The 144,179-nt window shown below is 39.5% G+C and overlaps 1 protein-coding gene across 1 annotated transcript; it reads right to left on the reverse strand.

The window, feature by feature from the left end:
- Positions 1-5,513: 5,513 nt before the first annotated feature.
- LOC128686691 (acid sphingomyelinase-like phosphodiesterase 3b) lies at positions 5,514-80,809 on the reverse strand. The gene is made up of 8 exons (XM_070084347.1): positions 80,586-80,809; positions 53,749-53,836; positions 11,810-11,950; positions 10,707-10,857; positions 8,068-8,158; positions 7,420-7,607; positions 5,887-5,991; positions 5,514-5,601 (listed from the first exon to the last, which is right to left on the reverse strand). The coding sequence occupies exons 1-8, from the start codon at positions 80,641-80,643 to the stop codon at positions 5,530-5,532; spliced, it is 894 nt and encodes a 297-aa protein (XP_069940448.1). The 5' UTR covers positions 80,644-80,809; the 3' UTR covers positions 5,514-5,529.
- Positions 80,810-144,179: the final 63,370 nt, after the last annotated feature.

Genomic DNA, 144,179 nt, shown 5'->3' on the forward strand with positions numbered 1-144,179 from the left:
ATAAGTGAACAGTAATTAGATAAGGCTAAAGAGGTTTTTGTGGCATTTATGGATTTGGAAAAGACGTATGACAGGGTGGATAGGGGGGCAATGTGGCAGATGTTGCAGGTGTATGGTATAGGAGGTAGGTTACTGAAAGCAGTGAAGAGTTTTTACGAGGATAGTGAGGCTCAAGTTAGAGTATGTAAGAAAGAGGGTGATTATTTCCCAGTAAAAGTAGGCCTTTGACAAAGATGTGTGATGTCACCGTGGTTGTTTAATATATTGATTTATAGATGGGGTTGTAATAGGTAATACACAGATTAATGAAAAATAGGATAAATAAGTACACGAGATATGATTCTAGTTGTCCATGTTTTCAGAGGGGCAACAGATTTATCAGGACATTATTTACTTATAGTTACGATGAGAGTAAGACGTAGATGGGTGTTACACTCTTCCAGTCTTTGACACAGACTCTCCCACAGTGGCACAGTAGACCTGTGATAATGTGAGGTGCAGTAACCATTATTTTCTGAACTCCTGTTTCATCAATACAGCCTAATGAGCTAGGCCCGTGTACCTTGTACTTGTACTTGTAAAATAAAGGTTATTATTATTTTATAACTATATATTACTAATCTTTTTATATTTACTGTTGTATTAGCCTAGGGTTATTTTTTCACAGGTATTAAGTCTTAAGTAATAAGTGAAAATCTTACCTCCTCTGACCACACACAATACAATTGTAATTCTAGGGTATAAAATAATATTCAGGAGAAGATTTCTTGCTAAAATACGGCACTCGAACCACAAGCTGATTATAAAACATATATTTAAATTTTAATACTATATAGAATATAGACATAAACTCATTAATAGGTAAACCACGTTATTTCTTATCAGTCTGCAATAACATTTCACCCACTTCTGCATCACCAGCCTCAACTTGCAAGGTAAAAGAGTGTTCACGAAGAGGATTTTTTAAATAAGGGCACTCCTAAGAGTTTCATGTTCTCAAATGCATTTTGGCACTTGTCTCAGTGTGAAATTATATTACCTGGAATAGGCTGGAACAAAAGTACCTATAATAGCCAACCATGCCCAAAAACCTCATCACCTCTTTTCCGTTTTGTGGCACAAGGAAATTAACAATAGCGTTCACAATGGCATTAACTGGGGCTACTTGCTTGGCCCACAACAGGTGCTAAAAATTGTATAGTGGACTGGCCAATCTCGCTTTAACTTATATTTACTGTTAAGTAAGCTTGAGTCAGCTATTCCAATAGCTTACACAGTCTTTCCAAATGTGAACCCCAATGGTCAATAAAAATTACACTATCATTTAAATATGCTCTCACACTGTCTAACCCCGTAATAAAGCATTTACATGGCGCTGGAAACTTCTGGAGAATTTGCCCCTTCCACAGCATCAATCATAACATCCATGCGTGGAAAAGAATATCCGTCAGTTTTGTCACTACACTGACTCAACAATAGTCAGAGCACATACACAGGGATCCACCTGGTTTAGGAACCACCAACCAAGAGGATGCCCTCTGATTCTTACCAGGCACTATAAAGTTGTGTTGCAGGAGGAGGTTCACCTCCAGGTAAAATTTCTTATGGTTCATACAATAGGAGGTTCACTGTCCAATGTCCACATCATGAGGTCGTAAATTATTTACTTTAGGCACATCTCCAAATAAATCGGGAAAACTCTGATGCAGCTGAACCAAGTCATAACCCTCTGTACAATAAAACCATTCACAAACATTGTAGGTCTTTAAAATAAATGACTTACAGAGTCGCACCTCCGTTGCTACAGGAGATCCTACAGCATCTAACACTCTGTCATCACCATATATAGCAGTAACATTTGCTCTCTTATGAATTTTTTTTCAGCAGGTTGATGTGCACGATTTTCTCGGATTTGTAACTTCCAAGCATCTTAATAACATAGTTGACGTCAGACACATTCTGCTTGATTATAAAAGATCCACAAAATCGTAATTTTAATGTATGTTCTGGTATTGGCTCTAATGCTAACACGTAATAAAGTATAAGTGTAACAATCATCTCTTGAAAACAGTACATTCTCAGCCCTGCTCATATCCTGATCCTGATGTTAAGCAACAGTGGACATACTAGAACAGTGGTTCTTAACCTGGGTTTGATCGAACCACAGGGGCTTGGTGAGTCAGTCTCAGGTGTTCAGCGGAGGTCTGGACGACTGTGTCAGATCGAAAACGTGTCTGGAATTGGAGACATTTCTGTACCCGGAGAACTGAAGCAACCAGTTGCCATGCACTTAGATGTGCTTGCAAAGTCTCTCGACGGATACTTCCCCACCAGAGTCATATCCAGCATGGGTGAGACAGCGACTCACGTTCAGTGTTGCGACAGCAGATGTCAATGATGAATACCTCGACGAAATCATCGAACTTCAGCAGAGCCAGGTTCAACAGAAACTCTTCAGAACAACAACGCTCTCAAAGTTTGATGTCACAAAATCGTAGCGTAGCCTCTTATTCCTAAGAAACCCCTTGAGATACTCAGGCGGCGTTTGTTACAACGTATCTTTGCGAGCAATCCTTGTCCAGAATGGTAGACATCAACACGAAGAAAAGGAACAGACTTTGTTGTGAAAATGATATGTGAGTGGCATGTGCCAAGGTGAAGCCGGGCATTTCTCAACTTGTCTCTGAAAGGCAACAGCAACAGTCACATTGATTTGCAGTTTTGAATCATATTTTGAAGAAATCATATTTCATTTTTCTAATTACGAAGGTTCGGTGAATACACGGATGAGACTTGTTGGGTTCAGTACCTTCATCAAGGCTAAGAACCACTTTAATAGAACATGCTCTCAATGTTTGGTCAAACTGTACAAAGACTCCTCACTGTTATGTGAAGACTTAACACTGGTCACTGAGTGTATCTCAGTAACAATAGTTACCTGGGTGAGTTTTCTTGCTGTCTTATCCAGCAATTTGTTCCAGTAAACATTTTGAACATGGTAATTACTTTTGTAATAAAAACAAGTGTAAATTTTAGAATTGTCCTTACCTTTAAACCTAAAACTGGTGTTAACCTACATGTATATGGAAATTTATCTTGGTTTAAATTAGTCGAGGCTTGAGCTCCTTTAAATTTACTATTGATTTTGCGCTTTGCTTATCTGACTTATTTTCCTTCTGACCATAAAATTTAGAATTAGGTTTATAATGAGTAGGAGAAAATTCAAAATGAGAATGATTAAATATTCTTACTTTTTCTTAGCTAGGAATTTCTCACCTAATTAAAAATATTTTGATCCTCTTTCCACCAAATAACTTCTGAGGTCAACGGATAGTGTTATATTTAGTTCTTTTAAAAGGAGAGAGTCTACTAATTTCTTCAAGGTCTCATTTACACTTTTGAAATGTCCATTCTGAAATTTCAAATTACTGAATCTTTGCCAGTTTTCCTCCGGAAGCATTTGGCATGCAAGTAATACCACTTCTTCTTCTTATTATTATTATTATAATTATAATTATTATTATTATTATCAAAATAAGCGCTAAACACAATAGGGTTATACAGTGCTGTAGGATATGGGGTGTTGCCAGATTATACAGTAGCAAGGTTGGAAAGGATAACAGAAGTAGAAATATAAAGGGCTGTGAGGAGTGCAAAAAGAAGTATTATCAGAGTTTCTGTAATGAATTAGTTGCTGTCAAAAAGTCAAAGATGGAGTCTGAGTGGAAGGTGCGGCCGACAGCGAGGAGAGAAGATACAGTAAGAGTGTTAGATTGGTGAAGACGTCGGAGGTAAATTCACTATGCTCGTGGAAAGATAGGACAGTCCAATAGAATATGGCAAACCGAAATTAGAACCTGACAGTTCTCACAGAGTGAGACAGCGGGCGTCTCCATGAGATACTTATGAGTAAGACGGGTGTGTCCGATGCGAAGGTGGGAGAGCATAGTCTTCCAGCCTCGGCATCGATGGTAAGAAAACCAGAAACCTTAACTTGGTTTGATAGAATGTAATTTGTTATGAATCACATTGGACCAACGTTGTTGCCACCGGTTGTGAAGATGGTTAGAGATTACAGTAAAATAATGTGAGAATGGAAGACTTCTATTTGAAACTGGGAGGCCATATACTGCTGACCGCGCAGCAGAGTCTGCTTGTTCATTCCCCTAATCAGGTACCCAACAGAAAACAATATCTTTGTTTTTGCTAGAAATGCGGCGTAACCGTACTTTTATACGAAGATCCAGGGGAAGAGGTGAATCAAATTTTGCAAAGCACTAAGAGAGTCTGAGACCATTATAAATGTCGAGGTAAAATTATCAAAAAAATTATTTCCCTCGAGAGTATTCAGTATTTGTAAGCCTTTACCAGAAAGCTGCGTACGAGAGTAGTCCACTCTTGTGGACACTTTTGTGTTTCAGTTACTTTCTCAAATAGTAAAAATAACCTGTCAAGGTCTCCTGTAAAATTGGAAAAAAATTACCAACCTTAACTAAGTTTAAAACTGCTGAGGTCTCTGCCCTGAACCTTGTAGAAGTTGGACTTGTCTTTCCTTCTCTCTTGCTGAAATTTAGTATCTAATTCTCTTTCTTGCTGAATATTAGATTCTTCAGCATAAATTCTAGATTTTTCAGCTTGCACCAAGGCTAGCTTAAGTCTCATCACCCGTTTCATGGTCACCTAAAGCTGTTGATGCTGAACGACTACCATCAGCAGTAAGTTAGTTTAATATGTTTATTATGCACCCCAAACCCATCCTGTGGGTGGTAGTCAAAAGACTGCAGAGGTACATAATGGGTCCAGGGACTGGACCCCAAAGTTATGATAGCTGAACTAGTTACAAAAGTAATGAACTTCAGGTAGATCTGGTCACAATCATGGCAAGTTACAAAGGTAATGAACCATCTACACTCCTACATGGTTACAATCATGAACAAATTACAAAGTAATGAGCCACTGACACGTCGACATCAGCAGACATCTTCACTGGTGAATTTCTGTTAACAGCTATAAAACACGAGAGGTTTATACTTTCATCTTCTGACACAACGGTAGTTATTTATTAATTACAAATATCACTGACTGCAAATTAATTAACAGGCTATAAACGGCAACACAAATTAAATGCCAAAACATGCACATAGCATTTACCAGAAAAATAACAAATAAAATGTGTGACCCAAAAATGCTCTGACACAGGGAAAAAATAACGTGTTAAAAATTTATTACATTAACAATATTACATCCACTGAAATTCTGTATATATTAATAACTCTCACATATTATAACATCAATACACTAAATCAAGAGTTATCTTAACATAGATAACTCTCCCAACACAGTTGTCCCTAAGTTACGTACTTTCAGTCTTTTACACAGTCAGGTGCTCACATTAAACATCTTTAGCCAACAGTAGCATCATAGATGTGTCATAAAGTCAGGAAGCAGGAACCACCCCTTTGTGAGCTCCTTAGGTTCATCAATTATGTATTACTGGTCATTGTACATGAAGAGTAAGGCGTATATCACTTACCTGAAGGAGTCTGTGTGGTGGTGGGCGAAGAACTGCGCTTCTATAACGTCGGAGTGGTTTTGTATCATCTGTAGAGAAGTAAGTCAAATGTAGATTAAACTGCATTTTTTACTATTAGACTGTTTGTCGACCAAAAGTTTTAACTTTGATAAACTTAAGAGACACTTTCAGGGCTACGTGAAAGAGGGTCAGATACCTGGATAGACTTCAGATACGTGGAGTGGCGGTCAGGTACGAAAATAGAAATCAGGTAACTAAATGAAAGTCACATACCTGGATGGATATTAGGCATCTGGATAAAGGGTTAGGAGGTACCTGTATAGAAATCATGAGTACAGACAAAAGAAAATTACCTGTATAAAACGATCGTTGTAGCGGGGCTGGAACCAGTGGAATCCCTCCTTAGTTTGCTGGTATCTCTCGAACTTCCCGGGTGGGATATGACCGATGATGTACACCTGAAACAAATATGCAATTCTTAGTTACGAATCACCAGATATATCTTCCTTTGGTTTAATAGTATGTAGTTGTTGTTTTTAAGAAAATTAAATTTCAAGCTTTTTATGAGCTACGACACAAGGACAACTGAGAGATTGTATTAACATGTAACAAATTGGCTCTTACAATCTAATAACAATTCAAAATTTTCTATTAGTTGAAATCGGGTTATGCTTTCAAAAATTGTCTCATTTAAAATTCAAAAATTGTCCCATTTTACTCAGTTTTTTATAAAACAGGTATATTGGCAACTACACAGTCTGATTTCAATCCAAAAATGTATCGAATCTAGATTCACTAGCATTTAGGGTTTGAAACAAGCCAGAAAAAACATTCTCCAGTTACTGCATCGAAACATATTTTTTAAATTGATAAATTTCAACATACACAACCCAGAGTCGAAACCAACACTTTTTTTTTTTTGCAGAAATTCCACCATCACTGAAAGTTTTAAGCCACTTAGAAAAAAATCAGTTATTGATCGGAATAAAATGATTCCAAGATTATTAACTACTCGAGAAAACTAGCAAATTTCCATTTAAGTCTAGACTAGTTAACCTTATTGTCTAAAAGGCATATTAATTTTATTTATTTTAATAAGGGAAAGCTAAAAACCTAAGGGTCACGTAGCACTTGAGGAATGGGAGGAATTCAGACTTGATCCAAGGAAGGGGAAGTTAAATTAAGATCCTTGGATCAAGAACCCCTCACCGGCATCAAAGCACTTTCCAGGAGGGGATAAAACTTGAAGAATTAATTAAAGAAGCCGCTCTAAACAGGATAAGAGTTTTATTGTTTTCCTGTGTAGGAATAACCAATGTTTAAAGTTTGAAGCCGATCAGAAGAGGAGTTTTGAAGTTATTGCATGACAATGGAAGCTGATAATGGTCTATTTACTAAGCAGAAAGCACAAGCTAAAAGTAGCATGAACCTTTTCTCTGGTTACAAAACATGAGCCTTGAGAGTTTGAAGTCGATCAGAAGAGGCATTCTCAAACTGAAAATTAATTAAACTGAGAGAAATATAAGAATTCAGGCATCCATTTAAAGGTGGCACTTTAGAGATACTTAACTACCTAGATATTTTTTTTTGCCACCAATCTGATTTTCTCTCCTCCACACTTATTCGTTTACAAGAGTACTTATTGTGTAAATATATATTTGATGTGTAAATACATTCTCCATCACAAGCGTCGAGAGTTTCACTATCTATGTGCTCCTTAATATGACTACAGAATACATTTTACTTACAGTTTTGCAGAAAAGTCTGTGGATAATGTATCAACTTTTGCTCTGGTGTTTGCAGGCAGTCTAAAACTTGTCTGACATTTCTACAGACAGCAGTATAATAGTTGCACCTACCACCGCTCCTTAGGATCATGAACCTACCCTGCGTTTTCTGGCAGAAAGTTTTCTGAGGACTTCGTCAGCCCAGGCGAAGTGTTTGCCAGGGTCGGCGCCATTGGGGTCAGAGTCAGGGAGGAAAGCAGTGTTGTCGTTGCTCTTGTACCAGAGGAGCGTGTTGAGTGCCACTATGGTGACGTTGGTGCCTTGTACATCAGCCCAGTACCGACCATCTGCAACACAGTCGCCTCATTTAGTACCTGGGGGTATCTCTTACCTGTGGTAGGTAACTTGTAAGGCATTTCCCACCTCGAAAATTTCAAGCAGTTTTCACCAGGGGAATTTCTCAGCTAGGGTATCTCTTGCTAGGATGTATTTCTCAATCTGGGTTATCTCTTGCCTGAGTATCTCTTAAATAGGATGCAGTTTTCTTTTTTGGAGAGAGGTATTTCTCATTAAAGAATTCTCTAATTGAGAGATAAACGAGAGCAGGGGTATTTATCTCGCCTAAGAGTATCACTCACACGGGAAGTAGCTCTCCCTGGAGGGAGATATTTTTCACTTAATGCGTATGTTACTGCGAATAATATTTAAATGAAACAGGAAAAATATGACCTGGTGTGATTCGTATCTGTTATTATCTGTCACTTGAGAGATTTCTCACCTGAAGTATCTCTTAACATAGTCTCTTACCGGTCTGGAAGGACGTGTAGGGAATCTTGGTAAGCCAACTCCTCCATAAGTCAGCCACCTGCGTCTGTAGGTCGCTTTTTCCCAGAGGAAACTGTCGAGAAGTAATTATAGGTAATTATGGAAGAAATCAGAATAAAGATTAGATTTTGTCACCGAAATGGCTAGTTAATTGTACATCCCATATCCATCCTGTGAACGGTAGCGCAAGGGTATATGGATACACAAGAATAAACGTGTGACTGCAAATATATAAAACTACCACAGTAAAAAATAGGAAAAACACCTAAGTGCTTTCGTGGCCTTACACACATATCTTCACAGGGATTGGAAGGAGAGGCAAGAGAAGCACATTTTATATGTTAAACACGGAAATAATACCTCACTTAGAGCAGGTGACAACTCACTCAGTGAGGTGCTACCTAACTCTGAAGCAATACCTCATAAAGTAAGGTAATACCTCAAAATACTCTGTGGGAGACCTACTGGTCAACGATAATAGTAAAGCCTAACGCTGCAGGAGGCCCACTGATCCACAATTTCAATTATATATAGTAGCAAAGTGCCTCCAGTAAAAGAGTAAATTGCAAATGAGTCAAACCCTCAAATACATCAAAATTATATCCAACCAATAAGAAGGAAAAAAGTTGTACAGCTAATACAAATTAAACATTTCAGTACATAAGCTCAAAAACAGGTTCACCGGCTGTGTCCATGAATGTGACTCCAAAATCCTACCACCCACATATATACATTTGTCCAACATAGGTATAAAATTCAAGACAAATTGTTCGTTTGACAAAGAACACTGTATATTTGAGAGAAATGCTTTTGCCTTTAAGATTATGAATAATATTGTGGCCGGTATAACTGTCAAGTTTATATATTCCAGAACTCATATTTGAAATATGTTGTGCTTCGTGCTTCATAAGGGATGATACCACAATATTTTGTTGAACTGTAGAATACAGGGAAATATTTCTTTGGCAATGGTCTGTATCTCTCATATCAATGAACAAAACTCACGAGAACCACAAGGATGTCTGCGAGAAGTTAAATAAATTATTTAAAGAAGTTTTTTTTCAGCAGAAACATATAAAACACCAGAGATCCAAAAGGAAAAAAAAAAAGAGTCCAAAAAAATAACGATGGAGCTGGATGCATCATAGGCAATGGTACCTGAAAAGGTGTTACCAAGGATTCTGCGAGAGGAAGCAGAAGCAGTCTTAACGTATAGCTAAAATGTACAACAAATCAGATATATGGCAGTTGCCAAAGATCTTAACGGCAGCAAATGAGAAGAATGACTAAAATGATTTACTGTATAAGGAATCTCCCGTATGAAGATAGACTTAGAGCCTTGAATCTCCACTCTCTGGAGAGACGTAGAATTAGAGGAGATATCATTGAAGTGTATAAGTGGATGACGGGCATAAACAAAGCTGATATTAATAAAGTACTGAGGGTGTCGAACCAGGTAAGAACCAGAAATAATGGATTTAAGTTGGATAAATTTAGATTTAGAAAGGACGTAAGTAAGTACTGGTTTTCAAACAGAGTTGTGGATGTGTGGAACAATCTTCCGAGTAGGGTGATGGTGGCTAGGACCTTGCTCAGCTTTAGAAAGAGATTGGACAAATATGAGTGGGAGGGGCTGGGTTTGATTGGTGTCGTAAGTACGGGAGTAAATTCTTGGGTAGTTTAGGGTAGGGGTGGTTTTGATAAGGACCTGCCTTGTACCGGCCAGTAGACCTTCTGCAGTGTTCCTCCATTCTTATGTTCTTATGTTAAATATTTAAGAGAAGTCGCAAACAGGAGGCGTTAAACTAGATACCAATATCTAGGAGAGTTGTGGATTACCTGGAGGAAAGTGGTTTTATAAATTATGACCAACATGGGTTCAGATTGGACAAACCCTCTCACAAACCTGCTGGAGTTCTATGAAAAGCTGGAGAAAGAGGGATTGATTTGTCCAACATATAGTCTGCTACTGGACATATCTCCCGCCTCTCCTCACTTCTCCTTTAGGTCACCTGCACTCTCCACTATACATTAACCTGTGTATTAGGACTGATGAATCCACTCGTGGTGAAACGTTTCCTTTAATAAACATCCTGAACTGTACGCAAGTGTCCTTTACCACAATTTCTCGGTATCAACATACCATTTACTACACTATTTCACTTTTATTAGAAGTACTTACTATAAGTAGTAAAACAAATTTTGCTGGCAAATCACCTCTTCTCTTTTATTTTCTTAAGATATTGACATAACGTTTTCCATGAACCATCTCCATCCTCTTCTCCTTTCTACACTTCCGGGGACTCTCTGTTTCCTCTTTATGCTACCTCTGCTATAGTTTTCACCCATTACTTTGTTGTTGTCTTCATATTTCTGTCTTGGTATCCAGTTATTTGGTGGTGGGTTGTTGATCACTGTTGTTGCTACCTTGGGTCCTACAGTCTTCAGTGCCCTACTATGTAGGCATTTGACTCATGAAAACTACATTGATTTCTGATTAGCAATAAAACTCCTCCTGTCCAGTTTTCTCTTTTTTTTTCAAATTACTATTTTCTAGCTGGTAACAAGGCATCTATTCTCATATTGTCACTCTCTCTCTCTCCAGTCTCGCTTGAACTTACTTGGTTTTTGGGGTAGTAGTCATGGTTGCCAAGGATTGGGAAGAATGGCGTCGTGGGGAAGGATTGATTGAGGATGGACGTCAGGGTACCAACGATGTCCACCACTTTGTTCGTGTTAAAGTAAGAGTCTGCGACGTGAGCTGTGTCATCCCTGGCGGGGAAAATTGTACTTGCTAGGTACAGTATTATTACTGAGAATCAGAAATCCCTCGTACATCTTCCTCCACCTGAGAAATAAGAAGCAATCAGGTTGGATCCGAAGAAGGAAACTCCACTTCCTAGGAAAATAAGCTCTTCAGCAGCATCAGGACAGACATACAGAATTATATACTTTTTGGGACACAGGAAAAATTTAACATAAATCAGTAAAGTGTTATACGGTATTCATAGTATATTATGACAGGATTTAAACCACAAGTTACATAAATTCAGGTAAAATATTGTTAGGCTGTTAAGTTAATTTAATGATATCTCTACAAATCTGTAAATCCCGTATATTCAACATTAAAGTTAAGTAAAAATATCAGATCGGTACAGAGAGAGAGAGAGAGAGAGAGAGAGAGAGAGAGAGAGAGAGAAGGGATAAGTGCGGCCTTATTGTTATGCACAAGACTAATATTGTCAAAGTATCACACTTTGCTCCACTCCGAGGATAGCGAGAAGTGAGCTTCTACACAACAAGACGGACAGTAAGCAGAAGCGTCACTCTTCTCCAGAACATCACTTCATCTGACATTATTTACTCCCAGGATGACTATTGTCTGGAACATGCTCGTGCAACATTATTATGTCAACGAAATAAAGTCAGTTGATCAAATGAAATTACTGGCCCACAGATGGCTCCAACTTCATCCTGTTCCCTATTTGTATGTTACATAACAATAATTTTTTTTTCAATAACAGCTCTTAGCTTATAAATAAAGCTAGGAATCCTTAACCTAACCTTGTAAAACCCTGTAAAAGGAAGAGAAAGAGAGAGAGAAAGAGAGGAGTTAAAAAAAAATCACACAAAACCTATTTTCAACATCGGTTATCACATCATACATCGTATCTAGTCAACTGAATCTAGCAATGGCTTGGCTTGGAGGGCCAAGTGGACTAACCCGGTCCAGAGGACGAAATCTGGCTTGGGGTGGAGTTTGGCCATGGCTTGAACAGCACTCATCACTAGACTAAGCGGAGCGTCACACTCGTAGTCCCCGAACTGACCAGGTGAGCTGCTACCTGCCCCATCCTCTGACCTCCTGGAATGGGGTAAAGTTAGTAAGCTTTATAAAGGTTTAATTTACATATATTTTTTTTTATAAATTGATAACACAATCTCAGTTTATGAAAGTATAATAGAAGTTATGACGAGGATATATTTCTATGTATCACTTGATGAGGGTCCTCAGTGGTGGTCCGAAATATACAGTATGAATTTAATCGTCTCATTTATTTGGATGTGGGGCTCGTTTATGCCAGTGGCATAAACTGTATGAATATTTAACCTAGATATTCCAAAGTCAAATAGTATGACTTATTGATATTGCTGTTCAGTTTTTTGATAATGCAACCAGCACTCGGTCAGTATCTTGCCAGTAATGTACAGACATAATAATTCAAATAACCTTGTGAGGAGAAAGTTCATTTGTTAAGGGAGTGGATGTATGAATGATTGGCGGTAGTTGCGTAACCGGGAGAATGATTGTTGGATATTTGATGGGCAACGTTACCTCTCATTCTTAACCTCCCCTTCCCCCATCATACCCCGGTGTGAGTTGACAAGGAACTCTTCAAGTGAGTTTCTAGTCACTTGACCTCTCGAGGGAGGTTCCTTAACGCTGGTGAGGGGCTCTTGATCTAGGGAATTGGATCTGTGCTTCGGTTCCCTGAATAAAGCCTGAATACCTTCCATCTCCCCCCCCCACCAACATGCGCTGTATAATCCTACTGTCGTGGGGGTTTGGAAGGAGATATGATGGTTGAAGGTAAACACACTTGTTGGATGGTAACGCTATATATTGTCAGACTGTGGTAAGGGAGGCCCAGCCTTCCTTGTTACTGCCTGCTGTATGTCTAAGCATGGAGTGAGGGCGAGGTATCGGGTCCCACTAACTCATGCGCATCCCGTGACGTCACACAGTCACTAGGCCTAATAAGGATCTTCTATATAAACACATGGATGGTACTATAATGCTCAGCTAAGCTATATACAACACATGTAAGGGGATCAGCATCTATGCTGACAGCTCGGTCATGTTACGTATGTCGTCTCGACATACACTACTATGCTATAAGATGAACAGGCAGTTGGTTCTGGGCTGATTCTATACAATAACAAAGACATATAACTTAGAACTAATGGATGGTATCATAATGGATGTTAACATAATGAGTTTTAACGTAATGGGTGTTAACGTAATGAGCTTTAACGTAATGCATTACAAATTATAAGAACAAATCATGGTATAATATAGGATGGAATTGATCGATCGATCTGTATTCATGCACTCTACGGATTCTGAGGAAGAATAAATATATATACAAGGTGAAATTAACAGCAAAGGCAATCTGGTGCACACAGAACATTACTGTCAAATTATCAGAATACGGAGGGAACGTGAACACGAAAAAAAAAAAATTCTGAAAAAACTGATCAATTAATAACAAAGCACACAGTTGACAATTTCCTTCATCTCGGACATCTAGTTATGCAGACTATGTACATTTAAACCCAATTCTGCGAGGGTGAGGTTTACATATGCAGAATGGTTATCATCTCTGGGAGGATCGAATTCCTCTGCAATGGCTAACACATGCCTTGACTGAGGGAGATCTGAACGAGTATCTACAAAAGATACTTGTGGGTTTCTCATTACTTGTCGAGTACGCAAGGAGTAACGACATTCAGGTTGATTATCTGACTGAGTATTTGAGGTAGAGGGTACAGAGTCAAGAGGATTTTCAGCATCTGTCACATTAGTCTGGGTAGAAATATCATCAACATCGCATACTAATTTCATATGATCTAAATGCGATTCTTTGTACTTACCAGTACTAATTTTTCTAACCTTATACTGATTGCCAGAGATATGTTCAACAACTCGATAAGGGCCAACAAACTTTTGATCGAGCTTAGGCATTGCGGATGTTTTGTTGAAATTTGTCGGCATTACTCTTGAACCTACTTTAACTTTTGACGGCTTACCACGGCTATTAGTTACTCTAGTAAATTCTGCTGTTGATTTATGAAGTTTCACGGATTCTTCTAAAAACACTCTGAGCTATGCTGGTACGAGTTGCTACGAAATCATCAGGGTTGTAATTGGGTTTTGGAGTGGAATATAACAACTCATAGGGTAAGCGCTTGTCTACACCATACAATGCATAATGTGGAGTATCACCTATGGAAGCATTGTAAGCAGAATTTATGGCACATTGAACATCTGGTATAACTTCATCCCAAGTTTCACTATTGGGGTTGATAGTGGCTCTCAAGACATCAAGTACTTTCTTATTGATTCGTTCAGCTAACCCATTGCTGGCAGGATGATGAGGAACAATGGTGGATTTAGAGATCTTGTACAAGGTACACAAATTTTCAAGAATCTCATTACAGAATTCACCTCCATTATCTGTTACTAGGGACTTAGGGGTGGTATGCCTGCAGATAATGCGTTCTTCAAACGCTTTAGCTACTGTCTCCGCAGTCTTATCTGCAATAGGGACTAACTCACAATATCTGGTGAAATGGTCTACCATAACACACAGATGCTTGTTGCCTTGGAGGGAACATTTAAAATTGGTTAACAAATCTAGCGCAACTCTTTCCCATGGTTCGCTAGTGGTTGGATACACCTGGATTGGATTAGGACCATTGACATTTCCTTTATGCTGCATGCAAACACTACATTTCTAAACATACTCTGAAATGTCAGTTGCCATACGTGGCCAAAAGTACTTCATTCTGGCTTGTTTCACAGAACGATCCATACCAGGGTGTGCAACACCTGGTGCATCATGAACTAGCTGTAGAGCTACGTTCACTAGTGACTGTGGAATTACTAACTGGTAAACTCTTCTACTTGTAGTACCCAACTCGGCTGTTCGATACAGTAATTCTTGGCTCATTACAAAGTCACTAATGGGCGCTGGTGGCTTCACAGTAAGAATAAGATCTTCCTGGAGCAGGAATCGAATCACCAGAACACAAGGGATCGGTTCTTTCTTACTGGAGGAATGAACAAACTCGGTGGAGTGGATGACTCTCCCTGGTTGAAAAAAATTAAAGCTATAACACGCAATATGAGCAAGGGAGAACGAATCTACTATCTCAAACTGCAAGCACAGGAGAAAATAAATGAACACGGTCAACAATACAGATATTCAATCTGAGTCACACACAGTGACATGATGTATCAACTATAAAGAAACTTCACTTACAAACGTTAACAACATGTGAAAGTTACTCGAGAAATAACTTCTTACATTGCACTGATTACTGTCAACGAGGATGGGATCACCATCTGGAACACAAGGGACAACAACAACACTCAAGTGAGTACACTAGCCACAGAAACGTCTTTCTGCAACGGCTTGTGGCATCAGCAAGAGATGGCATAACTCGTTACAAGTAAAGTTCTTCTCAAAGCGTCCCCTGGGAAGGAACGAGTACTTGAACAAGTCGCCATCGCAAGGATAGTAGTCTCAGCACTATCCTGCGTGCACGATATTGTGGCTGGAGTCCAGACAGGAGTGACAGAGTTACTAGTGCCTGACCGCTCGGCTACGTTAATAAGTAATAAACGAATCTATAGGAGCTTAATCTGAACTTCACATTTCGCAGCAATTTAACAAATCTCAGATACAAGCTGTGAGAACAAACACATTGCTCAAGGGCTACGTATTGTCTTTCAGTCAGTAAGGGAATATTGGTACTGTGGACTGATTCATATTGACTTTGACTGGCATGATACACTAAGTGAACATTCAAAAGTGACTGGGCCATCTTTTCAGTGAACTTACTCAAGGACATAAGGCAAGAAAATAAAGAGAATATATGACACAGTAAGCTTAAACGGGAAGAAATTACTTAACTATTCTGCATAAGTAAATAAAAATTGACAAGTCACACTCACAAAAGAAAATACTCAACTGAATAAGCAACACTTTGAAAATCAAGAGAAATGGTACTTTACTCAAATCAAGTTTGCTGAACTTTACTTTAAAATGAGTTAATGGCACAGTGAGTTGTCTTTACTCTCAATGCAATAGGGAAATTCAACAATAAAATGATGAATCAATCAAAAATGTGAAAATGGACTCAATAAAGCTTGTGCAAAATTAAAATAAACTGGGAAAGCAATTCACTAAAAATAAAATAAAATGGCACACAAAGAATAAAATATTATGCACAGAACAGAGCATATGAAACTGCACTGAAATAAACTGTAGCAATATTGCAAATGACAATTACTAATCAAAAGTACTGCACAATACTACACAAAATTTCTGCAAGAAAAATTTTAATGGCAACACAATGTTTGACAAGAAATATTGCAAAATGAGTCAATGTAGCAATGATAAAAAAATTACACACACAAGAAAATACAGTTTACAAGAATAAAAAAAATATATCATCAAGGAATGAACTGATTGAGCACTTAAACTCTTAATTGCAGCTTAAGCAACACTTACTGAACAAACAAAGAGTGATTTACTTTAAAAGAAGAACTTAAAAAATTGCACTAAGAGTGAATTTATTCAATGAAATATAAAAAATAATAGGTGCAAAAACACAGTACAAAAAGGTTTGAACACTTACAGTGATGCAGAACACAACACATCAATATAAACACAATACTAGAATTTTCTTGCAATGAAACTTGAGGAACGAAAATTTGGAAAATAATTGTCTTGCTTGCACAAAATAATGGCACTATTGTCTGTAGAGATAAGACAAATTAGACACTTGTTAAATGAAAAGAATTAACACAAGAATGTTCAACATGCAGAGAAAAATAAAATAGCAAATGAATGAAAACAAAAACAGTAAGAATACACAAATGCTGGGAGAAAAAATTATAACAGACAACACTGAGTTGTGATGCAGAATACAAGGTAATAAATTGCTGAATTACTTCACTGTAATACTGTGAACACAAGGTAATTGTGAAGTGTAACACAAATTCTATACTGCTTGTATGTTGCACACAACAAGGAAAAACACTAAGGTACTTACTTCAAGTATATAAAAAAAAGAACACAACACAACAGACATAAATTAATGCACGAAAATTAACACTGAATTAAGAAGAGAAAAAAAAATATTGCAAACAGTATATAATAAACACTGAGTCTAATCAAGAGTCACTGAATGTCACTAAGAAATCACTGGAAACACAAAAAATGTCTCAACACTCGCAAATGTCTCTGTGAAAAAATATTATCACTGTAGCGACGTTGGTGAAGAATTAGGTAGATGGTAGTGAAGGGTAGAGGTGGTGACTGGTGGCTGACTGCGTTCGCTGCTACTCCACACATGATCGGAGAATTTGCGCTTAAATCGACGATGGACCCACACAGGAGGCTTTTAACGATGGTGCAAACTGACGAAAAAACACACTCTGGCTCTTGACCCCCTATGTGGTCCTTAAAATATGGTGCTAGAAGCCATAATAAGGGTAAAAAATAGTGGTAGTGGTTGGGTGAGGCGGCTGAGGCAGGGCGGTGGCGAGACACCGCGTGGTGACTGGGCCTATAGGATGAACGGCGTAAGCCTCACTGGGGACACCCACACTAGGCGCAAAAATATTCTAAGCCGGGCTTGCTTAAAACAAACCCACGAAATACCACAACACCACAGGGATGATAAAGCACACAGAATGGCTAGAACATGAAGCACAAAGCGATGAAGAAGACTGTACCCACGTGGCTTGCTTGAGTACTGGTTTAGTCACCTGGGTTAGTTGCTGGTTGGCTTGGCTTAACCCTTCACACAGAATGGCTTGATAACTTCTAACGATGAGCACAGCAGGGGTGGAAAGCTGGCTTGGCAGGCAAGGCTGGATGGTGTAAGGCTAGGCTGGACTGGACTTGGTCTGACTCCCCCACCACAGACTGTCATGCTGGCTTGGCTTACTTTGCAAACTCGGGTCAACCCCTCGGGAGTGATGCAAATAAGCAGATAAACACTAATACAAAGAGACTGACCAGTGAATAATGCAGAGGCTGGTAGACGCTTGAGGTAGCTGGCTGGCTAGGTCGGCCTGCTGACCACATAAACGTCCGTCAGCTGAGAGATCTCTGTGCATCTCTGTGCATCGGCGTAATTATCAATTTTATGCCCACACCGCTGTCACCAATTTGTCGTGGGGGTTCGGAAGGAGATATAATGGTTGAAGGTAAACACACTTGTTGGATGGTAACGCTATATATTGTCAGACTGTGGTAAGGGAGGCCCAGCCTTCCTTGTTACTGCCTGCTGTATGTCTAAGCGTGGAGTGAGGGCGAGGTAGCGGGTCCCACTAACTCATGCGCATCCCGTGACGTCACACAGTCACTAGGCCTAATAAGGATCTTCTATATAAACACATGGATGGTACTATAATACTCAGCTAAGCTATATACAACACATGTAAGGGGATCAGCAACTATGCTGACACTACGGGTTTAGCGCTCCCCATGATTATAATAATAATAATAATGAAAAAAATAATAATAATAATCACTTGACTTTCTGCTCCCATTAAGTCTGTATGTAGAGTTCTCTACTCTCATATTATTTGTTATACTATTCTTGGTGTTAGGTTTTTACATTTTTGTTTTCCAGACGCAACTTGATTTATGTTTACTAACATAATTCTTCTTGGTCCTCACCATTTCTTTTAAAGGCTTTCTGCCTAGCTGTTGAATGACTGCTTGTCCGGCTTTCAGCTTTTGTTTTCTGTTTGATAGCTCTGTGACTCGACTTGTCTTATCCAACACACACCAGACAAGGTGGGCTTCTTGAGTTATGACAATAGCTCAATGACACAGTATTGTCTACCATACCTCTTTTGTTACCATAGCCAACAAAAGAGAAACTGGAGTGAAGATATACCCACAGTGCTGTCTGTCCTTTTACAAAACATCTTCACTACCTAGATTAAATAAAGCCAGAGTTTGAATGCACTGTTAGTAACTATATTTTGTGTATGAGGCGCTGCTTATATACAAAAAAGATGAGGTAATTCAGTCCCTCAAGGCTGAGGGACTGATTACCTCATCTACTGTGTATAGTTCTTCTGTCTTCCATTTTAATTTTTCATCTTGTCAGTATTGTATATCAGTCATATACAGCTTGGTGACAGTCGTTCTCTCCCATTATCTTCAGTGACTAGTTATTTAAGATTTAATGACCTTTTTGACTTCTGGTGTGGGAGTCATTTCCATCTTCGACTCCACATTATTATTATAATCAAGGGGGAAGCGCTAAACTCGTAGGATTATACAGTGCCTGGGGGGGGGGATGTGGAAGGCATTCAGGCATAATTCGGGGAACTGGAGCATAGATCCAATTCCCTAAATCAAGAGCCCCTCACCAACATCAAGGAATCTTCCTTGAGGGGTTCGACTCCACAGAAAACACTGTACTTTATATCTGCTACGATCAAGCTACCGTCAAACCTGCTAACGATGCATTAAACTCCATCAACACCCAGTAATTCCATCTGTCCCAGCCTTATACATACTAGCTGAGATTCACGCAATTACTTTTTTGTACCATATTGCCTTCATTTTTATTTTCAGATAGTAAATTTTCATGTTTATTTGTTTTTTGTATACTTTTTTATACTTATTTTTTGTATACTTTTTGTAATGCTGATTTCTTTCCGGTTATTATTTTTTCTAATTTTTCATATGCAGGAATTGTTGTTTAATAGTCTGAGAGAGCAAATATACTTTCACAGATCTTTACACCTGAACATCCTGCCTGTACTCTTAAGTGTGTAGTCAATGTACTTAACACCTCTATGACTCGAATTCCATTAACGCTTTTATTGAATCTTTTCAATAATTTCCCGTGGTAAACTCCAACAGCAAATGAAATACCCCTAAAATCACTTGCCTCCACTCTGACTTACCTTCCTCACACAAAACCTCCATCAGACTTTTCCTTGGACATCCGCTACATCCTCTTTCTTCTACCTTGACCATATCCTGCGACATCCTTTCGAACTGAATACACCATCTTAACAACCCCTTTATCAACTGTCTTTACTACATATTTTGTACCATCACACCATTTTCCAATTTTATACTTCTTATTTTCTGTATAATATTCCCCTTACCAACCTGTCGTATATATCTTCACTACTACCAGCCACACACGCACAGATATTCATTTACAAGTTTCTTTCCACAGACGCTCCAACAACCTACCTATAACTTTCACTATGTTTTTCTTACACATCTTTGCTGATACACTTCCAAATATCTGAATACATTTACTTCTAGAATACTCTTTCTCTTTAATGTGATATCTAGTATTTCACTGTCTAGATTTGTTTAAACACTCGCTTAATATATTCTATGTTTATTTTATTTCCATTACATACCCTGCCAAATTCCTACACAAATCTTTGCAACTTCTCTTTTCAAATTCTCGAAAATACTGTTATCAGCAATGAACAACTGCGGCGTCTTCCTCTTCTTAACAGATTCGATATTCTTTTAGCCTCCAACTTTCCCCATTATGTTAGGATTCATTTCTTTTACAACCTCGTCTATCAATACATTAAACAACCATTGTGACATTATACTTCCGTCTCTTTTACTAACAAATAATCTCTCCTTTCTTCATACTCTAATCTCAGTTTTACTCTTCTCATAAGCAATAAATTTACTAATCTCTCTCCACAACCATTATTTAGCAAAATTTGTTAAGAAGAAGTAAGTTATCATATTTCCTCTCCTTTCACATTTTTTCACCACTCGTTCAGAGTTTTTTCTTTCCATATAAATTTTACAGATTTACCAGTTAGGCTTCTTGGTCTTATTTAAGTGTTCGTTAAATTCCTCTTATAAACCTTATCAGGACCATAGCAATTTTACCGAGATTGTAACCTTAGACTAACAAAATCCATGAAACTCAATAATTAAATATTATAAAATTCCAACCTATTGGTACAGATTCCGTAGATTTGTTAATCTTTCCTAAATAACACTAACAAGTTATTACAACTATAACTTAATTAGTACCTATACAGAGATCCGATAATTCTTCGCAAGACAGTATCTTTGGTTCTTATTTCTATTGTTATATAAATTATTGTTATAGTTAATCAAACAATTGCAATATGCCAGTACAGTATTATCTTAGGCATGGCTTAATGTGTTGCTAAATGTTATGATTTTAACTGGAATCATTATCACACTAATAAACAATAAAATCTCTTAAACCCACGTGAAACACACACACACACACACACACACACACACACACACACACACACACACACACACACACACACACACACACACACACACAGTAGCGACCAGTGAAGAGGCGGGGCCAGGAGCTATGGCTCGACCCCTGCAACCACAACTAGGTGAGTACAACTAGGTGAGTACACACACACACACACACATATACCAATGTCCATCGACAAACGTCTTTGACGACTCGTAACTGTCTAACATCAATCAGCTGAATTTATCCTATGTGGGTTAATTTTAATGTGCCACAATATATGACGAGGAAGGTATCACAGAAGTGCCTGTATAGCAATAACTTAATAGCAGTAAATTATTAAAAATAATACTGTAGGACTTTTCTGAACATGTTTGCAGAGGAACTTGCATGTCTTGGCAACTACAACGTGTTTAGTAAAATAGCTGAAATTAAACAATGTCTATAAAGTTACTAACAAATTGCGTCCAGACTGTTCAACCACAAATTCTGTTTTAATATGGTTTTAATATGGAGAGAGAACATAATTTTGCAGTACCCAGTGTACGCAGTTAGGCATCAAATACCTTCACCACTGCTGTAACATAGTGGAACGGGATACCTAATCATGGCAACGCTAATGATAGCATAAATTAACTTAAAACTAAATTATGGAGGACAGTAACATTATATTATGTAACAAAATTTCATATTTTCGTGTTCCTGGGAAATAAGCATCATTTCCCAATTCTTTATATCTAAAAAAAATAAAAAAGCCGTTTTGATGCCAGAACTTTGCTTTTGTGGTCAGGACACTTCTGGAACACTTTCAAGGTTGATGTAAAACTATTATGTTCTAGGGTTTTGTTTGGCAAATATAAAAACAAGGACTCACAAACCATCATTCAGTTCAGCTCTGGCTGCCTGAGAAGACACATCAGAAGAAGTGAAATGGCATCAAGAGGCTGCAATCATTCTCCAGATACATTCTGCTACATATGTGGTCAGTTCATTAAGACAAGAGTAAAGAAGTTCTCTGTAACAGCATCTAAAGAAATGTGTGAAGCTTACAAAGCATATTTTGTCATGTCAGTTGTGGACCAAGACAAGACCTGGGCGCCTCATGTTGCTTGTCAACATTGTAAGATAACATTGGAAGGTAAGAAAGTCATTAGTTACATGAAGGGTAAAATTTTGACTTGGAACATTTTTTAAATGAATTGTGCGTAACAGAAACTAATTCTTTTGTTCTTTTACAGGATGATATAGAGGAGGAAAAAAAAAACATGAAGTTCGGTGTTTCTAGAATATGTTGTGAACCCACTGATCACACAACCAACTGCTACTTCTATCTGGTGGTGGATCCTTCCAAACACCGAACTGGGAAAAATGAACCTACCTGCTATTTCTTATCCAGGTCTTCTCTCTTCTATTGCACCAGTACCACACAGTGCTGATCTTCATGTACCTACACCTCCAGAAAGAAGTCAACCGTCAGAAGAAGAAAGCAGCAAATCAGAAAATGAAGAGCACAGTGAACAAGACTATGATCTCACAGATGCAGCTGTTGGAAGGAATAATTACTACCTAAACCAAACTAACCTTGATGACTTTATCAGAGATCTTGGTTTGACAAAGTCAAATGCTGAGCTTTTGATTTCAAGGCTCAAGGAGTGGGACTTGGTGGATGAAAGTGTGCAAGTAACAAGCCAAAGAAAACGTCATCAACATTTCTGAAGCTTCTTCACTAATGAAGACAGGTTGTGCTACTGTAATTGTGTATCAGGCTTGTTGGATGGAATTGGAATTGCATACAATCCAGATGAGTGGAGGCTCTTCATTGACAGCTCCTCCAGAAGCCTAAAAGTTGTACTTCTGCACAATGGGAACAAGTATCCATCTCTTTGGTTCATTCAGTGCATCTTAAGGAGGACTACAACACAGTGTCAAACTTCTACTGGAAGCTTTGAACTATGATAAGTACGCCTAGGAGGTTATTGGAGACTTCAAAATGGTGGATTTTTTGATGGGACTCCAAGGAGATTTTTACCAAGTTTCCCTGTTATCTCTGTCATTGGGATAGTAGAGTCAGAGCAGCACATTACCAGAGGAAGCACCGAGTTCTCAGTAGGAAGACATAATATCAAATATAAACCATTGGTGGATCTTTAAAAGGTTCTGTTCCCTCCATTACACATCAAACTACGGATAATGAAACAGTTTGTTACAGTTCTTGACAAAGAGTCTGCAGCCTTCAAGTATCTTCAAGACTTCTTTCTCTAGCTATAAGAGACAAAGGTGAAGGCTGGCATCTTCACTGTGCCATAAGTCAGGAAAGTAATGGAGTGCTCAGAATTTCCAAAGAAGCTCACAGAGAAGGAAAAGGAAGCATGTGAGAGTTTTGTCGCTGTATCACAGGGCTTTCTGGGCAACAACAAGGCTGACAATTATGTGCAACTTGTTAAAACCTTGGTAAAAAGCTATGGTCAGATGGGCTGTAGGATGTCCCTTAAGGTCCATATCCTTGATGCTCATCTTGACAATTTCAAGGAGAATATGGGAGCATACTCAGAATAACAAGGGGAGCGCTTCCACCAAGATATAATGGACTTTGAACACAGATATCTGGTATTTTATAATGAAAACATGATGGGAGGCTACATTTGGGGGCTTAAACGGGAAAGTGATTTGTTGCTGTTCGCAATTCTAGAATAACTGCTCATTTTTAACTTTGAAAATATGTTTCAGGAAATTTAAAATAAAATTTGTGTAAATTTTATTTTATTTATGCAAATTTCATTATATGTTTTTATTTTACATCCAAACCTAGCAAAAAAAAAAATTTAGGCATTTTTTGTCAAAAATTCATCCTGTAAGCCACAAAAGCAAAGTTTAAAAGGAAAAATGGGCATTAACTATTGGTTTGCAATAAAAGGAGTTGGAAAATAACACTTATTTGCCAGGAACAAAAACTGTGTTGCAAAGTTTTATATATTTCTGACAATGCTGAAAAAAGTACTAAAAGTGAAGCCAGAAATATATATATATATATATATATATATATATATATATATATATATATATATATATATATATATATATATATATATAACAATACCAACACTGTTACTAGCCAGGGGATCGAACCAATGTTGTTTTAGCCCGTCTCATGGTGAGCGAAAATTCATGATGCTCTAACCCACTGGACCATCCAATCCTACAAAGATCATGCCCCCAGCAGAACTAGGTGTTTGTATCATGATCGGAGGACATACGATGGTGTGCCTCAGAACTAATTTCATTCTACTCCACATCTGGTGTACCAGCCTTCACAGGCAGTATATATGGTATTGTAACCATGAACACTTAAATACCACTCGTTCATGGTTACAGGGAGTAGAATGAAAATAGCTGAAGCACCCACACCATCGTATGTCTTCGGATCACGATACAACACCTAGCTCTGCTGGGTGCATGATCTTTGTAGGATTGGATGGTCCAGTGGGTAAGGGTATCGTGAATTTTCGGTCACCATGAGGTGGGCTAAAACAACACGTGTTCGATTCCCCAACTAGTCACGGTGTTTTTATTGATATATATTATTGTGCTTAGTTCCAGGTTGCCTAGGGTTGATAAACCAACCACTTATTAAATTTGTTTCAAGGTAACTTTTCACTAACAACTTTTTATTTACATTACCAAATAAACTCTCTCTCCTTCTTTTAGTGATGAATAAAAGAACCATGAAATATAATACTAAATCTTTAATTTCAATCCCTTTGAAATGGATTAATCATGTCCTTTAGATATATAAGTTTTACATCAAGGACGTTACACTGCTTTGATAAGTATATCAGTCATATACAATATTATAATTCAAATAAACATGGGATTAAGACTAGTTATCCTTTAAAAGAGATTCAATATTGTCTCATCCAAGAGACTAAGTGTAAATTCTCAAGCTTTTAAAGCACTAAGGAGTTTTTTTGTAACCTAGAGCACAAGGCAGTTGTGTTCGCGGCTGAGGCCCTGAACCTACTACTGCTTTGCCACAGTGACAGTAAACACCACATGAGGTCGGTCAGGTGACCTAAGTAAGCCGACAGCAAAACTAGAGTGTGTCAATTAACCTTGTGCTTCAGAACAGTTGCACAATTATTGATAAACATAGATTTCAGTAATAGCCAAACATATACACATTAACACTAATATTTACAATAATAACTGTGAATATCTTATTCATGTGACGTCAGATAATATATAATCGAACAACTTTATTTTAGCTAATAATAAAGCAGTTCACAATATAATATTGAAATATTGTAGCCTAGGTATTTCTCAATTATATTATGGTGTCCATGGATATAATATGCAACACCTCCTCCCTCATGACCGAAGGTTGCCAGAGAATTTCATTCATGGTAGAGCGGCCAGAGATGAAGTAATTGCTGCACTGCTATAAAATTCTGTCTCACCTCAGCTCAACACTCCATCGGCAGACAATGGTGACAATAACAACTTCAAACTCATATTGTTAAAATAAAAGAACATTAACAATGCCATTTCTCAAGGCCGAGACAAGGTATCTGCAATAAGGTTTTGTTTCCCTTTTTTGTGAGAAATAGAGATGGAATAAGGCTGGATCCTCAAGGCCAACCTAAGGATCTGTATGTTCTTTGACTTCATGGTGCTGATAAAGTTTAATGGATTGTGGTCTCAGTAAATTATTATTTTGTGAGGGGAGGAGCCTAAATATACATCAACATTTTCTAATGATACAACCAAAGCTAATGCCTCTTTCTCTATGTGGAATAATTAACTTGATTTTTTTTTAATTTTGAAGAAAAATGGGAAAGAGGTTGTAATAAATCGGAATATGGAGCCATTTGCAACAACACTGCTCCTAAAGCATATGTACTTGAATCTGTTTGTCAGTGGAATGGCCGGTTGAAATCCGGACTTAGTAATACTCCAATGTCCACAGAAATTTCACTTTACGACTAGTTAATTCAGATAAAGGAAAGGCCATCTATCCAAAATTTGGACAGAAGCGATGGTAATAACTGGCAACCCTTGGGACCCTTAACACCGCCTTCCTATCATCAGGGATAGGGAATTCAAGGAGGGCCTTTACTTTAGCATTTAAAGGAGCTATTTCTCCTTGGCTGAAATGAAATCTTAAATATTTAATCTTTGTTTGTCCAGATTCACATTTGGGCAAATTTATCGTCAAATTATATTTACCCAGAACCTCACACAAAGCTTGTCTTATGTGTTGGTCCCAACTGTCACTATACATGACTAGGTCATCCAAATAGACCTCTATCCATTCAAATCACCTGTGAGTACATTCACAAGGCGTTGGAACGTCGATGCGGTGTTATAGAAGCCAAAGGGCATAACACAATAATTATACAAGCCACCTGGTATCATGAACGCCGAGATTTCTCAAGCTCGTGGTGAAAGTGGTACTTGATAGTACCCTCTTAATAAATCATGTTTACTAATATACTTAGCACCAAAGACATTATCAAATCATCTATCCTTGAAATCAGGAATTTTTCGGGTACTGTAACAGCGTTTACTTTTCTAAAGTCGGTACACATGCGGGTGCTACCATTTGGTTCTATCAATCTGGTTCAATGTTCTATCAATCCATGGGAGAGCAAGAAATTTGCTTCTTTCTCCAGTTCTCATCAATACCACGAACGAGTGGTATCGATCAATAAAAACACAGCGACTAGCAGGGGTTCAAGTTCTTGGCTAGTCGCAGTGTTGTTATTGATCAATACCACTCATTTGTGATTACAGTAATATAAAATACTGCTCATTGGGCTAGTATACCAAACAGCGAGTAGAAAGAAATTAGCACAGAGGCACCCATACCAACGTATATCCTCGGATGACGGTAAAACACCTAGCTAGGCTAGGTGCATCATTCTTGTAGGATTGCGCGGTCCTGTGGGTTAGAGCATCATGTATTTTCACTCACCATGAGGCAGGGCAAAGCAGCATAGCTTCGAGTCCTTGGCTAGTCACAGAGTTCTTACTAAACAATACCACTTGTTCGTGGTTACAGTAATATAAAATACTGCTCGCTGGGCTACTACACCAAACAGGGAGTAGAATGAAATTAGCTCAGAGGCACCCACTCCACCATTTGTCTTAGGATGATGGTAAAACACCTAGCTTGGCTGGGTGCATCATTCTTGTAGGATTGTGTGGTCCTGTGGGTTAGAGTGTCATGCATTTTCACTCACTATGAGTAGGGCCAAAACAGCATGGTTTCGAGCCCTTAGCTAATCGCAGTGTTGTGCAAGAAAGGTATAAAATACCGACAATATGAAAGTTAAGACACATGTGCAACATCTGGATATCTTTATTGTAGACGTTTCGCCATCCAGTGGCTTTATCAATACAGATTCTTGGACATAATTAGAAGACAGTAGAACTATATACAACAGATGAGGTAATCAGTCCCTCAGCCTTGGAGTTAGTGTTCACAGCATCGTGGTGGAGGAGAATCTGGAGCAAAGGCAAGAGGACTGGTGGTTATATAGGGGTCAGTGGATAAGGACGTGCAGCAGACGAGGGCATAGTCACTGGTAGGCGGGATTCCCCAGCGGAAGTAGGTCCTACCCTAAGGGATGGGTTAGTTATACATACATGTATATTCATTGATAACCATATACTGCAAGAATACGACAGTATCCTGAGGCAGATTTTCACGAAAATATTTAGCCTTAGTCTAGAAGATGAGCAGTGGAACCAAGCTACACTTCCAGTCAAACTAGGAGGTATTTGTGTCCGCAAGTCATCACAGATTGCACTACCTGTTTTCCTGTCCTGGTGTGTTGCGTTCAGTGGATTTGTAGCAGCGATTCTCCCTGAACGTTATAGGGACTAGATTTGAGTCCATGACCAAAAGTTCATTGACGGAGCCGTGATCTGGGACAATCTAACGGCCTCTGAAACTAGACCTGCTCCCCCCAACAACTACAAACAGTCACACTGGGATGGCCCGATAGTGGAGAATATGGCATCAACAATGCTTCAGAGTGTGTCGGGGAAGGACAAAGCCCACCTCCTGGCAGTGAGACCTCCTCATGCAGGGGACTTTCTGTTGGCTGTTCTCAACTCCAGCCTTGACACACGCCTCGACCCACAGACCATCCGCATTGGTGTTACCCTTCAATTTGCTGCCCCTAGTCTTGCTAAACACAGGTGTATTTGTGGCAGTGAAGCAGCAGACCGATTAGGGTACCAAAGTCTTATGTGCCGTAAATCCGAGAGGAAGATTGCAAGGCATGAAAAGGTTAATAACATTATCAAGAGGAGCCTCACAACAGCCGGATGCCCAGCAATAAGGAAGCCACCTTAACTATGCAAATCTGATGGCAGCCAAAAGCATCCAGTTGGTATCACCCTTCAAGTCTGGACAGACAGCAAGCAGGTGGTGCTTGAGCCACTTGTGCATCTACCTTGGCTAATACCTATCTCCATTACACCAGGAAGGAAGGAAGGAAGGAGGGGCAGCTGCCAGCTTCAAGGAGTCCCAAAAGTCTAGAAAATAGGGAGAAGTTGCCCATCATTATATGTTTGTTCTCATAGGCTCGGACACCCTTGGCTCATGGGTAAAGAGTTCATGTAAGTTCCTTAAGGAGCTAGGCAAAGGACTCATCAGGGTAACTAGGGATTCCAGGGCGGCTTGTTTTCTATTCCAGCGACTAAGCGCTGCTGTTCAGAGGGGTAACGCCTGCTGTATTTTGGGCACGCGCCCCAGCTCTGAGGAGCTGGATGAGATTTTTCGCATTATAATCAGTGACAAACACGTAGCAATATGTACTAGAAATATATATCACAAACCTCATGTACTGTATATGTCATCTTTATACCAGCAATGTATCTCCTAAATCTTTTGTACAATATTATGTAATAAAATATACCTATTGGTAAGAATAAATAACAAAAAGGCACAATACCGTGACTGGAACGATACACAAATAACCCGCACATAAAAGAGAGAAGCTTACGACGACGTTTCGGTCCGACTTGTCAATGGTCCAAGTCGGACCGAAACGTCGTCGTAAGCTTCTCTCTTTTATGTGCGGGTTATTTGTGTATTGGTAAGAAACATGAGAAGATGGGGTGATAGGGGAAGTGGAATATTCAAATGGTTTCAGGAAGAAATCCAAATATTCTTCCTTGAAGCCTTTTTATCCACTTCTCCGAGGCTGTGGGTCCCACAATTTACACCAGAAGTAGACCCCCATCATATATATATGGCTTGCCAAATAGGTAAAACTTTTGCGATTTTGGCTTAAATAGCAACGATTTTCTTGCCGAATAAGGCAAGCAAAAATTTGTGTATGCAATAATTTCGCAAAAATTATTCTGAACCTAACAAAAAAAAATATTTTACTGCGTTTATTATTAAATTATTGTAAACTTATCTAAAATATATTTAGTTGGATTAGGCTAAATTAAATTGCGCTTGTTATAATAAGGTTAGGTAAGTTTTATTAATTTTTACATTAAAATAAATGAAAAAATATGTATTTAATCATATAAGAGAAAATTTTAGAAAAAGCAGTTAATTTTAAATAAATTCTTGCTAAATGACCAGTTTTACCTATTCGCCACCACACACACACACACGCGCATATATATATATATATATATATATATATATATATATATATATATATATATATATATATATATATATATATATATATATATATATATATATATATATATATATATATATATATATATATATATATATATATATGCAAAACAACCACTCTGAAAGAATAGAGAAATTCCAAGCGCTTTCGTGACTACTCACATTATCAAGGAACTATGAAAGTGAAGCATCCAAGGAAGCTATATAAGGGGTCGGCCAGCACCTCACTATCAGATCCAACAACGGTTAAACACGTGACGCGCGGCGAGCCAACTTGGATAGGTCCTTTGCACAACTCACCCCCAAGCTATTCTACCCAAGAAAATTTAAAAATTATTTGTCCAGTGTATTATTAAATTCTTCCCAAATTCTATTAATTATAAATGTATCTAATTTATATAAACCAAAGGAAATATTCATATTATTGTCAAAACTGCTTTTTATGAAACAAGATTCAATTATATTCCTGTCGACCATGGACTTGCTTGATACTACTTTCTCAACTTTTTGAAAATCAATTGGATGGTTAAAATCTCTTACGTGAATAAATAGAGCATTGGAATCTTGTCCAGTTCTAATGCTATATTTATGTTGTTTTAATCTTAGTTCGAGATTTTTACCAGTTTGACCGTAATAAACTTTATCGCAAATTTTACAAGGAATCTTATAGACACATCCATCAGCATTTTGGGGGGAATTCTTTATCAAAAGTTTTTTTACTTTATCAAGATTTTTGAATACAACTTCAATATTAAAAGTCTTAAGAAGAGAAGGCATATCAACCAAGTTTTCATGGTAAGGGAGAACCAACATATTTTTATGTAATAAAGTTGGTAGAATTACCGACAATATGTAAAGTAAAAGGACACAAGTGCAACTAATGTGACATTTATTGTGGCAACGTTTCGCTCTCCAGGAGCTTTATCAAGCTTGATAAAGCTCCTGGAGAGCGAAACGTTGCCACAATAAATGTCACATTAGTTGCACTTGTGTCCTTTTACTTAACATATTTTTAGTTGAATAAGGCTGGTTGCCCCTTTTTGGATTATAAAAAGTGCCATTCCATCAGAATGGAAACACAGTATGTTGGATCATTGCTATAATAAACTCAGAAGAATTTGTAATGAACTCAAGAACAAACTACAAAGAAAATTAGACATTTTAATTGAAAATAGTGATTGGACAAAGCATGCTAATAACAATTTTGTAATTAACTTATCAGATGAAATTTTAGACAAACATACAACTGCTGCTCTAGATTTTGGCCTAAGTTTTGCAACTTCAAAAAAACTTAATAATGTTGAAATTGCAAAAGCCTTTTGTAACTTTGAAAAATTTTCTGATTTATCCTCTGATGAAATTAATATTAGTAAAGGAATGGTATATAGCTCTATGTTAAAACCAAACATTCCCAATTGCCCTCAAAGATTCTTTAAGTCTTATGATACACTTAATAACAATAAAAATTTGCGCCTTACTAAAGCAGACAAAATAAATGCAATAGTAATTATGAAAGAAAATGATTACCAAGAAAAAATGAATAATCTCTTAGATGATACTGAAACCTATTCTAAACTTAGAAAAAATCCCCTAGAAGCCGTTAACAGCAATTTCAATAAAACAATAAAACTTCTACTGAAAGGCAAAGATGAATTAGTCAAACAATTTACTTCCACTAATCCGTCTTTACCTTACATGTATGGACTAATAAAAACACACAAACCAGGGAATCCAGTCAGACCAATTATTAGCTCCATAGGATCAGTTTCATATAAATTATCCAAATGGCTTGTTGATATTTTGAGCCCTATTGTTGGCAAAATTTCTAACTTTAATGTTAAAAACAACATAGACTTGGTTGATAAATTAAGCTCCTTGACTGACTTAAATGATTTAAACATGGTTAGTTTTGATGTTACTTACTTGTTTACGAAAGTTCCTGTTGATGATTTATTAAGTTTCTTATCTGAAGAACTCGTTAACTATGATTTACCATTGCCAGTTCCTACTATCATTAAACTTATTAAACTTTGCATTGTTGATGCAAAATTTGTATTTAATGATAAGTTTTACACTCAGAAGTTTGGTATGGCAATGGGAAATCCTCTTTCACCTGTTCTTAGTAACCTATACATGGAATTTTTTGAAACAAGGTTGCTTAACACAATCCTCCCTAATAGAGCTAAATGGTTCAGATATGTTGATGATATTTTGTGTCTTATGCCCAAAAATGTAGATATACACCATTTTCTTGGAAAATTAAATAGCTTAGCCCATTCTATAAACTTTACTGTTGAGTTTGAAGAAAATAACTCTTTGCCTTTTCTAGATGTTTTAATTATTAAGGGTAATAATGAATTCAAATTTAAAATTTACAGAAAACCTACAAATAACTGTTCCTATGTCCACTATTATTCCTCGCATCAAGATAGAGTCAAACTGTCTGTTTTCTCATCAATGTTTTTGAGAGCTTTACGAATTTGTAGTCCTGAGTTCATAGATGAGGAAATATCCAAAATTTATGAAATAGGTAATGATTTAAAATACCCAAGAAATGTAATTGATAAATCTTTTTGAAGTTGCTAGAAACACTTTTTATAATCCAAAAAGGGACAACCAGCCTTATTCAACTAAAAATATGTTGGTTCTCCCTTACCATGAAAACTTGGTTGATATGCCTTCTCTTCTTAAGACTTTTAATATTAAAGTTGTATTCAAAAATCTTGATACAGTAAAAAAACTTTTGATAAAGAATTCCCCCCAAAATGCTGATGGATGTGTCTATAAGATTCCTTGTAAAATTTGCGATAAAGTTTATTACGGTCAAACTGGTAAAAATCTCGAACTAAGATTAAAACAACATAAATATAGCATTAGAACTGGACAAGATTCCAATGCTCTATTTATTCATGTAAGAGATTTTAACCATCCAATTGATTTTCAAAAAGTTGAGAAAGTAGTATCAAGCAAGTCCATGGTCGACAGGAATATAATTGAATCTTGTTTCATAAAAAGCAGTTTTGACAATAATATGAATATTTCCTTTGGTTTATATAAATTAGATCCATTTATAATTAATAGAATTTGGGAAGAATTTAATAATACACTGGACAAATAATTTTTAAATTTTCTTGGGTAGAATAGCTTGGGGGTGAGTTGTGCAAAGGACCTATCCAAGTTGGCTCGCCGCGTGTCACGTGTTTAACCGTTGTGGGATCTGATAGTGAGGTGCTGGCCGGACCCCTTATATAGCTTCCTTGGATGCTTCACTTTCATAGTTCCTTGATAATGTGAGTAGTCACGAAAGCGCTTGGAATTTCTCTATTCTTTCAGAGTGGTTGTTTTCCATATTTTGAAATCACCTGTTCACTGTGATCTTATTGCATGTATATGTATATATATATATATATATATATTATATATATATGTATATGTATATATATATGTATATATATGTATATGTATATATATATGTATATATATGTATATATTATATATATATATATATATATATATATATATATATATATATATATATATATATATATATATATATATATATATATATATATATATATTAGTATAAAAGCTGTAAAACGATAGCAGGTACTGAGGTGTAGTGTGAATTTAGAAATAAATTGCTAGAGTATGGGAGAGAGTTGACTTTGCAAGTGATGTCACAATGTTTGCCATAATGTCAGTCAAGCACATGCAAATGATGTCCTGTTTACCTCTAGTGTTTTGCAACGATTTCTTTTTAACTGAAGTGAAAAAAAAATAAATTTTTACTACCAATAAAAATTTCCAAAGTTAATATTTATGCAAGAATTTAAAAACATTGATACGTAATTTCATTTGCAATATGTGCTCACAATAAATTTAAACTAATTTAGAATTCTTGCAGTTTCTTTTCCGGAAGTTTCTTAATTTATATAATTTACATTAGGTTTAAGGTGAATTTGTTATTTGTTTACAAAAAGTAGCCAATTATACCATAAAGTAGCCTCGATAAACTAATTACTACACAGACTTCTGGAGCGTGAACGGATAACTGGAACCCACCATGCAGACAGTACAATAAAAACACTTAAAAACTATACTATCTGAGTGTCACAGTTACAGCAACACAGTGTTGCAGTTAACAGGGACCCAGCGAGCAGACTGAACAATACAGACACATAAAAACTATTACAAACCACGGAATGGGTGCGATTTGAACCCATAGTGAGAGAGTGGCCAGTGAGCCAGTCACTGGCCAGCTGGTCCAGTGGCCTGGAATTTTACGAAACATTTCAGTGTCGCAGTTACACATCTAACTTTAATTAGTAGGATGAACTGTAACATTATATAACATGTGGCAAAACACAGAGCCGCTGCTGGTTGTCCACTTCACCCGCAACTCACGTGAATGATGAAACGGCTTATAAAATACAGAATTAACGAAGTCACAATGGGTCTTAGTCAGGCTCATTTTGACTTGCATCATTACTCTATATATTACTTATATTATTATTTCCTACATTAAAATTTTAAAGCTGGTTATCTCCTCAATGCAGTTTGTAAATACTCTTATTTTTTGTTACCAGTAAACATTGCTCACTTACTAGGTTAAAATCTCATAAAATAAATTCATTCATCTAGCCGGTGAAAAGTGTGGATACAGACTAAAGATTTTAGATATGTTATTATAGACAATAATAAGTAAGACACATGTACAACAGTTAGATGTCTTTATTGAGAAACGTTTCGCCTACACAGCACGCGAAATGTTTTAGAATGATTTACATTTTCCTAAATTGTGACATGACATCTCCACACCAACTGTCATACATACTTATAGTCTGTTAGTTGTTTAACAGTGTCTACTGATCTCAAACTTTCTCGAAAGATATGAATTTACTTGTGTGAGAAACCAAAATTATCATCTACACTTACTTGGTTTATTGCTAATTTAGGCAAGAGTTCGACTTGACCAAACTTGTTACATTCAAACCTCAAGTTATTTATGGTAATATTGATGAGAAAATGAAGATAGAAACAAAGCAACTGTATTTAAATTTATGTAGTCTTAGTTCTCGTAGTACTAAATAATAATTAAATATTTTATTTATATATATGCTAATGACATCTAATTTTTTTTTACAGAGTAACGCAGTAGCACTCGACAGGTGTGGAGAAATTTTCTCCAGGAGGGGGGTATCAGCCCCCTTCAGCCTCTTTCAGCCCCTTTCAGCCCTGAAGGGCTCAGCCCTCTCAGAAGGGGAAGCATCTTATTTACTGCTACAGCACGTAATTGATCCCAGATGCAATACGAGTATGTGACATGGTCAAGCGACCGCCGCTCCTTGCAAGAGTCCAGTGTTGCAAAGTGTAGTTTAATAAGAGGCGGTCCATCTCTTACCTTAGCAGGACAATTAAGGAAAATCCTGTTCCCACCTTATTACCATGGTAAAGATAGTGTACATTGTTGTCAATGCTTAAGACAGCAAGAATCAAACATTCTGCTTTGCTTCATGGAGAAAGTGGCAAGGAAGCAAAAGTACTAGGTCAGCTTTTCCTTTATGTTCGAGGGGCATTGGAGCGGCGTAGGACGCTGTGAGGTCAGATTACTTTTGACTCTACTGAGAGTCACACTGACGCCAGGATAACCAACGAAGAACACTGATCTGTGCGTTAATGTGAACAAAGTGTCTCACAAAACACAATAAACACTTACAGAGAAGTGTGATCAGCTTCTTCAGTGATAAGATTGTGAACAATAAAGACAAACCTTGTGGAACATAGTGTATCAGTGTGTGTATTCCTAGACTATGGAAGACGTGAACATCCAAGGACACTTCAGCTTCTATCAAGTCACCGATATCTGTCAAAGGTGTAAAGAACACGCTACAAGAGCAAGGTGGGTTATGAATTTCTTGTACGGGGGACTGTGCAGTTCTTGTGTCGCAAGGAGATTGTAATCAACCTACAGTCGGCAGTGAGGTGCGGACTTTTGAGTCCACAGAAGTACGTACGTCAGCCATCAGTGAATGAAATATGCTGACATAACACCCCTAGGGGTAATTTATTATTAACATAATATAATCTTTTACAGCCTGTTAAGAAGTGGATATGACAGCTTCTCAAGACCTCGTCTGCAGGGGCAGCTGTGTGGACGATGGCTGTCTTATCAGCTATGTACTCCCTATATTTAATCTTTAACCTTAGCTGGTAAACCATTTCTCAACAACAGGTATTGAAAGAAATCAGAATGTAATCGGCCAATTAGTGGACACAGCTGCTCGAGTTAGTGACAGTAGGTGGAAAGTGGAATGAATGGTGAAATAGTGTCAATAGGATGACAATGAAGAAAAATGAAAACGAAATATTCCAACAATGTAAGAAGTTGTATGCGGAAGGAAGAGTACATGAGTACATGGTGAGATACGTCGAGTTGCTGAGAAATGCAAATGGAGAGCAAATGAGAGAATGGATGTGTTTTTATCAGCAAATTTTGAAGTGAAAAAGAAACAGTTTAGGAGAGAGACTAAGATGAGAATGTCAGCTAAAAATGAAAGAAGTGAAATTTTGAAGGGGAAGGTAGAGATACTTACATACTGGAAAAAAATATTTTTAGGACCTACTAAATGTTAATGATGGAGAGACAGCGAGTTTGTTCATAGAAGAGAGAGAAATAAAATGCATTAGATATAAGGAGAGGCTAGAGACGAGTGTGGAGGAAGTGGGTGAGTCAGTACCAAAACTTCCATACAAAAACTCAGTACAACTCACATTAGATATTCAGGTGAATCGCTTAAATTTGAAAGAAAATAAAACAGCTGTAATAAATACGATTAAAACTGTAATGCTCAGTGAAGAAGAGAATATTCTTATGAAATATCTGGTATATTTAAACATAAAGAGGAGAAGCAGGTTGGTAGATATCAACCAGCCAGGGTCATACTACCGTCCTGTGGTAGTAGGTTGGTAGATATCAACCACCCAGGGTCATACTACCGTCCTGTGGTAGTAGGTTGGTAGACATCAAGCACCCAGGGTCATACTACCGTCCTGTGGTAGTAGGTTGGTAGACATCAAGCACCCAGGGTCATACTACCGTCCTGTGGTAGTAGGTTGGTAGACATCAAGCACCCAGGGTCATACTACCGTCCTGTGGTAGTAGGTTGGTAGACATCAAGCACCCAGGGTCATACTACCGTCCTGTGGTAGTAGGTTGGTAGATATCAACCACCCAGGGTCATACTACCGTCCTGTGGTAGTAGGTTGGTAGACATCAAGCACCCAGGGTCATACTACCGTCCTGTGGTAGTAGGTTGGTAGACATCAAGCACCCAGGGTCATACTACCGTCCTGTGGTAGTAGGTTGGTAGATATCAACCACCCAGGGTCATACTACCGTCCTGTGGTAGTAGGTTGGTAGATATCAACCACCCAGGGTCATACTACCGTCCTGTAGTAGTAGGTTGGTAGATATCAACCACCCAGGGTCACACTACCGTCCTGTGGTAGTAGGTTGGTAGACATCAAGCACCCAGGGTCATACTACCGTCCTGTGGTAGTAGGTTGGTAGATATCATCCACCCAGGGTCATACTACCGTCCTGTGGTAGTAGGTTGGTAGATATCAACCACCCATGGTCATACTACCGTCCTGTGGTAGTAGGTTGGTAGATATCAACCACCCAGGGTCATACTACCGTCCTGTGGTAGTAGGTTGGTAGATATCATCCACCCAGGGTCATACTACCATCCTGTGGTAGTAGGTTGGTAGACATCAACCACCCAGGGTCATACTACCGTCCTGTGGTAGTAGGTTGGTAGATATCAACCACCCAGGGTCATACTACCGTCCTGTGGTAGTAGGTTGGTAGACATCAAGCACCCAGGGTCATACTACCGTCCTGTGGTAGTAGGTTGGTAGATATCAACCACCCAGGGTCATACTACCGTCCTGTGGTAGTAGGTTGGTAGACATCAACCACCCAGGGTCATACTACCGTCCTGTGGTAGTAGGTTGGTAGATATCAACCACCCAGGGTCATACTACCGTCCTGTGGTAGTAGGTTGGTAGATATCATCCACCCAGGGTCATACTACCGTCCTGTGGTAGTAGGTTGGTAGATATCAACCACCCATGGTCATACTACCGTCCTGTGGTAGTAGGTTGGTAGATATCAACCACCCAGGGTCATACTACCGTCCTGTGGTAGTAGGTTGGTAGATATCATCCACCCAGGGTCATACTACCGTCTTGTGGTAGTAGGTTGGTAGATATCAACCACCCAGGGTCATACTACCGTCCTGTGGTAGTAGGTTGGTAGATATCAACCACCCAGGGTCATACTACCGTCCTGTGGTAGTAGGTTGGTAGATATCATCAACCCAGGGTCATACTACCATCCTGTGGTAGTAGGTTGGTAGACATCAACCACCCAGGGTCATACTACCGTCCTGTGGTAGTAGGTTGGTAGATATCAACCACCCAGGGTCATACTACCGTCCTGTGGTAGTAGGTTGGTAGACATCAAGCACCCAGGGTCATACTACCGTCCTGTGGTAGTAGGTTGGTAGATATCAACCACCCAGGGTCATACTACCGTCCTGTGGTAGTAGGTTGGTAGATATCAAACACACAGGGTCATACTACCGTCCTGTGGTAGTACGTTGGTAGACATCAAGCACCCAGGGTCATACTACCGTCCTGTGGTAGTAGGTTGGTAGATATCAACCACCCAGGGTCATACTACCGTCCTGTGGTAGTAGGTTGGTAGATATCAAGCACCCAGGGTCACACTACCGTCCTGTGGTAGTAGGTTGGTAGATATCAACCACCCAGGGTCATACTACCGTCCTGTGGTAGTAGGTTGGTAGATATCAACCACCCAGGGTCATACTACCGTCCTGTGGTAGTAGGTTGGTAGATATCAACCACCCAGGGTCATACTACCGTCCTGTGGTAGTAGGTTGGTAGATATCAACCACCCAGGGTCATACTACCGTCCTGTGGTAGTAGGTTGGTAGATATCAACCACCCAGGGTCATACTACCGTCCTGTGGTAGTAGGTTGGTAGACATCAAGCACCCAGCGTCATACTACCGTCCTGTGGTAGTAGGTTGGTAGACATCAAGCACCCAGGGTCATACTACCGTCCTGTGGTAGTAGGTTGGTAGATATCAACCACCCAGGGTCATACTACCGTCCTGTGGTAGTAGGTTGGTAGATATCAACCACCCAAGGTCATACTACCGTCCTGTGATAGTAGGTTGGTAGACATCAACCACCCAGGGTCATACTACCGTCCTGTGGTAGTAGGTTGGTAGATATCAACCACCCAGGGTCATACTACCGTCCTGTGGCAGTAGGTTGGTAGATATCAACCACCCAGGGTCATACTACCGTCCTGTGGTAGTAGGTTGGTAGATATCAACCACCCAGGGTCATACTACCGTCCTGTGGTAGTAGGTTGGTAGACTTCAAGCACCCAGGGTCATACTACCGTCCTGTGGTAGTAGGTTGGTAGATATCAACCACCCAGGGTCATACTACCGTTTTGTGGTAGTAGGTTGGTATATATCAACCACCCAGGGTCATACTACCGGTCTGTGATAGTAGGTTGGTAGATATCAACCACCCAGGGTCATACTACCGTTTTGTGGTAGTAGGTTGGTAGATATCAACCACCCAGGGTCATACTACCGTCCTGTGGTAGTAGGTTGGTAGATATCAACCACCCAGGGTCATACTACCGTCCTGTGGTAGTAGATTGGTAGACATCAACCACCCAGGGTCATACTACGGTCCTGTGGTAGTAGGTTGGTAGATATCAACCACCCAGGGTCATACTACCGTCCTGTGGTAGTAGGTTGGTAGATATCAACCACCCAGGGTCATACTACCGTCCTGTGGTAGTAGGTTGGTAGATATCAACCACCCAGGGTCATACTACCGTCCTGTGGTAGTAGGTTGGTAGATATCAACCACCCAGGGTCATACTACCGTCCTGTGGTAGTAGATTGGTAGACATCAACCACCCAGGGTCATACTACCGTCCTGTGGTACTAGGTTGGTAGATATCAACCACACAGGGTCATACTACCGTCCTGTGGTAGTAGGTTGGTAGATATCAACCACCCAGGGTCATACTACTGTCCTGTGGTAGTAGGTTGGTAGACATCAAGCAACCAGGGTCATACTACCGTCCTGTGGTAGTAGGTTGGTAGATATCAACCACCCAGGGTCATACTATCGTCCTGTGGTAGTAGGTTGGTAGATATCAAACACACAGGGTCATACTACCGTCCTGTGGTAGTAGGTAGGTAGACATCAAGCACCCAGGGTCATACTACCGTCCTGTGGTAGTAGGTTGGTAGATATCAAGCACCCAGGGTCATACTACTGTCCTGTGGTAGTAGGTTGGTAGACATCAAGCAACCAGGGTCATACTACCGTCCTGTGGTAGTAGGTTGGTAGATATCAACCACCCAGGGTCATACTATCGTCCTGTGGTAGTAGGTTGGTAGATATCAACCACCCATGGTCATACTACCGTCCTGTGGTAGTAGGTTGGTAGATATCAACCACCCAGGGTCATACTATCGTCCTGTGGTAGTAGGTTGGTAGATATCAAACACACAGGGTCATACTACCGTCCTGTGGTAGTAGGTTGGTAGACATCAACCACCCAGGGTCATACTACCGTCCTGTGGTAGTAGGTTGGTAGACATCAAGCACCCAGGGTCATACTACCGTCCTGTGGTAGTAGGTTGGTAGATATCAACCACCCAGGGTCATACTACCGTCCTGTCGTAGTAGGTTGGTAGATATCAACCACCCTGGGTCATACTACCGTCCTGTGGTAGTAGGTTGGTAGACATCAAGCACACAGGGTCATACTACCGTCCTGTGGTAGTAGGTTGGTAGATATCAACCACCCAGGGTCATACTATCGTCCTGTGGTAGTAGGTTGGTAGATATCAAACACACAGGGTCATACTACCGTCCTGTGGTAGTAGGTTGGTAGACATCAAGCACCCAGGGTCATACTACCGTCCTGTGGTAGTAGGTTGGTAGATATCAAGCACCCAGGGTCATACTACTGTCCTGTGGTAGTAGGTTGGTAGACATCAAGCAACCAGGGTCATACTACCGTCCTGTGGTAGTAGGTTGGTAGATATCAACCACCCAGGGTCATACTACCGTCCTGTGGTAGTAGGTTGGTAGATATCAACCACCCATGGTCATACTACCGTCCTGTGGTAGTAGGTTGGTAGATATCAACCACCCAGGGTCATACTATCGTCCTGTGGTAGTAGGTTGGTAGATATCAAACACACAGGGTCATACTACCGTCCTGTGGTAGTAGGTTGGTAGACATCAACCACCCAGGGTCATACTACCGTCCTGTGGTAGTAGGTTGGTAGACATCAAGCACCCAGGGTCATACTACCGTCCTGTGGTAGTAGGTTGGTAGATATCAACCACCCAGGGTCATACTACCGTCCTGTCGTAGTAGGTTGGTAGATATCAACCACCCTGGGTCATACTACCGTCCTGTGGTAGTAGGTTGGTAGACATCAAGCACACAGGGTCATACTACCGTCCTGTCGTAGTAGGTTGGTAGATATCAACCACCCTGGGTCATACTACCGTCCTGTGGTAGTAGGTTGGTAGACATCAAGCACCCAGGGTCATACTTCAGTCCTGTGGTAGTAGGTTGGTAGACATCAAGCACCCTGGGTCATACTACCGTCCTGTGGTAGTAGGTTGGTAGACATCAAGCACCCAGGGTCATACTACCGTCCTGTGGTAGTAGGTTGGTAGACATCAACCACCCATTGAGTTACTACCGTTCTGTGATAGTAGGTTGGTAGACATCAACCACCCAGGGTGATACTATCGTCCTGTGGTAGTAGGCTGGTAGACGTCAACCACCTAGGGAGGTACTACCGTCCTGTGGTAGCAGGTTGGTAGATAGCAACCGCCCAGGGTGATACTACCGTCCTGTGGTAGTAGTTTGGTAGATATCAACCACCCAGGGTGGTACTACCGTCCTGTAGTGGCAGGTTGGTAGACATCAACCACCCAGGGAGGCACTACCCTCCTGTGGTAGTAGGTTGGTAGACATCAACCACCCAGGGTTATACTATCGTCCTGTGGTAGTAGGTTGGTAGACAACCACCTAGGGAGGTACTACCGTCCTGTGGTAGTAGGTTGGTAGACAGCAACCACCCAGGGAGGTACAACCGTCCTGTGATAGTAGGTTGGTAGATATCAACCACCGAGGGAGGTATTACCGTCCTGTGGTAGTAGGTTGGAAGATATCAAGCACCCAGGGAGGTACTACCCACCTGTGGTAGTAGTCTGGTAGACAGCAACCACCCAGCCACCCAGAGAGGTACTACCCTCCTGTGGTAGTAGGTTGGTAGATACAACCACCCAGGTTGATACTATCGTCCTGTGGTAGTAGGTTGGTAGACGTCAACCACCCAGGGAGATACCACCCTCCTGTGGTAGTAGGTTGGTGGACAGCAACCACCCAGGGAGGTACTACCCTCCTGTGGTAGTAGGTTGGTAGACATCAACCACCCAAGGATGTACTACCCTCCTGTGGTAGTTGGTTGGTAGACATCAACCACTCAGGGAGGTACTACCCTCCTGTGGTAGTAGGTTGGTAGACATCAACCACCCAGGGAGGTACTACTCTCCTGTGGCAGCAGGTTGGTATATCATGTGGGAGTTCGATACGTGGATTAGGGTAGAAATACTCACGTAGGCTGTTATACGTATAATTACTGTTATGTGGAGAATGCCCGCCAGCCGTACCTATCTCCTTGCTTCCACTCGTAACACTGCCTAGCCGGCTGGCCAGTACCCTGTAGTGGGTCTTTTAAATAGTGTCAGCTCAGCATGAAAGACCGTGACTCAAGACGGTTGGTCGTTGATTCAACGGACGGTTACGGTAACTGGTTACTAGACTGGTAACTGGTTACTACTACTGAGAGCTCGGCGACGCTAACGTATGTCGTCTCGACATACAACTAATACAAACTAGAGATGGCAGGTATACGGCTTGGGCTGATTCTATACAATGTCAAAGTACACAACATGAAACATTATAGATACATAAGTAGAACATTGGAATGAAAGCTTACGTAACTGAAACTGTAATGTAATACAAGGTATACTATAGTACAACTTAAAACTCAACAAATGAACAACGAACTCAACATTGAGATTACAAGTGATAAAAACAAAAATTTTGATCGATCGATCTGTATTCATGTGATCTACGGATTCTGAGGAAGGAATATATACAAAGAAAGAGTGTTTAACAGAAAGGCAGATTCGGTGCACGCAAATCTAGACTGTTAACTCTCAGAATGCGGAGAGAACATGAACACAAAAAAAAAATTCTTGAATACTGATAAGTTGATACTGTAATTATTCATCTATACAGGTTATTTACATTTAACCCCAACTCTGCTAGGGTAAGATTGGCATATGCAGAATGGGTGTCATCTCTAGGGGGATCAAACTCTGTAGCATTGGCTAACTCATGCTGTATTTGAGGCAAATCTGAATTGGAAGTTACAAATGATACTTGAGGATTTCTCAATACCTGTCGTGTACGTAGGGAATAACGACATTCAGGTTGATCGTCTGACTGAGTATCAGAGGAAGAGAGTACAGGATCAGGAGGATTGTCAGAGTCTGTCACATTAGTCTGGGTTGGAACATCATTATCATCACATACTAACTTCATATGATCCAAATGCGATTCTTTATACTGACCAGTACTAATCTCTCTAACCTTATACTTATTACCAGTGATATGTTCAACTACGCGATAAGGACCAACAAACTTTTGATCAAGTTTTGGCATTGCAGACGTTTTGTTAAAATTAGTCAGCATAACTCTCGAACCTACTTTGATTTTGGATGGCTTTGATCGAGTGTTTGCGACTCTTGTAAATTCTGCTGTTGATTTATGAAGTGTTTCACGGATTCTTCTAAAAACACTTTGAGCTAAGCTGGTACGAGTTGCTACGAAATCATCAGGGTTGTAATTTGGTTTCGGATTAGAATATAACAACTCATAAGGCAAACGTTTGTCTACACCATACAATGCATAATGTGGAGTGTCACCTATAGAAACATTGTAAGCAGAATTTATAGCACACTGCACATCAGGTATAACTTCATCCCAAGTTTCACTGTTGGGATTAATAGTAGCTCTCAAGACATCAAGTACTTTCTTATTGGTTCGTTCCGCTAACCCATTGCTGGCAGGATGATGAGGAACAATGGTGGATTTAGTGATCTTGTACAAGGTACACAAATTTTCAAGAATTTCATTACAGAATTCACCTCCATTATCTGTTACTAGGGACTTAGGGGTGGTATGCCTGCAGATAATGCGTTCTTTAAACGCTTTAGCTACTGTCTCGGCAGTCTTGTCTGCAATAGGAACTAACTCGCAATATCTGGTGAAATGGTCTACCATAACACACAGATGTTTGTTACCTTGGAGGGAACATTGGAAATTAGTTAACAAATCTAGCGCAACTCTTTCCCAAGGTTCGCTAGTAGTTGGATACACTTGGATTGGATTAGGACCATTAGCATTGCCTTTATGTTGCATGCAGACACTACATTTCCTAACATACTCAGAAATATCAGTTGCCATACGAGGCCAAAAGTATTTCAATCTGGCTTGTTTTACTGAACGATCCATACCAGGGTGTGCAACACCTGGTACATCGTGAACTAGCTGTAAGGCTACATTCACTAGTGACTGTGGAATTACTAACTGGTATACTCTTCTGCTAGGAGTACCCAACTCGGCTGTTCGATACAGTAATTCTTGGTTCATGAGAAAGTCACTGATGGGAGCTGGTGGCTTCACAGTCAGAATAAGATCTTCCTGGAGCAGGAATCGTATCACACCAGACCACATGGGATCTGTTCGTTCTTACTGGAGGAATGAACAAACTCGGTGGAGTGGATGACTCCCCCCGGTTGAAAAACATTAACGCTATAACACGCAATATGAGCAAGGGAGAACGAATCTACCATCTCAAACTGCAAGCACAGGAGAAAAGAAATGAACATGGTGAACAATGCTGATATTCAATCTGAGTCGCACACAGTGACATGAGGTATCAGCAATAAAGAAACTACACTTACAAACTTTAACAACGTGGGAGTTACTCGAGAAATAACTTCTTACAATGCACTGATTACTGTCAACTAGGATGGGATCACAATCTGAAACACAAGGACAACAACAACACTCAAGTGAGCACACTAACCACAGAAACGTCTTTCTGCACGGCTTGTGGCATCAGCAAGAGATGGCATAACTCGTTGCAAGTAAAGTTCTTCTCAAAGCGTCCCCTGGGAAGGAACGAATACTTGAACAAGTCGCCATCGCAAGGATAGTAGCACTATCCTGCGTGCATGATATTGTGGCTGGGGTCCAGACAGGAGTGACAGTATTACTAGTGCCTGACCGCTCGGCTACGTTAATAAGTAATTCACGGATCTATAGGAACTTAATCTGAACTTCACATTTCGCAGCACTTTAACAAATCTCAGATACAAGCTATGAGAACAAACACATTGCTCGAGGGCTAGGTATTGTCTGTCAGTCAGTAAGGGAATGTGAGGACTGATGACAGGAGCAGCAATAGCCTGAGAGGTCTGAGTGTCGACATTCACTAAAGTATCACTTGACGGTATGTGAGACATAATGGCAAAGTAGCACGAGAACAAATAAGGCAAAAATAATGAACAAGAAAAATGATATAAAATTCTAGAATTGAAATGAAAAGATATACAACTAATTCTGCAGAATAATACCTAAATACACTGCAAGAGGAATGAAAACTCAATTTAAAGGACTACTGACCAAAATAAAAAAAATTTACATTGAAATATACAAGTAAAAATATTACTGGAGACTGAATTAAATTCAAAATGAGCTGTCTTTACTCTTGCTAATAAAAAATATTAATTAATTAAATTTTTTAAATCAATGTGAAAGTGTAAAATAAAATTATTAAATTGTTAACTGGGAAATTTAAGTAGTTTCTAAGAATGCATAGACAAAATTAAAATATAATTTACAAAATATCAATAAAAGAAAAGAATTCACTGCAGAACAGTTCAACAAAATAATTCACTTCAGAACAAGTGCAACAAAATAAGGTATAGAAATAATCACTGCAGTAATAAAGTGTCACTGGGAAAACTCAGGTAAAATAATGAATTAAAATTATGAAGATCAAAAAAAAAAAATTAAACTGATTGAACACTTTAACTCTTAATTGTAAATTAGACAAAACAATTTACTCAAACAGAGTAAGGAAAACACTTTACGTTAAAAGTAATTGAAATTGCATCAAGAGTGAATTTGTTCAAGAATATAAAAATATAAAATAAAACACAGGAACAAAACAGGGAATATAACACTTACAGTTGCGTGGCACACTTCACTATAACAAATTCTTACAACAAAATCCTGTTGTGACTGATACAACAAAATCTTGCTGTGACTGATACAACAAAATCTTGCTGTGACTGATACGACAAAAATTTTGCTGGCAAAAATAATGGTACACAGTCTGCGAAAAATTAGAGGAATGAGACACTGTTGGCATACGAAAAAAAATGACACACATAGAAATAAATGGAAAATTTGGTATACTGGGGTGAATATCACTGCATGAAATACAATGACAATACAATAAAAAAAAATTGAATCACTTCACACAGGGTGACTGACTGGTACACTACACAATAATACTTACGACAGACGAATAGCATAAAGAAAAACACAGGATAAAATAATATAAGATAAGTGAAAACACTGAAAAATATTGGAAAAATACTGAGTTAAAGAAATACTGCGTTTACACTGAAAAACACAAGGTTTAGAGTACACAAGCAAATTTACTATAAATGTCTCACACACGCAAATGTCTTTAAATGCAAGAAAAATGTCTCAAGAAATTATCACTGAAGTCGAGAGTAGGAGACGGGCGGTGACTGGTGACGGGGGATGAGTGGTATGGTGTCCCGCGCGGTGATGACGCCTCCTATATTCACTGTTGTCGGAAGAAATGTGCGTTCTAGGCGAACTCACATAACTGGCTTTATCTCGTTGGCACCAGCTACAATCTTTTGACCAATTATGTGAGCCAAAACAGTACTAGGACCCGGTACAAGGGTGCAAACAACCACAAGTATATAGGGTGGATGGCTGGTGGTGGTGGGAGAGTGGTGGGTATGACTCTCGCTGGGGTACTGCCGCGCACCCCGGGTGGTGGGAGAGTGGTGGGGGGGACGCTGGGGGTCTGCCGCGCACCCCACTCACCCACGAAGATGGCTAACAACCCACTCTATGCCACAGGAATGGTAAAAACCACTCTTAGCATCCAACAGGAAGCACAAAGCGATATAAACAACACTGCAGAGGAACTTGGCTTACTTCTTACTGCGTGGCTTACTTCTCTCTCTCAGCTGGGTTAGAAGCTGGGTTGGCTGACTGGCTTACCCCACGAGAATGGCTGACTGGAAGACGTGTAACGATGCACAAAGCACGGAGGAGCAGTTGGATGACAGGAGACAGGCTGGATGATAGGCTGACTGGCGTTCACTTCCACAGTCTGGCTTACTGACTGGCTTAATTGCAAAATCCGGGTCAACCCCTCGGAGATTGAAGCAATTAGCACACGAACTAAGCCAGGAAGCTTGAAACGGCTGCAACAGGCTGGCAGGCAGTAGGTTTGAGGGGAGTAGGCTGCTGGCTCGAGGTGGTGCGCGAGGGTATACCCGCTGGTGGTTGGAGATTCACCTCTGACCCTGCCGGCTACTCACAACAGTCTTCAAACGCCTTGAATTACCCTTAAAAACGTAAATCCACGCTCCACACCGCTGTACACCATTTATCATGTGGGAGTTCGATACGTGGATTAGGGTAGAAATACTCACGTAGGCTGTTATACGTATAATTACTGTTATGTGGAGAATGCCCGCCAGCCGTACCTATCTCCTTGCTTCCACTCGTAACACTGCCTAGCCGGCTGGCCAGTACCCTGTAGTGGGTCTTTTAAATAGTGTCAGCTCAGCATGAAAGACCGTGACTCAAGACGGTTGGTCGTTGATTCAACGGACGGTTACGGTAACTGGTTACTAGACTGGTAACTGGTTACTACTACTGAGATCTCAGTAGTAGTAACCAGTTACCAGTCTAGTAACCAGTTACCGTAACCGTCCGTTAGACATCAACCACCCAGGGAGGTACTACCCTCTTGTGGTAGCAGATTGGTAGGCTTCAACCACTCAGGGAGGTACTACCCTCCTGTGGTAGTAGGCTGGTAGACATCAACCACCCAGGGAGGTACTACCCTCCTGTGGTAGTAGGTTGGTAGACATCAACCACTCAAGGAGGTACTACCGTCTTGTGGTATTAGGTTGGTAGACATTAAAGACTCAGGGAGGTACTACCGTCCTGTGGTAGTAGGTTGCTAGACATCAACCACCCAGGGAGGTACTAGCGTCCTGTGGTAGTAGGTTGGTAGACATCAACCACCCAGGGAGTTACTACCCTCCTGTGGTAGTTGGTTGGTAGACATCAACCACCCTAGGATGTACTACCCTCCTGTGGTAGAAGGTTGGTAGACAGCAACCACCCAGGGAGGTACTACCCTCTTGTGGTAGTAGGTTCGTAGACATCAACCACTCATGGAGGTACTACCATCCTGTGGTAGGTTGGTAGACATTAACCACTCAAGGAGGTACTACCGTCCTGTGGTAGTAGGCTGGTAGACAGCAACCACCCAGCCACCCAGAGAGGTACTACCCTCCTGTGGTAGTAGGTTGGTGGACAGAAACCACCCAGAGAGGTACTACCCTCCTGTGGTAGTAGGTTGGTAGACACAACCACCCAGGCTGATACTATCGTCCTGTGGTAGTAGGTTGCTAGACGTCAACCACCTAGGGAGGTACTACCCTCCTGTGGTAGTAGGTTGGTGGACAGCAACCACCCAGGAAGGTACTATCCTCCTGTGGTAGTAGGTTGGTAGACATCAACCACCCTAGGATGTACTACCCTCCTGTGGTAGTAGGTTGGTAGACATCAACCACTCAGGGAGGTACTACCTTCCTGTGGTAGTAGGTTGGTAGACATCAACCACTCAGGGAGGTATTACCCTCCTGTGGTAGTAGGTTGGTAGACATCAACCACTCAGGGAGGTACTACCGTCCTGTGGAAGTAGGTTGGTAGACATCAACCACTCAGGGAGGTACTAACCTCCTGTGGTAGTAGGTTGGTAGACATCAACCACCCAGGGAGATACTACCCTCCTGTGGTAGTAGGTTGGTAGATATCAACCATTCATTGAGGTACTACCCTCCTGTGGTAGTAGGTTGGTAGACATCAACCACTCAGGGAGGTACTACCCTCCTGTGGTAGTAGGTTGGTAGACATCAACCACTCAGGGAGGTACTACCCTCCTGTGGTAGTAGGTTGGTAGACATCAACCACTCAGGGAGGTACTACCCTCCTGTGGTAGTAGGTTGCTAGACATCAACCACCCAGGGAGGCACTATCCTCTTGTGGTAGTAGGTTGGTAGACATCACCCACCCAGGGAGGTACTACCCTCCTGTGGTAGTTGGTTGGTAGACATCAACCACTCAGGGAGGTACTACCCTCCTGTGGTAGTAGGTTGGTAGACATCAACCACTCAGGGAGGTACTACCGTCGTACTAATTGAATGTGAAACGGAAGCCTCTTATTGTTTAACACAATGGAAGGATTGCTGGTGTTTTTTTTTTTTTGGTCTCATAAAGGCGCCAGATAACAGGTACATCTTGCTACTACTTACACATTGCTCACACTACACGCGCATGTACACGTATATGTATGCCCACAACACTATACACAAATAACCTGCACATAGGAGAGAGGTGCTTAGGATGACGTTCGGAAAAGACATATTATAGCCTACTGAATTTCCAGTCCTCAGTTCCTCGAAGAAGAATGCACATACATTACCAATTCATTTAGTTCAATACACTTTCCCCTACACTTCAACCGTGACTGTAGGAAACGTGCGACACGTATCTTCATCAAGAGCAATGCCAATCAAGTTGAAGAAAAGCCTCCAAGTTACATCGTTTTTCCGGTCAGCAGTGTTGCCTGCCACTAACTTTCAAAAATGTTTGACAGAAAACTGGCTAAAATATCTACCAGCTCTTCAACGACTATTAGGAACCTATACAAAAACCCAAGCATGATTCTGGCGCAAGTGACAAAGTTTCTGTAGGGGAAACAGCCAGATCTCTGGACATTAGGATCGCAGAACATAAAAATGCTTGCAAAAATGATGACGGCAAAATCGCGTGTGTTCAACAAAAGGACGATGTTGGACACCTCATGAAATTCAGTGAGGGTAAACTAGTGATTAATGAAGACGATTTAAGACGGAGAAAATGCATAGAAGCTGCACTAATTGCTGTCAGCAACACTATAAAACAAAAGTCCGGTAGTTGCAGTATCTCAAAATTGCTAATCAACAGGATATTACCCATTCTGGAAACTGTTGTTACATGATGTCAATAGGTCCCTCTGTAAGCATCCGTCTCACCTCATTAGTTCCACTACTACTACTACTAATATTACTACCACCTCTATCCACGTGTCACTTCACCTGACTCCTGCGTCTATATATTACGCGTTTTCTTAGTTTTCTCTGTATTAGGACTGAAGAAGCCACTCGTGGCGAAACGTTTCCTTAAATAGATGTCCTGAACTGTACAATAGTGTCTTTTTCCACTTCTTGTCGGTATCACCATACCATTTCCTCATAAGGTGTATAGTTGAGCAATGTGACATATGCAGCAAGTGTATGGAATAGGTGGTAAGTTACTGAAGGCAGTTGAAAGTTTTTATGAGGATAGTGAAGCTTAGGTTAGGGTGTGTAAGAGAGAGGGAGACGGGGATGAGTGATGTCACCATGGTTATTAAATATATTTATTGATAGGATTGATGTTGGATTAAAAGATAATCTAACACAAATTGGAAGGTGTCACAATTATTTTTTGCTGATGACACTGTGCTTCTGGGAGATTCTGAAGAGAAGTTGTAAAGGCAGGTGGACGAATTTGGAAGGGTATGTAAAAGAAGGAAATTAAAAGTGAACATAGAAAAGAGCAAGCTGATGAGGGTAACAAAAAATTTAGGAATAAAAGATTGGATATCAGACTGGGAGGGAGGGAAGGAGAATGGAGGAAGTGAATGTGTTCAGATATTTGGGAGTGCACTTGCCAGCAGATAGGTCTATGTAGAGGAAATCATCCATAAAACTGACGATGGGAAAAAATGTGAGTGGTGCATTGAGGCATCTCCGGAGACAAAGAACGTTGCCCAAGGGAATGTATGAGACTATAGTGGTACCAACCCTTTCTAAGGGTGTGACTCATGGGTGGTGAATGCTGTAACAAGGAGAACGCTGGAGGCAGTGGAGATGTGTCTGAGGGAGATTAGGAAGTGGGGTTTTTTGAAAGGTTTATGCAGAGGGCTGAAGAGTGATTGTTAAGATGGTTCAGACATTCAGAAAGGTTGGAAAGACGTAGTATGACTTGGAGGGCGTATAAATCTCTAGTGGTAGGAAGGCGGGGTAGGGATCATTATAGGAAAACTTGGAGGGAGGGGGTAAAGAAGGTTTAGTGTGCAAGGGGCTTAGACATCCAGCAAGCATGCATGGGAATGTTGGATAGGAGTGAGTGGAGGCAAGTGGTTTTTATGACTTGATGTACTGTTGGAGTGTGAACAAGGTAACATTTATGAGGTGATTCAGTGAAGCAGGTTTTCTGGAGGCAGGCAGCACAATGCCTGCACTCTCAAGAAGGGGCGGGGATATTTGAAGTTTTGAGGTGTAGTATCTGCTTCCCTGTGGTAAGATAATGATGGAGTGAGTGGTGGTGAGAAATGTTTCTTCCTTTTTTGGGGTCACCTGCCTCGGTGGGAGACGGCCGGTTTGCTGAAAAAAGAGAAAGTACTGAAAGACTGGAAGAAAACAAGCATAATTCCTTTGTAAAAGGTGAAAGGAGACAAGAAAGAAAGAACTAGAGTTAAGAAGACAAAAATAAAATTTTGGATTATAGAAGAACAAGGAGAGTTTAAGAATAAAAATAGTAGCAATAATAATATCTTTATTTCTACAAGAACATATACAAAGTATACAGACAATAGCTGACATCAATGACATACTACTGTATAGAAAGCGCTTGTTGTACAGAGCATTACGGGCAAATTAGGTCAGTTTTGTCCCAGGATGCGACCTACACCAGTCGACTAACACCTATTACCCATTATTACTGATGGATGAACATGGACAACCGGTGTAAGGAAACACACCTAATGTTTCTATCCTTGCCGGGAATCGAACCCGGATCCTCACCGTGTGATGCGAGAGCTCTTGCCACCAGGCCACGGGCCACCGTAAGAAATAAAAGAAACGGAATGTATAGATGTAGGATAAGAAGCGGTTTTCTGCATCTATGATTTTAGAAAAGTGTATTAGATAAGGAAGATTAGGTCGTAACGTGCAAGCTGTTACACATGTCTGAAATAGGGTGTAGTTCAGTACAGAGATTTATATTCAGAAAATGAGGCTAAGGTTAGGGTATACTGACAAATTTTATAATGTTTTCCAGGAGGAATAGACGTTTTAGAGGGATGTGTGATGTAATTGCTCATGCAATGTATTTATAGATAGTGTAGCTGTAAGATGGTGGCTTATTAATAAGTGGTAGTTTTCACACATGCTTTTTGCTGATAATACAGTGAATTTGAGACTTTCGTAAGAAAACTGAAAGTCACTATTTTTAAATTTAGTAATGTAAACAGGAGAGAAGTGGTTACTAGCCCCTTGCTTCAGGCATTTTAGTCGCCTCTTACGACACGCATGCCTTACGGAGGACGAATTCTGTTCCACTTCTCCATGGAAGTGGAACATTTAATGCCTTTATGGATCTGGGAGTGTATGTCACAGTAGATAGTTCACATATGTCGAGGTGGAAAAGAGAAAAACGAGAGAAAATGGGTAAATATTATTGAGGCGTCCGTGGAAAGAGTAACATATAGAGACAAATAAAAATGGAGCTTGATGAAGAATATAATAGTGTTGACACTTGTGTATAGGAGTGAGACATAGTTCTTAAATGTTACAGCTTGAAGGATACTGAAGGCAAGATACATGGTGTGCTTGAGAGGAATGTAAGCTGACAAGATTATGAAGAAAATAATGAACGAAGAAATTAGAAAATCATATAGTAGTATGAAAAAATAATTCAGAGAACAGAGAAGAGTTTAATGAGATGGTGGATCAAGGTTAAGTTGGCTAAGAATGTGAATACGTCGAAGTTCATGGAAACTGCTGCAGGCGACAGTATGTTTAGAGTTGTAGGTGTGACAAGGAAGTTTGGATGTTTAGGTACTAATTAGGGTTTTACATCTGATTTAGAGGAAACAAATGATTATGGGATCCGATATGTTGTTGGTGTGTCAGGTAACATTTAAGAATGAACTCAGGGAAACCAGTTAGCAGGATTTGAGGGCTGGAGGTAATGAGCATAGCTCCTGCACTCTTAAAAGTTGATGATATTGCATGACCTTTCTGCAAGACAGCAATTCAATGAATGATGGAGTATAACGACCCAATGATAAAACCAATTTTCTTCTTTGTCATCTTATTAGTGTTAACAAACAACAACAAAAACAACAAAAATAATAATAAATAATAAAATTACGGGTAATAAATTATAATTATAAAAATAATAATAACAATAATAATAAAAATAATAATAATAATTGAAATAATGATAGTGGTAGCTAGAGTATAGTAATGGGAGGCAGGTAAGTGGGACTCACGTGGCCTGGTTCCAGCACATTTTATCTCTGGAACCTGAGGTCGTATAGTTGACGTCATAGTGTAAGTCCGTCACGTGCCAGAACGTTCCTGCGGAGAGAAAGTAAATATTGAGAGTTACGGGTTATGGACGGCTCATTTTATACTATCAGACCCTAAAAAAAAATAAAATTAAAGATTTGTAAACGGTTTTTGGCCCTACTGAGTGTAGTGATTGTCAGAAAAAAAATCTTTCAATGACAGTGTCACACGCAACAGGTGAAGCTGGTACAGGTATGCCTTCACTATGTGGCACAAGGTTTTTACTAATTTACACCCTGGATATGTTATCTTGCTTTCTTTTCTGTGAGAACCCAACCACATAAACAATGCAGGAGCAACAATCATTCAGGTCATTCGTTAGTTCTAGCCACACCACAGCGATTGCCAGAGCATTGATATGCGTATCACATTCACCCATTATCTTACTCCAGAGACCTGTCTTTTATCATGATCACATGTCTTGCAAAAGTAGTGTTTGCATATTGTCTTGTCATTTATGTTTCTTCATTAATATCGTGGTGTATACTTGCCACATATATAGCAAATGCTGTCTGCACTGTGCAGGCATCCTCGTTTGTTCATGTATAATTAATATAAGTTTTTAATACAAAAGAGTAAAAGAGAGCGAATGTAAATATAGAATGTGTATGTGGAAGAACAATGAAATGAATATGATATTGTGTATATGGACTTCAGTAAGGCTTTCGATAGAGTTCCACACCAGATGCTGTTGAGGAAACTTAAGGTACACGGAATAGGAGGAGAATTTTTTTCCTGGGTAGAGGCATGGTTGACAAATAGACAGCAGAGAGTTTGCATAAATGGGAAGAAATCAGAATGGGGGCACGTCAAAAGCGGTGTTCCTCAGGGGTCAGTGTTGGGCCCGTTGTTGTTCACAATTTACATAAACGACATAGATGAGGGAATAAATAGCGACATAAGCAAATTTGTTGATGACACCAAAATAGGCCGTCCAGTTCATTCTAATGAGGACACTAGAGCACTCCAGGATGATTTGAATAGACTGATGCAATGGTCGGAGAAGTGGCAGATGCAGTTTAATACTGACAAATGCAAAGTTCTAAATGTTGGACAGGTAAATAACCATGCCACATATAAACTAAATAATGTACATCTTAATACTACTGATTGCGAAAAGGATTTAGGAGTTCTGGTTAGCAGTAATCTAAAACCAAGACAACAGTGCATAAGTGTTCGCAATAAAGCTAACAGAATTCTTGGCTTCATATCTAGAAGTATAAATAATAGAAGTCCTCAGGTTGTTCTTCAACTCTATATATCCTTGGTTAGGCCTCATTTAGACTATGCTGCTCAGTTCTGGTCACCGTGTTACAGAATGGATACAAATGCTCTGGAAAACGTACAGAGGAGGATGACAAAGATGATCCCATGTATCAGAAATCTTCCCTATGAGGATAGACTGAGGGCCCTGAATCTGCACTCTCTCGAAAGGCGTAGAATTAGGGGGGATATGATCGAGGTGTATAAATGGAAAACAGGAATAAATAAAGGGGATGTAAATAGCGTGCTGAAAATTTCCAGCCAAGACAGGACTCGCAGCAATGATTTCAAGTTGGAAAAATTCAGATTCAGGAAGGATATAGGAAAGCACTGGTTTGGTAATAGAGTTGTGGGTGAGTTGAACAAACTCCCGAGTACAGTTATTCAGGCTAAAACGTTGTTTAGTTTTAAAAATAGGTTAGATAAATACATGAGTGTGTGTGGGTGGGTGTGAGTTGGACCTGACTAGCTTGTGCTGCTGGGTCTGGTGCCGTGCTCCATCCTTGAGTGGAGATGATCAGACTGGGTGGGTCATTGGGCTAATCCGGGAGGGGGGGTCATTGGTCTAATCCGGGGGGGACATGGACCTGCTCCGGATGGGTCAGTAGGCCTGTTACAGTGTTCCTTCTTTCCTTTCGGCTCACATTGAGTCATTAAAGCACCTAAACTACTGGGAACGCCTACAAGTTTTGAACATGTATTCATTGGAGCGGAGGAGAGAGAGGTACATGATAATATGTACCTGGAAGGTACTCGAGGGCCTGGTCCCAAATCTGCACACTGCCATAACAACATACTAGAGTGAGAGATATGGGAATAAGTGTAAAATAAACCCAGTGAGGAGCAGGGGGGACAATAAGGGAACACTGTATCAACATCCGGGGTCCCAGACTATTCAACATCTTACCAGAGGATATCAGAAACACTGGAAACATAAACACATATGCAGTTTAATGTGATCCGTTATTGACAACGTTTCGCCCACACAGTGGGCTTTTTCAAGTCATACACAGATCTACCTGGGGTGGAAGGTACGGGAGTATTTATAGTCAGGTAGATCTGTGTATAATTTGAAAAAGCCCACTGTGTGGGCGAAACGTTGTCAATAAAGGATCACATTAAACTGCATATGTGTTTATGTTTCCAGTGTGTCGGTATTTTATACCATTTATTTTCATATCAGAAACACGGCTGGAACCAGTGTAGAAACTGTCAAGAGAAAACTGGACAGATCACAGCCAGATCAACCAGGCTGTGATGGATATGTGGGGGCAGCGGGCCTCCAGCAGCAACAGCCTGGTTGACCAGGCAAGCACCAGACGAGAGAGTAGATAAATTCTCGAAACTGTTCAAAGGTATATCAAAGGTATAATGTGATTCACGTTTATACATGTGAGCAGACAGAAACAAAGCTTTCCTCCGTAGTATATTTATATTTATATACAAAGCATAAAGCTACAAGTTTACCTGGAGAGAGTTCCGGGGGTCAACGCCCCCGCGGCCCGGTCTGTGACCAGGCCTCCTTAGGTCAGTGTCCCAGGATGCGACCCACACCAGTCGACTAACACCCAGGTACCCATTTTACTGATGGGGAACATAGACAACAGGTTGAAAGAAACACGTCCAATGTTTCTACTCTGGCTGGGAATCGAACCCAGGCCCTCGCCGTGTGAAGCGAGAGCGTTAACCACCAGGCCAATATAATACGTGATGGGTTAATTCTGACTTCACAATCAGTTTCATTATGGTAAAAGTAACCTAAAAGACTTTATTTTATAGAAATATCAAATTTATTATTTTCCAGTGATAGTGATGGTAAACAGTGCAAAACTCACATACATACATACATATGTATAAATACGCACACACACAAAAACACACGCACGCAAGATGCACATACACAAAAGGACCCCAATGGAAACAAAAGGACCCCAATGTAAACAAAAGGATCCCACTGGAAACAAAAGGACCCCAATGGAAACAAAAGGACCCCAATGGAAACAAAAGGACCCCAATGGAAACAAAGGGACCCCAATGGAAACAAAAGGACCCCAATGGAAATAAGTCACTCTGTCTGACTTTTTTTGGTTTATTCTAGGTTCTCTACACATATGCTGCTATGTATGATAATTCTATGTAACTGTATTTGTGTATACCTGAATAAACTTGCTAACTTACTTACTACTGACAAGTGGTCAGTGGTCAGTCGTCACGTGAGGTCACAGACCCTGAGCTGCTTTGGGGATTAGCGTGGACGGTTACATAGCATGGCTTGCTTCTGCAGTGTTTTAAAAATTGAGGTTGGAGAGTTGAAGGAGGAGGTCTTGCTTCTCCAGGAGGAGATTAGGAGGCTGAAGGTCCACCTCAATGGGTCTGGGAGAGAGTGTGAGGTGGCTGGAGTGGTGGGGAATGAGGCTTCTAGCAGTGAGGTGCAGTCTGTCTCTCGCTGTGAGAAGGCTGTAGTTGGGGAGGTAGCAACGGCTACCAGCAGTGAGGTGCAGCCCAGCACCTGCTACAAGTCGCGAGTGGTTCACAGTAGTGGGAGAGAGTAAGGAAAGTTAAGAGTGAAGATCTGAAGGTAGGAAATAGCTTCTCTGTTCTTCAGGATGAATGTACTTCAGTGGCCAGTGAACGTAAGGGTACTACTGCCCCTGCTAATGGAGGTAAGCGCATTCTTGTGGTTGGTGACTCTCAGGTAAGATATATTGACCGTGCTTTTTGTAATAGGAATAAGAAGATGAGAGATAGAGTGTGCTTCCCTGGAGCTGGTGTTGGGACATAGTCAACAGGCTGGATAATATCATGTCAGGTAATGGGAACAAGCCCATTATCTGTCTCAGTGCTGGTGGAAATGATATTGGGAAGGGTAGGAGAGAAGAGCTGCTAGATAAGTACAGGTCAGCTATAGATTTCATTAAGTCTAAGGGAGGGATCCCAATCATATGTAGCATCTTGCCTAGAAGGGGAGTAGGAAATGAATGGTTGTCTAGGGCAATTGGTGTAAATTGCTGGCTAGACAGATACTGCAAGGAACTTGCAATCCCATTCATTGACAACTGGAACAACTTTTATGGCAAACATGATATGTATGCAAGGGATGGGGTACATCTCTCTGGGGCTGGGGTGGTAGCACTTGCAGACTCGATTGAGAAGGCCATTGGTGAAATGCCTATGATTTTAAACTGATGGAAGATAGAGGTATGGGTGTGTGTGGGAAACAAGCAGGTTGCAACACTAGGGTTGGAAACAGTAAATGTATAAAAGGCATTCAGCATGAAGTTATAAATAAAGACAATAGATCAGGTCAGCAAACAAAGGGGGACAGCAGAGGGCAGCAAGGGACTAGCTCCCTTAAGGTTTACTATACTAATAGCAGGAGTGTAAGAAATAAGATAGATGAGCTAAGATTAATTGCAAGTGCAGGAAACATAGATATTATTGCTATAACAGAGACCTGGCTCAATCTGAAAGATAGAGAGATGCCCTCTGAATGTCACATACAAGGCTATAAATTATTCCACACTGACAGGGTCAACAGGAAAGGTGGTGGAGTAGCGATGTATGTCAGAGACAATTTAAATTGTTGTGTTAGACAAGATATTAAATTAGAAGCGTCAGCCACTGAATCTGTTTGGTTACAGCTTCTCGAGGGCCGAGAAAAACTAATTTTGGGTGTGATTTACAGGGCCCCAAATCTTGATAGGGAGTGCAGTAAACTTCTATGGGACGAAATTCGTAAGGCATCTACATACGAAAATGTTGTGCTAATGGGAGATTTCAACTATAGACAGATTGACTGGAGCAATTTGACAGGAAATTTAGAGTCAGGTGACTTTCTTGATACGATCCAGGATTGTTTTTTAAAACAGTTTGTGACAGAGCCTACTAGGGGAAATAACCTCATTGACTTGGTTCTTGCCAGTAGGGAAACACTAATTAATAATCTTGAGGCTAATGATGAGCTTGGGGAAAGTGATCACATATCACTCAGTTTTAATATATCATGGAATTCCCCTAATAATGGCAATCAAGTCTCCGTCCCTGACTTTCGCTTGGCTGATTTCATAGGACTGAAAAATTACTTAAGTGGGCTGAACTGGAATGACCTGACTAAGGGTCAGGTAAGTGGTGATGGTTGCCGATATGATGCTTTCCAGGGCATAGTTCTAGCTGCTCAGTCAAATTATGTTCCAAATAGGGAAATCAGTTCAAACAAAAATAATCCTAAATGGATGAACAATAGATTAAAATATCTGATTGGTCAAAAGAGAGGCATATATAGGCAAATCAAAAGAGGAGAGGGGCAATTAAGAAATCGATATATTCAGTTAAAGAGAGAAATAAAAAAGGGAATTAGAAAAGCAAAAAGAGATTATGAGGTTAAAGTTGCAAGAGAATCGAAGACTAACCCAAAAGGATTCTTTCAGGTATACAGAAGTAAGATCAGGGACAAGATAGGCCCACTCAAAAGTTCCTCGGGTCAGCTCACTGACAGTGATAAGGAAATGTGTAGAATTTTTAACACATACTTCCTCTCAGTTTTTACACAGGAGGATACCAGCAATATTCCAGTAATGATAAATTATGTAGAACAGGACGATAATAAACTGTGCACGATTAGGGTCACAAGTGACATGGTCCTTAGGCAAATAGATAAATTAAAACCTAACAAATCCCCAGGCCCTGATGAACTGTATGCAAGGGTTCTAAAGGAATGTAAAGAGGAGCTTAGCACACCTTTGGCTAATCTTTTCAACATATCACTACAAACTGGCATGGTGCCAGATAAGTGGAAAATGGCAAATGTGATACCTATTTTCAAAACAGGTGACAGGTCCTTAGCTTCGAACTATAGACCAATAAGCCTAACCTCCATAGTGGGAAAATTTATGGAATCAATAATTGCCGAGGCAGTTCGTAGCCACCTTGAAAAGCATAAATTAATCAACGAATCTCAGCATGGTTTTACAAAGGGGCGTTCCTGCCTTACGAATTTATTAACTTTTTTCACTAAGGTATTTGAGGAGGTAGATCATGGTAATGAATATGATATTGTGTATATGGACTTCAGTAAGGCTTTTGACAGGGTCCCACATCAGAGACTATTGAGGAAAATTAAAGCACATGGAATAGGAGGAGAAATTTTTTCTTGGATAGAGGCATGGTTGACAAATGGGCAGCAGAGAGTTTGGATAAATGGGGAGAAATCAGAGTGGGGAAGCGTTACGAGCGGTGTTCCACAGGGGTCAGTGTTGGGCCCCCTGCTGTTCACAATCTACATAAACGACATAGATGAGGGCATAAAGAGCGACATCGGCAAGTTTGCCGATGACACCAAAATAGGCCGTCGAATTCATTCTGACGAGGACATTCGAGCACTCCAGGAAGATTTGAATAGACTGATGCAGTGGTCGGAGAAGTGGCAGATGCAGTTTAATATAGACAAATGCAAAGTTCTAAATGTTGGACAGGACAATAACCATGCCACATATAAACTAAATAATGTAGATCTTAATATTATGGATTGCGAAAAAGATTTAGGAGTTTTGGTTAGCAGTAATCTGAAACCAAGACAACAGTGCATAAGTGTTCGCAATAAAGCTAATAGAATCCTTGGCTTCATATCAAGAAGCATAAATAATAGGAGTCCTCAGCTTGTTCTTCAACTCTATACATCCTTGGTTAGGCCTCATTTAGATTATGCTGCACAGTTTTGGTCACCGTATTACAGGATGGATATAAATTCTCTGGAAAATGTACAAAGGAGGATGACAAAGTTGATCCCATGTATCAGAAACCTTCCCTATGAGGATAGACTAAGGGCCCTGAATCTGCACTCTCTAGAAAGACGTAGAATTAGGGGGGATATGATTGAGGTGTATAAATGGAAGACAGGAATAAATAAAGGAGATGTAAATAGTGTGCTGAAAATATCTAGCCTAGACAGGACTCGCAGCAATGGTTTTAAGTTGGAAAAATTCAGATTCAGGAAGGATATAGGAAAGTACTGGTTTGGTAATAGAGTTGTGGATGAGTGGAACAAACTCCCGAGTACAGTTATAGAGGCCAGAACGTTGTGTAGCTTTAAAAATAGGTTGGATAAATACATGAGTAGATGTGGGTGGGTGTGAGTTGGACCTGATAGCTTGTGCTACCAGGTCGGTTGCCGTGTTCCTCCCTTAAGTCAATGTGACCTGACCTGACTAGGTTGGGTGCATTGGCTTAAGCCGGTAGGAGACTTGGACCTGCCTCGCATGGGCCAGAAGGCCTTCTGCAGTGTTCCTTCGTTCTTATGTTCTTATGTTCTTATATATTATTAGTAATATAATACTTATCTGTCAGAGGCACATAGTGTGGACTATCTCTTGGTAAGTTCATGATGTGGACTTTACACTTGACTTGGAGAGAAGAATTACAGTTGCCATCTTCTGTATGTTCAGAATTTATTCCAAATCTCTCCAGATAATTAGTAATTACTCTATTATTATGTGGCGCAGTTTTAATCTCCATTCAGAAGAATGGATAAAAATGTTGCAGATAACATTCGGAGACGAATAACAAAATTAATTCACTTCCATAAGTAATTTTTTGTATAAAGATAAATTGACAGCCTTGATCCTACTGTCTCTTTATTGATAAAAAATGAGGGAAGAAATCAGGAAGAAAGATTATATTAAAGGAGTTAAAAATATGATAACATGGATATCTAACAAAGAAAGATCTAAAATATTGGATAAATTTAGGTTAAGATAGTCTATAGGATAATACTGTTTTCTTTTAAATACTTATGGGGAGTATATTTAATCGTTAGGTTCTCCCGTTCTTGTATTAATATGACATAATTGCATTTTAAAAGCTTTAATTAAGAGCAAGGATACGGCTGTAAAACACCCACACTCGTCCTAATGCCACGTTAAATACTGGAGCTTATGGTAACCATTAAAAATATGAGTTATTTATAGTAGCGTAATGTGTCAGTTGGTAGGAAGGTGCACCCAAGGTGTTGATGTCTTACCTAACTCATCAGCAAGCATCCGGTGATCAGTATATACCATGGCTGAAAAAATACCTTGCCATGGTATATACTCCGATAGGAATATGTACATCTAGGTATATATATTGTCCACTATGAATTTACTTGGATGTTTTTTTAACGAATGCCGTGAAATATGTAGATTATTTTTATTTTTTATTTATGTAAGAGGTAATAAACGAACTTCAACACCACAGTCATGTATTTACATCACTTACAGTATCGTAGATCTGTGATTTTCCCGGGATCTGTGATACATCCGCTTCTCCCTAGAGGCAATACCTTCATAGATCAAGTAACACCTTAATGAATCAGATACCTATATATATATATATATATATATATATATATATATATATATATATATATATATATATATATATATATATATATATATATATATATATGTGTGTGTATATATGTATATATATATATATATATATATATATATATATGTATATATATATATTTATATATGTATATATATATATATATATATATGTATATATGTATATATATATATATATATATATATATATATATATTCAACAAGTCGGCCGTCTCCCACCGAGGCAGGGTGACCCAAAAAGAAAGAAAATCCCCAAAAAGAAAATACTTTCATCAACATTCAACACTTTCACCTCACTCATATATTATCACTGTTTTCGCAGAGGCACCCAGAGACAACGGTTTGGAAGCATATATAAAGATACACAACATATCCCTCCAAACTGCCAATATCCCGAACCCCTCTTTTAAAGTGCAGGCATTGTACTTCCCATTTCCAGGACTCAAGTCCGACTATATAAAAATAAGCAGTTTTGCTGAATTCCTTCACTAAATATTACCCTGCTCACACTCCAACAGCTCGTCAGGTCCCAAAAACCATTCGTCTCCATTCACTATCTAACACGCCCACACACGCTTCCTGGAAGTCCAAGCCCCTCTCCCACAAAACCTCCTTTACCCCCTCCCTCCAAGTTATCGAGGACTATCCCTACCCTGCCTTCCTTCCCCTACACATTTTTAGGCTCTCCATGTCATTCTACTTTGATCCATTCTCTCTAAATGACCAAGCTACCTCAACAATCCCTCTTCAGCCCTCTGACTAATACTTTTATTAACTTCACACCTTCTTCTAGTTTCCGAACTCCGAATTCTCTGTATAATATTTACACCACACACTGCCCGTAGACGGGACATCTCCACTGCCTCCAACCGCCTCCTCGCTGCAGCATTTACAACCCAAGCTTCACACCCATATAAGAGAGTTGGTACTACTATAATTTCATACATTACCTTCTTTGCCTCCATAGATAATGTTTTTTTTCTCCACATATACCCCAACGCACCACTCACCTTTTTTCCTTCATCAGTTCCATGGTTAGTCTTATCCTTCATAAACCCATCTGCTGACACGTCAACTTCTAAATATCTGAAAACATTCACTTCTTCCATACCCCCTCTCTCCAATGTGATATCCAATTTTTCTTAATCTAAATCATTTGATCACATCACCTTACTCTTATATTTGTTCACTTTCAACTTTCTACCTTTACACACCCTCCCAAACTCATCCACTAACCTTTGCAACTTTTTTTTAGAATCTCCCATAAGCACAGGATCATCAGCAAAAAGTAACTGTGTCAACTCCCATTTTGTATTTGATTTCCCATAATTTAATCCCACCACTTTCCTTAACACCCTAACATTTACATTATACATCCCTTTCTAAGACCTACTTTTACCGGAAAGCAGTCTCCCTCTCTTCTAAACACCATAACCTGAGTCTCACTATCCCCATAAAAACTCTTTGTAGCATTTAATAAGTGCCTGTTCCATATACTTGCAACATCTGCCATATTGCTTCCCTATCCACTCTGTCATATGCCTTTTCTAAATCAATAAATGAAATGAAAACTTCCCTACCTTTATCTTTATAAATACTATTCACATATATGATTTACACATCCCCTACCCACTCTAAAGCCTCCTTACTCATCTGCAATCCGCAGTATGTATATATATATATATATATATATATATATATATATATATATATATATATATATATATATATATATATATATTTATATATACGAAAGTTTCTCCTTTTGCATTTAGTAATATATACAGGAGAAAGGGTTACTAGCCCCTTTCTCCTGGCATTTTAGTCGCCTCTTGCAACACGCATGGCTTACGGAGGAAGAATTCTGTTCCACTTCCCCATGGAGATAAGAGGAAATAAACAAGAACAAGAACTAGTAAAAAAGAAGAAAACCCAGAGGGCAGTGTATATATATATAAGCTTGTACATGTATGTGTAGTGTGACCTAAGTGTAAGTAGAAGTAGCAAGATGTACCTGAAATCTTGCATGTTTATGAGGCAGAAAAAAGACACCAGTAATCCTACCATCATGTAAAACAATTACAGATTTCCGTTTTACACTCGCTTGGCAGGACGGTAGTACCTCCCTGGGTGGTTGCTGTCAACCAACATACTACGTACAATATATATATATATATATATATATATATATATATATATATATATATATATATATATATATATATATATATATATATATATATATATTGTATATATATATATATATATATATATATATATATATATATATATATATATATATATATATATATATATATATATATATATATTGTATATATATATATATATATATATATATATATATATATATATATATATATATATATATATATATATATATATATATATATATATGTATATATATATACATATATATATATATATATATATACATATATATATATATATATATATATATATATATATATAGATATATTTATTTATATATATATTTATATATATATATATATATATATATATATATATATATATTGTATATATTTATATATATATAAATATATATATATATATATATATATATATATATATATATATATATATATATATATATATATATATATATATATATATACAATATATATATATATATATATATATATATATATATATATATATATATATATATATATATATACAATATATATATATATATATATATATATATATATATATATATATATATATATATATATATATATATATATATATATATATATATATATACATATGCAAAACAACCACTGTGAAAGAATAGAGAAATTCCAAGCGCATTCGTGACTACTCACATTATCAAGGAACAATGAAAGTAAAACTTTCCTGTGGAATTTAAAGAAAATAACTCATTGCCTTTTCTAGATGTTTTAATTATTAAGAGTAAAAATGAATTCAAATTTAAAATTTACAGAAAACCTACAAATAACTGTTCCTATGTCCACTATTATTCTTCACATCAAGATAGAGTTAAACTGTCTGTTTTCTCATCAATGTTTTTGAAAGCTTCATGTATTTATAGTCCAGAGTTCATAGATGAGGAAATACCCAAAATTTATGAAATAGGTAATGATTTAAAATACCCAAGAAATGTAATTGATAAATCTTTTAAAGTGGCTAGAAATACTTTTTACAATTCAAAAAAGGGACAACCAGCTTTATTCAACTAAAAATATGTTGGTTCTCCCTTACCATGAAAACTTGGTTGATATGCCTTCTCTTCTTAAGACTTTTAATATTAAAGTTGTATTCAAAATTCTTGATACAGTAAAAAAACTTTTGATAAAGAATTCCCCCCAAAATGCTGATGGATGTGTCTATAAGATTCCTTGTAAAATTTGCGATAAAGTTTATTACGGTCAAACTGGTAAAAATCTCGAACTAAGATTAAAACAACATAAATATAGCATTAGAACTGGACAAGATTCCAATGCTCTATTTATTCATGTAAGAGATTTTAACCATCCAATTGATTTTCAAAAAGTTGAGAAAGTAGTATCGAGCAAGTCCATGGTCGACAGGAATATAATTGAATCTTGTTTCATAAAAAGCAGTTTTGACAATAATATGAATATTTCCTATGGTTTATATAAATTAGATCCATTTATAATTAATAGAATTTGGGAAGAATTTAATAATACATTGGACAAATAATAATTTTTAATATTCTTATTTCTTGGGTAGAATAGTTTGTTGGTGGGTTGTGTGAAGGACCTGTCTAGTTGGGCTGGCGGGCCTGCTGCAGTGTTCCCTTTCTTATGAGTCGCGCATCAGGTGTTTCTTTGTTGTGGGATCTGATAGTGAGGTGTGGGCTACCCCTTTATATACCTTCCTTTGATGCTTTACTTTCATTGTTCCTTGATAATGTGATTAGTCACGAAAGCTCTTGGAATTTCTCTATTCTTTCACAGTGGTTGTTTTGCATATTCTGAAATCACCTGTTTACTGTGATCTTTTTGCATATATACATATACATATATATATATATATATATATATATATATATATATATATATATATATATATATATATATATATATATATATATATATATATATATATATATATATATATATGCAAAAGCAACCATTGTAAAAGGATAGTGATATTCCAAGCACTCTCATGACTTCTCAAATTATCAAGGAACTATGAAGACAATACATCACCATCACATCCCACAACAAAGCAACACCTGATTTACGATGACACCCGACTCATAAGGAAGGAGGAACACTGCAGCAGGTCCGTTGGCCCAACTATACAGGCCCTTCACGACATCCAACTAACAAAATATTTGCTCAACCCTAGTACTCGACCAAAGAATTAAGATTTATTATTTGTCCAGTGTGTTATTAAATTCTTTCCAAATTTTATTAATTATAAAGGAATCTAATTTATATAAACCAAAGGAAATCTTCATATTATTTTCAAAACTGCTTTTTATGAAACAAGATTTAGTTATATTCCTGTCGACCATGAACTTGCTTGATACCACTTTCTCAACTTTTTGAAAATCTATTGGATGGTTAAAATCTCTCACATTAATAAATACAGCATTAGAATTTTGTCCAATTCTAATGCTATATTTATGTTGTTTTAATCTTAGTTCGAGACTTTTCCAAGTTTGACCTTTATCGCAAATTTTACAAGGAATCTTACAGACACATCCGTCAGCATTTGGGGGGGAATTCTTTATCAAAAGTTATTTTTTACTCTACCAAGATTTTTAAATACAACTTTGATATCAAAAGTCTTAAGAGGAGAAGAAATATCAACCAAGTTTTCAAGGTAAGGGAGAACCAACATATTTTTAGTTGAATAAGGTTGGTTGTCCCTTTTTACTACTACTACTACTACCACCACTAGTATTACACCTCACTCCAAGCCTATATATACTCTTAGTGTCCATGTATTGTTTGTAACGGCTTGACAAAGTTCCTGTAGAGTGAAACGTTGCCACAATAAAATATCTCATTAGTTGCACTTGTGTCCTTATACTTTACATATTGTCGGTAATTTTCTGATTTATCCATTGATGAAATTAATATTAGTAAAGGAATGGTATATAGCTCTATGTTAAAACCAAACATTCCCAATTGCCCTCAAAGATTCTTTAAGTCTTATGATACACTTAATAACAATAAAAAATTGTGCCTTACTAAAGCAGATAAAATAAATGCAATAGTAATTATGAAAGAAAATGATTACCAAGAAAAATGAATAATCTCTTAGATGATACTGAAACCTATTCTAAACTTAGAAAAAATCCCCTAGAAACCGTTAACAGCAATTTCAATAAAACAATAAAACTTCTACTGAAAGGCAAAGATGAATTAATTAAACAATTTACTTCCACTAATCCATCTTTGCCTTACATGTATGGACTAATAAAAACACACAAACCAGGGAATCCAGTCAGACCAATTATTAGCTCCATAGGATCAGTTTCATATAATTTATCCAAATGGCTTCTTGACATTTTGAGCCCTATTTTTGGCAAAATTTCTAACTTTAATGTTAAAAAACATAGATTTAGTTGATAAATTAAGCTTCTTGACTGACTTAAATGATTTTAACATGGTTAGTTTTAATGTTACTTCCTTGTTTACGAAAGTTCCTGTTGATGATTTATTAAGTTTCTTATCTGAAGAACTCGTTAATTATGATTTACCATTGCCAGTTCCTACCATCATTAAACTTATTAAACTTTGCATTGTTTATGCAAAATTTGTATTTAATGATAAGTTTTACACTCAGAAGTTTGGTATGGCAATGGGAAATCCTCTTTCACCTGTTCTTAGTAACCTATACCTGGAATTTTTTTAAACAAGGTTGCTTAACACAATCCTCCTTAATAGAGCTAAATGGTTCAGATATGTTGATGATATTTTGTGTCTTATGCCCAAGAATGTAGATATACACCATTTTCTTGGCAAATTAAATAGCTTAGCCCATTCTATAAACTTTACTGCTGAGTTTAAAGAAAATAACTCATTGCCTTTTCTAGATGTTTTAATTATTAAGGGTAATAATGAATTCAAATTTAAAATATACAGAAACCTACAAATAACTGTTCCTATGTCCACTATTATTCTTCACATCAAGATAAAGTTAAATTGTCTGTTTTCTCATCAATGTTTTTGAAAGCTTCATGTATTTATAGTCCAGAGTTCATAGATGAGGAAATACCCAAAATTTATGAAAAAGCTAATGTTTGAAATACCCTAGAAACGTAATTGAAAAATCTTTTAAAATTGCTAGAAATACTTTTTACAGTACAAAAAGGGACAACCAGCCTTATTCAACTAAAAATATGTTGGTTCTCCCTTACCATGAAAACTTGGTTGATATGCCTTCTCTGCTAAAGACTTTTAATATCAAAGTTGTATTTAAAAATTTTTATACAGTAAAAAAAACTTTTGATAGAGAATTCCCCCCAAAATGCTGACGGATGTGTCTGTAAGATTCCTTGTAAAATTTGCGATAAAGTTTATTACGGTTAAACTGGTAAAAGTCTCGAACTTAGATTAAAACAACATAAATATAGCGTTGGAACTGGACAAGATTCCAATGCCCTATTTATTCATGTGAGAGATTTTAACCATCCAATTGATTTTCAAAAAGTTGAGAAAGTTGTATCAAGCAAGTCCATGGTCGACAGGAATATAATTGAATCTTGTTTCATAAAAAGCAGTTTTGACAATAATATGAATATTTCCTTTGGTTTATATAAATTAGATCCATTTATAATTAATAGAATTTGGGAAGAATTTAATAATGCATTGGACAAATAATAAATTTTAAAATTCTTAATTCTTGGGTAGAATAGTTTGTTTGTGGATTGTGTGAAGGACCTGTCTAGTTGGGCCAGCATGCCTGCTGCAGTGTTCCTTTTCTTATGAGTCGCGAGTCAGGTGTTGCTTTGTTGTGGGATGTGATAGTGAGGTGTGTGTTAGACTCTTTATATGCCTTACTTTGATGCATTACCAACCTCAACAGAACACATGACCATAACACAAGACACAGATCGCTCTTTGATGTTCCTCGTGTCCATCTCACGCTATGCAAAAAGTCAATGCACATAAAAGGCCCTAAAATCTGGAATTCATTACCTGTGAATATAAAAGAAACACTGTCTGTTTATAAATTCAAGTCTCTTCTCAAAAATCACTTACCCACAACTAAATAAATACTGAATAATTGTATCATAAATTGTATCTCATATATGTATCTCATTATTGTATCTCATAAATGTCAACCTGTGACCCAATCAAACTTTGTTACTATATAACTTCATTACCTAACATAATACTCCATTCTACTGATTACACAGCAACACAGTAATGACCATATGACCTGTCTTTGTAATACTCATTTGTACTAAATTGTTATCTGTTTTACAATAATTTTTGTACCACTGAATATATCATTGCTTAGTTAATCTTAAGTTAATTTTAAGCCTGCCCATAATGCTCTGCAAACAAGGAGCTTTGGCATGTTGCACTTTAAAAATTGTATTCCTTGTGCTTCTCTGTATCATGTTCAAATTAAATAAATAAATAAGTAAATAAATAAATACTGATTGTACAGCAATGCAAGCAACCATACGACCTGTTTTTGTAATACTCATTTGTGCTTAATTGTTATCTGTTTACAATAATGTTTTACCACTGAATACTTCATTGCTTAGTTAATCTTAAGTTAATTTTAAGCTTGCCAGTAATGCTATGCATTCAAGTGGCTTTGGCATGCTGCATTTAACTGTATTCTTTTGTACTTCTCTGTATCATGTTCAAATTAATAAATAAATAAATAAATAAATTACTTTTATTGTTCCTTGATAATGTGAGTAGTCACTAAAGGCTTGGAATTTCTCTATTCTTTCACAGTGGTTATTTTGTATATACATATACATATATATATATAGATATATATATATAGATATATATAGATATATATATATATATATATATATATATATATATATATATATATATATATATATATATATATATGTCGAGCCGAATAGGCAGAACTTGCGATCTTGGCTTAAATAGCAACGCTCATCTTGGCATATAGGACAAGTGAAAATTTGTGTATGCAATAATTTCTCCAAATTCATTCTGAACCTAACGAAAAAAATATATTCGATTGTGTTTGTTTAGTACAAAATTATTGTCAACGCATTTAAAATATATTTAGTTGGATTAGGCTAAAATAAATTGCTGCTGTTATAATAAAGTTAGGCAGGTTTTCTAAGAATCTTTTGGCGCAAAATTAAAAATTTGTACATTAACATTAATGAAAAATATATATCTTTAAACGTATAAGAGAAAATTTTAGAAAGGACTTAATTTTAAATGTGTTCTTGCTAATTGACCAGTTTTACATATTCGGCACGACATTATATATATATATATATATATATATATATATATATATATATATATATATATATATATATATATATATATATATATATATATATATATATATATATATATAATATATATATATATATATATATATATATATATATATATATATATATATATATATATATATATATATATATATATATATATATATATATATATATATATGAATGGGGTCCACCTCTGGTGTAAATTGTGGGACCTGTAGGCTCTGAGAAGTGGATAAAAATGCTTCAAGGAAGAATATTTTGATTTCTTCCTGAAACCATTTGAATATTTTACTTCCCTACAACCCCATATTTGCATTCTTTCTTACCAATATGTATATTTTATTACATAATATGGTACAAAAGGTTTAAGAGATGCATTGTTGATATAAAGATTGCATATACAGTACATGAGATGTGAGAGATACATGTCTAGTACATATTGTTACGTGTTTTTCACTGATTATAATGCGAAAATCTTATCCAACTCTTCAGAACTGGGGCGCGTGCCCAAAATACAGAAAGCATTACCCCTCTGAACAGCAGCGCTGAGTTGCTGGAACAGAAAACTAGCTGCCCTGGGATTCCTAGTTACCCTGATGAGTCTCTTGCCTAGTTCCTTAAGGAACTTAGATGCACTCTTTCCCCATGAGCCAAGGGTCTCTGAGCCTATGGGAACAAACATATAATGATGGGCAAGTTCTCCATATTTTCTAGACTTTTGGGACTCCCTGAAGCTGGCAGCTGCCCCTCCTTCTTCCCTGGTGTATTGGAGATAGGTATCAGCCAAGGTAGATGCATATGTGTAGTCCCACACCATTTGCTTACCATCTATCCAGGCTTGAAGTGTGATACCATCTGGACACTTTTGGCTGCCATCAGATCTTCATAGTTGGGGTGGCTCCCTTACTGCTGGGCATCCGGCTGTTGTGAGGCTCCTCTTGATAATGTTATTAACCTCCTCATGTCTTGCAATCTTTCCTTCGTATTTATGGCACACAAGACCATGGTACCCAATCGGTCTGCTGCTTCACTGCCATAAATACACCTGTGTTCGGCGAGAATAGGGGCGGCAAGTCGAAGGGTAACACCAATGCGGATTGTCTGTATTTCGAGCCGTGTGCCAAGGCTGGAGTTGGGAAAAGTCAACAGAAAGTCCACTGCATGAAGAGCTCTCACTGCCAGGAGGTGGGCTCTGTCCTTCCCTGACACACTCTGAAGCACTGTTGAGGCTATTTTCTCCACTATCGGGACATCCCAGTGCGACTGTTTGTAACTGTTGGGGGGAACAGGTCTGGTTTCAGAGCCCGTTAGATTATCCCAGATCATGGCTCCGTCAATGAACTTTTGGTCCAGGTAGTGCAAAGTGTGATGACTTGCGAACACCAATGCCTCCTAGTCTGACTGGAACTGTAGCTTGGTTCCACTGCCCGTCTTCTAGAGTAAGGTTAAGTACTTTCGTAAAAATCTGCCTCAGGATATTGTCATATTCGTGCAGTATAGGGTTATCAAATGAAGGTGCACATCTTAGGAAATATGTCAACCTGGCCAGACTCAAGCACTTTTTGAGAGTTCAAGGCATCGTGGGTGTCAAGATTGCCTATTCGTTGTTCCATTCTCCTCAGTTCTTCCAGTTTCTTCCTGAGGATTGTGTCAATGGCATTGCTTCCCAGAGGTGCTCCAAGCAAGACGCTATTTGTAGGGGCAATGACTGCTGCTCCTGGTAGTTTGGATCTCACTGCATTTATCACTTGTTGACTGAATGAGATGATTTCACATTTGGATCGATTCAGGATGAGACCTATTTCCTGTCCCTGTGTCATCACTTGTGTAAGATCATCTAAGAGGGACTCCTTTGTATCTGCTCCTGTGCCATCATCCAGGAACCAGATGTTTAGCTCACTGGTCAGTCTGTGATTTCCCTAACTGCTATACAGAAGAGAAATGGTGCAAGAGGATCCCCTTGCTGGACACCCTCTGATGATGTGATTTCATGCCCTTCAAACAGGAGCATTGATTCCTTGCTATATCCAGCTGAAACAAAGGGAAAGAGACCAGGGAAATGTTCTTGTACCTCTGCTATTACCACATCTCTTTTCAGGGGATTAAATGCATTCTTGAAGTCTAACTTTACCACTGCATTGTCCTCAGGCAGGTTGTTGATATACGCCCTTGTTTCATGAACCGCTGCTTCACTTCCTTGAGAGACCCCAAAACCAAGTTGGTTTGGTTGAAGTATCATGGCTGCCTCTGTGCGAATGCTTCGGACAGCAGCTTTGGAAATGAGGCAGCGAAAAGTGTTGCCTACTGCAATAGGCCTAATTCCTCCATCCTTCTTTTTAAGTGCACAAAGTGTTGCACCAAACAAGAAAGGTTTAATTTCGTCAGAAATCAGACCAGCCGAGGAACTGTTGATGAACCTTGTGATCTCTGAAAGCAGTGTCTCTGCAGTCTCCCCAATAACTGGATTAACCATTTCCTTTAAATGCTGTGGCCTTATTCCAGTGTAACCCCCAGCAGAGCCAGATGGGAACGACATTATTGCTTGTAAATGTCTGAGTCTTCCACAATCAATGGTTCCATAGTGGGGACAGAGGTGTTGGAACTGTTGGTGCCCCTGGTTTCCCTGGCAGGGTGATTTATATATATATATATATATATATATATATATATATATATATATATATATATATATATATATATATATATATATATATATATATATATATATATATATATATGTATATATATATATATATATATATATATATATATATATATATATATATATATATATATATATATATATATATATATATATATATATTGAGTATACTAATGTGAATAGTCAGGTGAGGTATGTTGAAGCTAATTTAGACAAATATATGGCTGGGAAAAAGTTGGATTCAAGAATGACCTGCCTAGTTTTGGTCAGTAGGCCTGCTGCAGTGCTCATATATACTGTGGAGGAAGAACAGAGGAACACCGCACACAGTGAAAACACTTAAACATGAAGGATTCTGGAATCAGTACTAATCTTCATATCAAATAATTTCACCCAGAACAATGGCTTCTACAGCATATCTGAACATCTTACCATGAAGCTTCTTGATCGTTATCTCACATAACAACAGGTGAAAGTATGGAGAAGTTGTTTAATTAGACACATGTGCAACTCTTGGGTATCTTAATTGAGGAAACGTTTCGCCACACATAAGAACATAAGAACATAAGAACATAAGAACGAAGGAACACTGCAGAAGGCCTACTGGCCCATGCGAGGCAGGTCCAAGTCCCTACCGGCTTAAGCCAATGCACCCAACCTAGTCAGGTCAGGTCACATTGACTCAAGGGAGGAACACGGCAACCGACCCGTTAGCACAAGCTATCAGGTCTAACTCACACCCACCCACATCTACTCATGTATTTATCCAACCTATTTTTAAAGCTACACAACGTTCTGGCCTCTATAACGGTACTTGGGAGTTTGTTCCACTCATCCACAACTCTATTACCAAACCAGTACTTTCCTATATCCCTCCTGAATCTGAATTTTTCCAACTTAAAACCATTGCTGCGAGTCCTGTCTAGGCTAGATATTATCAGCACACTATTTACATCCCCTTTATTTATTCCTGTCTTCCACTTATAAACCTCAATCATATCCCCCCTAATTCTACGTCTTTCTAGAGAGTGCAGTTTCAGGGCCCTTAGTCTATCCTCATAGGGAAGGTTTCTGATACATGGGATCATCTTTGTCATCCTCCTTTGTACATTTTCCAGAGAATTTATATCCATTCTGTAATACGGTGACCAAAACTGTGCAGCATAATCTAAATGAGGCCTAACCAAGGATGTATAGAGTTGAAGAACAACCTGAGGACTCCTATTATTTATGCTTCTTGATATGAAGCCAAGGATTCTATTAGCTTTATTGCGAACACTTATGCACTGTTGTCTTGGTTTCAGATTACTGCTAACCAGAACTCCTAAATCTTTTTCGCAATCCGTAATATTAAGATCTACATTATTTAGTTTATATGTGGCATGGTTATTGTCCTGTCCAACATTTAGAACTTTGCATTTGTCTATATTAAACTGCATCTGCCACTTCTCCGACCACTGCATCAGTCTATTCAAATCTTCCTGGAGTGCTCGAATGTCCTCGTCAGAATGAATTCGACGGCCTATTTTGGTGTCATCGGCAAACTTGCCGATGTCGCTCTTTATGCCCTCATCTATGTCGTTTATGTAGATTGTGAACAGCAGGGGGCCCAACACTGACCCCTGTGGAACACCGCTCGTGACGCTTCCCCACTCTGATTTCTCCCCATTTATGCAAACTCTCTGCTGCCTATTTGTCAACCATGCCTCTATCCAGGAAAAAATTTCTCCTCCTATTCCATGTGCTTTAATTTTCCTCAATAGTCTCTGATGTGGGACCCTGTCAAAAGCCTTACTGAAGTCCATATACACAATATCATATTCGTTACCATGATCTACCTCCTCAAATACCTTAGTGAAAAAAGTTAATAAATTCGTAAGGCAGGAACGTCCCTTTGTAAAACCATGCTGAGATTCGTTGATTAATTTATGCTTTTCAAGGTGGCTACGAACTGCCTCGGCAATTATTGATTCCATAAATTTTCCCACTATGGAGGTTAGGCTTATTGGTCTATAGTTCGAAGCTAAGGACCTGTCACCTGTTTTGAAAATAGGTATCACATTTGCCATTTTCCACTTATCTGGCACCATGCCAGTTTGTAGTGATATGTTGAAAAGATTAGCCAAAGGTGTGCTAAGCTCCTCTTTACATTCCTTTAGAACCCTTGCATACAGTTCATCAGGGCCTGGGGATTTGTTAGGTTTTAATTTATCTATTTGCCTAAGGACCATGTCACTTGTGACCCTAATAGTGCACAGTTTATTATCGTCCTGTTCTACATAATTTATCATTACTGGAATATCACTGGTATCCTCCTGTGTAAAAACTGAGAGGAAGTATGTGTTAAAAATTCTACACATTTCCTTATCACTGTCAGTGAGCTGACCCGAGGAACTTTTGAGTGGGCCTATCTTGTCCCTGATCTTACTTCTGTATACCTGAAAGAATCCTTTTGGGTTAGTCTTCGATTCTCTTGCAACTTTAACCTCATAATCTCTTTTTGCTTTTCTAATTCCCTTTTTTATTTCTCTCTTTAACTGAATATATCGATTTCTTAATTGCCCCTCTCCTCTTTTGATTTGCCTATATATGCCTCTCTTTTGACCAATCAGATATTTTAATCTATTGTTCATCCATTTAGGATCATTTTTGTTTGATCTGATTTCCCTATTTGGAACATAATTTGACTGAGCAGCTAGAACTATGCCCTGGAAAGCATCATATCGGCAACCATCACCACCTACCTGACCCCTAGTCAGGTCATTCCAGTTCAGCCCACCTAAGTAATTTTTCAGTCCTATGAAATCAGCCAAGCGAAAGTCAGGGACGGAGACTTGATTGCCATTATTAGGGGAATTCCATGATATGTTAAAACTGAGTGATTTGTGATCACTCTCCCCAAGCTCATCATTAACCTCAAGATTATTAATTAGTGTTTCCCTACTGGCAAGAACCAAGTCAAGGAGGTTATTTCCCCTAGTTGGCTCTGTCACAAACTGTTTTAAAAAACAATCCTGGATCGTATCAAGAAAGTCACCCGACTCTAAATTTCCTGTCAAATTGCTCCAGTCAATCTGTCTATAGTTGAAATCTCCCATTAGCACAACATTTTCGTATGTAGATGCCTTACGAATTTCGTCCCATAGAAGTTTACTGCACTCCCTATCAAGATTTGGGGCCCTGTAAATCACACCCAAAATTAGTTTTTCTCGGCCCTCGAGAAGCTGTAACCAAACAGATTCAGTGGCTGACGCTTCTAATTTAATATCTTGTCTAACACAACAATTTAAATTGTCTCTGACATACATCGCTACTCCACCACCTTTCCTGTTGACCCTGTCAGTGTGGAATAATTTATAGCCTTGTATGTGACATTCAGATGGCATCTCTCTATCTTTCAGATTGAGCCAGGTCTCTGTTATAGCAATAATATCTATGTTTCCTGCACTTGCAATTAATCTTAGCTCATCTATCTTATTTCTAACACTCCTGCTATTAGTATAGTAAACCTTAAGGGAGCTAGTCCCTTGCTGCCCTCTGCTGTCCCCCTTTGTTTTCTGACCTGTTCTATTGTCTTTATTTATAACTTCATGCTGAATGCCTTTTATACATTTACTGTTTCCAACCCTAGTGTTGCAACCTGCTTGTTTCCCACACACACCCATACCTCTATCTTCCATCAGTTTAAAATCATAGGCATTTCACCAATGGCCTTCTCAATCGAGTCTGCAAGTGCTACCACCCCTGCCCCAGAGAGATGAACCCCATCCCTTGCATACATATCATGTTTGCCATAAAAGTTGTTCCAGTTGTCAATGAATGGGATTGCAAGTTCCTTGCAGTATCTGTCTAGCCAGCAATTTACACCAATTGCCCTAGACAACCATTCATTTCCTACTCCCCTTCTAGGCAAGATGCTACATATGATTGGGATCCCTCCCTTAGACTTAATGAAATCTATAGCTGACCTGTACTTATCTAGCAGCTCTTCTCTCCTACCCTTCCCAATATCATTTCCACCAGCACTGAGACAGATAATGGGCTTGTTCCCATTACCTGACATGATATTATCCAGTCTGTTGACAATGTCCCCAACACCAGCTCCAGGGAAGCACACTCTATCTCTCATCTTCTTATTCCTATTACAAAAAGCACGGTCAACATATCTTACCTGAGAGTCACCAACCACAAGAATGCGCTTACCTTCATTAGCAGGGGCAGTAGTACCCTTACCTTCACTGGCCACTGAAGTACATTCATCCTGGAGAACAGAGAAGCGATTTCCTACCTTCAGATCTTCACTCTTAACTTTCCTTACTCTGATGCGCCTCCCATTACTGTGAACAACTCGCCACTTGTAGCAGGTGCTGGGCTGCACCTCACTGCTGGTACCCGTTGCTACCTCCCCACCTACAGCCTCCTCACAGTGAGAGACAGACTGCACCTCACTGCTAGAAGCCTCATTCCCCACATCTCCAACCACCTCACACTCTCTCCCAGGCCCATTGAGGTGGACCTTCAGCCTCCTAATCTCCTCCTGGAGAAGCAAGACCTCCTCCTTCAACTCTCCAAACTCAGTTTTTAAAACACTGCAGAAGCAAGCCATGCTTTGTAACCGTCCACGCTAATCCCCAAAGCAGCTCAGGGTCTGTGACCTCACGTGACGACTGACCACTGAACACTGACGACTGACCACTGAACACACAGTGGCTTCATCAGTCCATACAAAGGATAAACTTGAAGAACAGGAGGAGAATAAGGCAATCAGTCCCTCAGCCTTGAGTCGATGTGGTCAGTCCATCAATCTTGTATTCTATTCAAGATTGATGGACTGACCACATCGACTCAAGGCTGAGGGACTGATTACCTCATTCTCCTCCTGTTCTTCAAGTTTATCCTTTGTATGGACTGATGAAGCCACTATGGCGAAACGTTTCCTCTATAAAGATACCCAAGAGTTGCACATGTGTCTAATTTAACATGTCGGTTCTTTGAACCATTCATCTATAAAGTATGGAGAAACATTGTAGCTGGCCTACTGATTCAAGTTTAGTAGGCTTCATTTTTAAACCCAACTTATCCTACGTCATATATTTTCACATCACTACTTTCACAATATATAAGCACATATATGCACTCTCTCCGCAGGTAGATCTGTTTGTGACTTGATAAAAGCCACTTTGTGGGCGAACTGATGTCAATAAAGGAGCACATTATACTGCATTTGTCTTTATCTAGGGTGCACATATTCTCACAGACTTTTTTCATCATTATCTCATAAAAAGTAACGTGATTTAATCTAATAACCTCTCAGAATCAAGGCACTATCATCACCTCAAGGGCAAGAACAACGTAAGTCTCCCCACTCGCAAGTAACTACACTATAGTTACTCGATTGGTAGCGCACTCTCCTCATGCACTCAGAACAGGGGGTCGATCCACGGGACGGCTGGAAAACGTTAGCATGTGTTTCCATTAGACACATGTTGTTCCTGTTCACCCATCAGTAAAATGGGTACCTGGGTGTTAGTCGACTGGTGTGGGTCGCATCCTGGGACAAAATTGACCTAATTTGCTCGAAATGCTCTGCATAACATGCAGCTTTCTATATAGCAGTTTGTTATTGATGTCAGCTAGGACTGTACACCTTGTACATGTACTTATAGAAATAAAAATATTATTATTATTATTATTATTATTATTATTATTATTATTATTATTATTAACAATAAAAGGCCCTGTCATACAAAATGATCATGATAATTGTTTATATATCCTCAATATTCGGTGTCACTACGAGAAACCCTTTACATTGTTTCAAATTATCAAACAAGGGATTGTGCGAAGACATGCTGTAACTTATCGTCAACTGAAATAGTCATCACACTGCCTCTCTATTTAAGAAAAAAAAGTTGTTCTTTTATAAGGTTGGCTAATTTTTAAATATATGCTCTTTCAGTTAAGTTAGGTTAGCCTATCAGTAAACCAGATATAACCAGTTATATTACGTAGTAACTCCAAGGATCAGAATACAAGATCGCAGCGACAAGAGCGCATTATCACGTTCTTGAGCACAGGATAAGTTATATCACGTTCTTGAGCACAGGATAAGTTATATCACGTTCTTGAGCACAGGATAAGTTATATCACGTTCTTGTGCACAGGATAAGTTATATCACGTTCTTGTGCACAGGATAAGTTATATCACGTTCTTGAGCACAGGATAAGTTATATCACGTTCTTGAGCACAGGATAAGTTATATCACGTTCTTGAGCAAAGGATAAGTTATATCACGTTCTTGAGCACAGGATAAGTTATATCACGTTCTTGAGCACAGGATAAGTTATATCACGTTCTTGAGCACAGGATAAGTTATATCACGTTCTTGAGCACAGGATAAGTTATATCACGTTCTTGAGCACAGGATAAGTTATATCACGTTCTTGTGCACAGGATAAGTTATATCACGTTCTTGTGCACAGGATAAGTTATATCACGTTCTTGAGCACAGGATAAGTTATATCACGTTCTTGAGCACAGGATAAGTTATATCACGTTCTTGAGCACAGGATAAGTTATATCACGTTCTTGAGCACAGGATAAGTTATATCACGTTCTTGTGCACAGGATAAGTTATATCACGTTCTTGAGCACAGGATAAGTTATATCACGTTCTTGAGCACAGGATAAGTTATATCACGTTCTTGAGCACAGGATAAGTTATATCACGTTCTTGAGCACAGGATAAGTTATATCACGTTCTTGAGCACAGGATAAGTTATATCACGTTCTTGAGCACAGGATAAGTTATATCACGTTCTTGAGCACTTATAGTTCCATGTGCTTCCTACTGTGTGATGTGATGCTCATCCTGAACTCGTGTATATATGAATTCACATAAATCTACGCTTATCATAATAAATAGTTTACATAACCTCGGTAATTTTACATACCAATCTTGGCTTGAATGTTGTAAGGAAAGATCACCATAAGCACAACCAGCAAAACCATCTTCTCTATCACCTTCGCTAGTCTTCAGCACTAATATTAGTAAACAACACTTCCACTAGTCCATAAATACCATCACTAGTCTTCCAGCACCACCATTAATCTATCAACATCACCATAAACACCACCACTACCAGCAGTAGTAATACCACTAGCGTGTGTGTTCACGGGAACACTGAGTGACCTGCTGTTGTTGTTGTGAGGAGAGATATGGACTCGTGCCAGCCAGATGAGTGCCTGGGCTTGTTAAACATTCTTACCTAGGCGTCATTTGCAGAAATTTTGAATAAGAAAAATAGCATTAAAATACTACCACTGCTACTATTACTACTACTACTACTACTACTACTACTGCTACTACTACTGTTACTACTTCTACTACTAAGAAAATCACCAACCTTTCACCTCAGAATATAACTTGGACATCACAACCACCTTCAATGACTGCTGGAACAATAATGATGGTCAGTCAGACTGTGAGTGTGGTAAGAAACACACTGCTGGAAGAATAATGAAGGTCAGTCAGACTATGAGTGTGGTAAGAAACACACTGCTGGAAGAATAATGAAGGTCAGTCAGACTATGAGTGTGGTAAGAAACACACTGCTGGAAGAATAATGAAGGTCAGTCAGACTATGAGTGTGGTAAGAAACACACTGCTGGAAGAATAATGAAGGTCAGTCAGACTATGAGTGTGGTAAGAAACACACTGCCACAAGCCTGTTGGAACCTGTTGTGACACGTAGGTCTATATTGAAAAGTAGAGCTAACAAGCAATTTTAACCATGATATTCATTATCAGTGACCTAAAATTAGTTGTAAATTGCTACTCTGATCTCGGAAGCATTTTGGTTGTTCACCAGAGTAATTATAATAATAAAAATAATATTAAAATAATAACAATAATAATTAAATAATAATAAGTCAAAATAAGTATGCTTATAACAGCAATAGTGCAGAGTGTGGCATAAATTTCAAAGGTCAAGTACATACCAGTGAAGATTTAAAGCAAATCATTTATGACATTCACAAGTTATCCCATAAATATTAATTCCAGTGTTTGGCAAAGTATGGCGTATACAGCCCGAAAGTAATTCAAAGCATCCAATGCGAATCACAGGTTTGAAGCCGAACTGAGAAGGTCTCCGAGAGACCTAGTTCGTAAAATCATACATCAGTACAACAAGTTTGAAGTTGTTCAGAGGCTGAAGATTGAGACACTTTTCGCCACACAGTGGCTTCATCACTGTGATGAAGCCACTGTGTGGCGAAACGTTTCCTGAATAAAGATTCCAATATGTTGCATAAGTGTCTCTATCTTCAACTTGTCGGTTTTTCAAACCATTCATCACAACTGTTCAGAGGCTCTTAACACCTGTATGCTTTGAAAGCAATAACAAAATACGTATCTTATTTTGTACTCCTTATTACTACTGTTTATTCCTTAAAAGCAAGCCATTTTTATAGTGAGAAAAATTTGGACTGATTAAGACCTGTGATAGCCCAATTTCCTTTTTTATGGAAAAAAATCTGAAAATTTTACACTAATTTTTTCTAAGTTTTTCCACAACGAAGACGAATTGGGACACACACTGGTCAAAATCTTCCAAACGTTTCTCTATGCAAGACTGACTTGTGTTTAAGAAAAAAAACAATAAAATATTTAGACTTCGAATACATGACAGTCCACTTTTTTTACTATGGTTTTTGAAGGCACACACATGTTACACGAACATAAACATTACGTTACACGGATTTAACATAACGTCAAAAATTGTGACTAATTTCTGGTCAAAAAAGAAATTCTTTAGTAACTAAAAATAAAACAGATTATTTAATAAAATTGACAATAAAACTTGCAAGCTTCGTTTGACGAAAATACATCAACATAAATAGTTTGAGGATGATCACAAGATGCATTCTACAGGTATACCAGAGTCGAAAAAAATACACCACCACAACCTTAACCTTGAAAATGTTTCACCCATTTAATACAATGCATCAACAGTTAAAAAATGATACTCAAAAATAATTTATTTCAATTAGGGAAAATGCTGTAGGGGCTGAAGAATAATAGGCATTTAAATTCATCCAGGGAATAAGAGGAATCACGAGTCCATCATGAATATCAATGCACTCCCTTTGGATAATGATACTCTAGTTACTTAATGCAGAATAATTCTATAAGAATATCGTTTCGAGATTAAAAGTGTCAAAAGAACACCTTCACATGCCCTTTAACAAAATCAACCTTCTCAGTGGAATATACAAGTGTTGGAATTTTGAAACCCAGTAGAACAGGTTATCTAAAGGTAACGAATGAAATCCAATTTCAGGAATTGTCTAAATAAAATTAAACAGATGGCACCTGAACTTGTTAACTGTTCTTCAGCCGTCAACAAGTAACAGTTCATCAGAGTTGAAAATATGAAACCAGTAGGATAAAGCATTCTGTAGTTATCAATGAGAGGCTTGGATGGAAGAGAGAAACACTGTACCTAACAATGTGCCAGCTTTCTCATAAAGTCATAGTGTTGAGGGATTCAATTAACTCATGATAATTATAAACACTGCTTAAGGTGGCTCATATACTGAGTGTCCGTGGTTGATCCCCGGCACGGGTGGAAACGTTGAGAATGTTTCTTCACACCTAGCAAAAGTACCCTGGTGTTGGGTGACTGCTGTGGGTGGCATCCCACGGGGTGGTAGTATACCTCAAGCTTTGAAATGCCCTAAGGTAGGATTACAACTCATACCCTGAAACTTGATGTGAGTATATAAAATCATGTTTTCAATATTTCTGTTGTATTATTGTAGTTATATTCCAAGTTGAACGGATTTAAAAGTTCAATAAATTGACAAAAATTAAAAAATTCTATAAAAAAAAAAACGAGTTTTCCATATTTCACAGATTTCTTTTGAATTATATTGTTAAAAAAGATTCTATACAATCTTAAGAAATGATGAGTAAGACACATGTACAACAGGTGTCTTTAATGTTGAAATGTTTTGCCTACGTGGTTGACTTCGTCATTAAAATACGGAGAAGAATATATAGTAGGCTGCAAGAAAAGTTGCGAAGTGAAAATGATGTAATCAAGCCATCAGCCTTGGGGAAATAATTTAAGGCGGTAAGTATGACAGCCTAGAGAAGAGTTCAGCTCCATGGTTAGGTTAGGTTAGGTAAGGTTCGTCAGGAAACAGGACAAATGTTTCCTGATGCGGGTCTTAGTCAGATGATGGCCCGCCTTTGGAGCTTTTGGTCATCTGACCGAGGCCTTCCGCTGGCTTACCGGTCTACCCCTTTAAAAATTATGGTCATTTATAACCATATACGTAGCTCCATGGTTTGGAAAGATATGAAGCTGAAACAAAAGATGCCCTCCCCCCTCCCTCCCGAAATTAAAAATTTTGAAATTAGTGAACATTTTTGTATGAGTTTAAAAAAACTAACTATAATATGTAAGTCTACATTACGCAATAAAAGAAATGCCCCTAAATAGGGGTGACAGCCCCTCCCAATTAAAACGTTTTGAACTCTGAATAGCTTAAAACATTCATCTCTATTGAAGATTGGTTACTGTGACTACCATGGAAACTGAGAGAAGAAAACACAATCAGACAAGCACACAAACATACAAACTTTCACTCATGTACAGTAGAACCTTTGTATTCAGATGCACCTTTATTCGTAAAATCCAGCATTTGGAAAAAAAATCAAGAAAAGAAAGTACCGATGTTCACAAATGTCATTATATACGGAATGATGCATGCTAGACGTAAGTGCAATTATTGTATACACATAGAGTAAATTACCTAGGAAAACCCTGGAAAAATCAAAGGGTCCTTGGGATGTTGAGGCCTTCCTGGGTTGAGGTGGAAGGTTGTGGATTGTTTACAGAGGTGGATGGTTGAGGCTTTGGCACTTAAGTCGATGGTTGTACTGGTGAAGTGAGAAATTTTGTAATGTGTCTTTGGTCTCTTTTACCCTGCAATGCTTTACACTTTATACCACCTTGTTGATCTGGAAATGTGTGGGGAGGGTTGACGTGACACTGTACAATATGTGTGCAAACATATGACAAGCTATCACCTGCTATCAGCTATCATTTTTAAATATCAATAAAAAATACGATATTCTCCAGGCTAAGGAATGATTTTTTACTAAATAAATGTGTCCATAGTATTACCCACCATAGCATAAATGCAAGCTATCCAAAACAACATGAAAAAATATAATGAGAAAAGCTTCTGAAGGTTAAAACAGGTCTGAAAATGTTGCTGTTATTATTGTCGTGTTGAAGGTTGTGACGTTAGTATAATATGTTTATTATGCACCACATACCCATCCTGTGGGCGGTAGTCAAAAGATTACAGAGGTACATAATTGGTCCAGGGACTGGACTCCAAAGTTTTGATAGCTGAGCAAGTTACAGAAGTAATGAATTCACAATTTACAAAGGTAATGAACTCACAATTTACAAAGGTAATGAACTCCAGGCAGGTCTGGTCACAATCATGTCAAGTTACAAAGGTATTTACAGATTACAGAGGTACGTAATGGGTCCAGGGACTGGGCCCCCAAAGTTTTGATAGCTGAACTAGGTACAAAGGTAATGAGCTCACAAGTTACAAAGGTAATGAATTCTGTAAGAATGGTTACTTACGTTTATACATGGCTACAATCATGAACAAATTATAGTGTAATGAGCAATTCACACTTCCACACCCGGTCACAACTGTAGTGAGTTATTGGTGCAAATATTGATTGTTGAGTCACACACACACACACACACACACACACACACACACACACACACACACACACACACACACACACACACACACACACACACACACACACACACACACACACACACACACACACACACGCAACCACAAATAGGTGAGTACACACACAGACACACACAGACAGACAGACAGACACACACACACACACACACACACACACACACACACACACACACACACTTTAGTTTAATATCTTTATTATGCACCCCATACCCATCCTGTGGGCGGTAGTCAAAAGATTACAAAGGTACATAATGGGTCCAGTGACTGGACCCCAAAGTTATGATAGATGAACTAGTTACAAAGGTAATGAACTCCAGGTAGATCTGGTCACAATCATGGCAAGTTACAGAGGTAATGAATCAGCTTCACTCCTATACATGGTTACAGTCATGAACAAATTACAAAGTAATGAACCACTGATACGTCCACACCTGGTCACAATTGTAATGAGTTATAAATACAAATATTAAGTGGATCATACACCCACACTAGCGCGCGCGCACACACATACACACACGACGGCGCACGCACGGACATGTGCACACGAGCGTACAAATATATGCATACACACAAGGACGCACACCCACACACACACACACACACACACACACACACACACACACACACACACACACACACACACACACACACACACACACCAACACCCACACACACACCCTCACACACGCCCACACAACACCCTCACACACACCCACACACACACACCCACACACGCACACACACACACACAGACACACACACACACACACACACACACACACACACACACACACACACACACACACACACACACACACACACCACAGGGAGATTGACTGGGAAAACCTGGAGCCACATGGGGGTCCCGAAACATGGAGAGCCAGGATGTTGGACGTGGTGCTGGAAAACCTAATGCACCAACATGTTAAGGACACTACCAGAGTGAGAGGGGAGGATGAACCAGCAAGATTGGACCTTGTGTTCACCCTGGGCAGCTCAGACATTGAGGACATCAAGTATGAGAGTCCCCTAGGAGCTAGTGACCACGTGGTTCTGTGCTTTGAATACATAGTAGAGCTGCAAGTGGAGAGAATAACAGGAGTAGAATGGGAAAAGCCTGACTATAAAAGAGGGGACTACATAGGGTTGAAGAACTTCCTGCGGGAGGTCCAGTGGGACAGAGAACTGGCAGGAAAGCCAGTAAATGAAATGATGGAATATGTAGCAACAAAATGCAAGGAGGCAGTGGAAAGGTTCATTCCCAAGGGCAACAGTAACAACGGGAAGACCAGAACGAGCCCCTGGTTTACCCGACGGTGTAAGGAGGCAAAAACAAAGTGCAATAGAGAATGGAAAAAGTACAGAAGGCAGAGAACACACGAAAATAGGGAGATCAGTCGCAGAGCCAGGAATGAGTACGCACAGGTAAGGAGGGAGGCCCAGCGACAGTATGAAAATGACATAGCATCGAGAATCAAGACTGACCCGAAACTGTTGTATAGCCACATCAGGAGGAAGACAACAGTCAAAGACCAGGTGATCAGATTAAGGACAGAAGGTGGAGAACTCACAAGAAATGATCAGGAGGTACGTGAGGAGCTGAACAGGAGATTTAAGGAAGTTTTTACAGTAGAGACAGGAAGGGCTGTGGGAAGACAGCACAGAAGGGAACATCAAGAGGGAATATACCAACAAGTGTTGGATGACATACGAACAACTGAGGAGGAGGTGAAGAAGCTCTTAAGTGACCTTGACACCTCAAAGGCGATGGGACCGGACAACATCTCCCCATGGGTCCTTAGAGAAGGAGCAGAGATGCTGTGTGTGCCTCTAACCACAATCTTCAACACATCCCTTGAAACTGGGCAACTACCTGAGAAATGGAAGACAGCTAATGTAGTCCCCATATTTAAGAAAGGAAACAGAAACGAGGCACTAAACTACAGACCTGTGTGTATCTGACATGTATTGTGTGCAAAGTCATGGAGAAGATTATCAGGAGGAGAGTGGTCGAACACCTGGAAAGGAACAAGATTATAAATGAAAACCAGCATGGGTTCATGGAAGGCAAATCTTGTATCACAAACCTCCTGGAGTTTTATGACAAGGTAACAGAAGTAAGACACGAGAGAGAGGGGTGGGTAGATTGCGTTTTCCTAGACTGCAGGAAGGCCTTTGACACAGTTCCCCAAAAGAGATTAGTGCAGAAGCTGGAGGTTCAGGCACACGTAAAAGGAAGGGCACTGCAATGGATAAGGGAATACCTGACAAGGAGGCAGCAACGAGTCATGGTACGTGAAGAGGTATCACAGTGGGCGCCTGTTACGAGCGGGGTCCCACAGGGGTCAGTTCTAGGACCAGTGCTATTTTTGATATAAGTGAACGACATGATGGAAGGAATAGACTCTGAAGTGTCCCTGTTCGCAGATGACGTGAAGTTGATGAGAAGAATTAAATCGGACGAGGATGAGGCAGGACTGCAAAGAGACCTGGAGAGGCTGGACATGTGGTCCAGTAACTGGCTTCTCGAATTCAGTCCAGCCAAATGCAAAGTCATGAAGATTGGGGAGGGGCAAAGAAGACCGCAGACAGAGTATAGGCTAGGTGGACAAAGACTACAGACCTCACTCAGGGAGAAAGACCTTGGGGTGACCATAACACCGAGCACATCACCGGAGGCACACATCAACCAAATAACCGCTGCAGCATACAGGCGCCTGGCAAACCTGAGAATAGCGTTCCGATACCTTAATAAGGAATCGTTCAAGACACTGTTCACTGTGTATGTTAGGCCCATACTGGAGTATGCAGCACCAGTCTGGAACCCACACCTGGTCAAGCACGTCAAGAAGTTAGAGAAAGTACAAAGGTTTGCAACAAGGCTAGTCCCAGAGCTCAAGGGAATGTCGTACAAGGAAAGGTTAAGGGAAATCGGACTGACGACACTGGAGGACAGAAGGGTCAGGGGAGACATGATAACGACATACAAGATACTGCGGGGAATAGACAAGGTGGACAGAGATAGGATGTTCCAGAGAGGGGACACAAGGACAAGGGGTCACAACTGGAAGCTGAAGACTCAGACGAGTCACAGGGACGTTAGGAAGTATTTCTTCAGTCATAGAGTTGTCAGCAAGTGGAATAGCCTAGCAAGTGAAGTAGTGGAGGCAGGAACCATACATAGTTTTAAGAAGAGGTATGACAAAGCTCAGGAAGCAGAGAGAGAGAGGATCCAGTAGCGATCAGTGAAGAGGCGGGGCCAGGAGCTGAGTCTCGACCCCTGCAACCACAATTAGGTGAGTACAATTAGGTGAGTACACACACACACACACACACACACACACACACAGACACACACACACACACACACACACACACACACACACACGCACACACACACACATGGTAATGTGTGTGTGTGTGCTAGCAAAGTCAGGGTATTTCTCCAGAATGGTCTGCAATATACCACTGTGGATAAAATACTTTGCCATTTCTTGAACATTTCTGAGTGAGTTGTTTCTAAATTCATTAATTTGATCGCACTCCAGTACATAATGACGGAAGGTGTGACAATAGTCCATCTGGCAAAGTTTACATTTCGTTTGGTCTACATCTGGTGGTGGTGATTTAACCTGCCAAAGATATTTGTAACCCAGCCGGAGCCGGGCAGTAGTGACATCCAAGAGTCTGCTTATTTTGTTGGATGCACCATAGACATGTGGCTCCTGCTGCGTGATGGAATGATGATAGATGGACTGACTTGTGTCAATCTCCCTAAGTCTTAAGTCAATAAAGTTCATTTGAAGTTCTTTTCGTATTATTGTTCTCAAACTGCTAACTGACAACCCAAGATTGTAATCTACCCCCTCTTTGAAAGCATACAGCTTAGCCAATTTATCAGTTCTATCATGCATCTGAAGACCAATGTGAGATGGAATCCACAGCATGTGCACTCTGACTCCACTGTCCACAATCTTACCATACCTATGTCTGGCTTCTGACACAAGCATGCCACAATTTATACTTAATGAGTTGAGAGCATTTATGGATGACAGAGAATCAGTTACAATTAAAGTGTCAACCTTAGATACATGGACACATTTGAGTGCAAGGAGTATGGCAAACAGTTCTGTTTGAAGGGTAGAGGCCCAGTTATTGATGCGTGCTCCAATTTCTTTATGAGAGCCATCACTCTGTGTGACAACAGCAGCACTACCAGCTGCACCAGTGGACTGGTGAACAGAACCATCGACGTAAATAATTTGTGAAAGAGTGTTCTGTGTGACTAAGTTATCAATACAGCTTAAGGCATCATGTTTGGCTTCAAGACGAAGCTTTGGTTGTGATTTAAGAAGAGTTTTTGGGGGAAATGGAGGAATGGTAGTTTGGAATGGGGTAATATCCCATGGAGCAGGGAAATGTCTCTGTTGTCTAACTTGATATAGATCATGTAGCTGGTTCATGCGGAAGTCGGTTCCGGTTTTTTCGATCCATCTGGAAGGATGTTCACCAGTGCTGAGGAAAGTTTGGAGGGCTTCTGTGCAGGGGTTTGAATGGGCTAGCCTAAGCATATTGACCCCAATAAGGATATTTCTTTCAGTAACACGATCTCTAATGCTTGGAATATTAAGTTCTTTCCGCATATTTAAAATTTTGGCAGTACGAGGGCATCCTAGGATGATCCTCATTGCTTCGTTTTGCAGTTTTTCCAGCCCTCCAAGCTTCCAGTCAGACACGAGTGCAAGTAGTGGCGCCGCATAATCAACCAATGATCTAATATAAGCAAGATACATCATTTTCACAATTTTAACATTAGCACCATACCTGGGATGAAAACCTGCCACAACTCTAAGTGCTCTCAGCCTTTCTTTGTATTGGCGACAAAGTCTCGTTACAACAGGTCCAAGTAGTGGAACCTCAAAGCCTAGATACCTGTATCTGCTTACATATTCTAGAAGAGACCCATCATGCAACTGGATCTGACATAATGCTTCACACCACCGGATTCTCCAACACCCAAAACATTCTTAATCATGTACTAGCCTCGTGTCAGGACCTGGGGTTAATAATCTCAGGGGATAAAACAAAGATACTCAACAGGCGTCCTCCTCGGCAGAGAGGCACAATTCGTCAGATCCAGGTTGTGACGGCCCGAAGTGTTTACATTATTCTCTCCCAACCAATAGGAAGCAAGGGGATACTGCTGCCGCTTAGCCTGAGCGACTCGTAGAAGCCCTGTGATTGGTCAGAAATAAAAAATGGGAAGCCACCGACGTGGTGAGAGTAGGATGACTCGTGCAAAAAGCATGTGTTTAGGTATAAATATTGTTGTGCCTGCCTGGTAAAAGGCTTTAATAAAGCCAATGATCCTAGATACAAGGAATGGTAAATCGTAATTATCAAGTTCTTCGGATAGGAAACTTGATAAATCATCAACTAGATCTTTTGTAAGCAAAAAAGTGACGTCAAAATTAACCATATTGTGATTATTTAAATTAGTCAAGGGGCTTAATTTATCAACTATATCAATATTATTTTTATCATTAAAGTTGGAAAATTTGCCAAAATTGGGCTCAAAATATCTATAAAGCATTTGGATAATTTATAGAAAACTGGACCTATGAAGCTAATTATGAGTCTGGCTGGATTACCTGGTTTGTGAGTTTATTAATCCATACATATATGGTACAAAAGAGTTGGTGGACAAGGTTTTTTTGATTAGCTCATCTTTGCTTTCAGTAGTTGTTTTATTGTTTTGTTAAAGTTACGGCTAACTTAACCTAAGTTAGCAGTAAGTATCCGTATCATCTAAGTGATTATATAATCATTTTACCTTGGTGATCAACTTAATTTAAATTGCTACTTTTTTTTTGTCTGCTTTAGTAATATGTCAATTTTTAATGTTATAAGATTTTCATAGATTTAAAAAAACTTTGAGGACAATTGGGAATATTTTATTTAATCATAAAACTTTAAACCATCCCCTTACTTACTTATATTAATTTCATCAATGGATAAATCAATAGATTTCTTAGAAATTTATTCATGGAATATTTTGAAGCAAAACTGGTTAACAAAATCCTTCTTAATACAGATCAATGGTACAAATATGTTAATATTTAAAACTAATATCTGGAGTATACCTGGAGAAAGTTTCGGGAATCAACGCCCCTGCGGCCCGGTCTGTGACCAGGCCTCCCGGTGGATCAGGGTCTTATCAACCAGGCTGGTTGCACTCAAACTGACGTACGAACCACAGCCTGGCTGATTCAGGTGCTGACTTTAGGTGCCTGTCCAGCGCCTTCTTGAAGACAGCCAGGGAGTATTGGTAATCCCCCTTATGTATATCGAAGGACAGTTGAAAAATCTTGGGCCCCTGACACTTATTGTGTTGTCTCCTAGGGTACTCTTGGCGCCCCTGCTTTTGCATCTCCTGCCCAGCCTTTTGCTTTCGTAGGAAGTGATTTTCGAGTGAAAATTTGAGACTAGTCCATCTAGGATTTTTCCAAGTGTATATTATCAGGAAGGTATCATTCTCGCCTGCGTTCCAAGGAATACGAATCAACGGATTTCAACCATTCCCAGTAGTTTAGGTGCTTTATCATATTCATGTGTGGCATGAAAGTTCTATGTACATTCTTTAGATCTTCAATTTCGCCTGCCTTGAAAGGGGCCATTAGTGTACAGCAATATTCCAGCCTAGAGTGAACAAGCGATTTGCAGAGAACCATCATGTTCTTCGGATCCCTAGTTTTGAAGGTTCTCATTATCCATCCTATCATTTTCTTAGCAGATGTGCTTAAAACATTGTTGTGATCCTTGAAAGTGAGATCCTCTGACATTATCGCTCCCAGGTCTTTCACATTTGTTTTCCGCTCTATTGTGTGGTTGGAATTTGTTTTATACTCCGATATGGTTTTATTTCCTCGAGCTTTCCATGTAGGAGTAACTGAAATTTCTCTTCATTGAACTTCATGTTGTTTTCTACGGCCCATTTAAAGATTTGGTTGATATCCGCTTGGAGATTTGCAGTGTCTTCGATGGATGACACCGTCATGCAGATTCGGGTGTCGTCTGCCAAGGAAGGCACTGTGCTGTGGCTTACATCTTTGTCTATGTCAAATATGAGGATAAGGAACAGGACGGGATCAAGACAAGTTTTTAAAGCAGATGGGGAACTAGTTTTGCTGTATGAAACAAGGGAAGGTACTTAGGAACTAGCAGAGAGCATACATAATTCCTTTGTATAGAGGCAAAGAGGATAAAAGAGTGTAAGAGTCATAGGGGAATAAGTCAGTTCAGTAGGGAGCAATGACAAAAATACAAATTTTAGAGATGCAAGCTTCACTTTTCAGTCATTATTTGTATGGTCAAAACAAATTTCTGTGAAAAATCTCAGACCATTTCATGCCCATTTATCCTGCAGCATCGCGATCGGCTATTCGTCAAATTATAAACCACTGAAAGCAATTAGTTATAATTTATTGGTTGTCAGGATAATAATCAAGTGTACATGATTTATATAATTCTTGGGTGTGAAGATTGTATAATCAAATGTATGTACATGGGTTATATCAATCATCAACTGTTTAATTTTAAACTATTACAAGTTATAAGTGAAGTCTTTCTTGGTTCTGAACTTGGGCATCACTTTCCTGGAAAACGTTCCTTGGCTGATGTGTCCATCTCTTGCCTTCTGTCCAGTCACTTCAGTGCAAGCTTCAGTCATCAATTTTATCCCTCTCTCAACAGCTTCAGTGTTGTTTGGCCACTTGGGCACCTCCAGTGGAGTTTCACTAATTTTCAGAACCTGTTGATCTGATAGAGAAACAATGAAATGAGGCTCAGTTTTGAGCTCAATCTTCCTGTCAGTCATGGAATGATAACATTTTGCTTACCACTTTAGTTAGGGAATCACTACTTTTCTTGAGTTGAAAATAGGAGCCACATTGTCATTCTCTTCATCTTCACTGTCATCCTCATCATCAGTGTAGATTAACAAGTCCTTGTCAACAGCATCAGCAGAATCTTCTCTATCTTCATCAGAGCTCTCAGTACTTCTCTCTGCTGATTCTCTTCTCTAATTTTTCTTTTCATTGAGACAGCTATGTCTCTCACAATGATGTCTTCAGAACACTTACGAAGAAGCAGTTGATCTGTGTGAGCAAAGTAGGAATTTCTTTGGACAGTCTTCTTTACTATCTTCTTTTCTTCACTATTCATATGTCTCATAAATTGCAGTGGCTGGATGACGTTCTTCGAACCGTGTCTGACATAAGGGTGCAGCTTGATGTGGAACCACATTGGAGCACTGAACTTTAAAATCATAATGACGACTATTTTCAGCTCCTGACTGGGTCTTCATGTTGCCACATACAGCCTAAGGATCCTACTCTATAAAGTATTCCACCTTGACATACATGGTGGACCTGGTTCAAGAGCAGCCAAGTCATCATCAACCACATCTTGTCATTCAGAGCAGGGAAATCAGTGAAATTGACTGGCTGTATATCAGTAACTTGCTGCTCAGACAGAGAATCCTTGATCTGCTTGCCAATGGGACCTTTCCAATGCTCAGGACCACTTGGCTTACCGTCATAGTGGTAGAAAACATCCCGGAATGGAAGCTTATTTCCATGAAGCAGACAGATGAAATAATGGACCGGATGACCAAGCAACATTTCGAGATGATGAATGGCTCCATTGTCAGCTCTGACATTTACCATTTACGCTGGTTCCATTACAACCAACACATACAACAGGCTGCTGAGCTAATTTCTGTTCCACCAGAAATGTGTAGATAGTCTTGGCAATCTCCTTTCCATGGCCTGACTTGTGAGTCACATGAGTGAGATATTCAGTGCCAGGCTCCACCATGATGACGTAATGATCTTTCACCACTATCTTTGGACTCCGTTTCTTGCTCTTCTCATTCTTTGTCATTACACGAGTGGAGGTCTTCTTACCATCAAAATACAGTGATGTGATATTTTCCAAGTTTGCTAGCTCATTTTCATGCCGCCCATTCGGTATTTGTGTCTGGCATCTCGTAACTTCTGTGGTCCAATAACTTGACTTTTGTCGTCCTTGGTGATAATGCCATAGTCCATTAAGGTGGCAGTAGCAACAGTAGCTCAAACATAATCACTGATCAAGTATTGGTCACATGTGGTTGCCACTGTGGGGGATCTTGTTCTGTTCTGCTGTCAGACCACTCAAGCCATAGCATCAGTATCGACAGAAGGGCAATGTCTGGCATCATTTGAATTATCGTCAGAATCAGAAACTTCTCCAGCTGCCGGTTTACTGTCTTCCCTTCAGCCTCCAGCTGCTTCCTGGCTCTGGCTGCATCCTGCTCCTCTTTTGCCGTCACTGTATCCCACATCCTTGTTACTGTCATGTCAACACAGCCAGTTTTCATCTTCCTATCGCCTCTCTAGTCAAGGAGGAACTGTACCTCACGTTTACGAACTTTCCCATCACAATTACAAGCCAGGTGTAATCCGTCATGCGACGGTCTGGAGTTTTGAGACTCTCTGACCGCGGGTTCAAACCCCACCCATGGTATGGTTTGCTTGCAATCGTGTCATTACGATTTCGTGAGTCACATTCCTTTATTTTTCAGCCTACTTCTTGCCAGGCGGCAGCAGGACAGAAACAACTACATATATCAAACAACTCATTCATTTCTTCCCGAAATGTAGCTTTTTTTTTTTTTGAGACATTTTTCTTCTATTCCTCTACTGTACAATTTTCTCAATCTTTCCTCAATAGTTTCCTGGCTGAGAATAGGAATAGTTTTTCTGTCTCCAGTTGATTTCTGCCATAGTTCAGAAAAATCCTTAGCTGTTATCTTGATAATAACTGAAACATCAGTAAACTTTCCATCAACACACTTATATCGCCAACAGTTCCTTAACATATCGCCTTTAGACGGAAGTTTGTTCATTGGAAAACCACTGATGTGGCCAAACAATGCATGTTCTGTGGCTTTTCTCGTTGACATTGTAGCATCTCAGTAGTAAAGTATACAAGTAATCAGAGTATCTGAAACGAGAAAAAGTTAGTTAATGTTTATAAATACTGCAGAGTACATAAATACAGTACATAAAACACTACGCTGAGCTACTCAGTAATACAGACAAATACAGTCAAATGCTGTAGGCCAAATCTCAACCAATCAACTTCATATTTGGCACTGAATTTAAGAAGTATATAAGGAAATATGCGTGAAGAGTGCAACTTTGACCATAATTTCAAAGATCCCTACAGTTGAGTATGTCTGGTAAAATGTACGGTAGAGTTATTGCTGAAAGAATTAATGATAAAATTTAAAGCAGGATTACAGTAGAACAAGGAGGCTTTAGGAAGGGTGCAGGATGTGTAGACCAATAGTTTACAGTGAATCATATAAGTGAAGAGTATTTAGATCAGGGTAAAGAAGCTTTCATTGCATTTATGGATTTGAAAAGGCATATGATAGGGTGGATAGGAGAGCAATGTGGCACATGTTGCTAGTGTATAAAATAGGTAGTGAGTTTCTAAATGCTGTAAATAGTTATTACGAGGGTAGTGAGGCTCACGTTAGGGTATGCAGGAGACAGGGAGATTATTTCCCAGTAAAAGTAGGTCACCATGGTAGCTTAACTTATTTATATATAGGGTTGTAAAAGAAGTAAATGCTAGGGATTAAAATATGCGGAACCAAGTACAAAATGGGAGTTTGATGATACTGTGCTTTTGGGAGATTCTGAACAGAAGTTGAAAATGTTAGTGGAGGAGTTTGGGAGGGAGTGTGATGCAAGGAGACTGAAAGTGAACATAAATAAGAGTAAGGGGATGAGGGTATCAAGCGAGTTAGGTAATGAAGAATTGGATATCAGATTGGAGAGAGGAAGTATGAGTGGACGAGTTAGCGGAAGGGTATATGAAAAGCGAAGTAAACCATAGGATTGATGAAGGGGAAATAATGGGTGGTGCATTGAGGTATCCATGGAGAAAAACAATATTATCCATGGAGGCAAAGAGGGAAATGTACGAGAGTATTCTGGTACAGTCTTATATGGGTGTGATGCATGGGTTGTAAATGTTGCAGCAAAGAGGAGATTAGAGGCAGTGGAGATGTCGTGTCCGACTGCAGTTTGTGTTGTAAATGTTATGCAGAAAATTCGTAGTCTGGAGATTAGGAGGTGTGGACTGAAGAGGGGTTGTTGACGTGGTTTGATCATTTAGAGAGAAAGGCGCAAAATAGGATAACTTGGAGGATGTATAAATCTGTAATGGAGGGAAGGAAGGGTAGAAGTCGTCCTAGGAAAGGATGGAGGGGGTGAAGGAAGTTTTGTGTGCAAGGGGCTTGGACATACAGCAGGCATGTGTTTTAGGGACCTGACGAGCTGCTAGAGTTTGAGCAAGATAATATTTTGTGAAGGTATTCAGGGAAGCCAGTTAGCCAGATCTGAGTCTTGGAGGGGGCAAACTACAGTGCCTACACTCTAATGGAGGGGTTTGGGATATTTACTGTTTGGAGGGACATCTGAAATGTCGTTTCTGCGCGCCTCTGTCAAGATAGTGACTGTGTGAATAATGGTGAAAGTGTTTCTTTTTCTTGTCACTCTGCCTCGGTGAGAATATATATATATATATATATATATATATATATATATATATATATATATATATATATATATATATATATATATATATATATATATATATATATATATATATATATATATATATCGTGCCGAATAGGCAGAACTTGCGATCTTGGCTTAAATAGCAACGCTCATCTTGCCATATAGGAAAAGTGAAAATTTGTGTATGCAATAATTTCGCCAAAATCATTCTGAACCTAACGAAAAAAATATATTTCACTGTGTTTGTTTAGTATTAAATTATTGTAAACAAATCTAAAATATATTTAGTTGGGTTAGGCTAAAATAAATTGTTCTTGTTATAATAAGGTTAGGTAAGTTTTCTAAGATTCTTTTGGAGCAAAATTATAAATTTTTACATTAACGTTAATGAAAAAAATATATCTTTAAACGTATAAGAGAAAATTTTAGAAAAGACTTAATTTTAAATGAGTTCTTGCTAATTGACCAGTTTTACATATTCGGCACGACACACACACACATATATATATATATATATATATATATATATATATATATATATATATAAACACTGATCTCTTTCCGAAGAAGACTCGAACCTACGAACCTTGGAACAAGGTACGCAGTGCTTACCATTCTCACCACACTGGACCAGTACCTTGGCGCCCAGCTCGCGGTAGACGTTGATTCAAGGCAGCCAGCTTTCAGGCGGGAGGCTTACAGCTTTTCATCTCATCCCCTGCATGCATCGACCAACTAGAGATTTTAAAAATGCAAGGAATTCGCAAGAGCAGGCGAAATATACACAAACACTGATCTCTGGCCGAAGGAGACTCGAACCTACGAACCCTGGAACAAGGTACGCAGTGCTTTACCATTCTCACAACACTGGCCAGAGATCAAAGTTCGTGTATATTTCGCCTGCTCTTGCGAATTCCTTGCAATGTTAAAATTTCTAGTTGGTCGATGCATGCAGGGGATGAGATGAAAAGCTGTAAGCCTTCTCCCTGAAAGCTGGCTGCCTTGGATCAACGTCTAGCGCGAGCTGGGCGCCAAAGTATTGGTCCAGTGTGGTGAGAATGGTAAAGCACTGCGTACCTTGTTCCAAGGTTCGTAGGTTCGAGTATCCTTCGGCCAGAGATCAGTGTTTGTGTATATTTCGCCTGCTCTTGCGAATTCCTTGCATATATATATATATATATATATATATATATATATATATATATATATATATATATATATATATATATATATATATATATATATATATATATATATATATATATATATATAATTGCGTGATGAGCCAAATCGGCCAGTTAGACCTAATAAGCAAGGAAACATTAAATTATGGTTCAGTAAGGAGCTCCACTGAGATGCACTTCCCCTCACTGGTGCTACTTGTGTAGTCCAGTAAGGGAGCCAGACGCTGTGGTTCAGTGCAGGGCTCCCATATGATACACTATACACCCCTCACATCCTACAGTGGTCTGCTGAGACAGTGGTTCAGTGCAGGGCTCCCATATGATACACTATACACCCCTCACATCCTCCAGTGGTCTGCTGAGACAGTGGTTCAGTGCAGGGCTCCCATATGATACACTATACACCCCTCACATCCTCCAGTGGTCTGCTGAGACAGTGGTTCAGTGCAGGGCTCCCATATGATACACTATACACCCCTCACATCCTCCAGTGGTCTGCTGAGACAGTGGTTCAGTGCAGGGCTCCCATATGATACACTATACACCCCTCACATCCTCCAGTGGTCTGCTGAGACAGTGGTTCAGTGCAGGGCTCCCATATGATACACTATACACCCCTCACATCCTCCAGTGGTCTGCTGAGACAGTGGTTCAGTGCAGGGCTCCCATATGATACACTATACACCCCTCACATCCTACAGTGGTCTGCTGAGACAGTGGTTCAGTGCAGGGCTCCCATATGATACACTATACACCCCTCACATCCTACAGTGGTCTGCTGAGACAGTGGTTCAGTGCAGGGCTCCCATATGATACACTATACACCCCTCACATCCTCCAGTGGTCTGCTGAGACAGTGGTTCAGTGCAGGGCTCCCATATGATACACTATACACCCCTCACATCCTCCAGTGGTCTGCTGAGACAGTGGTTCAGTGCAGAGCTCCCATATGATACACTATACACCCCTCACATCCTCCAGTGGTCTGCTGAGACAGTGGTTCAGTGCAGGGCTCCCATATGATACACTATACACCCCTCACATCCTACAGTGGTCTGCTGAGACAGTGGTTCAGTGCAGGGCTCCCATATGATACACTATACACCCCTCACATCCTACAGTGGTCTGCTGAGACAGTGGTTCAGTGCAGGGCTCCCATATGATACACTATACACCCCTCACATCCTACAGTGGTCTGCTGAGACAGTGGTTCAGTGCAGGGCTCCCATATGATACACTATACACCCCTCACATCCTCCAGTGGTCTGCTGAGACAGTGGTTCGGTGCAGGGCTCCCATATGATACACTATACACCCCTCACATCCTACAGTGGTCTGCTGAGACAGTGGTTCAGTGCAGGGCTCCCATATGATACACTATACACCCCTCACATCCTACAGTGGTCTGCTGAGACAGTGGTTCAGTGCAGGGCTCCCATATGATACACTATACACCCCTCACATCCTCCAGTGGTCTGCTGAGACAGTGGTTCAGCGCAGGGCTCCCATATGATACACTATACACCCCTCACATCCTCCAGTGGTCTGCTGAGACAGTGGTTTAGTGCAGGGCTCCCATATGATACACTATACACACCTCACATCCTACAGTGGTCTGCTGAGACAGTGGTTCAGCGCAGGGCTCCCATATGATACACTATACACCCCTCACATCCTACAGTGGTCTGCTGAGACAGTGGTTCAGCGCAGGGCTCCCATATGATACACTATACACCCCTCACATCCTCCAGTGGTCTGCTGAGACAGTGGTTCAGTGCAGGGCTCCCATATGATACACTATACACCCCTCACATCCTCCAGTGGTCTGCTGAGACAGTGGTTCAGCGCAGGGCTCCCATATGATACACTATACACCCCTCACATCCTCCAGTGGTCTGCTGAGATAGTGGTTCAGCGCAGGGCTCCCATATGATACACTATACACCCCTCACATCCTACAGTGGTCTGCTGAGATAGTGGTTCAGTGCAGGGCTCCCATATGATACACTATACACCCCTCACATCCTCCAGTGGTCTGCTGAGATAGTGGTTCAGCGCAGGGCTCCCATATGATACACTATACACCCCTCACATCCTCCAGTGGTCTGCTGAGACAGTGGTTCAGTGCAGGGCTCCCATATGATACACTATACACCCCTCACATCCTCCAGTGGTCTGCTGAGACAGTGGTTCAGCGCAGGGCTCCCATATGATACACTATACACCCCTCACATCCTCCAGTGGTCTGCTGAGACAGTGGTTCAGCGCAGGGCTCCCATATGATACACTATACACCCCTCACATCCTCCAGTGGTCTGCTGAGACAGTGGTTCAGCGCAGGGCTCCCATATGATACACTATACACCCCTCACATCCTCCAGTGGTCTGATGAGACAGTGGTTCAGTGCAGGGCTCCCATATGATACACTTTACACCCCTCACATCCTCCAGTGGGCTGCTGAGATAGTGGTTCAGCGCAGGGCTCCCATATGATACACTATACACCCCTCACATCCTCCAGTGATCTGCTGAGACAGTGGTTCAGCGCAGGGCTCCCATATGATACACTATACACCCCTCACATCCTCCAGTGGTCTGCTGAGACAGTGGTTCGGTGCATGGCTCCCATATGATACACTATACACCCCTCACATCCTCCAGTGGTCTGCTGAGACAGTGGTTCAGCGCAGGGCTCCCATATGATACACTTTACATCCCTCACATCCTCCAGTGGTCTGCTGAGATAGTGGTTCAGCGCAGGGCTCCCATATGATACACTATACACCCCTCACATCCTCCAGTGGTCTGCTGAGACAGTGGTTCAGTGCAGGGCTCCCATATGATACACTATACACCCCTCACATCCTCCAGTGGTCTGCTGAGACAGTGGTTCAGCGCAGGGCTCCCATATGATACACTATACACCCCTCACATCCTCCAGTGGTCTGATGAGACAGTGGTTCAGCGCAGGGCTCCCATATGATACACTATACACCCCTCACATCCTACAGTGGTCTGCTGAGACAGTGGTTCAGCGCAGGGCTCCCATATGATACACTATACACCCCTCACATCCTCCAGTGGTCTGCTGAGACAGTGGTTCAGTGCAGGGCTCCCATATGATACACTATACACCCCTCACATCCTCCAGTGGTCTGCTGAGACAGTGGTTCAGTGCAGGGCTCCCATATGACACACTATACACCCCTCACATCCTCCAGTGGTCTGCTGAGACAGTGGTTCAGTGCAGGGCTCCCATATGATACACTATACACCCCTCACATCCTCCAGTGGTCTGCTGAGACAGTGGTTCAGTGCAGGGCTCCCATATGACACACTATACACCCCTCACATCCTCCAGTGGTCTGCTGAGACAGTGGTTCAGTGCAGGGCTCCCATATGACACACTATACACCCCTCACATCCTCCAGTGGTCTGCTGAGACAGTGGTTCAGTGCAGGGCTCCCATGTGACACACTATACACCCCTCACATCCTCCAGTGGTCTGCTGAGACAGTGGTTCTGTGCAGGGCTCCCATATGACACACTATACACCCCTCACATCCTCCAGTGGTCTGCTGAGACAGTGGTTCAGTGCAGGGCTCCCATATGACACACTATACACCCCTCACATCCTCCAGTGGTCTGCTGAGACAGTGGTTCAGCGCAGGGCTTTAATAGACACCACACCTCTCACCACTCCAGTGATCCTCTGACGCAGAGATTCAGCGTAGGACTACACTAGGATATACTACACACCCATAATATTTCTCCTGTAGCGTGGAGCGTCACTACGATGCAATCCACTCCACTAGCGCTACTCCATTGCTACACTATTATGCACGCCAAATCCGTGACACTACTCCCGTGGTCCACTGAAACAGTGCTTCAGCACAGAGCGCCACTATGATGCACTCCACTCCCCTGGCGCTACTCCCGTGGTCCACTGAAGCAGTGCTTCAGCACAGAGCGCCACTATGATGTACTCCACTCCTCTGGCTCTACTCCCGTGGTCCACTGAAGCAGTGCTTCAGCACAGAGCGCCACTATGATGTACTCCACTCCTCTGGCGCTACTCCCGTGGTCCACTGAAGCAGTGGTTCAGCGCAGAGCGCCATTGTGATGCACTCCACTACCCTGGAGCTACTCCCGTGGTCCACTGAAGCAGTAGTTCAGCACAGAGCGCCATTATGATGCACTCCACACCCACCAAAGTCCAAGCTAGAGTTACGGCACGCCATTACATTTTATTAGGGTGATTTACCGTACTGTCAGACGTAATATTTTATGCAAGCACAATATGGGTAAGCTGAAGCAGTGTCAGTAAGAGTAAATATTTGTGTAAATAGCTATATATATATTATATATTTTTATATGTATGCGTATATTACAGTGATATATAAAGGCTCGAAAAATATGCTTATTTATGGTCCAGCGCCGCCACACCAACTTAAACTTTTAAAATATATTGCGTCAACCTGGTATCAAGGTGATATAATTTTGTGGTTCATTGTTGACTTTATGTATTTTCTCCTGTTATCTTTTATCCCCTTCTCTCTGACTTGAAAAAAATATTATTTGGTATTAAATGTTCAAGCACAGAACCATTATCTTTTAACAATATTTAATATCAGGATTTTTCTTGAAGCAGTTTTTAAGTAACAGAGAAGAAAGTAATGCATCTTTATGTTAACTAACAGAGAAGAAAGTAATGCATCTTTATGTTAACTAACAGAGAAGAAAGTAATGCGTCTTTATGTTAACTAACAGAGAAGAAAGTAATGCATCTTTATGTTAACTAACAGAGAAGAAAGTAATGCGTCTTTATGTTAACTAACAGAGAAGAAAGTAATGTGTCTTTATGTTAACTAACAGAGAAGAAAGTAATGCGTCTTTATGTTAACTAACAGAGAAGAAAGTAATGCGTCTTTATGTTAACTAACAGAGAAGAAAGTAATGCATCTTTATGTTAACTAACAGAGAAGAAAGTAATGCGTCTTTATGTTAACTAACAGAGAAGAAAGTAATGCATCTTTATGTTAACTAACAGAGAAGAAAGTAATGCGTCTTTATGTTAACTAACAGAGAAGAAAGTAATGTGTCTTTATGTTAACTAACAGAGAAGAAAGTAATGCGTCTTTATGTTAACTAACAGAGAAGAAAGTAATGCGTCTTTATGTTAACTAACAGAGAAGAAAGTAATGCATCTTTATGTTAACTAACAGAGAAGAAAGTAATGCGTCTTTATGTTAGCTAACAGAGAAGAAAGTAATGCGTCTTTATGTTAACTAACAGAGAAGAAAGTAATGCGTCTTTATGTTAACTAACAGAGAAGAAAGTAATGCCTCTTTATGTTAACTAACAGAGAAGAAAGTAATGCGTCTTTATGTTAACTAACAGAGAAGAAAGTAATGCGTCTTTATGTTAACTAACAGAGAAGAAAGTAATGCATCTTTATGTTAACTAACAGAGAAGAAAGTAATGCGTCTTTATGTTAACTAACAGAGAAGAAAGTAATGCGTCTTTATGTTAACTAACAGAGAAGAAAGTAATGCGTCTTTATGTTAACTAACAGAGAAGAAAGTAATGCGTCTTTATGTTAACTAACAGAGAAGAAAATTATGCGTCTTTATGTTAACTAACAGAGAAGAAAGTAATGCGTCTTTATGTTAACTAACAGAGAAGAAAGTAATGCGTCTTTATGTTAACTAACAGAGAAGAAAGTAAAGCGTCTTTATGTTAACTAACAGAGAAGAAAATAATGCGTCTTTATGTTAACTAACAGAGAAGAAAGTAATGCGTCTTTTTGTTAACCTTTAAGAAAAGTGACGTAATCTTCTTCACGCAGCAAACAATGGAGCAGGAAGATAAACTATACCAAAAAATGGAACTAAAAGCTAATATGATAAACAAATCTTTTAGGTGATTACAAAGACCATGGATTTAGTTAACTATTCTGCTACGCTACCATGGGTCGAATTTCTGTCATGGAGTTTACCAGTTTCTTTGTTATTTTAGAGATTATATATTATTTTTTTTTCTGGCTGTCAGTTTCCATTAATGTTTCGTTAACTTTGTTGTTGGCACAATAATAACTTTACTTATTAATACCTTATCCTGTCACAGCTCTGATACCGTTAATTATCCACCTTCCCCATCACAATTCTTATAACTTTTTCTATCACCTACCTTATTACAGCTATGATAATCTCATTTATCACTTAGCCTATCATAACTCTCATAATCTTAGCTTTAACATGCCCTATGATAGCTATGAGAACCTTATCTATCACCTACTCTCCCACAGCTTTGATAACGCAATATATCACCCATACCATCATAAATCTGATAATCGTATTTACCAGTAATCACCTGTGTTATCGCGGCTCTGAAAACTATCACCTGTTCTGCTGTAACTCTGAAAATCTTATATATCTCCTGTGTTGTCACAGCTCAGATAACCTTATCTATCACTTGCCCTATCATAACTCATTAGAGTTATTATTTGTGTCATCATAGCCCTGATAACCTTAGCTATAACCTGTGTCATCGTAGCTATTATAACTTTAACTATTACTTCGGTGCCATAAAAGCTCCAATAACCACATCTACCACCTGAGATATCACAGCTATGACAACCCAATCTATTACCTGGCCCGGTGGCCTGGTGGCTAAAGCTCCCGCTTCACACACGGAGGGCCCGGGTTCGATTCCCGGCGGGTGGAAACATTTGACACGTTTCCTTACACCTGTTGTCCTGTTCACCTAGCAGCAAATAGGTACCTGGGTGTTAGTCGACTGGTGTGGGTCGCATCCTGGGGGACAAGATTAAGGACCCCAATGGAAATAAGTTAGACAGTCCTCGATGACGCACTGACTTTCTTGGGTTATCCTGGGTGGCTAACCCTCCGGGGTTAAAAATCCGAACGAAATCTTATCTTATCTTATCTTATCACAGCTCTGATATAGAATTATGTATCACTAGGCGTCACAGCTGTGATAACTGTACCTGTTATCAGCCCTATCACAACTCTGATAATATTATCTCCTGTCCAAACACTCCTTTGAACAACTCATTCCTGGTAACCGGAGTTTTAGGAATCATCTGTCATGGGTTCAAACCCCACCCGTTACGAGGTTTGTTTGCAATCATGTTATTACGATTTCGTGGGTCCTGATCAACTCATCTGTCGCCAATTCTGTCACAGCATTGATAACCTTATCAAAGGAATTGTTAAAGTCCTGATAAGCTTATCTGTCACCAGTGCCGTCATGTCTATAACAACTTTATCCAATATCGACAAGATGAAAATTAAACATACATGTGTCTAATTTTCATCCTGTCGGTATTGCATACCATTTATGTGCAACTTTCCAGACACTGCAACATCATGGAATCTTGGTTCAGAAGACATCTCCACAACCTTTTTTACTGCTACTGACCGGTCCCTCGGGTATGACTTACTTCCACTGGGGGTTCCCGCCTTCGTCTGCTACCCGTCCCTTACCACCAGACGCCAGTATTTAAGCACCAGCCTTCTTGCCTGTGCTCCAGATTCTTCACGATTACGGTGCTCTTCACCCCAACTCCATGGCTGAGGGACTGATTACCTCATCTTTTGTATATAGTTCTTCTGTCTTCCAATTATGTTCATGAATTTGTATTGATAAAGCCACTGGATGGCGAAACATCTACAATAAAGATACCAAGACGTTGCACATGTGTCTTATTTTCATCAACTTTATTCATCCCCTGATCCATCCCTTGCCTCATCTCAAATTTGATGACTCTATCTCCTGGATCATCACAGCTCTCATAACCTTTGCCATAGATACACTATAATCATTTTGAATTTTGGCTCCAAAGCAGAGAGCGATTGGAATACAGCCATTATCACTGCCGAAATAAGAACTAAAAAGAGGAAAAGTCCAGAGAGATGTGCACTCACTGGTGTAAGATGGACAGTTCCCCTGTCAGAATCATGTTTTTAGTTGACATCTTTTCTGCAGTGGAGTTGTCCCATTTGAGCTGAACGAAGGCAAGCAAAGCGGCTGGTTTTGTTGCTGAAGCAGTGAGTCTTCCAACTAGTAAGAGCCATAGTGAAGCTATGGCCTTTTACCGCTGCTACAACACTCAGGCAATTTTGAAAAGTTTCCCTTTGTAATATGGCACACACACACACACACACACACACACACACACACACACACACACACACACACACAGACACACACACACACACACACACACACATACACACACACACACACACACACACACACACACACACACACACACATACACACACACACACACACACACACACATACACACACACACACACACACACACACACACACACACACACACACACACACACACACACACACACACACACACACACACACACACACACACACACACACACACACACACACACACACACACCTAGTAGCGATCAGTGAAGAGGCGGGGCCAGGAGCTCGGACTCGACCCCCGCAACCTCAACTAGGTGAGTACATACACACACACACACACATACACACCCACGCAGGGAGCAGGGAGAGAGTAAACCCTGTAGCAACTAGTGAAGAGGCGGGGCCAAGAGCTAAGACTCGACCCCTGCAACCACAAAAAGGTGAGTACAAAAAAGATGAGTTCACACACACACACACACTCACACACACACTACAATGGCACTGCAATGGATCAGGGAATACTTGTCAGGAAGACAGCAGCGTGTCATGGTACGTGGCGAGGTGTCAGAGTGGGCACCTGTGACCAGCGGGGTCCCACAGGGTCAGTCCTAGGACCAGTGCTGTTTCTGGTATTTGTGAACGACATGACGGAAGTAATAGACTCCGAAGTGTCCCTGTTTGCAGATGACGTGAAATTGATGAGAAGAATTCACTCGATCGAAGACCAGGCAGAACTACAAAGGGATCTTGACAGGCTGCAGACCTGGTCCAGCAATTGGCTCCTGGAGTTCAATCCCACCAAGTGCAAAGTCATGAAGATTTGGGAAGGGCAAAGAAGACCACAGACGGAGTACAGTCTAGGGGGCCAGAGACTACAAACCTCACTCAAGGAAAAAGATCTTGGGGTGAGTAAAACACCAGCCACATCTCCTGAAGCGCACATCAACCAAATAACTGCTGCAGCATATGGACGCCTAGCAAACCTCAGAACAGCATTCCCACATCTTAAGGAATCGTTCAGAACCCTGTACACAGTGTACGTTAGGCCCATATTGGAGTATGCGGCAATAGTTTGGAACCCACACCTAGCCAAGCACGTAAAGAAACTAGAGAAAGTGCAAAGGTTTGCAACAAGACTAGCCCTACGAGGAGAGGTTAAGGGAAATCAACCTGACGACACTGGAGGACAGGAGATAGGGGGGACATGATAACGACATACAAAATACTGAGAGGAATTGACAAGGTGGACAAAGACAGGATGTTCCAGAGATGGGACGCAGCAACAAGGGGACACAGTTGGAAGTTGAAGACACAGATGAATCACAGGGATGTTAGGAAGTATTTCTTCAGCCACAGAGTAGTCAGGAAGTGGAATAGTTTGGGAAGCGATGTAGTAGAGGCAGGATCCATACATAGCTTTAAGCAGAAGTATGATAAAGCTCATGGTTCAGGGAGAGTGACCTAGTAGCGACCAGTGAAGAGGAGGGGCCAGGAGCTAGGACTCGACCCCCGCAACCTCAACTAGGTGAGTACAACTAGGTGAGTACACGCACGAGCACACACACACAAACACTCACACATAATAACACACATCGTCGAAGGAATTGCGTATTGGCCTGGTAGTGGGAATGAATGGAAGTTACGTTACTTTATTTAGGTTCTTGGTACACTGACAGTGTGTTTAAATGCCCTGGCCCAGGAGGGACATGCCCAGGAGAGAGTGACGAAGCAGACCTTGTTGACTGAGTGACGTTGGCTGCCTGAGTGTGGGCATTGTAAGCGGTGCGGGCTGAGCTGAGTAGACCTGTGTGGCAGCAGCACAGTACTGCCAGATATATATATATGTCGTGCCGAATATGTAAAACTGGTCAATTAGCAAGAACTCATTTAAAATTAAGTCCTTTCTAACATTTTCTCTTGTACGTTTAAAGATATATTTTTTTCATTAAGGATAATGTAAAAAAAAAAAATTTGCACCAAAAGAATCTTAGAAAACTTAGCTAACCTTATTATAACAAGTGCAATTTATTTTAGCTTAACCTAACTAAATATATTTTAGATTTGTTTACAATAATTTAATACTAAACAAACACAATGAAATATATTTTTTTCGTTAGGTTCAGAATAAATTTGATGAAATTATTGCATACACAAATTTTCACTTATCCTATATGGTAAGATGAACGTTGCTATTTAAGCCAAGATCGCAAGTTCTGCCTATTCGGCACGACATATATATCTATCTATATATATATATATATATATATATATATATATATATATATATATATATATATATATATATATATATATATATATATATATATATATATATATATATATATATATATATATATATATATATATATATATATATATATATATATATATATATATATATATATATATAGAGAGAGAGAGAGAGAGAGAGAGAGAGAGAGAGAGAGTTAGAGCTAAAGAAGGAGTAGCAATAATGTTGAAGGATAAGCTATGGCAGGAAAAGAGGGACTACAAATGCATAAATTCAAGGATTATGTGGAGTAAAATAAAGATTGGATGTGAAAAGTGGGTTATAGTAAGCGTATATGCACCTGGAGAAGAGAGAAGTGTAGAGGAGAAAGGGAGATTCTGGGAAATGTTGAGTGAATGCGTGGGGAGCTTTGAATCAAGTGTGAGAGTAATGGTGGTTGGGGATTTCAATGCTAAAGTGGGTAAAAATGTTATGGAGGGAGTAGTAGGTAAATTTGGGGTGCCAGGGGTAAATGTAAATGGGGAGCCTTTAATTGAGCTATGTGTAGAAAGAAATTTGGTAATAAGTAATACATATTTTATGAAAAAGAGGATAAATAAATATACAAGGTATGATGTAGCACGTAATGAAAGTAGTTTGTTAGATTATGTATTGGTGGATAAAAGGTTGATGGGTAGGCTCCAGGATGTACATGTTTATAGAGGGGCAACTGATATATCAGATCATTATTTAGTTGTAGCTACAGTTAGAGTAAGAGGTAGATGGGAAAAGAGGAAGGTGGCAACAACAAGTAAGAGGGAGGTGAAAGTGTATAAACTAAGGGAGGAGGAAGTTCGGGCGAGATATAAGCGACTATTGGCAGAAAGGTGGGCTTGTGCAAAGATGAGTAGTGGGGGGGTTGAAGAGGGTTGGAATAGTTTTAAAAATGCAGTATTAGAATGTGGGGCAGAAGTTTGTGGTTATAGGAGGGTGGGTGCAGAAGGAAAGAGGAGTGATTGGTGGAATGATGAAGTAAAGGGTGTGATAAAAGAGAAAAAGGTAGCTTACGAGAGGTTTTTACAAAGCAGAAGTGTTATAAGAAGAGCAGAGTATATGGAGAGTAAAAGAAAGGTGAAGAGAGTGGTGAGAGAGTGCAAAAGGAGAGCAGATGAAAGAGTGGGAGAGGCACTGTCAAGAAATTTTAATGAAAATAAGAAAAAATTTTGGAGTGAGTTAAACAAGTTAAGAAAGCCTAGGGAAAGTATGGATTTGTCCGTTAAAAAACAGAGTAGGGGAGTTAGTAGATGGGGAGAGGGAGGTATTAGGTAGATGGCGAGAATATTTTGAGGAACTTTTAAATGTTGAGGAAGAAAGGGAGGCGGTAATTTCATGCACTGGCCAGGGAGGTATACCATCTTTTAGGAGTGAAGAAGAGCAGAATGTAAGCGTGGTGGAGGTACGTGAGGCATTACGTAGAATGAAAGGGGGTAAAGCAGCTGGAACTGATGGGATCATGACAGAAATGTTAAAAGCAGGGGGGGATATAGTGTTGGAGTGGTTGGTACTTTTGTTTAATAAATGTATGAAAGAGGGGAAGGTACCTAGGGATTGGCGGAGAGCATGTATAGTCCCTTTATATAAAGGGAAAGGGGACAAAAGAGATTGTAAAAATTATAGAGGAATAAGTTTACTGAGTATACCAGGAAAAGTATACGGTAGAGTTATAATTGAAAGAATTAGAGGTAAGACAGAATGTAGAATTGCGGATGAGCAAGGAGGCTTCAGAGTGGGTAGGGGATGTGTAGATCAAGTGTTTACATTGAAGCATATATGTGAACAGTATTTAGATAAAGGTAGGGAAGTTTTTATTGCATTTATGGATTTAGAAAAGGCATATGATAGAGTGGATAGAGGAGCAATGTGGCAGATGTTGCAAGTTTATGGAATAGGTGGTAAGTTACTAAATGCTGTAAAGAGCTTTTATGAGGATAGTGAGGCTCAGGTTAGGGTGTGTAGAAGAGAGGGAGAATACTTCCCGGTAAAAGTAGGGCTTAGACAGGGATGTGTAATGTCACCATGGTTGTTTAATATATTTATAGATGGGGTTGTAAAAGAAGTAAATGCTAGGGTGTTCGGGAGAGGGGTGGGATTAAATTATGGGGAATCAAATTCAAAATGGGAATTGACACAGTTACTTTTTGCTGATGATACTGTGCTTATGGGAGATTCTAAAGAAAAATTGCAAAGGTTAGTGGATGAGTTTGAGAATGTGTGTAAAGGTAGAAAGTTGAAAGTGAACATAGAAAAGAGTAAGGTGATGAGGGTATCAAATGATTTAGATAAAGAAAAATTGGATATCAAATTGGGGAGGAGGAGTATGGAAGAAGTGAATGTTTTCAGATACTTGGGAGTTGACGTGTCGGCGGATGGATTTATGAAGGATGAGGTTAATCATAGAATTGATGAGGGAAAAAAGGTGAGTGGTGCGTTGAGGTATATGTGGAGTCAAAAAACGTTATCTATGGAGGCAAAGAAGGGAATGTATGAAAGTATAGTAGTACCAACACTCTTATATGGATGTGAAGCTTGGGTGGTAAATGCAGCAGCGAGGAGACGGTTGGAGGCAGTGGAGATGTCCTGTCTAAGGGCAATGTGTGGTGTAAATATTATGCAGAAAATTCGGAGTGTGGAAATTAGGAGAAGGTGTGGAGTTAATAAAAGCATTAGTCAGAGGGCAGAAGAGGGGTTGTTGAGGTGGTTTGGTCATTTAGAGAGAATGGATCAAAGTAGAATGACATGGAAAGCATATAAATCTATAGGGGAAGGAAAGAGGGGTAGGGGTCGTCCTCGAAAGGGTTGGAAAGAGGGGGTAAAGGAGGTTTTGTGGGCGAGGGGCTTGGACTTCCAGCAAGCGTGCATGAGCGTGTTAGATAGGAGTGAATGGAGACGAATGATACTTGGGACCTGACGATCTGTTGGAGTGTGAGCAGGGTAATATTTAGTGAAGGGATTCAGGGAAACCGGTTATTTTCTTATAGTCGGACTTGAGTCCTGGAAATGGGAAGTACAATGCCTGCACTTTAAAGGAGGGGTTTGGGATATTGGCAGTTTGGAGGGATATGTTGTGTATCTTTATACGTATATGCTTCTAAACTGTTGTATTCTGAGCACCTCTGCAAAAGCAGTGATAATGTGTGAGTGTGGTGAAAGTGTTGAATGATGATGAAAGTATTTTCTTTTTGGGGATTTTCTTTCTTTTTTGGGTCACCCTGCCTCGGTGGGAGACGACCAACTTGTTAATATATATATATATATATATATATATATATATATATATATATATATATATATATATATATATATATATATATATATATATATTATTGTGACGACGAACGAGTGGTATTGATCAATAAGAACACTGCACAAGCCAAGGATTCGAACCAATGCTGCTTTGGCCTGCCTCATGGTGGGCGAAAGCGCATGACGCCCTAATCCACTGGACCATACGATCCCTAAGAGTAGGGCATCCAGTGGAACTGGATGTTGTATTCCCTACCCAAGGACACACGATGGTGTGGATGACTCTAGGCTAATTTCATTCTAGTCCCTGTTTGGTGTACTAGTTCAACGAGCAGTATTTTATATTATTGTGACCACGAACTAGTGGTATTGATCAATAACAACACTGCACTAGCCAAGGATCAATACCACTCGTTCGTGGTCACAATAATATAAAATACTGCTCGTTGAACTAGTATATATATATATATATATATATATATATATATATATATATATATATATATATATATATATATATATATATATATATATATACAGAGAGAGAGAGGATGGGGTCCACCTCTGGTGTAATTTGTGGGACCCATAGCCTCGGAGAAGTGGATAAAAAGGCTTCAAGGAAGAATATTTTGATTTCTACCTTAAGCCGTTTGAATATTCCACTTCCCCTACCACCCCATCTTTTCATTCTTTCTTACCAATATGTATATTTTATTACATAACATGGTACAAAAAGGTTTAAGAGATACATTGTTGATATAAAGATGGCATATACAGTACATGAGATGTGAGAGATACATGTCTAGTACATATTGTTACATGTTTGTCACTGATTATCATGCGAAAATCTTATTCGGCTCTTTAGAACTGGGGTGTGTGCCCAAAATACAGCAGGCAGATAAGATAAGATAAGATAAGATTTCGTTCGGATTTTTAACCCCGGAGGGTTAGCCACCCAGGATAACCCAAGAAAGTCAGTGCGTCATCGAGGACTGTCTAACTTATTTCCATTGGGGTCCTTAATCTTGTCCCCCAGGATGCGACCCACACCAGTCGACTAACACCCAGGTACCTATTTGCTGCTAGGTGAACAGGACAACAGGTGTAAGGAAACGTGTCGAAATGTTTCCACCCGCCGGGAATCGAACCCCTCTGAACAGCAGCGATGAGTCGCTGGAACAGAAAACTAGCTGCCTTGGGATCCATAGTTACCCTGATGAGTCTTTTGCCTAGTTCCTTAAGGAACTTAGATGCATTCTTTCTCCATAAGCCAAGGGTCTCTGATCCTAAGGGAGCAAACATATAATGACGGGCAGTTCTCAATATTTTCTAAACTTTTGGGACTCCCTTAAGCTGGCACCTGCCCCTCCTTCGTCCCTAGTGTATTGGAGATAGGTATCAGCCAAGGTAGATGCACATATGTAGTCCCACACCACCTGCTTACCGTCTGTCCAAGCTTGAAGTGTGATACCATCTGGACACTTCTGGCTGCCATCAGATCTGCATAGTTGGGGTGGCTCCCTTACTGCTTGGCATCCGGCTGTTGTGAGGCTCCTCTTGATAATGTTATTAACCTCCTCATGTTTTGCAATCTTTCCCTCGGATTTACGGCACATAAGAATGTGGTATCCGAATCGGTCTGCTCTTTCACTGCAACAAATACACCTGTGTTCGGCGAGAATAGGGGCGGCAAGTCGAAGGGCAACACCAATGCGGATGGTCTGTGGGTCGAGCCGTTTGCCAAGGCTAGAGTTGGGAACAGCCAACAGAAAGTCGCCTGCATGAGGAGCTCTCACTGCCAGAAGGTGGGCTCTATCCTTCCCTGACACATTCTGAAGCACTGTTGAGGCTATTCTCTCCTCTGTCGGGCCATCCCAGTGCGACTGTTTGTAGTTGTTGGGGGTAGCAGGTCTGGTTTCAGAGCCCGTTAGATTATCTCAGATCATGGCTCCGTCAATGAACTTCTGGTCCTGGACTCCAGTCTTGTCCTTAAGATGTTCAGGGAAAATTGCTGCTACAAGCTCTCTGGATGCAATGCATGAGGACAGAAAAGCAGGTAGTGCAATCTGTGATGACTTGCGGACACCAATGTCTCCTAGTCTGACTGGAAGTGTAGCTTGGTTCCACTGTCCGTCTTCTAGAGTAAGGTTAAGTACTTTCGTGAAAGCTGCCTCAGGATATTGTCATATTCGTGCAGTATAGGGTTATCATATGAAGGTGCACATCTTAGGAAATATGTCAACCTGGGCAGACTCAAGCACTTTGTGAGAAGGTTCAAGGCATCGTGGGTGTCAAGATTGCCTATTCGTTGTTCCATTCTCCTCAGGTCTTCGAATTTCTTCCTGAGGACTATGTCAATGGCATCGCTTCCCAGAGGTGCTCCAAGCAAGCCACTATTTGTTGGGGCAATGACTGATATGACTGATTATATACATACATACATACATACATACATATATATATATATATATATATATATATATATATATATATATATATATATATATATATATATATATACTGTATATTACCAGTGAAGATACAGTTGCTCCCAGGGATGCTGACACGGCTGAAGCACTTAGAGGAAAGCACCCTGCCAGGGAAACCAGTGGCACCAACAGTTCCAACACCTCTGTCCCCACTATGGAACCATTGATTGTGGAAGACTCAGACATTTACAAAGCAATAATGTCGTTCCCATCTGGCTCTGCTGGGGGTTACACTGGAATAAGGCCACAGCATTTAAAGGAAATGGTTAATCCAGTTATTGGGGAAATTGCAGAGACACTGCTTTCAGAGATCACAAGGTTCGTCAACAATTCCTTGGCTGGTCTGATTCCTGATGAAATTAGACCTTTCTTTTTTGGTGCAACACTTTGTGCACTTAAAAAGAAGGATGGAGGAATTCGGCCAATTGCAGTAGGCAACACGTTACGCCGCCTCGTATCCAAAGCTGCTGTCCGAAGTATTCGTGCACAGGTAGCCATGATGCTTCAACCAAACCAGCTTGGCTTTGGGGTCTCTCAAGGAAGTGAAGCAGCGGTTCATGCAACAAGGGCATATATCAACAACCTGCCTGAGGACAATGCAGTGGTAAAATTAGATTTCAAGAATGCATTCAATCTCCTGAAAAGAGACGTGGTATTAGCAGCAGTACAAGAACATTTCCCTGGTCTCTTCCCTTTTGTTTCAGCTGGGTATAGCAAGGAATCAATGCTTCTCTTTGGAGAGCATGAAATCACATCATCGGAGGGTGTCCAACAAGGAGATCCTCTTGCACCATTTCTCTTCTGTATTGTAGTTAGGGAAATCACAGTCAGACTGACCAGCGAGCTAAACATCTGGTTCCTAGATGATGGCACACTAGCAGGTACAAAGGAATCCCTCCTACATGACCTTACACAGGTAATGACACGGGGACAGGAAATGGGTCTCATCCTGAATCCATCCAAATGTGAAATCATCTCAGTCAGTCAACAAGTGATAAATGCAGTGAGATCAAAACTACCAGGAGCAGCAGTCATTGCCCCCACAAATAGTGTCTTGCTAGGAGCACCTCTGGGAAGCAATGCCATTGACACAATTCTCAGGAAGAAATTGGAAGAGTTAAGGAGAATGGAACAACGAATAGGCAATCTGGACACCCACGATGCCTTGTACCTTCTCACAAAGTGCTTGAGTCTGCCCAGGTTGACATATTTCCTAAGATGTGCACCTTCATATGATAACCCTATACTGCACGAATATGACAGTATTCTGAGGCAGATTTTTACGAAAGTACTTAACCTTACTCTAGAAGACGGGCAGTGGAACCAAGCTACACTTCCAGTCAGACTAGGAGGCATTGGTGTCCGCAAGTCATCACAGATTGCGTTACCTGCTTTTCTGTCCTCGTGTATTGCATCCAGAGAGCTTGTAGCAGCGATTCTCCCTGAACATCTTAGGGACAAGATTGGAGCCCAGGACCAAAAATTCATTGACGGAGCAATGATCTGGGATAATCTAACGGGCTCTGAAACCAGACCTGCTCCCCCCAACAACTACAAACAATCGCACTGGGATGGTCCAATAGTGGAAAATATAGCCTCAACGATGCTTCAGAGTGTGTCAGGGAAGGATAGAGCCGCCTGCTGGCAGTGAGAGCCCCTCATGCTGGGGACTTTCTGTTGGCTGTTCCCAACTCCAGCCTTGGCACACGCCTCGACCCACAGACCATCCGCATCGGTGTTGCCCTTCGACTTGCCGCCCCTATTCTCGCCGAACACAGGTGTATTTGTGGCAGTGAAGCAGCAGACCGATTCGGGTACCATGGTCTTGTGTGCCGTAAATCCGAGGGAAAGATTGCAAGACATGAGGAGGTTAATAACATTATCAAGAGGAGCCTCACAACAGCTGGATGCCCAGCAGTAAGGGAGCCACCCCAACTATGCAGATCTGATGGCAGCCAGAAGCGTCCAGATTGTATCACCCTTCAAGCCTGGACAGATGGGAAGCAGGTGGTGTGGGACTATACATGTGCATCTACCTTGGCTGATACCTATCTCCAATACACCAGGGAGGAAGGAGGGGCAGCTGCCAGCTTTAGGGAGTCCCAAAAGTCTAGAAAATATGGAGAACTTGCCCATCATTATATGTTTGTTCCCATAGGCTCAGAGACCCTTGGCTCATGGGGAAAGAGTGCATCTAATTTCCTTAAGGAGCTGGGAAAAAGACTCATCAGGGTAACTAGGGATCCCAGGGCAGCTAGTTTTCTGTTCCAGAGGCTCAGCGCGGCTGTTCAAAGGGGTAATGCATGCTGCATTTTGGGCACACGCCCCAGCTCTGAGGAGCTGGATGAGATTTTCGCCTTATAATCGGTGATACACACGTAACAACATGTACCGTATATGCCACCTTTATATCAACAATGTATCTCTTAAATCTTCTGTGCCATATTATGTAATAAAATATTCCTATTGGTAAATATATATAATATATATATATATATATATATATATATATATATATATATATATATATATATATATATATATATATATATATATATATATATATATATATATATATATATATATATATATATATATATATGCAATAAGATCACAGTAAACAGGTGATATCAGAATATGCAAAACAACCACAGTGAAAGAATAGTGAAATTCCAAGCGGTTTTGTGACCTCTCACATTATCAAGGAAATATAAAAATAAAACATCAAAGTCAAGAGTCAAGACTACACCATCACATCACAACAACAAAGCAATACCTCACACACGCGTGACGACACCCGACTCTGTGAAACCCACATAATACTCCATCCAAGATTTAAGATTTATTACTTGTCTAATGTATCATTAAATTCTTCCCAAATTTTATTAATTATAAATGAATCCAATTTCTATAAACCAAATGAAATATTCATATTATTTTCAAAACTGCTTTTTATGAAACATGATTCAGTTACATTCCTGTCGACCATGGACTTGCTTGATACTACTTTCTCAACTTTTTGAAAATCAATTGGATGGTTAATATCTCTCACATGAATAAATACAGCATTAGAATCTTGTCCAGTTCTAATGCTATATTTATATTGTTTTAATCTAAGTTGGAGACTTTTACCAATTTGACCGTAATAAACTTTATCGCAAATTTTACAAGGAATCTTATAGACACATCCTTCAGCATTTTTTGGGAGAATTCTTCCTCAAAAGTTTTTTTTTTCTGTATCAAAATTCTTAAATACAACTTTGATATTAATTTTCTTCAGAAGAGAAGGCGTATTAACCAAGTTTTCATGGTAAGGGAGAACCAACATATTTTTAGTTGAATAAGGTTGGTTGTCCCTTTTTGAATTGTAAAAAAAAAAGGATTTCTTGCAATTTTAAAAGATTTATGAATTGCGTTTTTGGGTATTTTAGATCATTACCTATTTCATAAATTTTGGATATTTCTTCATCTATGAACTCTGGACTTCAAATACGTAAAGTTCTCAAAAACTTTGATGAGAAAACCGACAGTTTAATTTTATCTTGATGTGAAGAATAATAGTGTACATAGGAACAGTTATTTGTAGGTTTTCTGTAAATTTTTGTATTTAAAGTCATTGTAACCTAGAAAAGGCAATGAGTTATTTACTTCGAACTCAACAGTAAAGTTTACAGAATGGGCTAAGCTATTTAATTTACCAAAGAAATGGTTTATATCAACATTCTTAGGCATAAGACACAGAATATCATCAACATATCTAAACCACTTAGCTCTGTGAGGAAGGATTATGTTAAGCAGTCTTGTTTCAAAAAATTCCATGAATAAGTTACTAAGAACAGGTGAAAGAGTATTTCCCATTGCCATACCAAACTTCTGAGTACAAAACTCATCATTAGATACAAATTTTGCATCAATGCAAATTTTAATAAGTTTAATGATAGTAGGAACTGGCAAAGGTAAATCATAATTAACGAGTTCTTCAGACAAGAAACTTAATAAATCATCAACTACAACTTTTGTAAACATGGAAGTAACATCAATATTAACCATGTTAATATGAATATTTCCTTTGGTTTATATAAACTCAATTCGTTTATATTTAATAAAATTTGTAAAGAATTTAATGAAACATTAGACAAGTAACAAATCTTAATTCTTGGGTAGAGTATTAGGTGGGTTTCACAAAGTCGGGTGTCGTCATGTGTGTGTGAGGTGTTGCTTTGTTGTGGTGTAGTCTTGACCTTTTATATGCCTTTCTTTGATGTTTTGTTTTTATAGTTCCTTGATAATGTGAGAAGTCACAAAAACTCTTGGAATTTCACTATTCTTTCACAATGGTTGTTTTGCCTATACTATATATATATATATATATATATATATATATATATATATATATATATATATATATATATATATATATATATATATATATATATATACATGTCGTGCCGAATATGTAAAACTGGTCAATTAGCAAGAACTCACTTAAAATTAAGTGTTTTCTAAAATTTACTCTTGTACCTTTAAAGATATATTTTTTTTCATTAATGTTAATGTAAAAATTTTTAATTTTGCACCAAAAGAATCTTAGAAAACTTACCTAACCTTATTATAACAAGAGCAATTTATTTTAGCCTAACCCAACTATATATATTTTAAATTTGTATACAGTAATTTAATACTAAACAAACACAGTGAAATATATTTTTTTCGTTAGGTTCAGAATGATTTTGGCGAAATTATTGCATACACAAATTTTCAGTTGTCCTATATGGCAAGATGAGGGTTGCTATTTAAGCCAAGATCGCAAATTGTGCCTATTCGGCACGACATATATATATATATATATATATATATATATATATATATATATATATATATATATATATATATATATATATATATATATATATATATATACATATATATATATGTATATATATATATATATATATATATATATATATATATATATATATATATATATATATATATATATATATATATATATATATATATATATATCGTGCCGAATATGTAAAACTGGTCAATTAGCAGTGAGTTCATTACCTTTGTAACTAGTTCAGCTATCATAACTTTGGGGTCCAGTCACTGGACCCATTATGTACCTTTGTAATCTTTTGACTACCGCCCACAGGATGGGTATGGGGTGCATAATAAAGATATTAAACTAAACTGTGTGTGTGTGTGTGTGTGTGTGCTCACCTATTTGTGGTTGTGTGTGTGTGTGTGTGTGTGTGTGTGTGTGCTCACCTATTTGTGGTTGTGTGTGTGTGTGTGTGTGTGTGTGCGTGTGAGCGTGAGTGTGTGTGTGTGTGTGTGTGTGTGTGTGTGTGTGTGTGTGTGTGTGTGTGTGTGTGTGTGTGTGTGTGTGTGAGTGTCAGTGTCAGTGTCAGTGTGTGTGTGTGAGTGTGTGTGTGTGTGTGTGAGTGTGTGTGTGTGTGTGTGTGTGTGTGTGTGTGTGTGTGTGTGTGTGTGTGTGTGTGTGTGAGTGTGTGTGTGTGTGTGTGTGTGTGTGTGTGTGAGTGTGTGTGTGTGTGTGTGTGAGCGCGAGTGTGTGTGTGTGTGAGTGTGTGTGTGTGTGTGTGTGTGTGTGTGTGTGAGTGTGTGTGTGTGTGTGTGTGTGTGTGTGTGTGTGTGAGTGTGTGTGTGTGTGTGTGTGTGTGTGTGTGTGTATGTGACTCAACAATCAATATTTGCACCAATAACTCACTACAGTTGTGACCGGGTGTGGAAGTGTGAATTGCTCATTACACTATAATTTGTTCATGATTGTAGCCATGTATAAACGTAAGTAACCATTCTTACAGAATTCATTACCTTTGTAACTTGTGAGCTCATTACCTTTGTACCTAGTTCAGCTATCAAAACTTTGGGGGCCCAGTCCCTGGACCCATTACGTACCTCTGTAATCTGTAAATACCTTTGTAACTTGTCATGATTGTGACCAGACCTACCTGGAGTTCATTACCTTTGTAAATTGTGAGTTCATTACCTTTGTAAATTGTGAGTTCATTACCTTTGTAAATTGTGAGTTCATTACCTTTGTAAATTGTGAATTCATTACCTCTGTAACTTGCTCAGCTATCAAAACTTTGGAGTCCAGTCCCTGGACCAATTATGTACCTCTGTAATCTTTTGACTACCGCCCACAGGATGGGTATGGGGTGCATAATAAACATATTAAACTAAAAGCTAACTAACTAGCAAGAACTCATTTAAAATAAAGTCTTTTCTAAAATTTTCTCTTATACGTTTAAAGATATACATTTTTTTCATTAATATTGATGTAAAAATTTATAATTTTGCACCAAAAGAATCTTAGAAAACTTACCTAACCTTATTATAACAAGAACAATTTATTTTAGCGTAACCCAACTTAATATATTTTATGTAAGTTTACAATAATTTAATAATAAAGAAACACAACGAAATATATTTTTTTCTTTAGATTCAGAATGATTTTGGCGAAATTATTGCATACACAAATTTTCTCTTGTCCTATATGGCAAGATGAGCGTTGCTTTTTAAGCCAAGATCGCAAGTTCTGCCTATTCGGCACGACATATAAATATATATACCATCTTATAGGCGTGAAGAAGAGCAAAATGTGAGTGGTTGGGAAGTGCGTGAGGCATTATGTAGAATGAAAGGAGGTAAAGCAGTTGGAACTGACGAGATCATGACAGAAATGTTAAAAGCAGGGGGGGGATATAGTGGTGGAATTGTTGGCATTTTTGTTTAATAAATGTATGAAAGAGGGGAAGGTACCTAGGGACTGGCAGAGAGATTGTAAAAATTATAGAGGAATAAGTTTACTGAGTATACTAGGAAAAGTGTACGGTAGGGTTCTTAATGAAAGAATTAGATGCAAGACAGAACGCAGGATTGTGGATGAGCAAGGAGGTTTTAGAGTGGGTAGGGGATGTGTAGATCAAGTGTTTACATTAAAGCATATATGTGAACAGTATTTAGATAAAGGTAGGGAAGTTTTTATTGCATTTATGGATTTAGAAAAGGCATATGATAGAGTGGATAGGGGAGCAATGTGGCAGATGTTGCAAGTATATGGAATAGGTGGTAAGTTACTAAATGCTGTAAACAGTTTTTATGAGGATAGTGAGGCTCAGGTTAGGGTGTGTAGAAGAGAGGGAGACTATTTCCCGGTAAAAGTAGGTCTTAGACAGGGATGTGTAATGTCACCATGGTTGTTAAATATATTTATAAATGGGGTTGTAAAAGAAGTAAATGCTAGGGTGTTCTGGAGAGGGGTGGGATTAAATTATGGGGAATCAAGTACAAAATGGGAATTGACACAATTACTTTTTGCTGATGATACTGTGCTTATAGGAGATTCTAAAGAAAAATTGCAAAGGTTAGTAGACGAGATTGGGAGTGTGTGAGAAGGTAGAAAGTTGAAAGTGAACATAGAAAAGAGTAAGGTGATGAGGGTATCAAATGATTTAGATAAAGAAAAACTGGATATCAAATTGGGGAGGAGTATGAAAGAAGTGAATGTTTTCAGATATTTGGGAGTTGACGTGTCAGTGGATGGATTTATGAAGGATGAGGTTAATCATAGAATTGATGAAGGGAAAAAGGTGAGTGGTGCGTTGAGGTATATGTGGAGGCAAAACACGTTATCTATGGAGGCTAGGAAGGGAATGTATGAAAGTATAGTAGTACCAACACTCTTATATGGGTGTGAAGCTTGGGTTGTGAATGCAGCAGCGAGGAGGTGGTTGGAGGCAGTGGAGATGTCCTGTCTAAGGGAGATGTGTGGTGTGAATATTATGCAGAAAATTCGGAGTGTGGAAATTAGGAGAAGGTGTGGAGTTAATAAAACTATTAGTCAGAGGGCTGAAGAGGGGTTGTTGAAATGGTTTGATCATTTAGAGAGAATGGATCAAAGTAGAATGATATGGAGAGCATATAAATCTGTAGGGGAAGGAAGGCGGGGTAGGGGTCGTCATCGAAAAGGTTGGAGGCAGGGGCTTGGACTTCCAACACATGTGCTTGAGCGTGTTAGATAGGAGTAAATGGAGACGAATGGTATTTGGGACCTGACGAGCTGTTAGAGTGTGACCAGGGTAATATTTAGTGAAGGGATTCTGGGAAACCGGTTATTTTATATAGCCGGACTTGAGTCCTGGAAATGGGAAGTACAATGCTTACACTCTAAAGGAGGGGTTTGGGATATTGGCAGTTTGGAGGGATATGTTGTGTATCTTCATACGTATGTACTTCTAAACTGTTGTGTTCTGAGCACCTCTTCAAAAACAGTGATTATGTGTGAGTGAGGTGAAAGTGTTGAATGATGATGAAAGTATTTTCTTTTTGGAGATTTTCTTTCTTTTTGGGTCACCCTGCTTCGGTGGGAGACGGCCGACTTTGTTAAATATATATATATATGTCGTGCCGAATATGTAAAACTGGTCAATTAGCTAGAACTCATTTAAAATTAAGTCCTTAGTAAAATTTTCTCTTATATGTTTAAAGATATATTTTTTCATTAATGTTGATGTAAATATTTATAATTTTGCACCAAAAGGAACTTAGAAAACTTACCTAACCTTATTATAACAAGCTCAATTTATTTTAGCCTAACCCAGTTAAATATATTTTAGATTTGTTTACAATAATTTAATACTAAACAAACACAGTGAAATGTATTTTTTTCGTTAGGTTCAGAATGATTTTGGTGAAATTATTGCATACACAAATTTTCGCTTGTCCTATATGGCAAGATGAGCGTTGCTATTTAAGCAAAGATCGCAAGTTCTGCCTATTCGGCACGATATATATATATATATATATATATATATATATATATATATATATGTCGTGCCGAATATGTAAAACTTGTCAATTAGCAAGAACTCATTTAAAATTAAGTCCTTTCTGGAATTTTCTCCTATACGTTTAAAGATATATTCTTTTCATTAATGTTAATGCAAAAATTTGTAATTTTGCACCAAAAGAATCTTAGAAAACTTACCTAACCTTATTATAACAAGAACAATTTATTTTAGCCTAACCCAACTAAATATATTTTAAATACGTTTACAATAATTTAGTACTAAACAAACACAATCAAATATATTTTTTTCGTTAGGTTCAGAATGATTTTGGCGAAATTATTGCATACACAAATTTTCACTTGTCCTATATGGCAAGATGAACGTTGCTATTTAAGCCAAGATCGCAAGTTCTGCCTATTCGGCACGACATATATATATATATATATATATATTATATATATATATATATATATATATATATATATATATATATATATGAAAGAAATTCGCAAGAGCAGGCGAAATATACACAAACACTGATCTCTGGCTGAAGGAGACTCGAACCTACGAACCTTGGAACAAGGTACCCAGTGCTTTACCAATCTACCCACACTGGACCAATACCTTGGAGTCCAGCTTGCGCTAGACTTTGATCCAAGGCAGCCAGCTTTCAGGGAGAAGGCTTACAGCTTTTCATCTCATCCCCTGCATGCATCAGCCTTACTAGAGATATTAACAATGCAAGGAATTCGCAAAAGAAGGCTAAATATACACAAACACTGATCTCTGGATGAAGGAGACTCGAACCTACGAACCTTGGAACAAGGTACGCAGTGCTTTACCAATCTACCCACACTGGACCTATATATATATATATATATATATATATATATATATATATATATATATATATATATATATAGATATATATATATATATGTATATATATATATATATATATATATATATATACATATATATATATATATACATATATATACATATATATATATATATATATATATATATACATACATATATATACATATATATATATTATTTTTTTATTATCACACTGGCCGATTCCCACCAAGGCAGGGTGGCCCGAAAAAGAAAAACTTTCACCATCATTCACTCCATCACTGTCTTGCCAGAAGGGTGCTCTACACTACAGTTTTTAAAATGCAACATTAACACCCCTCCTTCAGAGTGCAGGCACTGTACTTCCCATCTCTAGGACTCAAGTCCGGCCTGCCGGTTTCCCTGAATCCCTTCATAAATGTTACTTTGCTCACACTCCAACAGCACGTCAAGTATTAAAAACCATTTGTCTCCATTCACTCCTATCAAACACGCTCACGCATGCCTGCTGGAAGCCCAAGCCCCTCGCACACAAAACCTTCTTTACCCCCTCCCTCCAACCTTTCCTAGGCCGACCCCTACCCCGCCTTCCTTCCACTACAGACTGATACACTCTTGAAGTAATTCTGTTTCGCTCCATTCTCTCTACATGTCCGAACCACCTCAACAACCCTTCCTCAGCCCTCTGGACAACAGTTTTGGTAATCCCGCACCTCCTCCTAACTTCCAAACTACGAATTCTCTGCATTATATTCACACCACACATTGCCCTCAGACATGACATCTCCACTGCCTCCAGCCTTCTCCTCGCTGCAACATTCATCACCCACGCTTCACACCCATATAAGAGCGTTGGTAAAACTATACTCTCATACATTCCCCTCTTTGCCTCCAAGGACAAAGTTCTTTGTCTCCACAGACTCCTAAGTGCACCACTCACTCTTTTTCCCTCATCAATTCTATGATTCACCTCATCTTTCATAGACCCATCCGCTGACACGTCCACTCCCAAATATCTGAATACGTTCACCTCCTCCATACTCTCTCCCTCCAATCTGATATTCAATCTTTCATCACCTAATCTTTTTGTTATCCTCATAACCTTACTCTTTCCTGTATTCACCTTTAATTTTCTTCTTTTGCACACCCTACCAAATTCATCCACCAATCTCTGCAACTACTCTTCAGAATCTCCCAAGAGCACAGTGTCATCAGCAAAGAGCAGCTGTGACAACTCCCACTTTGTGTGTGATTCTTTATCTTTTAACTCCACGCCTCTTGCCAAGACCCTCGCATTTACTTCTCTTACAACCCCATCTATAAATATATTAAACAACCACGGTGACATCACACATCCCTGTCTAAGGCCTACTTTTACTGGGAAAAAAATTCCCTCTTTCCTACATACTCTAACTTGAGCCTCACTATCCTCGTAAAAACTCTTCACTGCTTTCAGTAACCTACCTCCTACACCATACACTTGCAACATCTGCCACATTGCCCCCCTATCCACCCTGTCATACGCCTTTTCCAAATCCATAAATGCCACAAAGACCTCTTTAGCCTTATCTAAATACTGTTCACTTATATGTTTCACTGTAAACACCTGGCCCACACACCCCCTACCTTTCCTAAAGCCTCCTTGTTCATCTGCTATCCTATTCTCCGTCTTACTCTTAATTCTTTCAATTATAACTCTACCATACACTTTACCAGGTATACTCAACAGACTTATCCCCCTATAATTTTTGCACTCTCTTTTATCCCCTTTGCCTTTATGCAAAGGAACTATGCATGCTCTCTGCCAATCCCTAGGTACCTTACCCTCTTCCATACATTTATTAAATAATTGCGCCAACCACTCCAAAACTATATCCCCACCTGCTTTTAACATTTCAGTCTTTATCCCATCAATCCCGGCTGCCTTACCCCCTTTCATTTTACCTACTGCCTCACGAACTTCCCCCACACTCACAACTGGCTCTTCCTCACTCCTACAAGATGTTATTCCTCCTTGCCCTATACACGAAATCACAGCATCCCTATCTGCATCAACATTTAACAATTCCTCAAAATATTCCCTCCATCTTCCCAATACCTCTAACTCTCCATTTAATAACTCTCCTCTCCTATTTTTAACTGACAAATCCATTTGTTCTCTAGGCTTTCTTAACTTGTTAATCTCACTCCAAAACTTTTTCTTATTTTCAACAAAATTTGTTGATAACATCTCACCCACTCTCTCATTTGCTCTCTTTTTACATTGCTTCACCACTCTCTTAACCTCTCTCTTTTTCTCCATATACTCTTCCCTCCTTGCATCACTTCTACTTTGTAAAAACTTCTCATATGCTAACTTTTTCTCCCTTACTATTCTCTTTACATCATCATTCCACCAATCGCTCCTCTTCCCTCCCGCACCGACTTTCCTGTAACCACAAACTTCTGCTGAACACTCTAACACTACATTTTTAAACCTACCCCATACCTCTTCGACCCCATTGCCTATGCTCTCATTAGCCCATCTATCCTCCAATAGCTGTTTATATCTTACCCTAACTGCCTCCTCTTTTAGTTTATAAACCTTCACCTCTCTCTTCCCTGATGCTTCTATTCTCCTTGTATCCCATCTACCTTTTACTCTCAGTGTAGCTACAACTAGAAAGTGATCTGATATATCTGTGGCCCCTCTATAAACATGTACATCCTGAAGTCTACTCAACAGTTTTTTATCTACCAATACATAATCCAACAAACTACTGTCATTTCGCCCTACATCATATCTTGTATACTTATTTATCCTCTTTTTCTTAAAATATGTATTACCTATAACTAAACCCCTTTCTATACAAAGTTCAATCAAAGGGCTCCCATTATCATTTACACCTGGCACCCCAAACTTACCTACCACACCCTCTCTAAAAGTTTCTCCTACTTTAGCATTCAGGTCCCTTACCACAATTACTCTCTCACTTGGTTCAAAGGCTCCTATACATTCACTTAACATCTCCCAAAATCTCTCTCTGTCCTCTGCATTCCTCTCTTCTCCAGGTGCATACACGCTTATTATGACCCACTTCTCGCATCCAACCTTTACTTTAATCCACATAATTCTTGAATTTACACATTCATATTCTCTTTTCTCCTTCCATAACTGATCATTTAACATTACTGCTACCCCTTCATTTGCTCTAACTCTCTCAGATACTCCAGATTTAATCCCATTTATTTCCCCCCACTGAAACTCTCCTACCCCCTTCAGCTTTGTTTCGCTTAGGGCCAGGACATCCAACTTCTTTTCATTCATAACATCAGCAATCATCTGTTTCTTGTCATCCGCACTACATCCACGCACATTTAAGCATCCCAGTTTTATAAAGTTTTTCTTCTTCTCTTTTTAAGTAAATGTCTACAGGAGAAGGGGTTACTAGCCCATTGCTCCCGGCATTTTAGTCGCCTCATACGACACGCATGGCTTACGGAGGAAAGATTCTTTTCCACTTCCCCATGGACAATAGAAGAAAAAAAGAAGAACAAGAGCTATTTAGAAAAAGGAGAAAAACCTAGATGTATGTATATATATATGCATGTGCGTGTCTGTGAAGTGTGACCAAAGTGTAAGTAGGAGTAGCAAGATATCCCTGTTATCTAGCGTGTTTATGAGACAGAAAAAGAAACCAGCAATCCTACCATCATGCAAAACAGTTACAGGTTTCTGTTTCACAGTCATCTGGCAGGACGGTCGTACTTCCCTGGGTGGTTGCTGTCTACCAACCTACTACCTATATATATATATATATATATATATATATATATATATATATATATGTCGTGCCGAATATGTAAAACTGGTTAATTAGCAAGAACTCATTTAAAATTAAGTCCTGAAATTTTCTTTTATATGTTTAAAGATAGATATATTTTTTTCATTAATGTTAGTGTAAAAATTTTTAATTTTACACCAAAAGAATCTTAGAAAACTTACCTAACCTTATTATAACAATAGCAATTTATTTTAGCCTAACCTGACTAAATATATTTTAGATTTGTTTACAGTAATTTAATACTAAACAAACACAGTGAAATATATTTTTTTCGTTAAGTTCAGAATTATTTTGGCGAAATTATTGCATACACAAATTTTCACTTGTCCTATATGGCAAGATGAGCGTTGCTATTTAAGCCAAGATGGCAAGTTCTGCCTACTCGGCACGACATATATATATATATATATATATATATATATATATATATATATATATATATATATATATATATATATATATATATATATATATATATATATATATATATATATATATATGTCGTGCCGAATAGGCAGAACTTGCGATCTTGGCTTAAATAGCAACGCTCATCTTGCCATATAGGACAAGTGAAAATTTGTTTATGCAATAATTTCGCCAAAATCATTCTCAACCAAACGAAAAAAATATATTTCACTGTGCTTGTTTAGTATTAAATTATTGTTAACAAATGTAAAATATATTTAGTTGGGTTAGGCTAAAATAAATTGCGCTTGTTGTAATATGGTTAGGTAAGTTTTCTAAGTTCATTTTGGTGCAAAATTATAAATTTTTACATTAACATTAATGAAAAAAATATATCTTTAAACGTATACGAGAAAATTTTTGAAAGGACTTAATTTTAAATGAGTTCTTGCTAATTGACCAGTTTTACATATTCGGCACGACATATATATATATATATATATATATATATATATATATATATATATATATATATATATATATATATATATATATATATATATATATATATATATATATATATATATATATATATATATATATATATATATATATATATATATATATATATTGGTCCAGTGTGGGTAGCTTGGTAAAGCACTGCGTACCTTGTTCCAAGGTTCGTAGGTTCGAGTCTCCTTCGTCCAGACATCAGTGTTTGTGTATATTTCGCCTGTTTTTGAGAATTCCTTGCATTGTTAATATCTCTAGTAAGGCTGATGCATGCTGATGCAAAACAACCACTGTGAAAGAATAGTTTGTTGGTGGGTTGTGCAAAGGACCTGTCCAGTTGGGTCGGCGCGCGTCAGGTGTTTAACCGTTGTGGGATCTGATAGTGAGGTGTTGGCCAGACCCCTTATATACCTTCCTTGGCTGCTTTACTTTCATAGTTCCTTGATAATGTGAGTAGTCACGAAAGCGCTTGGAATTTCTCTATTCTTTCACAGTGCTTGTTTTGCATATTCTGAAATCACCTGTTTACTTATATATATATATATATATATATATATATATATATATATATATATATATATATATATATATATATATATATATATATATATATATATATATGTATGTATATATATATATATATATATATATATATATATATATATATATATATGTATATATATATATATATATATATATATGTGTGTGTGTGTGTGTGTGTGTGTGTGTGTGTGTGTGTGTGTGTGTGTGTGTGTGCGTGTGTGTGTGTGTGTGTGTGCATGTACTCACATAGTTGTACTCAACTAGTTGAGGTTGCGGGGGTCGAGTCCCAGCTCCTAGCCCCGCCTCTTCACTGATCGCTACTAGGTCACTCTCCCTGAGCCGTGAGCTTTATCATACCTCTGCTTAAAGCTATGTATGGATCCTGCCTCCACTACATCGCTTCCCAAACTATTCCACTTACTGACTACTCTGTGGCTGAAGAAATACTTCCTATCATCCCTGTGATTCATCTGTGTCTTCAGCTTCCAACTGTGTCCCCTTGTTACTGTGTCCAATCTCTGGAACATCCTGTCTTTGTCCACCTTGTCAATTCCTCTCAGTATTTTGTATGTCGTTATCATGTCCCCCCTATCTCTCCTGTCCTCCAGTGTCGTCAGGTTGATTTCCCTTAACCTCTCATCGTAGGACATACCTCTTAGCTCTGGGACTAGTCTTGTTGCAAACCTTTGCACTTTCTCTAGTTTCTTCACGTGCTTGGCTAGGTGTGGGTTCCAAACTTGTGCCGCATACTCCAATATGGGCCTAACGTACACGGTGTACAGGGTCCTGAATGATTCCTTATTAAGATGTCGGAATGCTGTTCTGAGGTTTGCTAGGCGCCCGTATGCTGCAGCCGTTATTTGGTTGATGTGCGCTTCAGGAGATGTGCCTGGTGTTATACTCACCCGAAGATCTTTTTCCTTGAGTGAGGTTTGTAGTCTCTGACCCCCTAGACTGTACTCCGTCTGCGGCCTTCTTTGCCCTTCCCCAATCTTCATGACTTTGCACTTGGTGGGATTGAACTCCAGGAGCCAATTGCTGGACCAGGTCTGCAGCCTGTCCAGATCCCCTTGTAGTTCTGCCTGGTCTTCGATCGAGTGAATTCTTCTCATCAACTTCACGTCATCTGCAAACAGGGACACCTCAGAGTCTATTCCTTCCGTCATGTCGTTCACAAATACCAGAAACAGCACTGGTCCTAGGACTGACCCCTGCTGGACCCCGCTGGTCACAGGTGCCCAGTCTGACACCTCGCCACGTACCATGACTCGCTGCTGTCTTCCTGACAAGTATTCCCTGATCCATTGTAGTGCCTTCCCTGTTATCCCTGCTTGGTCCTCCAGTTTTTGCACCAATCTCTTGTGTGGAACTGTGTCAAACGCCTTCTTTCAGTCCAAGAAAATGCAATCTACCCACCCCTCTTTCTCTTGTCTTACTGCTGTCACCATGTCATAGAACTCCAGTAGGTTTGTGACACAGGATTTCCCGTCCCTGAAACCATGTTGGCTGCTGTTGATGAGATCGTTCCTTTCTAGGTGTTCCACCACTCTTCTCCTGATAATCTTCTCCATGATTTTGCATACTATACATGTCAGTGACACTGGTCTGTAGTTTAATGCTTCATGTCTGTCTCCTTTTTTAAAGATTGGGACTACATTTGCTGTCTTCCATGCCTCAGGCAATCTCCCTGTTTCGATAGATGTATTGAATATTGTTGTTAGGGGTACACATAGCGCCTCTGCTCCCTCTCTCAATACCCATGGGGATATGTTATCTGGCCCCATTGCCTTTGAGGTATCTAGCTCACTCAGAAGCCTCTTCACTTCTTCCTCGGTTGTGTGCACTGTGTCCAGCACTTGGTGGTGTGCCCCACCTCTCCGTCTTTCTGGAGTCCCTTCTGTCTCCTCTGTGAACACTTCTTTGAATCTCTTGTTGAGTTCTTCACATACTTCACGGTCATTTCTTGTTGTCTCTCCTCCTTCCTTCCTTAGCCTGATTACCTGGTCCTTGACTGTTGTTTTCCTCCTGATGTGGCTGTACAACAGTTTCGGGTCAGATTTGGCTTTCGCTGCTATGTCATTTTCGTATTGTCTTTGGGCCTCCCTTCTTATCTGTGCATATTCGTTTCTGGCTCTACGACTGTTCTCCTTATTCTCCTGGGTCCTTTGCCTTCTATATTTCTTCCATTCCCTAGCACACTTGGGTTTTGCCTCCCTGCACCTTTGGGTAAACCATGGGCTCATCCTGGCTTTTTCATTATTCCTGTTACCCTTGGGTACAAACCTCTCCTCAGCCTCCTTGCATTTTGTTGCTACACATTCCATCATCTCATTAACTGGCTTCCCTGCCAGTTCTCTGTCCCACTGAACCCCGTTCAGGTAGTTCCTCATTCCTGTGTAGTCCCCTTTCTTGTGGGTGTATGTGTGTGTATGTGTGTGTGTGTGTGTGTGTGTCGTGCCGAATATGTAAAATTTACTGTATTTATTATTATTATTAAAGATTCGCGGGTATTCTCCCGGCCCGGGCCTTTTCCAAGTTGTGGCCCGGCCTTGGCTCCCTCTTTAGGGAGTGTATGAGACCTAAGTCTCCCATGGGAGGAGGCACAAGTACCTCCTCATCTTTGGGACCAACTGTCCCCAGTCCTAGCCACAAGCTAGGCCTGTCTGGTCTGCCATCCCCGCCCCAAGGGGGCAAATGGGAATGACAGTCCTATGAGCTAAAGGCTCGGGCTCAGGCACCTACCCTACCCTAGAAGGGTTAGGCATGGTATCGATGAAAATTTACTATTTTAGCTTAAATAGCAATGTTTTTTTTTTTGCCGAATAAGGCAAGCAAAAATTTGTGTATGCAATAATTTCGCAAAAACGCTTTTGAACACACCGAAAAAATATGTTTCATTGTGTTTTTTTATTATTAAATTTTTGTAAACTTATCTAAAATATATTTAGTTGGATTAGGCTTGATATAAGGTGAGGTAAGTTTTCTAAGGCTCATTGGGTACAAAGTTATCTGCTTTTATATTAACATAAATGAAAAAAATATATATCTTTAAACGTATAAGTGAAAATTTTAGAAAGGACTTACTTTTAAACGAGTTCTTGCTAATTGACCAGTTTTACCTATTCGGCACGACATTATACATATATATGTATATATATATATATATATATATATATATATATATATATATATATATATATATATATATATATATATATATATATATATATATATATATATATATATATATATATATATATATATGCAAAACAACCACTCTGAAAGAATAGAGAAATTCCAAGAGCTTTCGTGACTACTCACATTATCAAGGAACTATGAAAGTAAAGCATCCAAGGAAGCTATATAAGGGGTCTGGCCAGCACCTCACTATCAGATCCCACAACGGTTAAACACGTGACGCGCGCCGACCCAACTTGGATAGGTCCTTTGCACAACTCACCCCACAAATTATTCTACCCAAGAAAATTTAAAAATTATTATTTGTCCAGTGTATTATTAAATTCTTCCCAAATTCTATTAATTATAAATGGATCTAATTTATATAAACCAAAGGAAATATTCATATTATTGTCAAAACTGCTTTTTATGAAACATGATTCAATTATATTCCTGTCGACCATGGACGTGCTTGATACTACTTTCTCAACTTTTTGAAAATCAATTGGATGGTTAAAATCTCTTACATGAATAAATAGAGCATTGGAATCGTGTCCAATTCTAATGCTATATTTATGTTGTTTTAATCTTAGTTCGAGATTTTTACCGGTTTGACCGTAATAAACTTTATCGCAAATTTTACAAGGAATCTTATAGACACATCCGTCAGCATTTTGGGGGGAATTCTTTATCAAAAGTTTTTTTTACTGTATCAAGATTTTTAAATACAACTTTAATATTAAAAGTCTTAAGAAGAGAAGGCATATTAGCCAAGTTTTCATGGTAAGGGAGAGCCAACATATTTTTAGTTGGGTATTTTAAATCATTACCTATTTCATAAATTTTGGATAATTCCTCATCTATGAACTCAGGACTACAAATCTGTAAAGCTCTCAAAAACATTGATGAGAAAACAGACAGTTTGACTCTATCTTGATGAGAAGAATAATAGTGGACATAGGAACAGTTATTTGTAGGTTTTCTGTAAATTTTAAATTTTAATTCATTATTACCCTTAATAATTAAAACATCTAGAAAAGGCAATGAGTTATTTTCTTCAAACTCAAAAGTAAAGTTTATAGAATGGGCTAAGCTATTTAATTTTCCAAGGAAATGGAGTTTGAAGAAAATAACTCATTGCCTTTTCTAGATGTTTTAGTTATTAAGGGTAAAAATGAATTAAAATTTAAAATTTACAGAAAACCTACAAATAACTGTTCCTATGTCCACTATTATTCTTCGCATCAAGATAAAGTTAAACTGTCTGTTTTCTCATCAATGTTTTTGAGAGCTTTACGAATTTGTAGTCCAGAGTTCATAGATGAGGAAATATCCAAAATTTATGAAATAGGTAATGATTTAAAATACCCAAGAAATGTAATTGATAAATCTTTTAAAGTTGCTAGAAATACTTATTACAATCCGAAAAGGGACAACCAGCCTTATTCAACTAAAAATATGTTGGTTCTCCCTTACCATGAAAACTTGGTTGATATGCCTTCTCTTCTTAAGACTTTTAATATTAAAGTTGTATTCAAAAATCTTGATACATTAAAAAAGCTTTTGATAAAGAATTCCCCCCAAAATGCTGATGGATGTGTCTATAAGATTCCTTGTAAAATTTGCGATAAAGTTTATTACGGTCAAACTGGTAAAAATCTCGAACTAAGATTAAAACAACATAAATATAGCATTAGAACTGGACAAGATTCCAATGCTCTATTTATTCATGTAAGAGATTTTAACCATCCAATTGATTTTCAAAAAGTTGAGAAAGTAGTATCAAGCAAGTCCATGGTCGACAGGAATATAATTGAATCTTGTTTCATAAAAAGCAGTTTTGACAATAATATGAATATTTCCTTTGGTTTATATAAATTAGATTCATTTATAATTAATAGAATTTGGGAAGAATTTAATAATACACTGGACAAATAATAATTTTTAAAATTTTCTTGGGTAGAATAGTTTGTTGGTGGGTTGTGCAAAGGACCTGTCCAGTTGGGCCGGCGCGCGTCAGGTGTTTAACTGTTGTGGATTCTGATAGTGAGGTGTTGGCCAGACCTCTTATATACCTTCCTTGGATGCTTTACTTTCATAGTTCCTTGATAATGTGAGTAGTCACGAAAGCGCTTGGAATTTCTCTATTCTTTCAGAGTGGTTGTTTTGCATATTGTGAAATCACCTGTTTACTGTGATCTTATTGCATATATATATATATATATATATATATATATATATATATATATATATATATATATATATATATATATATATATATATATATATATATATATATATATGCAGCCAGCTTTCAGGGAGAAGGCTTACAGCTTTTCATCTCGTCCCCTGCATGCATCAGCCTTACTAGAGATTTGAACAATGCAAGGAATTCGCAAATTCTCGCGAATTCCTTGCATTGTTCAAATCTCTAGTAAGGCTGATGCATGCAGGGGATGAGATGAAACGCTGTAAGCCTTCCCCCTGAAAGCTGGCTGCCTTGGATCAAACGTGTAGCTCATGCTACACGCCAAGGTATTGGTCCAGTGTGGGTAGATTGGTAAAGCACTGCGTACCTTGTCCTAAGGTTCGTAGGTTCGAGTCTCCTTCAGCCAGAGATCAGTGTTTGTGTATATTTCGCATGCTCTCGCGAATTCCTTGTATATATATATATATATATATATATATGTATATATATATATATATATATATATATATATATTATAACAAGTGCAATTTAATTTAGCCTAATCCAACTGTATATATTTCATCTTGTTAATACGCAGCAAAGAAACTTTATTATACTACTATTTTTTTTCAAATTATCAGAAATAATGCTAATTAAATCAACTATCTAAATTTTCTGTAGAAATCTACTGATCCCGGAAATCTTCTAATAAGATTCTTAGCCTTGGAAAAGTTACTAGACTGTAAAGTACTAATCTTACTAGGACAAGGACTTTAAGACTTTATTCTTGGGATGAACACTGCAAGATACAGTTATGTTTTATAAAAAGTAAGACTTCATAGTTTGACGGCCTCAGAATTATTGTTACTTTTTTTCAAAATCAGTGTCTGGGCTTCAGTATTTTAAATAACATTTACATTTCGTCGCTCAACCTTTGGGACGAGCGGACGTGAGCTGAGCCTGCCCTCTGCTGTCAGCCGGTGACAACTTGGTTTTCTCAAAATGGCGCAGCCGGCAAGAAGAAGGGTAAACACTGTCGGCATTGAAGTGGTGCGTGGGGCTGTGCATGCCCACTCAGCTCAAGTTTTATTACCTGCCATCATCAGGGACACATACGGCATTGCCAACGAAGAGCTGTATGGTGTAGCCTTGAACGGGGCATATAGAATTTTTGTGAAATTTCTCAATGCAAGTGTATATGAGGACATAGTCGCCAGGTTCCAAGATCTTTGTGTACCAGTGAATCCTGCAGTGACGGTAAGGCTACATGATGTGTCCCGCCATTATACGTGGGTGAAGATAAAAAATGTACCCTTTGAGGCTAATGAGGCAGACCTACGTGCCGTCTTCGAGAAGTTTGGGACTGTTCATATGGCGACATTGGGGAAATGGAAGGAAGGTTCATATTCTGGGATGCCTGAAGGAAGTTTTTCCTTAAAAATGACATTGAGGCATCCTATTCCTTCCTATATTTTCCTAGAAGACTTCAGGACTCAAGTAATGGTGACTTACGCAGGGCAACAACGTACCTGTCGATTATGTGGTGCATATGATCACATTGCTGCGCAGTGTGTTAAGCAACAGGGTACACAGGCGAAGGAGCAGCATAAGGAGGCATCAGAGGACCTTGGGACGTTGGATTTGGCACGACCTGAGTCGGTTTCCTTGAACAAGGCTTGGAGTGTGGAGGTCGAGGAGGCCTTGAGGGAGGAAGAGTGTGTAACTCTTCCGAGAGAGACATGCACTGCCGGGCAGGCACCGGCGACCAAAGATGTGGTGTCACTGGGTGAGGACAGGGCCGTGGAGGCTACCATTGATTCAGTCCTCCACGACCTGTTAGGGACCCCAGGAGAGGTCACAGTTGAGGGGCTTGTGGGTGCCCTGGATGCTGCTGGGGTTCCAGGTGGTGAGAGGGGGGGAGGCATGTCAGAGACCCAGGTTGAGGCTGGGTTGCAAATTGGCACAGTGGTGGCGGAAGTGCACGGGGATGGCTTCCAGGTGGAGGCGGGAAGAAAGGCTCGAGTGTCACGGAAGAGAGCGGCAGTGCCCTCGGACGTGGACGATGTGGATGTGCTCACTCCGGCACAGCGTTCGGGCAAAAAGGTTTGGGCTGAAGTGGTTGAGCATGGACCTGGGGGGTCCAGGGGCAAGGGGCATGTGAAAGCAGATCACAGAATGGTGATTGAAGATCAAGGGCGTATAAAGGGGAAGGGGGATAAAGGTGGTGCAATACGTAAAGGAAAACCTCCATTGACAAATTCAAGAGTCTCTCTATAAATGTTAATGGTCTGAAAAATTCTAGGAAGTGTGAATGGTTTCATGAGATGCTCATTAGGTATGGTGTAGATGTAGTGTTTGTGCAAGAGCACAACCACAAGCCGGGTTGTATGTTGATGATTGAGGGGTATACTGTATATGCGGCACACTCAACGAGATTGAAAGGAGGAGTGGCTATTTTGGTGAGGGAGGCTAGCCCGTTTACTGTACATCATTGTGAGGGGGGGGGTGAGGGGAGGGGTATAAGAGTGGATGGGACATGGGGAAGAGATAAGATGTCTTTTGTGTGTGTTTATGGTCCGGCGGAGGGGGACAGTCGAGTGAAGAATGAGTTTGTACGTGAAGTGTTGGTGTATCACTTAAGGTCGCTTCCAGCATTAGCTGTGGTGGGAGGGGACTGGAATTGCGTTATACGCCGCAAGGATGTGGAACCTAGGGGAGCAGGATATTGTTCTGGCGTTCTGAGGGACCTGTTAACAGGGGTGGGGTTGGTGGATGTAGAGGGGGGGGCGGCGTGGGAGGTGCAGCACACCTTTGTGAGGCAGGGGTATGCTGCACGGCTGGACAGGATATACGTGACAAGGAAAGCTGTGGTGCGGAGTGTAAGGGTTTTGGATGTCTTTTTTTCTGATCATAGAGGTGTTTTGGTGGATTTGGGATGGGAGGGGCGGCCGAACAGGTATAAGAGTTATTGGAAATTGAATGTTCGGTTGCTTCAAGATGTTGAGGGGAGGGTCCTATTTGCACAATGGTGGAAAGACTTATGGGAAGGGATGGAAGTCAATGGGGATGTGTTGAGATGGTGGGATGTGACGGCGAAGACGAGGATTCGAGAGTTCTATGTCCGACAGGGAAGGCACGAGAATCAGTTGGCTTATGGGCTTATTAGGTATCTTGAGGGGCAGTTAAGGGAGTATTATGAGAGAGGAAGGGGGGGGATGGGAGCCCCTGTGGCTGACATACAAGGAGTGAAGGAACGCCTAATGGAAGTGCAAAATGAGAGGTTTGATGCGGCAAGGGTTTTAGGGGGGTTGGAGGAGGTCATGTGGGGTGATAGACCATCGGCGTGTGTCCTGCGAGGGCAGGGGCACCGGCGCGTTGCAATGGAAATGGTGGGTTTGAGAGTTCTTGAGGACATCGAGGGGTATAGGGAGGGACAAGACTTGGTGACAACGGAGGGGATGGGAGGGTATGTTGATTCTTGGCTTAGTGCACATATGAGGAGTGTGGGTGTGAGAGAGGGGGCTTTAAGAGAGACAGGGGGATGGGTGCGGAGTGTGCTGGACAGGGACGACAGGGAACAGTTACAGGGGCCTATTGTGGAGGACGAGGTGTGGACGGCTTTAATGAGTATGAGCAGGGGTAAGGCACCGGGGATAGATGGGCTGCCTGCAGAGTTTTACATACAGCATTGGGGAGTATTAAAAGATTTTTTGGTGCAATTATTTAATATCATAAAAGAGAGGGGTGCGTTGGGACCTTTGCAGGCGACAGCACTAGTAGTTTTGGTGCCAAAGGGTGAAAGTCAGTGCACAGTGAGAGATTACCGGATGATATCACTCATGTGTGCAGACTACAAACTTTTTGCAAAAATTTTGGGAAATCGTATAAAAAAGGTCATTGGAAAGGTAATAGTGAGGGGTCAATATGGGATTCCGGGGAGATCAATGTATGAGGGGCATGGGGTTATTAGAAGGTTTATTGAGGGTCCACAAGAGGGGGAACGTGGGGTATTGGCGTTGGATTGGAGAACGGCATATGACAGTGTCGAGAGGGAGGCTCTGTGGAGAATCATGGAGTGGCAAGGGTTCGGGGAGGACATTGTGAATTGGGCACGTACTTTATATCGGGGAGCTGGGATGTGTGTACAGATAAATGGGAGGGTGGGGTTGCATGTGAAAATGGGCAGGGGATTGAGGCAAGGTTGCCCGTTGTCACAAATATTATTTGCATGTTTACAGAATCCGTTTTATAGGGCAGTGGAAATGTGCATACAGGAGGGGGTAAGGGAGGACATACGAGGTGGGAGTCCCAGTATCATAGGCTACGTTGATGACACAACTGTCCTAGTGAGTGGGAGGGAGGGATTGGAGGGTCTGGAGAGAGTTATAGATGTTTTTGGGATGGCAACAGGTATGGCAGTGAATGTGCATAAATCAAAGCTCATGATATTGGGTGAATGGGATGGGCAGGAGGGCGGGGGTGGGGGGGTGAGGTGGAGTGTCGTGGACCGGGTGAAAATTTGTGGAGTTGTGTATATGGGTAATGCTCAGATGGCGAGGGAGAATAATTCAAAGGGTGTGGTAGATAGGGTATTGGGAAGATTGTCAGGATTGAGGCCAACACATCTTACGCTACACCAGAGGGTCATTGTGGTCAATGTGCTTTTGTACAGTAAAATATGGCATGTGGCAGCTTTGTACCCTTTGGTGTATGGGGATGTCCGGAGATTGTTGAGCAGAGTTTTCCGTTTTATCTGGGGTTCAGGATGCGATTGGTTGAAAAGAGAGGTGGTAACACTTCCGGTGGCCTTGGGAGGGCTGGGGTTAATTCATTTGGAAAGAAGGTTGAAGTGTGTATATGTGAAACATGGGTTGCTAAGGGCTCGGGGGGAAGGGAGTGGAGGGTTGGGGATGCTGCAGGGAGATCTTCGGAGATGGTGGAAGGGACAAGATTTGAGAGATGGTGAGGAGTTGTTGCGTCTATTGATGATGGTCAGAGAGCCGAGAAACATGCGGGTAGGGTCCATGGAGAGGAAGATATGGCCTAGGGTGGTAGTGGCAACGGAAGGAGTGTACCCGATGTACGCATGGGAAGACATTTGGGGCCGATTAAAAGGGTTACGCATCCGGCCACGCGTGAGGGAGGTAATGTATAGGTTTCTTCACGGAATATTGCCGTCTGGGGTTGTTTTACGAAATAGGCGAATAAGGGAGGGTGGGATGTGTCAGGTTTGTGGGGTAGATGAATCAGCTTTTCATGTAGTTTATTTTTGTGAAAGCCTAGGGATTGTGCGGGAATGGTTAGGGAAAGTAATCCGGTATGTGGGGGGGAAAGGGTTGTCGGTTTTGAGAGCTCTTAGTTTAGATGTAGGTGGGGTTGGGGTAAAGGTTCAAAGGGCAGTGGCTTACTTAATGGTTGATTTTGTGTATATATCATGGGCAATGAGAGACAAAGGGGCGGAGGAACGTAGGATGGCCATAGCAGCATCCTTTTATAGAACAAAGTGTCGCAACAGGGAAATATATGGTAGAAGGTGGGAGAGGGATTTCTCGGAGGGCTACAGGGACTTTCTTTTGAGGGATTTATGGTCTTTATAAGCGGTCAGGGGAATGAACGGGCTGGCCTTCCCAGGGGGGGGGGGTGTTGCAGAGGTCGATTGTGTGAGTGTGTGTGTGGAATTGTGTGAGTGTGTGTGGAATTGTGTGAGGAAGGATGTTGAGGTGATATTCAATGTGGTATTCAATGTAATGTCTTGGTGTTATTGTGAACACCGATGATTATAATTTATCTAAGGATTCCTTCATGTTTTGTAAGGATGTACATAAGCATGTTAGTATATAAGCATAATTTAACCTGTAATTATACATGTCTACCTATATATGAGCAATGTAACTTGTCATAATAATGAGGTTTCATACCTGTTTTTTAACTATTGGAACGTTTTGGTATTGTATATAATGTAAGATCTTGCCTGGGGTGTTTTTGCTTATATATTGTTACAGAGGTTTTTTTCACATTTTCATTATATATGTTCAAGTGAATGAGTTTTTGATCTTGTGTATAGCCAGGTGAAACTGGTCAGTTTTTCACTTGGGGGGGGGGTAGGAGTGTAAGTAATCTCTGCAATAGCAGGTCATGTGATACACATGTCATATTATTTTAGATGTCTAATGTTGTCCATTCTCTGTAGGATGTGATGTATTGATTATCTCCGACAGTGTAAATAATCTGTCTGCTGGAGGGAATAATGTGTAAATTTATTTATTATTGTGGTAGGTTTATGTGTGTAGCGTGTTTTAGGGTGATATATTATAAGACGCTAATTACTATCAAGGACTGTTGGTGGTTGAGTGGTGACGGCAGACACAGTTACTAGGCATGGGGGGGGGGGGGGGGTTGAAGTGTGCACGATATTAATTATTACCATAGGGTATATGAGGGTAGGGTGGATTGTGTTCTATGGTGGATGTGAGCCATCAGGTTCAGACATTCCTTGTATTATAGTGTCAGCCGTTTAGCTGGCTGGATTGTGTTTATATATATATTGTTATTGAAGTTTTTAATGCTTTTACAAATGTGTATGTATAAGAGATTTGTCACTGTGTATCTAAGGTGAAAGTGGCACGTTTCCATGGGGGGGGAGTGCAAGCTTTACTGGGTGGGTTGTATATGTATGTATGTGTGTGTATGTGTATATGTATGTATATGTGTATATGTATATATGTGTATATGTATATATATATGTATATATATATATATATATATATATATAAGCCATATATATATGTAAGCCATGCGTGTCGTATGAGGCGACTAAAATGCCGGGAGCAATGGGCTAGTAACCCCTTCTCCTGTATACAATTACTAAAAAAGAGAAGAAGAAAAACTTTATAAAACTGGGTTGCTTAAATGTGCGTGGATGTAGTGCGGATGACAAGAAACAGATGATTGCTGATGTTATGAATGAAAAGAAGTTGGATGTCCTGGCCCTAAGCGAAACAAAGCTGAAGGGGGTAGGAGAGTTTCAGTGGGGGGAAATAAATGGGATTAAATCTGGAGTATCTGAGAGAGTTAGAGCAAAGGAAGGGGTAGCAGTAATGTTAAATGATCAGTTATGGAAGGAGAAAAGAGAATATGAATGTGTAAATTCAAGAATTATGTGGATTAAAGTAAAGGTTGGATGCGAGAAGTGGGTCATAATAAGCGTGTATGCACCTGGAGAAGAGAGGAATGCAGAGGAGAGAGAGAGATTTTGGGAGATGTTAAGTGAATGTATAGGAGCCTTTGAACCAAGTGAGAGAGTAATTGTGGTAGGGGACTTGAATGCTAAAGTAGGAGAAACTTTTAGAGAGGGTGTGGTAGGTAAGTTTGGGGTGCCAGGTGTAAATGATAATGGGAGCCCTTTGATTGAACTTTGTATAGAAAGGGGTTTAGTTATAGGTAATACATATTTTAAGAAAAAGAGGATAAATAAGTATACACGATATGATGTAGGGCGAAATGACAGTAGTTTGTTGGATTATGTATTGGTAGATAAAAGACTGTTGAGTAGACTTCAGGATGTACATGTTTATAGAGGGGCCACAGATATATCAGATCACTTTCTAGTTGTAGCTACACTGAGAGTAAAAGGTAGATGGGATACAAGGAGAATAGAAGCATCAGGGAAGAGAGAGGTGAAGGTTTATAAACTAAAAGAGGAGGCAGTTAGGGTAAGATATAAACAGCTATTGGAGGATAGATGGGCTAATGAGAGCATAGGCAATGGGGTCGAAGAGGTATGGGGTAGGTTTAAAAATGTAGTGTTAGAGTGTTCAGCAGAAGTTTGTGGTTACAGGAAAGTGGGTGCAGGAGGGAAGAGGAGCGATTGGTGGAATGATGATGTAAAGAGAGTAGTAAGGGAGAAAAAGTTAGCATATGAGAAGTTTTTACAAAGTAGAAGTGATGCAAGGAGGGAAGAGTATATGGAGAAAAAGAGAGAAGTTAAGAGAGTGGTGAAGCAATGTAAAAAGAGAGCAAATGAGAGAGTGGGTGAGATGTTATCAACAAATTTTGTTGAAAATAAGAAAAAGTTTTGGAGTGAGATTAACAAGTTAAGAAAGCCTAGAGAACAAATGGATTTGTCAGTTAAAAATAGGAGAGGAGAGTTATTAAATGGAGAGGTAGAGGTATTGGGAAGATGGAAGGAATATTTTGAGGAATTGTTAAATGTTGATGAAGATAGGGAAGCTGTGATTTCGTGTATAGGGCAAGGAGGAATAACATCTTGTAGGAGTGAGGAAGAGCCAGTTGTGAGTGTGGGGGAAGTTCGTGAGGCAGTAGGTAAAATGAAAGGGGGTAAGGCAGCCGGGATTGATGGGATAAAGATAGAAATGTTAAAAGCAGGTGGGGATATAGTTTTGGAGTGGTTGGTGCAATTATTTAATAAATGTATGGAAGAGGGTAAGGTACCTAGGGATTGGCAGAGAGCATGCATAGTTCCTTTGTATAAAGGCAAAGGGGATAAAAGAGAGTGCAAAAATTATAGGGGGATAAGTCTGTTGAGTGTACCTGGTAAAGTGTATGGTAGAGTTATAATTGAAAGAATTAAGAGTAAGACGGAGAATAGGATAGCAGATGAACAAGGAGGCTTTAGGAAAGGTAGGGGGTGTGTGGACCAGGTGTTTACAGTGAAACATATAAGTGAACAGTATTTAGATAAGGCTAAAGAGGTCTTTGTGGCATTTATGGATTTGGAAAAGGCGTATGACAGGGTGGATAGGGGGGCAATGTGGCAGATGTTGCAAGTGTATGGTGTAGGAGGTAGGTTACTGAAAGCAGTGAAGAGTTTTTACGAGGATAGTGAGGCTCAAGTTAGAGTATGTAGGAAAGAGGGAAATTTTTTCCCAGTAAAAGTAGGCCTTAGACAAGGATGTGTGATGTCACCGTGGTTGTTTAATATATTTATAGATGGGGTTGTAAGAGAAGTAAATGCGAGGGTCTTGGCAAGAGGCGTGGAGTTAAAAGATAAAGAATCACACACAAAGTGGGAGTTGTCACAGCTGCTCTTTGCCGATGACACTGTGCTCTTGGGAGATTCTGAAGAGAAGTTGCAGAGATTGGTGGATGAATTTGGTAGGGTGTGCAAAAGAAGAAAATTAAAGGTGAATACAGGAAAGAGTAAGGTTATGAGGATAACAAAAAGATTAGGTGATGAAAGATTGAATATCAGATTGGAGGGAGAGAGTATGGAGGAGGTGAACGTATTCAGATATTTGGGAGTGGACGTGTCAGCGGATGGGTCTATGAAAGATGAGGTGAATCATAGAATTGATGAGGGAAAAAGAGTGAGTGGTGCACTTAGGAGTCTG

This window comes from Cherax quadricarinatus, chromosome 12 (genome assembly GCF_038502225.1).
Source record: "Cherax quadricarinatus isolate ZL_2023a chromosome 12, ASM3850222v1, whole genome shotgun sequence".
NCBI classification, from domain to species: domain Eukaryota; kingdom Metazoa; phylum Arthropoda; class Malacostraca; order Decapoda; family Parastacidae; genus Cherax; species Cherax quadricarinatus.

What these genes read in the sequence shown, in the direction of transcription:
- LOC128686691 (XM_070084347.1), bottom strand. Translation starts at nt 80,643, where the DNA reads ATGGTTTTGCTGGTTGTGCTTATGGTGATCTTTCCTTACAACATTCAA. An exon ending in CAACATTCAAGCCAAGATTG is followed by an intron (nt 53,837 to 80,585) that starts GTATGTAAAATT and finishes TTCTCTCCGCAG; the next exon opens with GAACGTTCTGGCACGTGACG. An exon ending in ACAACGATCGTTTTATACAG is followed by an intron (nt 5,602 to 5,886) that starts GTAATTTTCTTT and finishes ACTTCTCTACAG; the next exon opens with ATGATACAAAACCACTCCGA.